The sequence below is a fragment of the Oncorhynchus nerka genome, linkage group LG24 (assembly GCF_034236695.1).
Source record: "Oncorhynchus nerka isolate Pitt River linkage group LG24, Oner_Uvic_2.0, whole genome shotgun sequence".
Taxonomy (NCBI): domain Eukaryota; kingdom Metazoa; phylum Chordata; class Actinopteri; order Salmoniformes; family Salmonidae; genus Oncorhynchus; species Oncorhynchus nerka.
In genome coordinates, this window is record NC_088419.1 from 58,731,869 (window position 1) to 58,869,393 (window position 137,525).

The following is a 137,525-nucleotide window of genomic DNA, read 5'->3' on the forward strand; positions in this document are numbered from 1 at the left end:
ATTATAGATATAGTATTATTCCATTTCACAAATGTGATGTCAAAGTTTTTGTGTTGTTGGGGGAATTGTTGGAACTTTATATGATAATGTGAGGGAGAAAGTGAATAGAAAGGAATTATGTGCATGTTCAATCATCTATAACAATACACCATTATCTAATTGCTGACAACGTGACTATCCATTTTAATAGTAACAAAACTCAACTACTTAATTTCTTCTTTCTCCTTCACCGTAACTTTTCCTTGGGAAAAGATGAGCTTCTGACTTTTGTGTGTGAACTGAAAAGTCAACCAAAATTTAGTGCAGCAAAAAACATTGCAGATCAAATCTATTTTTTTCAGATATTTTGACATTCTTAGCTCAAACAAAACAAACCTTTAAAATTCAGCGCAAACAACATCTGCAGCAGACTGAATGCCCATCCGTCTATCTATGGTGTTGAGATGCTAGTCTTTGCTGTGGCTGTGGCTTACCACTTGATGTGGGGCCGGGTGTGGGGGAGAGGGAGCTAGATCAGCGCCGGTTGTGGTTGATGGATGTCTGTCGACCAGCTTGTGGGAAGTGAACCAAATGGGAAACAAGCCTGAGGTGGAGGGAGGGACACGGGGCAGGTCCGGGACACGTGGTCCGATACACGGGGCAGGAAATACCAACAAAGAGAGTCATCACGGCATATTAATATTAAAATGGTTTCACATTAAAGCAGGGAAAGCAGGGTTGTGATGAGGCAGACATAAGAAGAGATGGGTGGGTAAAGGCTAGCGGGTATGGGCGCACCAGGAGGACTATTAAGGCTGGACAGACTGAGGATCCAGACAGACTGAGGATCCAGACAGACTGAGGGTCCAGACAGACTGAGGATCCAGACAGACTGAGGGTCCAGACAGACTGAGGATCCAGACAGACTGAGGGTCCAGACAGACTGAGGGTCCTGACAGACTGAGGGTCCAGACAGACTGAGGATCCAGACAGACTGAGGGTCCAGACAGACTGAGGATCCAGACAGACTGAGGATCCAGACAGACTGAGGGTCCAGACAGACTGAGGGTCCAGACAGACTGAGGATCCAGACAGACTGAGGGTTCAGCCAGACTGAGGGTCCAGACAGACTGAGGATCCAGGCAGACTGAGGATCCAGACAGACTGAGGGTCCAGACAGACTGAGGATCCAGACAGACTGAGGATCCAGGCAGACTGAGGGTCCAGACAGACTGAGGGTCCAGACAGACTGAAGGTCCAGACAGACTGAGGGTCCAGACAGACTGAGGGTCCAGACAGACTGAAGGTCCAGACAGACTGAGGGTCCAGACAGACTGAGGGTCCAGACAGACTGAGGATCCAGACAGACTGAGGATCCAGACAGACTGAGGGTTCAGCCAGACTGAGGGTCCAGACAGAGGAGGTCCACAGATGGTGCCAGCTGCTGTAGGACTTCACTTCATGGACAAACATACAGAGCGATATTCTCTAAACATACTCCCCACACACACACACGAAGACATGCATTTACTGCAGTACATGCAGACATGCACACGCATACACTGAGTGTACAAAATATTATGAACACCTACTCTTTCCATGAAATAGACTGGCCAGGTGAATCCAGCTGAAAGATATGATGATATGATGATATCACTTGTTAAATTCATTTCCATCAGTGTAGATGAAGGGGAGGAGACAGCTTAAAGAAGAGGGTGTTAGGCCTTGAGAAAATTGAAACATGGATTGTGTATGTGTGCCATTCAGAGGGTGAATGGGCAAAACAATAGAATGAAGTGCCTTTGAACAGAGTATGGCGCACCGGTTTGTGTCAAGAACTGCAATTTTTCACGATCAACAGTTTCCAATGTGTATCAAGAATGGTCCACCACCCAAATGACATCCAGCCAACATGACACAACCGTGTGAAACATTGGAGTCAACATTGCCCCGAAGAATTGAGACTGTTCTGAGGGCAAAAGGGGAGTTCAAGGAGTTCTCAATGTTTTGTACACTCAGTATATATGTATACACAGATACAGATACACTCACACCAACACACATACACCAGTGGAGGCTGGTGAATACAAACATTGAGGAGGATGGGAGACCCTCTGCGGAACGCACGGAGACGACAGACCTTCGTCCATTGCATGATCGATGCGGCTTTTTCCCAGAAGCTTGACTTTGATGTGGGCATATATATGATCCCATTTATATAATGCTGTTTAGCTGAACGATCAATGTTCTTCAGGTCACTGTACCCCCCTTTCGACCAAGGCTCAGACTTTCCAAAAAGCAGGCAAGGCCAACAATACAGGTAGCTTGATGAAAGGCTCTCTGTTAATTAACTAGCTATACTTTTGATACCAATTAGTATTGAACACCCTCACCTTTTCATCCTTCTTCATGTAACTGATCTCAGGCAGAGATCAACCATTTCCGTTTGCCCCAGTGAGTTAAGGGGTTCTTCAACAAAAATCCACAACATTTTTGGTAGCATTGGACAGTCTGCCATTCTGGCGGTGAAAACTGCATGCTTGCACTGGTAGCTAGCTAGCTACTGCTACTTACCAAGGCACGTTTAAATTAAATTACACTCACTGTACACAAAAATAAAGTTCTAATACCAGAGGTGTGGACTCGAGTCACATGCCTTGGACTCGAGTCACAAATATGGTGACTTGCAAATCAACTTTGACTTTAACACCAATGACTTGTGACTTGTGCAGCGCATCAACTCTTCATTTAACAGATTACAGTTTGAATCGGACAGCAGCAGCTAATCAAATTGTTGCCAGCTGAGAAAAAGTTGCGTGTGACAGTGCAGAGGAATGTCAGTGTGTAAATTCAGTCTGAGTCACTGGAGAGATGTTATTATTCAAATGACCCATGTGTTTCCATGGAAATATCATGTTTATTTGGAAAGTAAAAAATATAGATATATATTTTTTAAAGCATTCATTATTTGCGTAAATGTAATATACTAACTATTACTCTTGTTAAAAACAAGAAATGGTATTACATTTGGTGAAAAGTACATTATGACTTGTTTAGGACTCAAAACTCAACATTTTGCCTGTCTTGGTCCTACCTCTGTCTAAAACCAAGTAAACAATTTATAATCTACCTCCTCTGTCTCCTGTAATTTGAAGAAAATTTGAATGGAATAATATCCTAAAAATGCTCAACTTTCACTTTTCACTGTCAATCTCTATCCAATAATGTCACCAACTCACCAAGCTTCTCAATCCTCTGAGGAGTCTCCACTGGTCTGCATTAATTTGTGGATGTCCAACACCCATTTCATATGATATATTATGTATTACAATTCGTATCATTAGTCCCAATTTTGCTAAACTTATAGGTTACGAATTCTAGCTAGGTACAGTTGAAGTCGGAAGTTTACATACACCTTACATTTAAAATACATACATTTTATACATTTAAACTCATTTTTCACAATTCCTGACATTTAATCCTAGTAAAAGTTCCCTGTCTTAGGTCAGTTTGGCTCACCACTTTATTTTAAGAATGTGAAATGTCGAGAGAAAGATAGAGAAAAATATTTAAGCTTTTATTTCTTTTATCATATTCCCAGTGAGCCAGACGTTTACATACACTCAATTAGTATTTGGTAGCATTGCCTTTAAATTGTTTAACTTTGGTCAAACATTTCTGGTAGCCTTCCACAAGCTTTCCACAATAAGTTGGGTGAATTTTGGCCCATTCCTCCTGACAGCTGGTGTAGCTGAGTCAGGTTTGTAGGCCTCCTTGCTCGGGCACGCTTTTTCAGTTCTGCCCACAAATTGTCTATAGGATTGAGGATTGAGGTCAGGGCTTTGTGATGGCCACTCCAATACCTTGACTTTGTTGTCCTTAAACCATTTTGCCACAACTTTGGAAGTATGCTTGGGGTCATTGTCCATTTGGAAGACCCATTTGCGACCAAGCTTTAACTTCCTGACTGATGTCTTGAGATGTTGCTTCAATATATCCACATAATATTCCCTCCTCATGCCATCTATTTTGTGAAGTGCACCGGTCCCTCCTGCAACAAAGCACCCCAACAATATGATGAAACCACCCACGTGCTTCACGGTTGGGATGGTGTTCACACTTCCCCCTTTTTCCTCCAAACATAATGATGGTCATTATGGCCAAACAGTTCTATTTTTGTTTCATCAGACCAGAGGACATTTCTCCAAAAAGTACGATCTTTGTCCCCATGTGCAGTTGCAAACCGTAGTCTGGCTTTTTTTTGGCGGTTTTGGAGCAGTGGCATCTTCCTTGTTGAGTGGTCTTTCAGGTTATGTGGATATAGGACTTGTTTTACTGTGGATATAGATAATTTTGTACCTGTTTCCTCCAGCATCATCACAAGGTCCTTTGCTGTTGTTCTGGGATTGATTTGCACTTTTCGCACCAAAGTACGTTCATCTCTAGGAGACAGAACACGTCTCCTTCCTGAGCGGTATGACGGCTGCGTGGTCCCATGGTGTTTATACCTGCGTACTATTGTTTGTACAGATGAACATGGTCCCTTCAGGTGTTTGGAAATTGATCCCAAGGATGAACCAGACTTGTGGAGGTCTACAATTTTTTTTCTGAGGTCTTGGCTGATTTCTTTTGATTTTCCCATGATGTCAAGCGGCAGGGTAGCCTACTAGTCCAAATCAAAGGTTACAAGTTCAAATCCCTGAGCTGACAAGGTACAAAATCTGTCATTCTGCTCCTGAACAGGCAGTTAACCCACTGATCCTAGGCCGTCATTGAAAATAATAATTTGTTCTTAACTGCCTACTAAAATAAAGGTAAAATAAATAAAAAAAATAAAAAATGTCAAGCAAAGAGGCACTGAGTTTGAAGGTAGGCCTTGAAATACATCCACAGGTACACCTCCAATTGACTCAAATGATGTCAATTAACCTATCAGAAGTTTCTAAAGCCATGACATAATTTTCTGGAATTTTCCAAGCTGTTTAAAGGCACAGTCAACTTAGTGTATGTAAACTTCTGACCCACTGGAATTGTGATGCAGTGAATTGTAAGTGAAATAATCGGTCTGTAAAGAAATGTTGGAAAAATGACCTGTGTCATGCACCAAATAGATGTCCTAACCGACTTGCCAAAACTATAGTTTGTTAACAAGAAATTTGTGGAGTTGTTGAAAAACAAGTTTTAATGATTCCAACATAAGTGTATGTACACTTCCGACTTCAACTGTAGGTAGGTGGTAAACATTAGCTAGCCTAATGTTCACCACATTAGGCTAGCTAATGGAGTTAGGATTAGGGTTAGGGGAAGGTTTAGATAACTTGCTAAGTAGTCGCAACGTACCTAAAAAGTAGCAAGTAGTTGAAAAATGGCTAATTAGCTCAAATGCTAAAGTTCTCAATGATGAGATTTGAACTTGCAACCTTTGGATTGCTAGAAGTTTACATTATACACCAACCCATCCACCCCGACCAGTTTGTACCTTTAGTAACCAGCTGTCTTATGTAACTATACCAAATGTAACATATCATACTAATATTCATATGTTATAAAACACACTGTTTTGCAATGAAGGTCTATAGTAACTTAAACAGCACTCTCTGGGGTAGCACCATGGTGTAACAGGAGGACAGCTAGCTTACGTTTTCCTTTGGCTACATTGACTTCAATACAAAACCTAGGAGGCTCGTAGGCCTCACCCCCTTCCATTGACCTTCATGCTAATTATGACCACTTCAGACACAGGTTACATTAGTCAAAAATGAAACGGAATAAAATATTCCCGGACACCTCACCACTGTGTGAGCGGTGCAAGCAGGATGAGGGGACATTGACCCACTTGCTTTGGACCTGTCCTAAGTTACATGCTTACTGGGTTCTAATTTTTGATGACTTATCTAAAGCCTTCGACAGAGTTCTAGCCCCAGACCCATTGATTGCTCTGTTTGGTACAGTTGATGGGAATAACCAGGAGGGGAAGGCTGTCTCTCTTTGTACTCTATTAGCCAAAAGGCTCATATTGCAATTTTGAAAATTGGAAACGTACCTACCTTTGAAATGTGGTTATGGGATTTATGGAATGTAATACATATGGAAAAGATTCGATACAATACCTCCAATAGAAGTCCAATGTTTTACAAAATATGTCAGCCGATACTGGATAAATGGTCTAGTCCCGCTTCATAACTGGGTTGATGATCTGCTGCTACTCTGTGCTGTACTCCACTCAATATTTATTTATGGCTTAACTACACTGCTTGTAATGACTATATTCTGTCTTCTTATACATGTACTAATAGGATTTAGTTTTATTTTGTGTATGTGTGAGTTAAGTTTTGTTCTGTCCTCTAAATTGGCCATCCCATTCAACAGTACAATGAATGTCAATGTATCGCTGTCTTAAATTTGTTATTGGAAAATAATATACTTTTTTTATTTTTTTAATGATGACCACTTCCGGAGGATGACCTCCAACCAATCAAAGCTTTTGCATTATGAACTGACATGTTGTCCATACAATCATAGGATTAGGATCAGAGAATGAACCTAGTGTGTTGTATTGGGGTTGTGCTGCAGAGCATTATGGTTGGGGTTCTATGTGTGAAGGGGAAGACCATCTCCTCAGTGAATTTCAGCAAGTAACATATCATACTAAATTAAATATCTCAGATTTACATACAGAATAATACGAAATTCTCTGAGACCAGGTTGACACACAACACACACACACGCACACGCACACACACAGCCACAGCCACAAAATCACATTTTTCCCCTCCTACTTTTCAAAAATACATACCTAAGTGCATCCATTCTCACACCCACACAGATTCCTCGGAGGAAACTCCATCTCCTTGCGTTATTGCAACTGCAATGCTCTCCACATAGGCAAGGAAGAAGACATCCTGCAGCTCTGGTCAATGTTGAATCACAAACGGCATTGTTACTTTATAACCACTTTCTTCATTTAAATTTGAGGGGATAAGTTATGTGACATCTCCAATATCCAACAGCAATATGTATATAAAGAATACCATTGGATAAAGTAAATGGCCATTTGCTGAAAGAGCGTAACTTACAATTAGGTCCGACAATGGCGTTCTAATTCAAAGGAATTCCAGTGTGAGCTGACAATAAAAAACGGGAATTACTAATGAAATGTTGCATTCTCAGAAAATACACGATCAGTCATGAAAACTCTACAATTGTCCTTTTCACACGCGAGCAGTTGCCTGTCAAAATGTCATCACTATTGAACGGTAATGTGATCGAAACGCAGGACGAAGTTGCACAGGAGAACGTGGACGTGCTCATTTAGGATTTGTGATTACACAAAAGAGCAACAAAGACGTCACAATTGACACTACAGTGAGACACTGTACAAGCTGCAATGTCCTTCACAAGTTTGGCGGTTAGCATGGGGGTCAAGTGCTCTGGTCTATTACGTACTTAGAGAGCAGAATCAGTGCCTAGCTGCCTGACCCTCTTGATTGTACTACGGGATCATTTTAGATCCAAAACGCTGGGACTGGGCTAGGGCTTGGCTGGGGGCTGGAGGCTGGGGGCTGGGGCTGGAGCTGGGGCTGGGGCTGGGGGCTGGAGGCTGGGCTGGGCTGGGCTTGGCTGGGGGATGGGGCTGGGGGCTGGAGCTGGGGCTGGGCTTGGGCTTGGCTGGAGGATGGGGCTGGGGGCTGGGGGCTGGAGCTGGGGCTGGGCTTGGGCTTGGCTGGGGGATGGGCCTGGGGGCTGGGCCTGGGGCCTGGAGGCTGGGCTGGGCTTGGCTGGGGGATGGGGCTGGGCCTGGGGGCTGGAGGCTGGGCTGGGCTGGGCTGGGCTGGAGCTGGCTTCTGGTACTGTACTTCTTCCTGTACTTTAGCCATTTACATGCACTGTGAGTATCACAGAGAAACAGAGAAAGCCCAAAGCTTACGTCTGTGTTCTGCCAGGTAACCGCTACCAGAGGGAGAAAACAACAGAGTTGGCCTCTCCAAATCCTGGAGCTCAGAGCAAGAGAGAGGGATTCTCTCAGGTGTACACTCTGAATTGAGACTCCCTTCCTTGGGCTAGTTCCTCTCAGACACAAGGATCTGGGGTGGGTTAGAAGATGGGTCTGTGTTGTTTTTGCGTGACAGAGCAACAGCAAGTTCAGGTTAGGAGGGCAAAAAGTGGAATGTTTTTCAGCAGGGCTAGGAGAGTGGTATATGTAGCTCATATATGTGTGTATGGAGGGGTTAGCATTCCCACCTTTCCCCCACTTTCTCACCCGCCTCCCCCTGTCTCCCCCCACGTCTCCCCAGAGCTGACACGTTTCATGGCTGCTATAAAGAGGAGACACTGCCCTCAATTTCCTATGAAAGAGGCCTAAACAGGGTACAGGCAACAAAGGATACTTTCTTCCCCCCCACCTCTCTCGGCTTGGAAAATGTGATTATTATTAGGAGAGTCCAGCTCTTTTATATTTCTTGAAAATATTTATGTAGAAGAAAAAGAGAAGGGGGAAAGGTGAGAGAACATGTCTGAAACGGTCTTGTGGCCAGAGACTTCCAGGGAGTTGGGGTTTTTAATTTACGAGGTGTTTGGGGAGAGATTAACTGGCTGCTTTTTCTTGTTTATCTGTCTGTGTTTGCTTGTGTGTTTTTCTCTCAATATGTGTTAGGTGATGGATTTAGTGTGTGTAAATGTTGTCAGAGCCTTTATTTTATCGAAGTATTTTTTTGTCAGGGCCTTTTGAATCCATTAAAAAACACCTAAGCTAAAGTCCGGGGGGGGTGAAATACATGATGGTCATGTTGCTGTCTGTGTCAGTTGATGCAGTAATGCTGTGTGAGCCGGGAGGTTATCTGTCAATACAGCAGACCTTGGCTTGCTTGTCTCTGTATAGACACACTGTATCTATCTCTCATCACCACTTTGCCTGGGGGGGAGACAACTCTCTTTGGGGTGCCTATGTGTTTCAATTTATTGTTTTGGCTCTGAAGTTTGTATTTGTCTATCAGGAGGTATAGGGGTGAACCCTAAAATCGGACAAATTGCTGAAAATTGCCTACACGCAGTCATTCCTGTTTGGACACACTTGGCACATCTGGTTGTGATCTGGCTACAAAAGGGCCGCTGCGCAGAGCTTAGCCCTCAGACTGGTGCCACATTTTATCCCTGGCTGGGCTCGGTGCGAACGGAGATGTTCCTCTCTCCTCACCGGGGGGGTCGTGATGCTTGGCAGATGTCTCTCAGTTTAAGAGCAGCAGTAGGTTTTAATTGAGGGGAGCTGCAGAGATGAATGCAGCACCATGACAGTGCACCCCTTTCAAAGGGCTCACAATCTGGCAACTTTAAACACAGCAGATAAAAAGATGTGGAGATACATTTCCTGTGTTTGGCATCACACACACACAGCCACATTAAAATGATTAGTACTTCAAAAGGCAGAGCAGCACTTTTGGGAATGAGCTCCTGCATGAGGTCCTACATGGCTCATCAAGCTTCTGACGCTGCAGTGGAGGATAGGTCTGGTCAATCGGCAACTCTCTGTTTAGGCAATAGATCATTTTCTGTTGACTGGAGTCCAGACGTACACTATCGTTCAAAAGTTTGGGGTCACTTAGAAATGTCCTTGTTTTTGAAAGAAAAGCACATTTTTTGTCCACTAAAATAACATCAAATTGATCAGAAATACAGTGTAGACATTGTTAATGTTGTAAATGACTATTGTAGCTGGAAAAGGCAGATTTTTTATGGAATATCTGCATAGGCATACAGAGGCCCATTATCAGCAACCATCACTCCTGTGTTCCAATGGCACGTTGTGTTAGCTAATCCAAGTTTATCATTTTAAAATGCTAATTGATCATTAGAAAACCCTTTTGCAGTTATGTTAGCACAGCTGAAAACTGTTGTCCTGATTAAAGAAGTAATAAAACTGGCCTTCTTTAGACTAGTTGAGTATCTGGAGCATCAGCATTTGTGGGTTCGATTACAGGCTCAAAATGGCCAGAAACAAAGACCTTTCTTCTGAAACTCATCAGTCTATTCTTGTTCTGAGAAATGAAGGCTATTCCATGCGAGAAATTGCCAAGAAACTGAAGATCTGGCACAACGCTGTGTACTACTCCCTTCACAGAACAGTGCGAACTGGCTCTAACCAGAATAAAAAGAAGAGTGGTAGTTTTAGAAACAGACGCCTTACAAGTCCTCAACTGGCAGCTTCATCAAATAGTACCCGCAAAACACCAGTCTCAACGTCAACAGTGAAGAGGCGACTCCGGGATGCTGGCCTTCTAGGCAGAGTTGCAAAGAAAAAGCCATATCTCAGACTGGCCAATAAAAATAAAAGATTAAGACGGTTAAAAGAACACAGACACTGGACAGAGGAAGATTGGAAAAAGGTGTTATGGACATACAAATCTAAGTTTGCTGTGTTTGGATCCCAAAGAAGAACATTCGTGAGACACAGAAAAAAATAAAAGCTGCTGGAGTAGTGCTTGACACCATCTGTCAATCATGGTGGAGGCAATGTGATGTCTGGGGGTTCTTTGGTGGTGGTAAAGTGTGGGATTTGTACAGGGTAAAAGGGATCTTGAAGAAGGAAGGCTATCACTCCATTTTACAATGCCATGCCATATCCTGTGAATAGTGCTGAATTGGAGACAATTTCCTCATACAACAGGACAATGACCCAAAGCACAGCTCTAAACTATGCAATTACTATTTAGAGAAGAAGCAGTCAGCTGATATTCTGTCTATAATGGAGTGGCCAGCAGTCACCGGATCTCAACCCTATTGAGCTGTTGTGGGAGCAGCTTGACCATATGGTACGTAAGAAGTGCCCATCAAACCAATCCAACTTGTGGGAGGTGCTTCAGGAAGCATGGGGTGAAATCTCTTCAGATTACCTCAACAAATTGACAACTAGAATGTCAAAGGTCTGCAAGGCTGTAATTGCTGCAAATGGAGGATTCTTTGGCAAAAGCTACGTTTGAAAGACACAATTATTATTAATTAATCAATTAAAAATCATTATTTATAACCTTGTCAACATCTTGACTTTATTTCTCATTTCATGTATGTTTTCATGGAAAACAAGGACATTTCTAAATGACCCCAAACTTTTGAATGGAAGTGTATACTGTATGGTTTCTCAGCTTTCGTTACTGGTATTCCCCAAAGTGTAATTAAGTCTTTGGAAAACAAATCAGAAAACGTCAGAGTAAACTAATAGAACAATTCAAGAAGTTGTCAAACCCATTGACCCATTTTGTAAAACTGCTGGATGTATTTTCAGTCTTCAGCTACACAGCACGTGACTGATGGAGTAAATGCATTGAGCAGAAGTTGTTGTCCAGCTCTCCTTTCCCATCTTCTTTCACCTCTTTTCTCCGTAGGTATATGGGGAGAGAGGTCATAGGTGAATAGTTGGGAGCGTCACATGTCGCTGAGCTGTTGGAGGCAGGAAAACTGAAAGCACAGCTGCAGACGCTGAGGTCTCAGCTTCTCAAATTGCCTCTGCCACAGTTTCCTGCCCTACTTACTGCCAGGCCAGGGGTTACTGCTGGCCTCTTAATAGCCCCACCCCCAGTTTAATAATCCATGATGTCACCGCAACATTACTTTTTGTTTTTGTTAATTTTTTTGACCCAACCATTGGTTCTTTCCCATTGTTTTTAAATATTAACAGGTGGATCCAGGGATAGGGAATCCATTTGGCCAGTCTTGTCCATCCTCTACTATCACATCTGCTTCAGTTTTCACTTCCCCTTGTGTGTTTGTCCACGTGTATTTGTTTCTTCTCCCCGCTTCCCCTTTGGAGGAGCGAGGCAGAGGAGTGATCAGTGGGTCTTTGATGCCGCTGGCCCCTGCCCTGGCTTTCCAGAGCACATGAGCCCAGGCAATTACGCAGTGCTTCTAGCAGACTGCTATTAGTGTGTAATGCCCCAGTCTGGATGAGGATTTGGTGGAGCTGGAAAAGGTTTGCAATTGTACATAATCTCACTCCCCAGATTGTAAACATGTGTTATCATACAGAGTGGTACCAGGGGTTGGTGTTTGAAACAACTCTCAAAAACACACATAAATAGTAGACATTTACTTATTGATTAAATAGTTTATTTGTGATGTTATTCTCAGTCCTAGCCACTCTCCACTCTAAACATTCACTATAAATTAAATACGTTGCATATATGAGAAGAAATAATCTTGAATTTTTCACTGCTTTCAACTATGTGGACAGTGCTTGTATGGCAGAGTAGGCCACCTCTGAGTGCCCAGGGAGAGATGGAGGAGAGGGGAGAGGCCTAGACCAAAGTCATCATAGCAAACCTGGAGCTCATTTATCTTGGTGATTGGCAGCTCCTCTCTGTATTCCCCATCTGAGAAATGAGCACAGAGCACATGTGGTGGACAGGAAGAGCCAGGGCCGAGGGGGGCCAGAGAGATGATGGTCCCTTTATCCCTGCAATCACTGCCATTAAGTAGAAGAGTCCAGGAAAAGAAGAAGAAAAATACACCGGTCCATCTGTCATACTCTTCCTGTCTATTAACCCCGGCCCAGACTGGGAGCTGCAGTAACAGAATGTCCCGTGTGCTCCCTCTCCGGTCTCTAGGTCACCAGGCTGCTCGTTATGGAGCACACCTGTCACCATCGTTACACGCACCTGCGTGTCATCAGACTCACCTGGACTCCATCACCTCTGATTACCTGCCCTATATATGTCACTCCCTTTGGTTCCTTCCCCAGGTGTCATTGACTCTGTTTCATGTTGGTGCGTTGTTTGTGTGTCGTGTTTAATGGCTCGTTTCTTTATTAAAAACACTCACTCCCTGTACTCGCTTCCCGACTCTCAGCGCTCTCGTTACACAGAAATACTCCACAGACGTAAAGACTGAATTTACAGTTGGAGAAAAATATGTCCATTAAAATATATAGGCTGTACCTGATCCATTATAAATAGGCCTGCAACGTGGCCCATCTTTTAGGTTAGGGACAATTTATGCTTAACACTGACAAAGTGCCCTGGGCTGCCAAAAAGAAGACGCCAGGAGACAGAGGGCAGAAGAAAATAAATCACAGAGGGCCCTGTGCTACTAAAATACCATTTTCAAAGCAGTATGGAAAACAGACAGACAGGGATGTCCTTACTTCTTCATTGAGAATGACTGTTACTGTATCTCCCAGATGTACATGGACCGTGTTGCACAATCCACTCCTCCTGACTAACGGCTTGGGACTGTTCTGGCAGTGTGCACTAAACCAGAGCATGCAGGAATGGGGACTGGAAAACGGTGGTGCACTTAAAACAGACTTTATCCAAAGTGCCTGGATGTACAGCCATCTCCTCTGTTGTTGTCTGGTCAAAAAATAAACATGACAACAGAGCAGCGTGGGCTAAAACAGGACCTGATCTGGCTACCATACTTCAGAGCAACAGCCTTGTCCTGACAGAAACAGCTCAGTCCCAGGTCTTTGATTCTCCCAGGGTGTGAGTGAGTGGCACCAGGAATACTCTCTCCTCTCTCCTCTCACTGCTCCCCTGGCTCTCATTTACATTACCTAGAATAAGTCCTGACAGCCAGGGGATGTTTTTGATTTGTTGAAGCCCCTGCTGAAAGAGGATGATGTTTAGAACCAAGGCCGCTGCTCTCTCCTTCTCCACACGGCGTCTGACGCACATGCCAATTTGGACACCACGTTGGGTGATGACAAGGAATTACAGAGAGCAGGACTGGGAGGTTTATGAAAGGAATATTTATGTGTTTTTGTCTAGGAATGTCTGAAATGTATAATGAATACAAGGGCAATCCTTTAAAGGGCTACAAGCAGCAAACTGCAATTCAAACCAAATAAGAATGCGTTATACATTGGCACTTCATTTGAGTGAAATTGCATGGCCAGGTTATAATCCATTCCATTTTCCCATCCCATTCCAGTACTCCACATACATTAGACACAATAGCAATGCTGTTCTTAAGGCTAAGCTAGCTGACCCCCACCAGCAGTCTATCAGAGCCCGCCTGACACCTGCTATGTTTAATGAGAGCAAGGGACAACTGGAGGCATGGTGTGTGTTTGTGTTTCTGTATAGATGTGTGTATGTGTGTAAGTATGTACAACAATGTGTGAGTGCATGTGACAGGAGGGCGGCACACACACATTGGCATGGTCCCTGCTCATTTCAACCCTCTCGCATGCCACTCTGTCGCCAGCGGGGCTTTGTGTGGTCACATACCTCCACCATGGCAGACATGGAAAACATTCATAGACCAGTAAGGCCAAGAGATTAGATGGCTCCTCATAGGCTCTGGCTCTAATAATGCTTCAAATTCAATGGTGCCATGTTGCCGCAATTTAGCCTCTTTGTCTTTGGAAAAAATGCATGCCATGTATCACCATAATATCACACTATCATTGGTCTCTTGCACTATTTCGTTGATGGCGCCGTTTACGAGTGGGTGCCTGTCTTAATGTGTGTGTGTGTGTGTGTGTGTGTGTGTGTGTGTGTGTGCGTGTGTGTGTGTGTGTGCGTGTGCGTGTGAGTGCGTGTGCGCGCGTGTGTGTGTGCGTGTGTGTTTGTGTGCATGCTAGTACCAGAATGGGTGTGTGTGAAAAGAGGCATGACAGGGGATTACTTGTAGAACTAGCAATGGATCAACTGAAACACAACATTGACTGAATGACCAAAGCAGCTGTCTTTGAACAGCTGCCCAACTGAAAAGATTTGCTAGAAACAGGAAGAAAAAAAACTATGAGGATGAAGCAAACGAGGCCTGTGAGGCCTTTCACAATTTCCCAAGTTTGAAAAATGCATGCTGGATTAGGTACCCTTTTACTGGACATTCATATCGGCTTCAAGGGAGTTTCACAGGATGTTTGAATAGATGCATGTTCTGTACTACACTGTGAGTACAGAACGTACTGTAAGCATGCTACCAAACTAAAAAGCACAAATCCAAAATCTACACACATGTCCAACAACCCAAACTAATTCAGAGCAATGCAACAAACTGAATGGAACACATTTGTTTTTTCAGATATTCCATAGTGTTTGGTTGCTTGGCTTCATGGAATTTACAGGCTGGGGCGACTGCCTTGGTGGCACAGTCAGCATGGATTTCCTGTAGAATGTTAGTCAGATTGAGGCCTCTCTCTCTCTCCCATTCGCTCTCTCTCTCTGTCCCCCTCTCCCTCTGCCTGAGGCTTTCTGGCTGCTCTAGATGTCATAAATCAGCCGTAGCACAGCCCTATCCTGGAGCTACCACGCACAGACATCCTGGCAAGGTACATCACACTCACATCACTTCGGCCTATTTGCAAGAACCAACTGATAACCAAACACATTTTATGGGGCCCCAGCACATGATCAATCTTGTCGGGGAACGCCGTTCATGTGCTTGCAGTCTGAGGCCGAACCACATAAAAGAATTGGATGAGGGTAAACACATAAGAAGGCTTTTTCTTTGAAGGTGTTTTGATGCTGGAGTTTCAGCAAACTATGTCTGCAGGGTAAAAATGACAGAAATGAAGCTGTGGAGCTCACTTTACCCTTCATATTTGTCCAGAAAGATATTTTCCTTAATTTAATAAATGAATTGTAATGACATGATAGTATGGATCTAAGACTAGGTGCTGCAAATCAGTGTGTGATGGTAGAAGTTGGGGGTTGGAGGTGAGAGAGAGATGTGGATAGAACATGACAACACATAGAGCTCTCATTCACTTTGTACAGCGGTCCACATGCTCTGTTAACACTAGTGCATGGCCGTCTACACCATTGCGTCTGTCTGTCTGTCTGTCTGCCCCGCAGGCCTTTGGAGAATATGGGATGCCGTCCAAAAGCGACACATGTTGTCAAGCCAATGAATGTCTATGAGTGTGAGTGTGTGTGTGGGTGTGTACAGTACGTGTCTGTGTGTTTGTGTTTGTGCATGTTTGTGTGCATGCATGTGAATGTGTTTGAATCTTTTTTCCATTCTATTCTATTCTTCTTTTTTTTTCTTTTAGAAATGCCCTACCCAGATATGTAGGAATTAAAGAACATTGATCACTACTAATCAAAGTGCCGATTCTTTTAACGGACAGCTGTTGTCATATGCTTTAATTCCCAGCTATCTCCCCCTGTATAGCAGAACAGCACTTAGTCCACCAGTTGAGGTTGCAGGGGAACGAGGGTTAACTGTCTCTGCCTGGTCCAACTGCCCATACAGCATACAACAACGCACACATAGAAATCCAAGGTAAGTGACATTTTTTCCCTCTGACATTGCTTTCCAACCAATCAATCACTGTCAGATGCTGTACTGAAAAGAAAATACTAAACGCAAACTGTTGTTCATGACATACACTGTGAAAATGTAATTCTGGTCAGGGTCAATATTTGGCAATTTTGTATCTCAATTCATTCCTGCCAGTACTGAACAGTAAAATATAACTAAAAGCATCAATCCTCCTATGTCCATTCGAGTCCTTCTGCCCCTCTGGCTATACCAGAGGGGCAGTAGCTGATGACAATATGTGTTGACAAAATACATGTACTACCTCTCTGCGAGAAAGGAACGCGACTGCTTAGGGGTGACTATGATGTCTCTTTATAGCGAATATAAGAAACATCTGTTAGAAGCCAAGAAAACGACAGGAATATTTCATTTCCAAGCAGTTGAACACTGAATTCTTTACATGATACCCGGATCCTGTATCCTCAGTATTGTATTCAGTCAAGCAGCCCTGATCGGTGGGAATGTTTCCCCAAGACTCACAGTTTTGGGTTCCTTGCCCCACACAGAATCATTCTTTACATGCCTCCAGAGGTAAACCTTGGTGAATAGGGATTAGTAAACTACATTTGCACACTAGTCTCATGAGTTACCGTCTGCCTCTCCATCTATTCCTGGTCTTGGACTGTTGTTTGTGTGAGCTAAGGGTGGGAGAATAGCCTTCACTCATGTCAGATAGGCAGAGTCACACAGTGACGCATTTTGAGTTCATGCCATGTCACTTCAGGCATAGAATAGAGCACATTGCAATGGGACTGAAGGGTAGAAAAATCGAAACTCCAATAAAAATAAATAAATATGTAGGATTGGCCCCACATGGTTTGTAGAATATGGAGCAACTTACTTGAACTGTCACAAATGTCAGCTGAATTGTTAGACACTGAGGCCAAAAAGTATTGTGGTTACAAAAAAATATACATATATATGTTTTATGGCCAAAGGTGCAGTGAAATGTGGTTTTAAATGTATGCTAATGTTAATTGTAGACCTATGCATACCTTGTTGTTAGGAGTTTGGCGAAAAAGGAACATATATATGGAGATGGGCAATGGAGAGGAACATTTTCCCCCTATTGTCTTAACCTTTCATGTTTGCTTAACGCTTACCCATATGTGGATAGGTCATGGATAAGTATCATTGCACTCAGTCAAATGTTTACAGTTTCTGCAGGAGAAGAAAAAAGAGAGCCGTAGTAAAAAAAGGAAAGCAGAAGAGGAAACCTTGGGTCTTTGGTGACAGCATGGGGCAGATGCAGGAGGCTATAACTCTCTCTCTCTCTCTCCGGGCTGAGGGAGAACTTGCCTTCTTAGACAAATGGACTAACACACACAACCCACATCCCTCTTTCCACCTCCCTTACCTGTTAATGTAGGAAACACTCAACTCCGGAGTTGGAGAGGTCTGCGGTTTGAAGGTTCAATGATAGAACACAATCATGCGCTAGAGTCGATTCTTGGAAATATTCAACAATGTGTATATATTTTGGATTAAATGTACCTTTACTAGTTCAGGTAACCCATAAATAATGCAACATACTGTATATCCAATCCGAAAGAATGTATGTAAATTGGGAAGTCTTTTTTTCCCACTATATGTCGGACCCCAGTAAGACTACCTGTCGCCATTGGCACCGTCTAAAGGGGATCCTAATAAATCAAATCAAAGCTCGTAACATCGAAGAAAAGTGTGGTATGGATCACGGTCATTATCGTTTTATTCACTGGTGAAGCCTTTTAGAGCGGATTGTCCATCATTTCCTGGCGGAAAGAGTGTCATTACAAAGCAAAGCAATTGGCTATCTGTCTCTACTATTCAGCCTGCCCTAGGAGTCCAGATGAGGAGGAGGGGTGTCAGGAGAGGTGGGAAGTGGAAAGCCCAAGCATGTTCTAGCAAGGCAATGGAAAGCAAATCAGCTTGCGACCTGCATATGGCATAATGGCATTATCAATAAAGTACTGAAAGTGCTATTTGTGGTTGTGTTATAAAGTCTGTTTTTCAACACAAGAAATGTTTCTTGCTTCATCACTATCTATTTCACAGTCCTTGCAAATATATATTTGTTGCAATACCTAATGAAAGGGAGTGCAGGGCAGGCAAGGTACTTTGTGGTTAGATGACAGTTGAAAGATTAGGGAAGCTTCAGTGCTGATCTGTCTGCATGTTACACACACCTTTGCTAATCCTCCCACACATACCTCCCACCTCAGGGGCCCCGAAGCTTACTGGCTCCTGACTCACCTGCACTGCAGATACACAGGTAGTGTCAGGGTCAAAGGTGAGATCCCCCCTTTACTGTGGTCGGCCAGGCCATGCTGCACTCTCTCCCTTCGGGGAAGGATCAGAGGTCCCTCTGTATTCTGCTCTGCATGTATTTGCTCCATCATCCCTCATCACCCCCTGACCTAAAATCTATGGTTACCTGTCAGTTGACTATCTATTGAAAGGCACTGAGCTTGACGCTATGTCAACTACATTTGTTCTGTTGGAAAGGGGGAGAGAATTATTGCAAGAGAATAACAGAATTGAGAACAGGGACACTTCAGTGAAATGATTTACATTTTAGTTTAGGATTAGATTTAGGGTTCATAGATAACTGTATTTCATTATATACAACGTTTTCATTGTAGGCCCCTAGTCAAGATAATATCAATATGTTTTATCTACTGTCTGGATCAACAGTTAGTCAATGCAAAGTGCAAACGTATTTTTTTCAGATAGGAGATATGCAATAGTGCCCTCTCTCATGACATAACCGCCTTCACATGACCCACAAATAAATTAATCTGAATATTCTGGGGACAAAATCTTCAAGCAGTCCTATAACTAAATAATTTTCTGTTGAAAACCAGTGACCACACAACGTGTTCAAAAAGCATAGCCTCTGAAAGTAGATATACAGCTCCTTGATAACAGCTTATGTTGACTCAGGCACACACATTGCCAAAACACTGTAAACAGATGCACGCATGGCCTGCTATGGAGAGGGCTGCAAGCAGCTAGAAAAACACTGTGAGGATCCCCCTATGTGCTCTGTCAGGTATCAATCAGGGCTCGTAAGTGGGATCCTCGAGAGGAGATGCTATCAGGACAGCCCTGTACACACTCACACTGCTGGATGTCTTATCTACCTACAGATAACAGTCCCCTCGCTGTGAGTGGCCTGCCCTGCATCATGAAGCCATGCTCTCCCTACTGCTGCTCACTCAGAGACTCACAGTCATAAGGTACTAACTAGGCCACTTACCTTATACAAGAGCCCTTTAAAAGAACATTTGAGCACTTTCCACTTTAGACTTACGGAGTGGCTGCAGATCCAACTTTTCTAGACCCCTTATCCCATGGGCTAAAGGTCCCAAAGCTTCTGCGCATGTGCGGTATTCTCTACTTGCGCAAGTCTCTAATCTACTCATAGAAAACAGGCTACTCTGGTGAATGGTGCTTGTTTAATAACGTTCAACCCAAGCTGATAAAACAAGTCTGCAAGATCACGTTATGATAGTATTGTACATAACGGAACCAAATATAATAGCATAATATAATGTTACTGTAAAACAAAAAACACCATCTAATTTCTTATGAGATTTTAGGATGATTGTGCAAATCGTCACATTTTTCCTTCATGCGGCCACACTCAACAGCTCGTGCCACTAGGCAAAATATGTGATTGATAGAAATATGCAGTGCGGTTACCTGCGTATCCTACGGCCTAAATCTTACCCCTCATATTACAGGTGTATCAGAGAGTAAGCATTTCTCTAGATTTTGTTATCAGATTCTATCCCAAAAAATCTGGGGACAATTTCAGTGGACAAAGTTAGTGTGAAACAAACCCATGTTGTTTTGAATCATAAAGTTTTAGATAAGGATTGCTCTAAACAAGAGGTGTGTACTAGTTTGTAAAGGTTTTCAGGAGAGCACTGGCCCAGTTTTCTGGTTTCATCCAGACCACAGCGCAATGGACCTAGTAACAAAAACAAGCACCACGGTGTGGAGCTGGTCCCACAGTGTGAGGACCTTAATGAGGAACATGTGGCGCTGCCCAGACACACAGTCAGAGGAAACCCAATCCCCTCTCCTTTTCTTCCCCCTCTCTCCTGCTCCTGCACCCCCCCCACACCTTCTCGTTTCACTCTCTTCTTCTCTTTTACGCTACAATTGCCAGATTCCTGGGGATCTTTCTCTCACTGTCTGACTCTCAAAACCCTTTCCCTCTTCTTTAATTCCAGTGTCCTTACTCATACTACTCATTCTCATCAAACCCCATGTTTTCGTCAGTTACTCTCTCCTTACTCCTTTTTTTACTATATATTATCACTCTTCCAATCCCTATCTTTGCTTCTTGCCAAAATGCCTCTGATCCCTTTCTCTTTATTTCTCTTGTTTCTCCAACTCACAAATGGAGCCCAGCTGTTCCTTCTCACTGGCCTGGCATTCAGGCCTGCCGTGAGGCGGATGGCTAATTTTACCAGACTGACCTCATTTTTCTATTGTATTAGAACAAGTGATCCAGTGTCGGGAGAAATGTACTGGCTTTAAGAGGCAGAATATGCATATTTGCTGGGTCATGCAATGCAATATGCTCAGAAGGAAAGGGGGAAGAAAGAGCTCTTTCTCTGCCTATCAAGCTCTACGGACCATCTATAGGGGGTCTCTTTCATGTGAAGAATTCATCTGGTCCATCCATCTGGATGGATTAGCTGTTTGCTTCACTGAGCTATGTTTGAATGATTCACAAATTAGGGCTGTAACGGTCATGGAATTTTGAATGACGGTTATTGGTCGGCCAAATGACCGCGGTCACTGTTAAAACCGTTCAAATAGCAAAAATATGTAACAATGTTTATTCTCTTCCGCGCCTGACTGCATGTGCTGTCGTAGAAATAGAATGAATAGAACAGGCATCCGCGTTCAAGTTAATGATGGCATAATGGGTGGACTGGTGGCCATTGTGAGTGTACCCATAGGAGCAAAGCAGGAAGTAAAAGCAGGAAGTGTACCCATCAATATGGGTTTGACTAGGTGGTATACAGCTACGACAGGAAGTGACTTTTTCGTAGCAGGTCAGGAGAACCTACGCAACAAGTTAGGAGAATTAACGTACAGTAGCAGGTTAGGATAATTTAGGGTTAAGGTTAGCTAAAATGCTCTCCTAACCTGCTACGAAAAGTCACTTCGGGGCGTAGCTGTATTTCATCTAGTCACAACCATCAATATGTGCTGTGATTTGTTGAATCAACTCAACTGACATTACATAAAATACATTCCATTGCATGAGCAACACATATAATTAAGAATTAGAATACTAGAATGGACATCAATCAATAAATCAAATGTATTTATAAAGCCCTTTTTACATCAACAGCTGTCACAAAGTGCTTATACAGAAACCTAGAATAAAACCCCAAAGAGCAAGCGATGCAGATGTAGAAGCGCGGTGGCTAGGAAAAACTCCCTAAAAAGGCAGGAACCTAGGAAGAAACCTAAAGAGGTACCAGGTTCTGAGGGGGGCCAGTCCTCTTCTGGCTGTGCCTGTATAAACAATATTTATAATTACAGTATATGATCATATTTTACGTTGACAATAATTCTATTACACAATTTATGATATATCACAAGTTTGTTTTATTTTCCTGCATAAGTTAAATCAGGATTATGCCTCTACTGCCATTCATTCCAATTAGACTTATCCCTGACCAATATGGCTGCCATTTTCCAACCATTCTGGAACTTTGAGGGTTTATGACATTGTCCCTCCAGTAATTTAATAGGATCTCTTATGTAGCCACATCAGTTAACATCATTCGAATGAACATTCTACACACGTCACAATACTAGGCAGCCATTGCGAGTATACCCATGAATTTACCAGTCAAATTGCCATGGCTATAGGTTCCAAGTCCGTTCTATTCATTCTATTTCTATGTGTGCTGCTGCAGGGAGGGGGGCATTGTCTAGGGCAACCGAAGACTTGTTTGCTACAACACCCTGCTTGTTTCAGCAAGGAGTAAAGAGTCCATGTTACCGCAAAAATGGACTTAGCCATGCGAATGGACGGCAGTCCCGTCTTCAGTCAGCTGTTTGTTCTACAAAAAAAATCATAACGGTCATGACGGTTATTTTATTTTCATGAGGGTCTTCATTCATAACATGGGTTACATGGTTATACGGTAATTGTGCTATCCCTAGTGAAAGTCATATCAATTCTTCAATGGACAAAGAGTCTACATTTATTTTGAGAGGGTCAGTTCACAATTCAGGACAAACCTGGAGAAGTGTTATCATTTACAACTGACGTCTTGTAAATGTTTGGATTCAGTTAGTGAAGTAGGCTATAGAGAAAATATAAACAAGTGAAAAAGGTAGCACTAAGCATGTTGTATTGGTTTCTCTTTAAAGACGCAAATCACAAATTGCCCCAATTGACTTTTTCATAAATACATATTCAAAAATAATTGTATTTGCCTTCAATCACAATAACTCATTTCTTTTTTTTCTTACAGAAAATGTTGTCTACAGATCCTGAAGATGAGCATTTTGAGAGGTGAGAGACATCCTGAAACTGTGTTAGGAATATGCACATGCCTTGCTACGGTCTCATGTCTAATGACTATCTGCAAACCCATGCAGCAGGGAGTTTGAAATGTGTCCGTAGTAGAGAACAGCCATGAAACAGATCAAGCCCAAAATTAGCTGAACAAACACAGTACGTTGACCCTCGCGGGACAGACTTGGCACAGTGTATCAACTGTGGTGGAGGAGGCCCTTCTGACAGAACAGAACAATCCAAACGTTCCACTTAGGTTGAGCTGTCTTCATTTCCCCCTCCAATATATATATCAACCCCACATCAACAAGGACTATGAGGACCTTTCACAAGACTGACAGAGCACCTGAATCACACCATTTTGTGGGCCAGAGGAGCCAGCATGTGTATAGAGAACCCAGTGATCCAATACCTGTCTGGGTTCAAGTTTCAAGTTACACGTTTTTGGGATACGCATGGTATACATCGTCCAATGAAATTCTTACTTGCAGGTTCCTTTTTGTCAGTGCAACAACAATAGGAAATAGTCAAACATAAATGGCAGTAGAATAGAATAAACATTTTAGCATAAGTATAATACAGGCACAATTTGTGATTGATAGAAATATGCAGTGCGGTTACCTGCGTATCCTACGGCCTAAATCTTACCCCTCATATTACAGGTGTATCAGAGAGTAAGCATTTCTCCAATATTTACATGTGTATTGGGGAAGGGGTGGAGGGCAAGTGTATTAATTGAGCACAGGAGGTTGGTGGCATCTTAATTGGGGAGGACGGGCTCGTGGAAATGGCAGGAGCAGAGCTAGTGAAATGGTATCAAATACATTAAACACATGGTTTCCATGTGTTTGATGCCCCATGTGTTTGATGCCATTTCATTCGCTCCGTTCCAGCCATTATTATGAGCAGTCCTCCCCTCAGCAGCCTCCACTCAAATTGAGCAGTATAATAATTCAGTTGCTTCTAATAAAGTAAAAAGAGGTATGCAGCCCGGCGCACAGAATGTTCAATTTGTCTGAGTAAATTCCGTTTTAAATCCAATTACAGAATTATGCTGAGTATGATTGTTGATCTTCTTTACACCAATATTTGATTGGCTAATTAGTTGTCCATTAAAAACCCTACATTTACATGACATGAGAACCACAGAAACACAGTGGTGGCCATGGAGCAAAACCCAATGATTCTGCTCCATGCAGATGGACCTGCTTTGCAGCTGTGCAAATGAAAGACGAGTGTCGTTCAAGGCAAGGGATGGAAAGTTGGCCACAAAAAGAGAAAGCGTAACATACAAGTTGCTAACTGAAAATGTAATGGAAAAAATAATAGCAGCAGTTAGCTGAGAGAAAATAATTCATGGAGAATGTCTCTTCTGTATAAGTATTAATAAGCTGCCAATCTTTATGGAGATATAATACTAGGGGGGAATGCTACACATTGACCAGATTTACCATCTCTGGCAATGTTTAGTGACCTCAGGTATGAACAACATCCAGGGTAACTTATGTAAACCCATATGTATGCATACCAGTGGAGGCTGCTGAGGGGAGGACGGCTCATAATAATGGCTGGAATGGAGTCAATGGAATGGCATCAATCCTGTGGTTTCCTTTTGGTTGATACCATTCCATTGACTCCATTCCATTCCATTCCAATGAGCCTCCACTGATGCATACATGATTGTAGGTCACCACTGAGTGTGTATGACCTGCCTCCCCAACAATTTTTCAACTTAATAGCAAAGCGACAAACGGCAAGCTCACTCCCTCATGCTGTTCATATGCCACAAATATGTTATTCAAACCTAGGGTAATTTACTACCACATAATGCCTAACTTTGTTATTCATGCTAGGTGTTATGACGCCATTGTTCTCCTGGGTGAGCATTTTCTTCAGAAAGTAGGGAAAATAATGTAATGATTTAAGTGAAGCAGAGAGAAACAACAGGGTTGTTTGCATTGGGCCATTTGCTCTCCAGCTATGTTGAGACTCAGGGAGATCAAACAGGACAACTGCCACAGCTGAATGCTTTATAGTGCAGAGAGGGAGCTATGTGGACAGAGCTACAACTCCTATCTCGAACTCTCTCCTGAAAGAGGTTTACTATTTCTTTCAGATAAATCATGTAGGCTGCAAACATCATGTTTTAGTTGTAAGTGTAATTAGATGTGAGAAAAATGAATTGTCATCAGCCCTATCCTGGCCGAATACTTCTTATAATTGGCTACCAACTACTACAATGATCATTTCGAAACGACTCCATTGTCTTTAGAAACACTTTCCATTGGCTTAGTCCCAATGTCCCATGATTGCCATAAACCGCATTATGTAAATATAAAGTGGTCAACGAATAATTAGTATTTCATTGGCCAACAACCACATCTGAGTCCCGTCTACGATGTTTAGACCCCTCCCACGTAGAGCCGCCCTGAAGACTGGGCCCTTTTTGAATGACAGCGCAGGAGAAAGAATACGAATGTTTGTCTAATTTCACGCAGCTACAGCGTCGATGAGCAGCAGTCGAAGAACTCCATTCTAACTGAATGGATTGGCATGGGGAGAAGCGGACCTCAAAACTTGGCTAAGCGGCAGCTTTGGAACTGTATTACTTTTACGATGGTTTTACTTTCGCTGCTGCTCCGACCAGGTAAGGCAACATATTATGTATGTTCTCCTGTGTGCATGCAAAACATTTTTCCCGCACCCAGAATGATTGATGGAAGACTTTCTTGGTTGTGTTAATGGTGCGAGACTAGTTCACAAAAACACTTACGCTTTCGGGAATAGTTATGAACTGAAACATGGGACTGTATTTTGTTTACCCTGTATATTGCTGTTATTTCGGAGTTGTAACAAATCCCTGTTTGAACTATTAAGTTAAGTCGGTAATCAGCGAGCTAGCTTGCTGCGTGCCTAAAACGGGCAGTTAGCGGCTAGCTAAACTACACGATCTAAGTTTGCTAACCGTTTGCTCAAAGTATCTAGTTCATATGCATTATATCCCGAACATGTTTTTTTTCACGATCGAAACTAGCTATAGACCTAATGATGTATTCACACACGAAGTCTAAAATAAAGTTTCACGTTACTTGTAGAAGTTGGCTAATTAAGCACATTAGCATTTAGCTTGCTAGCCCTTTGACGTCGCATTTACAAATGTGTATTCGAAAATGTTTGTAAAGTAGCGACACATGGCTAACACGTTTTAACATGTAAGTTAGCTTGCTAACCGTTAACGCCGTGGTTCGTTTTAGTCGATGGTGTCTTTAAGTTCACGCTTCATTTGTTATTACAATGCATTGGTCAGACTTTTCGGCCTCAACGTGTCCATCGTAACTTTAAAAAACTTCGGCCCGAGCTTTGTATGCATGAGCGACACGACACATTGTGTAAGTGTGGTGATTTGTTAGTTTGAATAACTTTCGAAGGTATTTGAAAAATTACGCAATGCCCAGTTAACGTTACAAGTTTAAGTCACAAGAGTTGTTACAGATAAATACATGGGGATTTGAGACGAATGTGTTTTTGTTCCAATCGTTTCGTGATATGTTGTAGTGTTTTGACAATTTTCACCGTAGATCCTTAGATGAGCTTCAGATAAAGTTGGACGCTATAAATTCAAATAAATGGAATTGCATTGCAACACAGTATCCTATAAATTAGTATTAGTTGAGTTTTAAATTATTACTTCCCCATAATGTTGTAGACTGCTATGACATGGTTATTGTGCATTTTGGTTTTTGTATTCATGTACATAGCAGGATGCGTAAGATCATCGTTGTAATACTGGATATGCCATGCTTGCCTTGTTTACATTCTAAAGCCACCCTCTTATTTTGTTTCCATTAAAACTGTTCTCACGCGCCTATTGAAATATATTTTCCCCTATGCAAATTCGTCCTATTCTCTTAATCCTTTCCCATTTCCGCACATAGTTCTCACATTGCGTCTTGTCAAGGTCTGACCATAAAGCCTTTAGAGATGGACATGGTGGTTGATTGCGCTGTGATTGCCAGATGGACAACATTCTAAGCAGAGTTTGGTGATCTCCCTCCAAACACATGGATCATTGGTGGAATTTAGAAGCGGGATGTAAAATACTTCTAAAATGACCTCTCACACGACATCTCACTTTTGATGAACAGTTGCCGAGACCCATGTAGGGCATTAGTCACTTGAAAATGCTTTCACAGTTTTGCAACCAGTTCTTTCCCCACTGTCTGGGGAACAAATCAATAAAAATGACAAGATTTGTATTATTGTAAGCTCATCATGCCTTTTGGTGTTAACAGTCTGGAGGCCTAGTGTTAATTATCCGATCTTTTGTCAATGTGAATATGATTATTGTTCATAGTTCCGTTTTTATTCTTGTTGAGGCTGTAGTATTAAAGTGGATGTAATGTATGTGACATCGTGTGACACGTGCACAGGTGAGGCAATAAATGAATGCCATGCAATGCACCTGTCACCTCAAGATAAGCCTATGGGCTTCTCAAACGTGAAACATCGGAATATATAGTCTCCTTGTTACCCCCAAAACATATTTACTGCCAGATACAGTACTGAGTAATAACTTAACACAGGAAGTGCTGAATTTATACGATCCTGACTGGGTCTTACATCCTTGCCTTCGACCAGCTGTTAGTTGGTTGCTGAACAAGCACTGCTCTTTGTGCAGTTCCTCTTGGGTCTGAAGTCAACCTCATATACAGTGGGCATGTGCACCTTTATTGCGCCTCCTATTGGCCAAGCAAAATCCAAACCACATTCATCACCTTTTAGCAAACTAGATAGATTGGCTTCCTCCAGCAGTGAAGCACGGTTATTTTTGTGGCAGTTAGTTGTGGGGGATATTAAGTTTTGACTGAGACGGGGTATGGTACCATGTCCCTGTGGGCTGGCGCATTTGGGGTTTAAGTGGCAATTTTTCAAATGTGAACTCTATATGTGGACTAGTTTAACTGTCCTGCTGCAAGTAGCTGGGTTGTACAGCTGATGTGTTAACTCAGAAAATTAATTGTAACAGTTATTAAGTAGTGAATAGACTTGCCCAATTACTGTGATTTCTATTGGAAACCTATTTTATATGGTCGTTTAGAGTAGTGTTAAGCAGTTTTTGCCTCAATTTTTCATAGTAAGAGTTCAGACAAACACATTCGTATACACCACCATTTAACTAGTTTCCGCTTCGGTGTACACTGGTTCATTAGCTAAATGACTTTCCTCACATGTTTCTGTTCACCTGTTGTTGGTAATGATAAACATGTAACACCTGTCCCCTGTTTCCTCCCCCCTACAGCACACTGCCAACAGTGCCGGATCCAGCGCTGCAATGCGGAGTACGTAGCCTCTACCTCTCCCTCTAGTGGTCTCCAGGAAGATTCCCTGTCCGATGTGGACTACTGCATTGCCTTGCGTGCCTACGCCCTGTGTACCCGCCGCACAGCGCGCAGCTGCAGGGGTGACCTTGTCTACCACTCGGCCGTGTTCCGTATCAAAGAGCTCTTCACCCAGCACAACTGCTCCAGCGACGGGCCCACCTCCTCGGCCAGGGCCCCTAGCACCTCCAGGCCAGTCGTGTCCGAGCTGTGCGACTACGAGAGCCGTGTGCTGGCCTCGGGCCCTGCCGGCCAGGGAAAGAAGTATGCCCACTGTGGATTATTCGGGGACCCACACCTGCGGACGTTCCGCGACGAGTTCCAGACCTGCAAGGTGGAGGGGGCGTGGCCTCTTATCGATAACCGTTACCTGTCGGTGCAGGTGACCAACGTACCTGTTGTCCTGGGCTCCAGCGCCACCGCCACCAGCAAGGTAGGCCAAGTCATGGGTTCATGTATGGTGGTTTTGATGTCAGTAAAACATAGGGCCCCAATCATAACAACGGTACCTGAACTGTATGTCATACATTACATTTGAAAGGAGACTGACACGTGTATCTCAAGTTAGGTTCTGTCTGCAGTGACTTTACCTCTCCTTTTCCAGACACCAGGGGAGAAGGGCTACTTAGTGGTGTTGGATCACAGACATGCTTGAGCGCTCTACCTTTAACACATGGGTGGTCAGTCATGTGGTAGTGATTAACGCTTGCCCCAACAGTTCCCTCTCCCACAATTGGATTTTAAAAATAAAGTTCTCCACTGTAGTCAAATAATGAACAGATTTTTCTTGAAATATGGAATCATTTGAAAAATAATTTGATTTATAAAAAAATATATATATATATTTCTACTGATTTTGTTTGGTTTATCGTAATACCATTTTATCCTCAAGTCGACATTTAAACCTGGTTCTTCATATTGAAAGCCACACTTGGAGCTTGTCTTAATACATTTGTAGATATGCACTGGATGAATACAACACTTGGTAGACACTAAAAAGTAGGGCTAAATTTAGACTCGCTTACTATGCCACATTTGCTCAAATAATCTGTATTCATTAGTGAATTTTTCAGCTCATGTAGATTACAAGCAAATACACAAAGGATTGGGTCTTGGACTACCTAGACCTCTGAGAAGCTCAATAGACCTAGGCCAAATCATCTAGACAGGCTAGATTTGATAAAAGTGATAATGACTTAATGAGTTTGCTGAACCTCAAGGGCTTTTGTAAATAACCTATGCTAGATTGCGTATGAGTTCGAAGTAAACCAAACACTACTAAAGGGAGAACAGATTTCAGAGCCAACTATTTCAAATTATACATTTTTGTTCATATGGGTGGAGGGAATGCAACGCCAATACCGCATGCCCCCACCGTCCGCTTGAATTGGGACAACTGTCGGTACAGAAAGGAAAATCCTTCATCAAATCAGTATCCCCTTAACTGTGAAGTGAACCATAGCCGGCTCTTTGACAAAGCCGTGAAAATGTTTGCATAGTACCAAAAATCCAGACTCCACTCCAGAGTCGTGTCAGAGCTCTGGCACAGTGGCAGTTGTGGTGGATGGTATTTCTGATTTTCTGGGACTGGGACTATCAGACAGCTGGGTTTGTTTTGCTCCATCACTCTTGTATGGCTCCATACTCTTTCTTACATGTGCCATGTTTTATGACATTTACACTATTTATTTTCGATTGCACAGATTAATGTGGGAACACTCATTAGTTGGCCTAGTTGTTTCTTTGGATTTGGTTATTATAAGTTAGTGGTCCAAGACATCATCAATGTGTTGCTGATGTTTTCTAGTCCACATTTACTGGAAAATAAGTATAATGAATATTTCTGCTCACGGTGCATTCCTTCCATCAGATTACACAAAAGCTCTTACACCTTTTCTAAGAGAGAGACTGGAGTTTGTTTTCAAACTTTAAAATTAACCTTTCAATGTCATAAAAAGTTAAGGCCCTGCTGACACACTGTGGCTCAAAATGGTACTACACCCGTTGAAGGCCTCTGATGGCATCTGCTGCTTAGTTGTTAGTAATCAGGGTGTATGCAGGATAATGCCTCGACAGCTTTTACCATCAGCATAGTTATTATAGTTCTATGTACTAAAAGTTGTCCACCAAACAAAACTACAGAAAGTAAGATTTTGATTTCAATGTAATCATTAATTGACTTGCCTTTGTCTTGCCTTTTGTCTCTTCATTGTTCTCTTCCAGATAACAGTGATCTTCAAGTCGTACCACGGCTGTACAGAGCAGAAGGTGTACCAGGCTACCACCGAGGACCTTCCCTCTGCCTTCCAGGACGGCTCTCGGAGTGGCGGGGAGGGGGGCAGTCTGTGGATCGTAGAAAAGGTTGGCTCCGGGGGCCGCCTGGTGACGATCCAGGCCCGCTACATTGGGACGTCCATCATAGTGCGCCGAGTGGGGCGCTACCTTACCTTCGCCATCCGCATGCCAGAGGACACCCTTGACTTTTCTGAGGAGAACAGTGGGCTGCAGCTTTGTCTGCACGGGTGCCCTCGCAACGAGCTCATCAAGGAGCACACGCTGGGGCGCCAGCCCCTTCACCCCCACCTCCCGGGCTCCCGGTCTAACCCTGAGCTGGGGCCCCTACTGCCCCCACATCAGATCTACACAGTGGAGCGTGCCACAGCCAAGTGCAGAGAGACCCTGCAAGTGGAGGACATATACTTCCAGTCATGTGTGTTTGACCTGCTCACCACAGGGGACCCTGAGTTCTCCATGGCAGCCTACGGGGCTCTGGAGGATCTGAAGGCCCTTCCTCCCAGCAAACTGAAGCAAAACTCTCCCAGGACTCCTCATGTTCCACAAAACAGAGGGGGGCTACACATGTTGGCCACAGCCACCCCCAGTCTGGTCACACTCCTGCTCCTGGTTCTACTGCTTTTGTAAAGAGCGAATACAACACGCAAACAAAGTGGAAGTGATGCCAGCTTGAAGGAGTTTTTTTGCATTTGTGAATGTTGTAGTTCTTTTCCTGTCACTAAACCATTTTGTAGGATTGATCCCTCAAAGGATACCAGTGCTTCTTGTTCCCCCCAGACACGTTGGCTGCCAGCTTCTACCACTTAATTGAATCTGAGCCTGAATGCACGCAATCAGGTGGGATCGGTGGTTAAGTGCGTAATGCACTCTCTATTTTCACACTTGTAAATTGGATTAAGACAGTTACAGGATGCTTCAATGGGAAATTCATCGTAACGTGGTTCTGTGCACCGGCTGTAAATGCATCTTATCAAAAGTATTAGTGAATTTCATATTTTTGGGGAATACATCAAGATGCACACAATCGTGTCAGATATCATCAGAGAACGCATCAGGCTTACGTGTAAATAGTCTATAGTGCAGGGACTTCTGGAATGTGTATCATTAGGCACTTAACGGTTAACGCTCCAAGTTTAGTTCCTCAATGTTGTCATATTTACTGGAAAATGTTTCTTACATGATAAGCCAACAACTAAACGAAAATACTACCTATCCAAATGTATTTGGGTTTTGGTGTAATATTCTCAGTACTTTTCACTCCACCCAAGTGTGATCGCATTATCAGTTTGGTGAAACACTCCCTCTTCAAGCTGCTTCCAGTTTTTTTTTAAAGGTAAAGAAACAATCTCTATATAATAATATATTGAAAGAGTGTATGTTTTATATTGTGTACATTTGCCTGTGTATAGATTGTTTTACACTTGTTGTGATTAGTTAGGTATTTTTGAATGAACTAATGTGTTTTACCTTATCTGTAATTTTCCATATTAAAAAGTGTTGGACACCATCTTTGTATGTCATTTATGATTAAGCTTTCAAGAGTCGACGTCTACAGCACAAGGATTCAGTATGTGAGTGGGACCATGGAGAATATTTGCTAGTGTTAATCTGTCAATTCTGGGTAAACTAAGTCTTCCTAAAGGGTTGCAATTTATGTTTTGCGTTGGCCAGTGACTTTCTACATACAGTGCCTTCAGATGTATTCGCTCCTTGACCTTAAATTTTGTTACAGCCTGAAGTTAAAATGGAATACATTTAATGTTTCTCACTGACCTACACACTATCTCGATGTCAAAGTGGGATTGTTTTTAAACTTTACAAATTAATTGCTGACGTGTCTTGAGTCAAGTATTCAAGCCCTTGTTAACTTAAAACACAAGGCCAAATCTATGATTGTTGCTGAGTTTGACTTAAATCTATGGCAAGACCTGAAGGGTTGTCTAGCAGTGGAGGCCTGATTGGAGTCTGTGGTATGAAATACAAAGATTGTGGTTTCCATTTGCTCGATCCCACTCCATTCCAGCCATTATTATGAGCTGTCCTCCCCTCAGCAGCCTCCACTGTTAAGCAATCAACAATTTGACAGAATTTGGAAAAAACTGGCAAATGTTGCCCAATCCAGGTGTGGAAAGCTCTTGACTTTACCGAGAAAGACTCGGTTGTAATTGCTGCCAAAAGTGATTCTAATGTATTGACATTTTTAATCCCACTTTGTAACAACAAAATGTGGAAAAAGTCTAGAGGTGTTTAGACTGAATGGAGGCACTTCATGTAAGTCTTAAATGAGTGAAACAAAGCCTTTAATTGATAGTGGAAAAACCTTTTGTTTAAAAAATATATAAATACATTTGTCATTGACAGACTGCCCATTTAGCTGTTTTGGGTAAAATAGAAAACTTTCTAGAAACACCCAGGATATGATGTATTTAAGAAAAAGGCAGGTGTTCTGATTGTGTTGCACGATGGGAACATTTGTGTCGTGAACCGTGTGGAAGGGATTTACGTGCCAACAAAAAAGATAACAAATTTCTGCTGCGCGCTGGAGCCTATTCCACAGATTGACAAGCCAGGGATATTGATGGCTTTCCATCTAGCCCACTCAACAGGGTTCTCCATGTTAACCGTTCTGGAATGAATTTAGATTCAGCCAAGTGGGTAACGAGTATTTCTAAAAAATAAAATAATGTTTCCAAGATCTAGGCCAAATCATTTATCATTTTTGACATATGAAGAGGGACAGGGTGTTCTCTCCAAGTGAGAGTAAAACCAGTGGCGTCTTTTGGACCGCTTGTCCCTTGACCCCACCCCTACAGCACCGGTTAGATGTCAATGTGACTCAGCAAAATGCCCCCCTATGGACGGAAGCTGACCTTTACTAAAGCATTTTTAACCCTGTTTAACATTAGCAATGTTGAGGAAGTAGAACTGACAAAATGAATCATAGAGGTCCTCTAACCTGTTCCATTCTACAGGTAAACATGTTTGGCTCATGTGTGTTATTTCCATATAGGTTATGTAACTATTTGTAAACAACTGGCTATTATGGAATTGGTGAAATTATTTAATTGAGCTTTTATTTGTATTTCTCTTTATTTATTTGACACTTTTTCGGTTGATGTTGCAGTGTCGGGAGGTCAACCTGCAAGTAAGTATTTCATTGCACTGTGTACTCCATGTTTATCATGTGTATATGATGAATAAACAAACTTGAACTTAGAAGAGAAGGGGGGGGGGCAGCCAGAAAGAGAGGGGAAAGATGGCCAGCTTTGTGGTTAGATTGTAGGTGGACAAAACATTGAAAAATACATAGGCCATTAAATGATGTGTCCTCGAATGTTATGTAATCTAAAAATCTCACAATAGCTGGTAGAACTGACTAAATCAAATTAACCTTAGAGTTCTTATAACTTATGCCATTCCAAAGGTAATCTTTTTTATTCATATAGCCTACAGGCTATGTAGCTTCTTATCTGTCATGTTTGGAGTTGTGTTGCGCTGTTATGCGGAAATATCCCTATGGGGTTAGTTAGGGACCATTTGATAAATTACACAATGTACATGGGACAATATGTAAATATTCCAATAGCTCCAAATTTCAATGACATAAGAACCTCAAACCAACTATAAATTGTAGAAATGTATAAACAAATACTGAATGCATTTAATGAGAAAACTAAAAGGTGTGCAGCATGAAAATATTGTCTAATTTACATTGTGTAATTTATTGACGGTCCCTAACTAATCCCGGGGCTAGACTATCCAAAGCCAAAGTCAGGTTGCACACCAGTCAGCTAAAGCTAATTGAGAAAATAATTTGGCTAACTCTTTCCACCTACGAACACACTCATCAAATCACACCCTGAAACCAACACACGTTTGAATTCAATCATAGCTGTTCGCATTTCTTAATTAACCAAATCTAAAAGGAGGCCAAATCAGGTCGTGCCGTCACCCTTTAAAACAAATTAATGACATGTTGCACCTCTACCTTGATACCTTTCAGATGAGCCAAGGACAGATGAGAACAGCAGACCAGTGGAGCATTTAGAACAGCAGCAGCCAGAGGCAAATGGAGGGGAAGACAATGATTTAGGTGACCCTGATACAGGCCAAAACAAGTTAAGTTACCCCAGTATCCCCTTGACCGTTTTGTATTGGAAAACTAAAGAGACACTCGAGAGAAGACAAAGAGACAGACAACAGAAGAGTAGGATATGATGGAGAGAGACTCTACAAAAACATAACAGTCCATAACAGAAGAGGATAGACAAAGAACACAGTAAGAAACAAGAACCTGAGACAGAAACAGACAAGACAGAGAAAGTGACAGAAGAGGGCAGATGGAGATAGAACAGAGGTGAGTTGATCACACAGACTGTAGCACTTCAAGCTGCTTTATAGATTCTAATTAGTTGTATTTATTTGCACAAATTCTAAGAGGTGAAATACAGGCAGTGAAAAAGTTAAACATAGTTTCCAAAGAATAGCTGAGGTAAAAAGGCCTGTGAAATTACTATTAAAACAATTGTTTCTTTTACACTTTTTACAACCAGGATAGGACAAGAAAGGAGTTTAGACAAGAGACAGCAACATAAACAGCAACAGAAGAGGGCAGACGAGAGACAGCAACAGACAACACAGAGAAAGTGATGGAGAGAAGCAGAGGAGGGGTGAGCACACAGAAGACTATCACTTAAAGCTGCTCTGTGGATTCTAATTACTGCACAGTGTGTGTGTGTGTGTGTGTGAGAGAGAGAGAGAGAGAGAGAGAGAGAGAGAGAGAGAGAGAGAAAGAGAAAGAGAAAGAGGGTGTTTGGGTACTGTAGGATTCTTTAATCAGTTTGGCTCATTGCACAGGTCAGAGTCCATGTGTTCCAGAGTAGATAGTAGAGATTGTTCTTGAGTGGAGAGAGCCACAGTAGCAACTGTAATTGAGTACTGGCAGTGCCCAGCCCGGCGGTGATACAATCTTCGGCAAAATCATTCGCAAGGAGATTCCTGCAAAAATATTATTCGAAGATGTGTCCGTATCCATAGCCAGAATGATTTTGCAGTGCATGGTGATCGAACAGGTTTCCTGTTAAAATTAGAGGTGTAGGGAGGGTGAAGTCTGTGAATCTCAAAAATAGTAATTATACAGAAGATTATCAACACATGCACACAACTGTGTTTTTTTTGTGGTAAATGTGAGAGAAAAAATACTATTTTGAATATGGTTGTCATACACATAACTTGACCATAATGTAGAGGCCTATGGGATATTCATTGGCGAGATAAGGGAAGAGGATGGTAAGTGTGATCTGCGTAACAACATTGACCTATACCTATTGACATACATTTGTATGCCTCCTCCTCTGTATACCTACAGACACAAAAGTGAGCAGTTCAGTCATCTGCACCCAATACAGCTAGCCTGCAACATATTCTTATAGCCTATGTATTCTTATAGCCTATGTATTCTTATAGCCTATGTATTCTTACCTCTTTGTTGACTGATATCCAGTGAATTGTGTCAATTTTACGTTTTAGAAAGATTTGCACAAATATGAAAAGGTTGTTGGTATCATCATGAAACAATATCAGTTTAGATCATACAAGGGACAAACCTTACCTTAAACTGAGATCTCTAAATATTTCAGTTAAGTGCCTGCTGTCCTTTCAAATCCAAATCTTTCAGTTGGGCCGTTAAGTTCCTCTAAGAACCCCTACCAACTAGGAGGTTCCTCGATGAACCCCACTTCCTATAGGGTTTTTGGAATAACGTTTTGGGGGCATTTTCAATGCCAAGAACCCTAAGGTTCTTTGAAGAACCCTATTTTTGTATGGCAGGTGGGAAGGTGCAAGTTACCTGAAATAATAGATATATTGTTGTTGTACGTATTTCCTGTTCCCACCGCAAAAACTCACATCACATACAGTATGTCTCACAACCACACTCCCACTCCCCCTTCATCCCCTGGAACTTTCCAGTGCTTATAGCACTATGCCATATGGCCTCAAATTGCACTGTTCTGATTCTTCATAGCCCACACCTTTTAAATATTAAAATAATAACACTTTTGATTCATCAGCTGTTGTAGTGATGGAGGATCATTTCCAGTTTTTAAGTAGAGTTCTTTTCAAAACCATTGACGAGGAAAGTATGGTCTACCCCATTGGGTATCTTATCGCACCCTCATTTGCCATGTCTTGAAATATGCATATAGACAGATTAAAAGTAAACTTACACTGTAAAACTTCTAACAGCCAACTTTCTAATTCCGCCCATAACTTTTGGATTTCATATCACTCTCAGAAGGCATGAACTATTGAGTCCTTGTTGGTTTTACACCCACAGTGCCTTCAGAAAGTATTCACACCCCTTTTTTTACACATTTTGTCTTACAGCCTGAATGTAAAATTGTATGTATTTTATCTGTTTTTAAATGTAATTTTACTGCTTGCATCAGTTACTTGATTTGGAATAGAGTTCCATGTAGTCATGGCTCTATTTAGAACTGCGTGCCTCCCATAGTCTGTTCTGGACTTGGGGACTGTGAAGTGACCTCTGGTGGCATGTCTTGTGGGGTATGCATGGGTGTCCGATCTGTGTGCCAGTAGTTCACTTTGAGCCAGGAGAGAATGATATGCATATTATTAATGTTAGCTCTGTGTACATCCACGGGCCTTGTTAATAGTACTGTTAAGAAGTTAGAGCAGCACATTATTATGGACAGACTTCTCCCCAACTTAGCTACTGTTGTATAAATATGTTTTGACCATGACCTTGCCACCCATTCTGAAACTAACTGCAGCTCCTTGTTGAGTGTTGCAGTAATTTCAGTCGCTGTAGTAGCGGACGTGTATAGTGTTGAGTCATCCACATACATAGACACACTGGCTTTACTCAAAGCCAGTGGCATGTCATTAGTAAAGATTGGAATAGTAAGGGGCCTAGACAGCTGCCCTGGGGAATTTCTAATGTCAAAGTGGAATTATGCTTTTAGAATTTTTTACAAATTCATTTAAAAGTTTAAATGTATTGAGTCAATAAATATTCAACCCCTTTGTTATGGCAAGCCTAAATAACTTCAGAAGTAAAAATGGACTTAACAAGTCATATAATAAGTTGCATGGACTGTGTGCAATGGTGTTTTACCTTTTACTGAAGTAGGCTAAATCAGGGTCAGATACTGTTTCTTGGTAGTCTTAAACAAATCTACTTTGAAACAAGTATACACCTCACACACAAGGATATGGGCCTAAAAAGAAGACTCCTGTACAATGTCAGTAATAGAGTTTAAATGTATTAAATTTTGAGTTTGCATCCAAATATTACCCTTTATATACACAGTACCAGTCAAAAGTTTGGGCACCTACTCATTCCAGGTTTACATTTGTTTTTATTTATAGTACTGGTTTCTTTGCATCAATTTGACCATGAAGGCCTGATTTGCGCGGTCTCCTCTGAACAGTTGATGTTGAAATGTCTGTTACTTGAACTGTGAAGCATTATTTTGGGCTGCAGTCTGAGGTGCAGTTAACTCTAATGAACTTATCCTCAGCAGATGTAACTCTTAGTTTTTCCTGTGGCGGTCCTCGTGAGAGCCAGTTAAGGAAAGAAATTCCACAAATTAACTTTTAACAAGGCACACCTGTTAATTGTAATGTATTCCAGGTGACAACTGTATCTCATGAAGCTGGTTGAGAGAATGCCAAGAGTGTGCAAAGCTGTCAAGGCAAGGGTGGCTATTTTGAAGAATCTTGAAGGAGTAGGTGTGTCCAAACTTGTGACTGGTACTGTACATCGTTTGACAATCTGATTTTCAGCTGTTCTTTTAAATAACGTTTATTAATTATGACTGCAGGAAAGGGCTACCATTATTTTTTTATGACTGCCTCATTTCTGTACCCCACACTTATCTGTAAGGTCCCTCAGTTGAGCAGTGAATTTCAAACCCAAATTCTATAAGGGCACAAGGTGAGACCCAAATGCAGACACGGGAGGCAGATGGTTTGAGTCTTTGATATTTATTATAATCCAAAAGGGTAGGCAAGAGAATGATCGTGGACAGACAAAAGGTCAAAACCAGTTCAGAGTCCAGGATGTACAGAGTGGCAGGCAGGCTCGAGGTCAAGGCAGGGAGAATGGTCAAGCAGGTGGGTACAGAGTCCAAAAACAGGTAAGGGTCCAAACCGGGAGGACTAGCAAAAAGAGAAAAGAAAAAGCAGGCGCATGGGAAAAACACACTGGTTGACTTGAACATACAAGACAAACTGGCACAGAGAGACAGGAAACACAGGGATAAATGCACCAGGGAAAATAAGCGACACCTGGAGGGGGTGGAGACAATCACAAGGACAATGCCTTGCAAAGAATGGCACCTATTAGTAGATTTTTTTTAAAGCAGACATTGAATATACCTTTGAGCATGGTGAAGTTATTAATTAAACTCTGGATGATGTATCAATACACTCAGTCACTAGAAAGATACAGGTGTCCTTCCTAACTCAGTTGCCAGAGAGAAAGGAAACCGCTCAGGGATTTCACCATGAGATCAATGGTGACTTTAAAACAGTTACAAAGTTTAATGGCTGTGAAAGGAGATAACTGAGAATGGCTCAACAACATTGTAGCTACTCCACAATACTAACCTAAATGACAGCGTGAAAAAGGCAGTACAGAATACAATTTTCAGAAACATGCATCCTGTTTGCAATAGAGCATTACATTAAAACTGCAAAAAAAATGGCTAAGAAAAAAACTTTATGTCCTGAATACAACGTGTTATGTTTGGGGCAAAACACATCACTGAGTACGACTCTTCATATTTTCAAGCATGGTGTTGGTTACATCATGTTATGTAGTGTTGGAGGATACAAATGAATGGAAAAGTGCTAAGCACAGGCAAAATCCTAGAGGCAAATCTGTTTCAGTCTGCTTTCCACCAGACACTGGGAGACAAATTCACCTTCCAGCAGGACAATAACCTAAAACACAAGGCCAAATATTAACTGGAATTGCTTATCAAGATGACATTGAATGTTCCTGAGTGGCCTATAGTTTATAGTTTTGACTTTAATTAAAACATCTATGGCAAGACTTGAAAATGTCGGTCTAGCAATGATCAACAACCAACTTGATGGAGCTTGAAGATTTTTCAAAAGAAAGACTCACAGCTGTAATTACTGCTGAAGGTGATGTATTGACTCAGGAGTTGAAGACTTGTGTAAATTAGAGAGTTGCATAAATGGTTAAAAAAACAACAACAACAACATGTTTTCACTTTGTCATTGTAGAGTATTGTGTGTAGATGTGAGATTGAAAAAAAAAATCTAATTTGAATTCAAGCTCTAAAACAACAAAATGTGGAATAAGTCAAGGGGTATGAATACTTTCTGAAGGCGCTGTGTCTATTTTAATAAACCCTGTTTGATTAATATGAATGTGGCAGGTAGCGGTTAAGGGCGTTGGGCCAGTAACCAAAAGGTTGCTGGTTTGAATCCCCGAGCCAGCAAGGTGGAAAAATATGTTGTTCTGCCCTTGAGCAAGGCAGTTAACCCCCAACAACAACTGCTCCCCGGGGGCCGATGACGTGGATGTCGATTAAGGCAACACTCCACATTTCTCTAAAATAGTGATTTATTTTTCTCATTCTTTAATTTTAATTTCTAACTCAGAATTTACTTTTGCAGAGTATGAGATTATCATTCCACTACTGTATGCCTTAAAAGCATCCCAAATTATGTCGGGACTCGGCTTTTCTCTGTCCTCTAAGTCTACGTTTGTAATGGTAAAGGTTTTAGAAGTTGGGATTAATAATCTCCAGGTGTCCTGTAAAATATTTGTAGAGATAAAAATGTTCAGCCTCTTTGGAGGTTCCTTGATTTTTCCCTTTTTATATGTCTGTCTAACTTGATGAATGCTTGATATCAACATAACCTGAAAGGCCGCTCAGCAAGGAAGAAGCCACTGCTCCAAAACCGGTTTGCAACTGCACATGGGGACAAAGATCGTTATTTTTGGAGAAATGTCTTCTGGTCTGATGAATCAAAAACAGAACTGTTTGGCCATAATGACCATTGTTATGTTTGGATGAAAAAGGGGGAGGCTTGAAAGTTGAAGAACACCATCCCAACCACGAAGCACGGGGGTGGCAGCATCATGTTGTGGGGGTGCTTTGCTGCAGGAGGAACTGGTGCACATCACAAAATGAATGGCATCATGAGGGAGGAAAATTATGTGGATATATTGAAGCAACATCTCAAGACATCAGTCAGGATGTTAAAGCTTGGTCGCAAATGGGTCTTCCAAATGAACATGAACCCCATGCATACTTCCAAAGTTGTGGCAAAATGGCTTAAGGACAACAAAGTCAAGGTATTGGAGTGGCCATCACAAAGTCCTGAGCTCAATACTATAGACAATTTGTGGGCAGAACTGAAAAAGCGCGTGCGAGCAAGGAGGCCTACAAACCTGACTCAGTTACATCAGCTCTGTCAGGAGGAATGGGCCAAAATTCAGCCAACTTATTGCGGGAAGCTTGTGGAAGATTTGACCCAAGTTAAACAATTTAAAGGCAACGTAACAAATACTAATTCAGCGTATATAAACTCCTGACCCACTGGGATTGTGATGAAAGAAATAAAAGCTGAAATAAATCATTCTCTCTACTATTATTCTGACATTTTACATTCTTAAAATTAAGTGGTGATCCTAACTGACCTAAAACTGAATTCTTACTTGGATTAAATGGCAGGAATTGTGATAAACTGAGTTTAAATGTATTTGGCTAAGGTGTATGTCAACGTCTGATTTCAACTGTACCCTATAGATCCACAAACCTATTCTTTCCCGTCCTCCTACACATATTCATATTCACCCCCCTTCACACTCCCATCTCTCACACACACACCTGCCATAGAACATTTATTGACATACATGCCATATTTCCTATTTTGTATTGTCTTTCAGTGTCCATTTAGCCCATTGGAATTGGCTACTTATAGCTTTATTCCCTAGAAAAGAACAGTTACTTGGGGAAAGTAGAGTATAGATTGTATAGGAGGGGGAAAAAATATTGTCTCAATTTATGATAAGCCGGTCTTAACTCTTCCGCTTGTTTCGGTTAGACTGGCGCCTAGCCGAAAGAGTGTGCTCGCATACTCCCTTAAAAGACCTCTTTGGGCTAGGCGTCCGGATGAAAAGCATGCCCAAAGTAAACTACCTGCTACTCAGGCCCAGAAGCTAGGATATGCATATAATTAGTAGATTTGGATAGAAAACACTCTGAAGTTTCTAAAACTGTTAGAATAATGTCTGTGAGTATAACAGAACTGATTTGGCTGGCAAAATGTTGTTGTTTTCTCATCAATCTACACACAATACCCCATAATGACAATGCGAAAACAGGTTTTTAGACATTTCTTTTAAACAGAAATGCCTTATTTACATAGGTATTCAGAACCTTTGATATAAGACTTGAAATTGAGCTCAGGTACATCCTATTTCCATGGATCATCCTTGAGATGTTTCTACAACTTGATTGGAGTCTACCTGTGGTAAATTCAAGTGATTGGACATGATTTGGAAAAGGCACACACCTGTCTATATAAGGTCCGACAGTTGTCAGAGCAAAAACCAAGCCATGAGTTTGAAGGAATTGTTCATAGAACACCCCCCTATCCACATCGATGGATCAGTAGTGGAGAGGGTAGCAAGTTTTAAGTTCCTCGGCATACACATCACAGACAAACTGAATTGGTCCACTCACACTGACAGCGTCGTGAAGAAGGCGCAGCAGCGCCTCTTCAACCTCAGGAGGCTGAAGAAATTCGGCTTGTCACCAAAAGCACTCACAAACTTCTACAGATGCACAATCGAGAGCATCCTGGCGGGCTGTATCACCGCCTGGTACGGCAACTGCTCCGCCCTCAACCGTAAGGCTCTCCAGAGGGTAATGAGGTCTGCACAACGCATCACCGGGGGCAAACTACCTGCCCTCCAGGACACCTACACCACCCGATGTTACAGGAAGGCCATAAAGATCATCAAGGACATCAACCACCCGAACCACTGCCTGTTCACCCCGCTATCATCCAGAAGGCGAGGTCAGTACAGGTGCATCAAAGCTGGGACCGAGAGACTGAAAAACAGCTTCTATCTCAAGGCCATCAGACTGTTAAACAGCCACCACTAACATTGAGAGGCTGCTGCCAACACACTGTCATTGACACTGACCCAACTCCAGCCACTTTAATAATGGGAATTGATGGGAAATGATGTAAATATATCACTAGCCACTTTAAACAATGCTACCTTATATAATGTTACTTACCCTACATTATTCATCTCATATGCATACGTATATACTGTACTCTAGATCATTGACTGCATCCTTATGTCACTAGCCACTTTAACTATGCCACTTTGTTTACTTTGTCTACATACTCATCTCATATGTATATACTGTACTCGATACCATCTACTGTATGCTGCTCTGTACCATCACTCATTCATATATCCTTATGTACATATTCCTTATCCCCTTACACTGTGTATAAGACAGTAGTTTTGGAATTGTTAGTTAGATTACTTGTTGGTTATCACTGCATTGTCGGAACTAGAAGCACAAGCATTTCGCTACACTCGCATTAACATCTGCTAACCATGTGTATGTGACAAATAAAATTTGATTTGATTTGATTTTGAGCTCTGAGACAGGATTGTGATGAGGCACAGATCTGGGGAAGGGTACCAAAAAAATTGAAGGTCCTCAAGAACCCAGTGGCCTCCATCATTCTTAGATGGAAGAAGTTTGGAATCACCAAGACTCTTCCTGAGCTTGTCATCAGGGAGGTGACCAAGAACCAGATGGTCACTCTGACGGAGCTCCAGAGTTCCTCGGGGGAGATGGGAGAAACTTCCAGAAGGACAACCATCTCTGCAGCACACCACCAATCAGGCCTTTATGGTAGAGTGGCCAGACAGAAGCCACTCCTCAGTAAAAGGTACATGACAGCCCGCTAGGAGTTTGCCAAATGGCACCTAAAGACTGTCAGAACATGATCAAATTCTCTGAGCTGATGAAACCAAGATTAAACTGTTTGGCCTGAATGCCAAGTGTCACATTTGGAGGAAACCTGGCACCATCCCTTTGGTGAAGCATGGTGGTGGCAGCATAATGCTGTGGCAATGTTTTTCAGCGGCAGGGACTGGGAGACTAGTCAGGATTGAGGCAAATATGAACGGAGCAAAGTACAGAGATCCTTGATGAAAACCTACTCCAGAGAGCTCAGGACCTCTGGGGTGAAGGTTCACCTTTCAACAGTACAATGACCCTAAGCACACAGCCAAGACAACGCAGGAGTGACTTCAGGTCTCTGAACGTTCTTGAGTGGCCCAGTCAGAGCCCAGACTTGAACACGATTGAACAACTCTGGAGAGACCTGAAAATAGCTGTACAGCAACGCTCCCCATCCAACCTGACAGAGCTTGAGAGGATCTGCAGAGAAGAATGGGAGAAACTCCCCAAATACAGGTGTGCCAAGCTTGTAGTGTCACACCTCAAAATAATTTGAGGCTGTAATCGCTGCCAAAGGTGCTTCAACAAAGTATTGAGTAAAAGGTCTGAACACTTACGTATGATGTTTCAGTTTATTTTTAATTTTTTATAAAATTGCAAAAAAATCTAAACCTGTTTTTGCTTCATCATTATGGGGTATTGTGTGTAGATTGCTGAAGATTTAAACAAATGTAATCCATTTTAGAATAAGGATGTAATGTAACAAAATGTGGAAAAAGTGAAGGGGTCTGAATACATTCCGAAGGCACTGTAATCTTGTTTGCCCTGTTAATGGCTTATGCTATTCATGAACTGGTAACTAAAAAATGTGGTGACCATTAAGATGTGTGTGTATAGCACTCTGAATGGACCTTATAAGACCTCTATTCATTCTTGTTACCTTCATTACATTCATGGAAACGTGTCTCTTTTCCTAGTTTGCCAGGAGTCTGAAGGCTATAGGTGCCCTCTTCCTGCGTACAGAACATGCCATGATTATTATACCACCCATTCCCTGCTGGGTTCCTCAGAGTCCCCCGTGCTAGCTACTTCTATCTTGCTCTACTTGCTGTTTGTGCAGCATCAGAGGGGGGTGTCTATGTGTATAGAGTGTGTGTAAATGTTAGCTCAATGCTGGGCTGGCTAGTGAGTCTGCTCTCGCCTGCCATTCTAGGCTTTAACAAGGTTTGGCCTGTGCTTGACAATATCTTGAAAACAACAAGAAAGACAGCACAGACAGCACAGGACACTGTTAGATATGCAATACACACATGGTCCCAGTTCCCATTTAGCTAGTCAGCATGCCCCGTCTGTATTTTATTTCAGTATCTATTTCGCAAAGTAAGCTATTTTCTCACACATTCTTTGCTTTATACTAGTGTCCCCATGTCAGATGGCACACCAATGAGCCACAAGGGTTTGGAGATGGGCAGGAAAATGATGAAATGCGTCACCATTTTATCCACATTTATCATTATACTCTTAGCACACGCCAGATGTCCTAAATCGTGTGTTCTTGGGCTGAGTGTTCATCACCCTTATTTTTAATATCATCTGAGGAGGGGAGAAAATAGAAAGAAGCAATTGTGCGGCCGTGGTAAAACCTGTCACAAGCAATCTTGTCTTGGCAGCCGAGCAGGCAGAGCGCTAGTTAACACGCTGATGGCTATATAGCTCCAATTGCCGCTTTAATAGTTATTTTTCTGCTCTTCCTTCCTTATGACGTTTGTCAACCCTCCAACTTCAGTTGTCTTATCCTTTTTTATTCCATAAATAGATGGGCTAATATGGTCCATGTTGTTCTTTGGTTGTTAACATGGTGTGGGGGAGATGAAAGTTCCATTTGCCCAGTGGTGTTAAACAAACTCAAGATTTCGGTCCTGTCCTGATTCATATTCATCTGGGAGAACCGGTGACAGCATGACAACTGCCACTAAAACTGACATGTGGGCACTGAGGGTGGGCTTAGAATAGGGGAAACTTGATATATTGAAAACATCTGACAAGCCAGTACACAAATTAGGTTAGAGGATAGTCATAAATCTTAAAATAAATAGTCCAAGTTTACAAAAATGTTTTCTTGAAAATCGTGTTCCTTTAAAATATATGTTTTGTATGCTAAGAATGGTACATGTTTGTATGTAGGCTTACATTATGTAAAGGATACTGTAGGTACTGTAGATTGGCCATCATCCACCTTCTTTACAACCAGTCTCCCTTCACTTTCCCCTTGTAAACAAGGACAATTAAAATGCTAATGAGTTGAGAACAAACCCTTGAGTGATTGATACTCTCACTGGAGAAATTAATTTGATGTTAATAGAGAAGTTGGCAAGATAAATAGATAGTGCTATGTGAGTCCTCTCCTTGATTGTTAAATAGTTAGATTGATGGTTGTCTTAATACAAGGTGTTCGGAGACTGAAATGAGTTGGCCTTGATAAGGATATAGAATTCTGCATTTATACAAGGTCAACAGAATATTCTCTGTCAAGTGTCTTTGTATTATAGTGTTATTGAAGTATTAGACCAGTTATGTTATTGTTGATATAGTGATATTCTCTTCGGTCCAGATTATACTGAAAAAGATGACGCAAGACTCTCTATATATGCAATGTATTCCAAGCACCTATTTTCTAAAGGCCAAAATGCTGTGGTGTTCAGTGTAAACATTGACGATCCTCTTTATAGGCACTTTCTCTTCATTCATTGTAAATGTAAGGAATAAATAATTATATGACAGAGTAGAACTCCTTTTTCATAGCTTTGTGGACAGCAGCAGGTATGGCTGGTTCTCAGTGCTCGGGTTTGTATTCTTTTTTTTCGACACGTTTTTCATGGCCTATTAAGTCACATCTTGTCCTGTCGTCCCATGAATCACTGGCAGGAAGCTGGTGTGTGCTGTGCATAACGTTAACCAACTTATGCATTCAGGACCTGGTTTGTGGACCTGGTTTGTGCCTGTGTAAGATAGAGCAAATTGTAATTCCACATGCAGATACTGTTGCATAGATCTCTAGAACAGAACAGCATAACATAATCCAACATGTTGTTCAGTTGCTGTAGGTGGAAGGTGTGTGTGGGGAGGGGGATTCTGGATAATCCCAGCTATCTCAAAACACAGGCTTTTATACTTGACCGAGTCCATGTTTCTGTCTCTTCAATAATCAACATGACAGGAGGAACCTGAACATGTCTCTCAAATAGACAACCTGATGCAGCATGGCTACTGACCTACATATCAAACTATACTCTGGTATGAGAGAGAACTTATATAAAGGATGATTGACATTTCTACTTAAATAAACACATACCCTCCCCTAGGTTTGGTCTATTAGTATCTCCGATGCATTCACTACTGGGTGTGTAAAATGAAAGCATCTTCCTCCTAAGCAAGAACCAATGCATGCCATTGCAGTGGTAGTTGCACTACTGTACAGTAAGGCAAGCCACAGTAGAGAATACCTGGACAGCTGAGTGTATATTTTTGTTAACGGCTGTCACCAAACTTTTAACAAATGGCACCTCAGCACCCCGGAGCCTGGAAAAACCCTGCTCGGAAATGAAGCACCTGCATCATAAATCTTGGAAAGTTACAATAATTTGCAATTCACTCCCTCATCAAAGGCAATATTACCCTAATTTATTATCTCCCTGCGCACGGGCCCGCAAAGGCCGTGGAGATAAGAGTTTATCAGGAGGGGGATTGATTTTCATTAACTGATAATAAAGATGAACTGCCGGGCTCGCAAACTGACCAAGAGCCATACTTTATTGGAATTGGGCCAATTTATTTAATGTGCTAGTGGTTCTAATTTTGGTCCGCCCTTCTTCCCCTGCTCTTCAGAATGTTCTTCCTTCCTTCATTACCGTAGCAACCCAGCCCTACTGTTAATGTCACTACATCTTTTGATGCATCAACACAACACAACTGTACTCTTTGTCAATGTTGCATGAATGTGCCATGATTTGTATACATTGCACTGATAGCAGGTGTAATGTATATGTTATGAGTTTCTTTATTTGTTACACAATCATTTTGACTTGTTCCTGCCAACACTCATCATCATTCCCTCCGGTTATTGTTACCCATCAAATTTTTCCCCAAAATATATCATATCCCCAGGTTAAGTCCAATAACCATACAATCAGAATTTACCTACTAAATAGCAGAGCACTGGGTCCACAGTCTTTAGGATTACAGATCATTTCAATCACTCTACACCTTGCCTCATTAGGTTTCTATATGAGTATACAATGAATACATTTCCCCACCTACTGCCTGGCTCTATGCTACCCTGTTAATTCTAGAACAGTCTCCTATCAGATACATCCTAATTTCCCACAAATGATCATGTGAGCTTGTTTTCTTATGGTCTTGGAGGCGTGTCTTTGAAGATTGCATGTGATTGGTACTGCTGGTAACGTGCTGAAAGGGCGTATCACTGATGGGCGTGAGGCCATCAGTGATAATGGCCATATTGGCCACCATTAAACACTCAATTACCCTATACCTAGAAAATTACCCTATACCTAGAAAATGACCCTAGAAATATTCCAGGAAAAAGGTTGCAACATGTATAGACATAAAATGCCTTCAGGACAGGGATGGATACTTAGCTGTTTGTCCAACAACTCCCCTTCTCAGTGGTGTAGTTATGCATTTATTACACATGAGAATGCAACATCCAGTTTGAAATTTTATTGTAAAATTGAAAAAAAGGAGAGAAAGAGAAAAGCCCCAATAAGCATTTCTTTTTATACATACCTTATCATAACAGAACAATAACATAAATAAATACAAATTAAATAAATAAACAATTAAATAATACATAAATAAATAAACACATACATAATTAAATATCAAGTTCCTTACCTGATCAAATAAATAATTATAAAACCATTAAATCATTAATCATTAATATGAAATAATCTAAGCAGCAAGTATTCAAGAAATTTCAACGGGGAAAAAATGTTTGGTTTCTCAGGCTATTACAGAACACATATTTAATTTTTTTTATATATAAAAAGGTACTGCTTCCCTTTTCAGTTAACCATGCTGTACTGAGGCCATCAAGCAGATAGGTGGCACTCTCCTCTTTGAAACAACCTGTAAACAGCATTTTTCTGGTCCAGGTTTAGAGAATAGCACTGAAATGCTTCCCTTGCCCCATAACATGTCAGTAAAGTCTACTAAACAGATTCAATACTTTTGTTATATATTTTTGTATGCTTTGTGCTGAGAAACCAGAAGTTTAACATCTTTATAAAGCAAAAACCCTCCCCTCCCAGCCCTCCCAATTCCACCCACCATAATACCCGAAGAAAGGTCCTGTGCTGATTTTCCATAATATACAGATTTCATATTTATAATAAGCTACTATCCTTAGTATTCAAACCATAGTTAAAGAATCATATTGTTAATACGAGTAGTACCATAATTATAATCTTTAACCCCCCCTAGCCCCCCTATTGAGCATGCTCAGAGATTCAATGACCATCATGGTTAGAGAGATGGAATGACAAGGTATGAACAGAATGGTACTACAATGAAAACACTGAAAAACATTTCACTGGCTCAAGCACGTCGTTTAAATTGTAGTGCGATGAGAATTACTGCTGTTGCCTACAAATCAGACGGGACAGCACCTGTAAACCTGCACCCCATGTGGGCAAATAATACTGGAATTGATATAAACAGTCTGCATCCACACGCCTCCGTAGCAATTATTGTACTCTTAACTTTTACCCCTCCATAAAAATTACCTCTCATTTCTCAAACGCATTACATTTCAGCCACAATTGCCATCTTTAATTTGTATTACCCAAGCTGTTGTTAAAGGCCAAATGTAATTTGATTTTAATAATTAAAAAATCCCTCCAGTAAAATTTGTGTAAGAAAAGCTTTTTGGACTAAGGCTCTAGATGCTAGGGGCACATCTGTATATCACAGTTTGCTAAGGTTCCTAGTCCCGACAGGGGAGGATAAACAGAGGGAACCTACCACAGTAACTCACTTTTGGCAAATACGGGTAAATATCTACCTTGCAAAAAAAAACAACACTTTCATTATGTTCTTAATCAATCTTGTTCTCTAATTTGCTAATATTTCAACTGTTAATACGTCATTAAACATCTACTACCACATATTTGCACGGCTGCATATGAATATCGTGAATCCGTCGTCTGCTATTGGCTTTTCTTCCTTTTTTAGCTTTACAATATGAACATTTGAATGTCTGATGGGGGAATTAAACAGAGGTTGTCCCCTTTATAAACGCACTCGGCTGAGATTTGGCACCTCTGATGTTGATAAAGGCATTACAGCACTTTGACAGCATACAAGAACTCCAGCCTTTTGTAGCTTTCAGTGGTCAAGGTTAGTGTGCATTGTCCTTTTGGTATCAATGCTGAGGATTACATTCAGAACTCTTCAGAGAGCACTAAATATACATGCTGGTACTTGCTCAGTCACATCCTCGCAGTCAAATTCTCATTCAGATGGTTTGTTGCCCAGTTATTCAAGCAGATATGCCATTTGCCAGACATCAGACAGACGGGATGTGTGGTGGAAAAGAACAGCGTCTACATATTCAGAGTGAGCAGGGCACAGGGCAGTGCTCAGAGAGCAGGAGAGAGAAAGAGATAGGGATAGAGAGGGTGGGAGGGGGAGAGAGAGAGGAGATAGAGGCCTTTCCTCAGTGGTAGATGGATCGGCATCATAGGAGAATGAGTATGGTGATTGAATGGCTTTGCGATGGAAATTAGAAAAGGGAATAGAGTTGAGTAGGAATACTGCTACAACGTAAATCTGCAAACCGATTTCATCTCAAACATATCATTAGTGTAAAACATGTTTATATTTCATAGGAATAGTATATTCTACTGCTTTAACAGTTTACTTTTTACTAATACTCTTTAAATTATCGTCTCCATCTGGATATAGGAGTTGCCAACTATTAGACAACACATTAATGGTTCTTCAGGCTAATAGCACGCTGTCTGCGTCAGAGTTGGTTTTGTTGTTGTGTTCCTGTTTGTGACTCCCCTTCCGAGCAGCAGCTGCAGTAACTACACTTAATGTCAGGCCTGCTGCAGTCTAATTGATGGATCATTTTGCTGTTAATTTGACCTCCTAAGGCTGCTAAAGCCAAGCTGTTCCTCATGGTGTAAGAGTTCTCCTGTCAGCGTGCTACTATTCCCACCGGAAAGATTGCATCTGCTCTTAAGTTCAGTCCCATCTACAGCAGGCAGGCAGGAAGGACTACACTACACTTGCTCCTCCGTTTGACCTCATTGTTTGCCGCTATACTAAATAAACTCTACAGACTATTTGTTTCCATTCCAGGAATGATACAGGGCCTTTGGAAAGTATTCAGACCCCTTGAATATTTCTACATTTTGTTATGTTACAGGCTTATTCTAAAATGGATTAAATACATGTTTTTCCTCAGCAATCTACACACAGTACCCCATAATGGCAAAGCAAAAACAAGACTTTTAGAAATGTTTGCACATTTATGAAAAATAAAAAACAGACACCTTATTTACATAAGTATTCAGACCCTTTGCTATGAGACTCCAAATTGAGCACAGGTGCATCCTGTTTCCATTGATCATCCTTGAGACGTTTCTACAACTTGGAGTCCACCTGTGGTAAATTCAATTGATTGGACATGATTTGGAAAGGCACACACCTGTCTATACAAGGTCCCACAGTTGACAGCGCATGTCAAGGGAAGGATACCAAAAAATGTCTGCAGCATTGAAGGTCCCCGAGAACACTGTGGAACCAACAAGACTCTTCCTAGAGCTGGCTGCCTGACCAAACTGACCAATCGGGGGAGAAGGGCCTTGGTCAGGGAGGTGACCAAGAACCCGATGGTCACTCTGACAGAGCTCTAGAGTTCCTCTGTGGAGATGGGATAACCTTCCATAAGGACAACCATCTCTGCAGCACTCCACCAATCATCAGGCCTTTATGGTAGAGTGGCCAGACGGAAGCCACTCCTCAGTAAAAGGCACATGACAGCCCACTTGGAGTTTTCCAAATGGCACCTAAAGAAACAAGATTCTCTGGTCTGATGAAACCAAGATTGAACTCTTTGGCCTGAATGCCAAGCGTCACGTCTGGAGGAAACCTGGCACCATCCCTACGGTGAAGCATGGTGGTGACAGCATCATGCTGTGGTGATGTTTTTCAGAGGCATGGACTAGGATACTAGCCAGGATCGAGGAAAAGATGAACGGAGCAAAGTACAGAGAGATCCTCAGACTGTGGCGAAGGTTCACCTTCCATCATGACAACGACCCTAAGCACACAGCCAAGACAACACAGGAGTGGCTTCGGGACAAGTCTCTGAATGTCCTTGAGTGGCCCAGCCAGAGCCTGGACATGAACCCGATCTAACATCTCTGAAGAGATCTGAAAATAGCTTTGCAGCGATGCTCCCCATCCATCCTGAAGAGCTTGAGAGGATCTGCAGAGAGCAATGGTAGAATCTCCCCAAATACAGGTGTGCCAAGCTTGTAGGGTCATTACTGAAGAAGACTCAAGGCTGTAATCGCTGCCAACGGTAACTCAACAAAGCACTGAATAAAAGGTCTGAATACTTCGGTAAATGTAATATTTCATTTAAAAAAAAAATGTTTCTGCTTTGTCATTATAGAGTATTGTGTGTAGATTGATGAGGAAAAATAACAATTTAATACATTTTAGAATAAAGCTGTGACGTAACAAAATGTGGAAACAGTAAAGGGGTCTAAATACTTTCCGAATGCTCTGTATATCATATGTCACATGTCATATGTGTTTTAAAAGTATAGCATTCTGTCTCGCAGTCACAAACAGGCCCACAGCACATGTGTGTCAGTCTAGTCCCTCCCTGAAGCAGTGAGAGAAGGGGGTAAGGTGCTGCTGCATTTATCATGCAGGCGCTGTGTGAAAAATGAACTCTGTCAGTCAGTCAATTCATTCGAAATGCCAATGTGTAATTGATTGTGTATCTCGTGCCCCGCAGTGCTGCTCTCCACCTGATCAATATTAGCATTATCCTAATTATGTTGCGAGTTAGGTCTCAGGTCCCCATAAACTGATGGTCCCTATTAAAAGAGATGTGCTTGAGCAGGAGCCCCCCCCCCCCCCCCCCCCTGCAGAGAGCAGCTGGAGAAAGCTGGCAGCGGTAGGGGGCAGGACCCAGTAGGCACTGCAACGCTTGGTTGGCAATTTTATAACCATTGTCAGGGTAATTTGTATATTTTATTAACCAGTTAAAGATGTTGAGCTTCTTTACTGCTCCGTATCCACACTACCGGGTGGCACTTTTACAGCTGTGCTTTATGGTCAGATAATCTGTATTATCAGTGCTTTAATGACGCTGCCTCGCTTTTTCCTGACACGGAATGCCTTTTTCTGCAATAAAAAAAGATGGTGGTCTACAATGATAATACATCACAATGGAACACAGTGCGCTGACAGGGGGACTAGAAACAGCAGAAGATTGAAAATATTGTTCAATACACTGTATGTCTTGAATGTTTGGTTTGACACAATTTCCGGAATATCTTTTGGCACTACAGTGTGGCGCTTTATGAGCAGCTACTCAGAGTTGCTTTGTTCCTTCAACACAGAGAAGTTACTAGAGAGATATGTCCAAGATGATGAGTCCAGATTTGGAATGATGACTGCTAACAGCAGATCTGAACATGCCCAAAACAATCTCTAATCCACATATTCTACGTCCACTAAAATAGTATAGCTTTTAAAATACTTTTTTTATTTTGTATTTTTTTAGATTTTTTAATATTCTCAAACCCAGTAGCTATAAATGTAAAAGGAAAATAAAAGAAAAACCCCTTTTCCTGCTCCAACCTGAAGCTAGTAAGTTTCTTCTTAAGTTTTAACTTGTAACATTATTAGTAGTAGTTTGTAGTATTAGTATCATTAATACTATATTATATTACTGTTGAGAGCAATAAAAATGTTTGGTCCTTTGGTCCCTTAGGGGTGAAAGATTTTCAGTTGTACTGTAGCTAATGGAAACCTCAGTGACCCCAGAAAGTCATAGTCTGGCGCTTGCTGAGAGATGGTGAGAGAATAAGAGAAAGAGGGAAAGAGAAAGAAAGTCCATCAGTAGGACAGAATAGCTTCTTTTTTTCCACTGTTTTTCTTGATCTTCAAGTGTTAACCCTCATTTATCCAGTATAGTAAAAGCCACAAGCGCCTCTTTCTTTATATATATGTGTATATAATACGTATATAGAAATCTATTTGTTGTTGCTGCTTTTTTGTTTGTTTGTTGCTTAATTAACAATTCAAGTCTCAACAAGAAAAGTTTCACATCTTTTTTCAGTTTTTTTTATAACTTCTCTTGTATTTCTTGCACTGTGCCGTTTGTTGCGTTGAAGTCCTTCGGTGTAGCTGCTGCCAACTCCTTCACACCATCTTCAATCTCTTCATCATTGCAATAGCCTACGTCTTCTTCAAAAGTAAATGCTGATATGTCTTCGAAAATTCCTTGTGTGGATTTTTTTTAAACATAAATTTTGTTTTCAAAGAAAAAAAGTTGAACTCCAAGATATCTTCAGTTGTCCTCAAAACCTAAAAAAATAGAGATCAAATTGTTAGGTTCAGTTGGACTCTGAAGAAAGCTCAAGCTAGATGTATTAAACCATACTGGGTCATACAGCTGCAAAGACAAGGTATGATTACACAAGCACATGTATTTATAACGTCCTACTGGGCATGGTCAGCTCCAATACATCTCTGTTGCTAGTCAGGAACTGAACTGGTTCCTCTCACTGGTGTAGTCATGGCCCTGCCTGATGCAAGAACCTTCATGGACATGGAGGTGTATGCGTGTGAGATAGGACGGTCGTAGGACGGCAGTAGGACAGTCGTTGTGGTGGGCCCCTCTGCCCCCCCCAGAGGTTTTTCTCACTTCATCCGTTGACTTGACCTCGAGCCAAATTCCTCGCTCCTCCCTAGTTTCACAGCTGGCCTGCCTTATCAGGAACTGAAACTAGACTGTTGCCCTTTGCCTCCCTCCTTAAGATCATTGATATTCAACAATAGCATGTTTGAACAGAATATACACTTTCTGCACTCCCCCTTGTCTCACTCAGTAACTTTCCATACACCACCTTTCTAGTTGCCCTCCATTGACCCCAACATATATATTCCTAATATTTAAAGTAATCAATAAGTTCTAGTATGGTAACATGAAGAAGTATGTTTCAAGCTAGAATCCAACAAAGCCATGATTAGATCTAGCTTGCTTTTATTTGAATGTTTGATGTTTCTTGATAAACAGATTTGCCATCTTAAAAAAAAAAAAAAAAAGTTCAATTACGCCCATGATATCAGTGTGATGGTTTGGAGAAAGCCAGCCCACATTTGCAAATCAATCTATCTTTGTCTATCATGATGACAGATATCCTATTTCTAGGTGACAGGCATTCTATAAGTCTGAGTCTATAAGAAAGTCCACTGGGTTTACCTGTGCTGTTGCAGTGAACACTGAGGGCTAGGTTGTGTCAGTAAGGGCGGCTGGCATCCTTCGGTCGTTTTAACTGGACTTTCAACCTCTTCATTCCAATCTGAAAGCCGTTCATGGCTTGAATAGCTGCCTGTGCGCTAGCTGGGTTGTCGAAGCTCACAAACCCTAGGAGAAAAGACAGGAAAAGTGTATTAGCCTAAAAGCTAAAACGGTCAATATGGAAAAGTAACCAAATAGGTATCCAATGACTTCAATTATGAGGAAACAAATAAAAGATTTCAGACAATGCACTCGCATTATGCACGGACTATTTCAGATTATATCAAAGGGCTTATTTTGATGGGAACCAAAGTAATATTTGGAACAATATTTAGCATTTTCTGTCATTTGAACCATTTTGCTTCTCAATGTAGCATTGTGCAAACACTATCAAATGCTCTTGATTATAAATCAATGAGCATGCCATTGTGGCTGTTCCACTTGCACAGAGAAGCAGAACCCACACAGGCGAACACAGAGACAGGCCGACGCAGAAGCACATGCGTACGGCGCCAGACACTCAAGTCCAAACTCATGCTGAGCATCCTGTTTCCATCAACTGTAAAAATAAAGCCTTGAAAGTCAATGACCAGAAACTGCAGTGGAGTGTGGCTCCGGTTGATGCACTCCCCAGCGTCTATAGTGTCATTAGGAACAGTCGATGACCCATGGAAAAACAGCAGGAGCCTCCCCAGGTCCCCTGACACCTGGGAGGGGAGGTGTCTGCCTACACTGCCCCATTAGGGGGATGGGTTACGGGGGACAGAGGGAGGCAGAGAGGATGAGAGGGGTGCCCTAGGCTGGCCCTGCCACGAATAACAGGGAAGGATGTGGACTTAAAGCAGGTTTAAGGGGAGCTCTTAATGTCAGCTTTTCTCCCAGCACCATCAGTCTGGGTTTATCCCTCTCCCTGCCTTCTACATTAATTACCCTACAGAGCAGCCCAGTCCCCAGACCTAACATTACATTGTAAATGCATAGTGTATTAGTCAATACTGCAAATTTATATGTTATTAAGTCCCCCCTGAGAGCCGGGCGGCAATCAATTTTGCCCAGGGATGTGCGGCTCCCTGAATTGAAAACAAATGTTGATCTATAATTGTCCTTTGCCTTACCCTCATTTTTTCTCCCCCCTCCCTTCATCCCCACTTTTTTTTCAAGCCCAAAGACAGGTCTGGTCTGTGGGTTGGCAGAGCCAAGTGGGACCAGGGCCAGGTTGGCGTGTGAATCAGCCCCAGTGCGCCCTGGGTATTGGGAAGTAGTGTGGGTAACAGAGCGGTGATCTGGATGCTGATACAGCAGAAGCCCTCACATGAGTTTTCAGGTCAATTTCACATCCACACAGTAATACAGTGGCACAGGGACTGTGACCACATACATGGTATTCCCAAGATTGGCTGTGAACAAAATAGCTAAAAGCTTTTCAAACTCAAAGGACATCCTTAGTAAGATAAGAAGGGAAATATAGGCAACCAACTTGTTTCATGTAAAAGTTACATTTTGTTGAAATAGCACAGGAATCATACTATCATGATAATATATAAAAATGTAAATATTTAAGTACAGATTGCCTTGTTTGCGATACATGAAAATGATATTTAAGATAATAGATTGATCGATAGAACAAACATAGACCTTCTCTCTATGACCTACTGTACTATGGCTCCATTACAAAACTCACCGAAGCATTTGCTCTGGTTGGTGGCTCGGTCCATGAAGACCTTGGAGGAGATGACGCTCCCGAAAGGCAGAAACATCTGCATGAGTTCATTATCTCCAAACTCCTGTGGCAGGTGGTAGATGAACAGGTTACAGCCCTCGGGCCCTGCGAACACACAGAAACCATGGCAACCACAATCAGACCTATTTACTGCTTTATTTACCGCTGCCTGCAGACCCGTGGCTTCTCATTTGGCCGGGGAACAGATCTGAGGAGCACGACTAATGGAGTGGCAAAGAAATACATTTGTTAGGAGTTCGGTAACGTTACCTTGAAATAATAACAACGCTGTGTTTACCACCACAAATACAAAATTGTGAATTTTCCAACTTTGATTTGATTTTGCACGGTGTGGCGGCATGACATCACTGAGGTGGCGACTTGATGATGTGTTTTCGTGGAGATGTCGAGCGGGGAGCATTACACCTCTATTCGAGCATCTAATCTAGCAAAACCTCTCAACCTTTAATCAAGACAAAGGCCGACATAATAATAAATGCATGAGGAAAAGCTGATTGGTAATGACTTAGAAATAGTGAAACCAAAATGACATTTACACACGGTTGTCATCATAATGCTGTGTAGGACAATCAACTAAGCAGATTGAGATGTGACCGATAAATGTGTTTGAAACCAGTCAATGGATTACACAACACAATCAACCATTAGATGCTCAAATGTAATCTCTATGTTGTCTACATTTTGGAAAAGGTTAAAGCTAAAGTCAATCCTGCTAGACTGCATCACATCCAAAGATGCTAAGATGATGATGCTTGATTACATTTCTTTCCCCCCAGATAATACCTCCACACAGCTAGAGTACTATGTAACACTTTCTAAAAAGGGAACATTTAATCACTGCATTATAACACCTAGACAACATTACCAGGAAAGTGTAATGCCAAAATCTGAAAGACAATATTGCAATGAAGCAATTAACAGTGAATATTTAACTATTTCTAATAGTGTAGTACAATAGTTGTAAAAGAGTGTTAGTAATATTGTTCTCTCACCCTCACCTTCTCTCTGTTGCTGTTGCTGGATGACCTGTGATGGCTGAGGCAGTGTCTGGCCTATGGGAGTCAGTGTGCCAGCTGGGTAGATAGCTACAACACATTGAAGGGGAAACACAGAGAGAAGGGGGGGGGTTCATGTCAGCGCTGCTGTAGGTTTGGTCATCACTGAATACTCAAACTATTTGTGTAAATATTTATAACAATCTTTATTATAGTAATCTTTATTATAGTTGGTCAGTTATGCTGTATGCTTTCAGTTACAGTATTGCAGTTTGTCATTCATTATACAACGGGTGGGTATAATTCTGGATGTTGATTGGTTAAAACCGCATTCCAGCGGGTGTCTATTCCACAAGTTACCACCGGCTAAAGCTATGACGTTGAAATGCCTATTTATTCTGTTCCATCTCACTGCGCAATCCGTCTCATCAGCCCAGCCAGACTTATAAACTTGATCTCCAATATAAAAAGCATTTTGACATTATCTCCCATTTCTTTTAGACTAACAATTGGTTTTCAACAGCTGAGATTTGTATTAACTTGCTGTCTGTCTCTCCGACATTTGCAACATTGTTTCAATAATATTGAAATTCGATCTCCAGCTGTCCCATAGTAATGAAAGTGTCTGGAGTCGGGACAAGACAGACAGGCAGATTTTCACAGCCACTCGAAATCATGAATCAGCTGGCATCCTTTCTATGGATACATACAAAGAAATACGAATAGAAAACAGGCCAAATGAAACAAAATGCAGCTAGGTTGCAGTCTTTCCAGCGTCAGTTTAAAATGATTGGCGTTAGCTGTGTTGTTGGCTAGTTCCTCTGAACAACAGTGTCCTCACAAGAGAGCACAGTTTCTATGCCAGGTGAAATTGCGCATAATTGTTATGGATGTATCCAAATGTCACCAGAAAGCAGCTTTAACAAACGCAAATGCAGCTACTTTGCTGTTATTCTGGCTGCACTGTTTGATGTGACTGTAAATTAGCCGTAGTTGGCTAGCTAGCAAGGAATAGGAACGTTGCCAGCCAGTATGGCATTTAGAACAAACAACTGGGTCCATAGATACAGAACAACAAGACTGAACGACTGGGTCCATAGATACAGAACAACAAGACTGACCGACTGGGTCCATAGATACAGAACAACAAGACTTAACGACTGTGTCCATAGATACAGAACATGACTTAATGACTGGGTCCATAGATACAGAACAACAAGACTGAACGACTGGGTCCATAGATACAGAACATGACTTAATGACTGGGTCCATAGATACAGAACAACAAGACTGAACGACTGGGTCCATAGATACAGAACAACAAGACTGACCGACTGGGTCCATAGATACAGAACAATAAGACTGACCGACTGGGTCCATCGATACAGAACAACAAGACTGAACGACTGGGTCCATAGATACAGAACATGACTTAATGACTGGGTCCATAGATACAGAACAACAAGACTGAACGACTGGGTCCATAGATACAGAACAACAAGACTGAACGACTGGGTCCATAGATACAGAACAACAAGACTGACCGACTGGGTCCATAGATACAGAACAACAAGACTGACCGACTGGGTCCATAGATACAGAACAACAAGACTGAACGATTGGGTCCATAGATACAGAACAACAAGACTTAACGACTGGGTCCATAGATACAGAACATGACTTAATGACTGGGTCCATAGATACAGAACAACAAGACTGAACGACTGGGTCCATAGATACAGAACAACAAGACTGACCGACTGGGTCCATAGATACAGAACAATAAGACTGACCGACTGGGTCCATAGATACAGAACAACAAGACTGACCGACTGGGTCCATAGATACAGAACAACAAGACTGAACGATATGGTCCATAGATACAGAACAACAAGACTTAACGACTGGGTCCATAGATACAGAACATGACTTAATGACTGGGTCCATAGATACAGAACAACAAGACTGAACGACTGGGTCCATAGATACAGAACAACAAGACTGACCGACTGGGTCCATAGATACAGAACAACAAGACTGACCGACTGGGTCCATAGATACAGAACAACAAGACTGACCGACTGGGTCCATAGATACAGAACAACAAGACTGAACGACTGGGTCCATAGATACAGAACAACAAGACTGACCGACTGGGTCCATAGATACAGAACAATAAGACTGACCGACTGGGTCCATAGATACAGAACAACAAGACTGACCGACTGGGTCCATAGATACAGAACAATAAGACTGACCGACTGGGTCCATAGATACAGAACAACAAGACTGAACAACTGGGTCCATAGATACAGAACAACAAGACTGAACGACTGGGTCCATAGATACAGAACAATAAGACTGACCGACTGGGTCCATAGATACAGAACAATAAGACTGAACAACTGGGTCCATAGATACAGAACAACAAGACTGACCGACTGGGTCCATAGATTTAGAACATGACTTAATGACTGGGTCCATAGATACAGAACAACAAGACTGACCGACTGGGTCCATAGATACAGAACAACAAGACTGACCGACTGGGTCCATAGATACAGAACAATAAGACTGACCGACTGGGTCCATAGATACAGAACAACAAGACTGACCGACTGGGTCCATAGATACAGAACAATAAGACTGACCGACTGGGTCCATAGATACAGAACAACAAGACTGACCGACTGGGTCCATAGATACAGAACAACAAGACTGAACAACTGGGTCCATAGATACAGAACAACAAGACTGAACGACTGGGTCCATAGATACAGAACAATAAGACTGACCGACTGGGTCCATAGATACAGAACAACAAGACTGACCGACTGGGTCCATAGATACAGAACAACAAGACTGACCGACTGGGTCCATAGATACAGAACAACAAGACTGACCGACTGGGTCCATAGATACAGAACATGACTTAATGACTGGGTCCATAGATACAGAACAACAAGACTGACCGACTGGGTCCATAGATACAGAACAACAAGACTGAACGACTGGGTCCATAGATACAGAACAATAAGACTGACCGACTGGGTCCATAGATACAGAACAACAAGACTGACCGACTGGGTCCATAGATACAGAACAACAAGACTTAACGACTGTGTCCATAGATACAGAACATGACTTAATGACTGGGTCCATAGATACAGAACAACAAGACTGAACGACTGGGTCCATAGATACAGAACATGACTTAATGACTGGGTCCATAGATACAGAACAACAAGACTGAACGACTGGGTCCATAGATACAGAACAACAAGACTGACCGACTGGGTCCATAGATACAGAACAATAAGACTGACCGACTGGGTCCATCGATACAGAACAACAAGACTGAACGACTGGGTCCATAGATACAGAACATGACTTAATGACTGGGTCCATAGATACAGAACAACAAGACTGAACGACTGGGTCCATAGATACAGAACAACAAGACTGAACGACTGGGTCCATAGATACAGAACAACAAGACTGACCGACTGGGTCCATAGATACAGAACAACAAGACTGACCGACTGGGTCCATAGATACAGAACAACAAGACTGAACGATTGGGTCCATAGATACAGAACAACAAGACTTAACGACTGGGTCCATAGATACAGAACATGACTTAATGACTGGGTCCATAGATACAGAACAACAAGACTGAACGACTGGGTCCATAGATACAGAACAACAAGACTGACCGACTGGGTCCATAGATACAGAACAATAAGACTGACCGACTGGGTCCATAGATACAGAACAACAAGACTGACCGACTGGGTCCATAGATACAGAACAACAAGACTGAACGACTGGGTCCATAGATACAGAACAACAAGACTGACCGACTGGGTCCATAGATACAGAACAACAAGACTGACCGACTGGGTCCATAGATACAGAACAACAAGACTGACCGACTGGGTCCATAGATACAGAACAACAAGACTGAACGACTGGGTCCATAGATACAGAACAACAAGACTGACCGACTGGGTCCATAGATACAGAACAATAAGACTGACCGACTGGGTCCATAGATACAGAACAACAAGACTGACCGACTGGGTCCATAGATACAGAACAATAAGACTGACCGACTGGGTCCATAGATACAGAACAACAAGACTGAACAACTGGGTCCATAGATACAGAACAACAAGACTGAACGACTGGGTCCATAGATACAGAACAATAAGACTGACCGACTGGGTCCATAGATACAGAACAATAAGACTGAACAACTGGGTCCATAGATACAGAACAACAAGACTGACCGACTGGGTCCATAGATTTAGAACATGACTTAATGACTGGGTCCATAGATACAGAACAACAAGACTGACCGACTGGGTCCATAGATACAGAACAACAAGACTGACCGACTGGGTCCATAGATACAGAACAATAAGACTGACCGACTGGGTCCATAGATACAGAACAACAAGACTGACCGACTGGGTCCATAGATACAGAACAATAAGACTGACCGACTGGGTCCATAGATACAGAACAACAAGACTGACCGACTGGGTCCATAGATACAGAACAACAAGACTGAACAACTGGGTCCATAGATACAGAACAACAAGACTGAACGACTGGGTCCATAGATACAGAACAATAAGACTGACCGACTGGGTCCATAGATACAGAACAACAAGACTGACCGACTGGGTCCATAGATACAGAACAACAAGACTGACCGACTGGGTCCATAGATACAGAACAACAAGACTGACCGACTGGGTCCATAGATACAGAACATGACTTAATGACTGGGTCCATAGATACAGAACAACAAGACTGACCGACTGGGTCCATAGATACAGAACAACAAGACTGAACGACTGGGTCCATAGATACAGAACAATAAGACTGACCGACTGGGTCCATAGATACAGAACAACAAGACTGACCGACTGGGTCCATAGATACAGAACAACAAGACTGACCGACTGGGTCCATAGATACAGAATAACAAGACTGAACGACTGGGTCCATAGATACAGAACAACAAGACTGAACGACTGGGTCCATAGATACAGAACATGACTTAATGACTGGGTCGCGTCTCTATCAACCGAACCAATAGAACGAACGACCAGCCTGCTTGGGTAGCAACCCTACATTTGTGTCGGGACTATATCTCGTGGAAGGACGAAATTGTATGAATATATTCATCAAAATCATGTTTTTTTATGAGAATATGTCAATCATTATTTGAAGATGTTAGTAACCCGTTGTATAAAAGTGATAATGCCTCCAAAGACCGTGCAATATATCCTCCAAACACCGGTTTCTCTGGCATTATCACTTAAATGTAGCATGTAAGGGATAATCAACGAGGGGCTATGCGTTCTATGGGAAATGATGAACTACGTGGAAGGTGTGTTGCACTACACGCTAGAAATGTGTTGTTCAACATCCACTGAAGTAGCGAGCAAGTTCACTAGATACCTACAGTAGTTGCCGTGGTAACCGAACAAACTCTTACTAGTTTAGCTAACCAAACCATCAGTTTGCCATTATGAAAATCGAATTTAACAATACCAATAATGTTTTCAGTTCAACTTTTGCTTTCAAAAGCAGCACACACATAGAACATGTAAGAATGAACTATAGCCCCTGAATTCTTCCGTGCAAATATACCATGCCTTATACGGAAATAATGAGCGCCCTAGTATTCCCTTCACAACAATCAGAAACAACTATTAAACAATTCCATGGTATAATCTGCATTATAAACTGGGTGGTTCGAGCCCTGAATGCTGATTGGCTGTATCTATAACCGTATTCCGCGGGTATGACAAAACATTTATTTTTACTGCTCTAATTATGTTGGTAACCAGTTTATAATAGCAATAAAGCACCTCGGGGTTCGCGTTGGGTAGTGCATAAGAACAGCCGTTAGCCATGGTATATTGGCCATATACCACGCCCCCTTGTGCCTTTTGCTTAATTACACCATGACATTGTTGAATACTAGTTTCTGATTGGCTTGAAGGGCATTCTAGAGCGTGCATTATTTCCCTATAATGAACAGCATGGTAGAATTCAATGGCTATAATGAATTTTTACATGTTTTGTTTGAGCCGAATTGAAAACATTATTGGCATTGTTGAATTCGATTTTCATAATAGCAAGCTAGAACTGATGGTTTGGTCAAAGATTTTTTACAACTAAAGCTCATTGACCTATCTGTGGTTTGGTTAGCTAAACTAGCGAGTCTGTTTGTTTTGCTACCACGGCAACTACTCTAGCTATCTATTAAACTTGCTAGCTACTTCAGTAGATGTTGAACACATTTCTACAGGCAAATGAACACATTCCTAGTGGCAAATGTGTTACATTATAGCTGTGGTATAAAAGGGATAATCAACTACCTAACGCGTCGTAGAACACACCTTCCACGTTGTTCATTATTTTCACATAGAACGCATAGCCCCTCGTTGATTATCCCTTACATAATGTTAACTAGTAGCGATAAAGTACCACATGTGTTGTAAGAAAGTAGTGTAGGGTTTCATTACCATACTACAAAAAATGCATCATATGAATTTACTGCACCTCAGTTTGGTATGAGCCTTGAGGTCTTATCTCAGTGTGTACATAAGGCCTACCTGTGTATTGCTGTACTCCGGTGAAGGCTTGCTGGAGGGTGTCTGCGGCGGTGGGGCTCTGGGTGGAATAGGACGGCAGGCCGTTGCTGTACATGGTCTCCACGGCGGGATGTCCGTTGGGCTGATGGTGGGGGATGCCCGTGAAGCCGTTGACGATGGGAGTGACGATGCTGGGAGTGGTGATGTTGGCTGGTGGAGAGCTAAGACCTGCCGGGACAAGGACATTTCTACTTTTACAGACTATCGAACACACACAACACACACACACACACACACACACACACACACACACACACACACACACACACACACACACACACACACACACACACACACACACACACACACACACACACACACACACACACTTTTGCTCGCTACACATCCTCTCCATCACAAAGACAGGATTCCTACACGAAACTGTCACATAGCAGGCGCTGGTGGTGACACATCCCGCTGGATCACTGGGAAGTCAACCTGTGAAAAATGAGCCTGTCTGTAGTGTTTGTGCGATAGCCTGCTGGCTCCGAGTGCGAGCGGGATGATGAAACCACTATGCAACTCCAGTAAGATTCTGACGAGATAGGGGAGATTACAGTGAAACATTTACTCAGTGTGGACTCAGTGTAGCCTACTCTCTTTATATATCATGAAAAAGATCAGATAGCTTGGCACACCATGAGCACATAACACACACACACACACACACACACACACACACACACACACACACGGTTGCAGGATGTTTTACGGTTAGAATTGGATGCTCCTCTCTAGTTCGATGAATTTTAAACCAGCCTCTTGTTGGAAGTGTGCAATCTTGGGCGGAATGTGAATGAGTCCATTTGAGGAGGATCTCACTATGGATGATGGCTACTTTGAAAGGCTGCTCCGTGGTAGAGCATCAGCCCTCGCTGAGAAACGGGCCCCCTGGGGACCACCTTTCAATCTGGAGCCAAGACGGGATTGGACAGAAAGGCCGGTTGTCACGGAAACCCTCAGGCATGCCATCATAGCAATTTGTCCTCCTCGGTAAAGAGCCCCTAAAGAAAAGTCCACATAGGGATGGATACATATGGTGGGTATGCTATGCTGCATGGCTGGGAGTAATGCTAATGCCTTGGTAAATAGGCTGTGGCTCACACACAGAAAAACCTGCACAGAGCCATGTCAGCCTGAGACTACCCACGCACTCGGAGCACAGTTTAAGCAGTGGGGAGCCTGACACTCATGCAGCCAACCGCTGTGACCAGGGGAATTGCCCGGGTCCCGGCGAGAGCTGTTGTGCCTTTTGCACCATTTCCTTTTTTTAAGCTCCCCGCATTTGCTTGTTTCCTGCAGAACTGTGATGAATTAGACTGCAGCTCTGGCCCATTCTCTGGCGGGGCCCAGGAGACTGCTGCTCCCCGTTCTGAGGGTTCAGACAGCCAGTCTGGCCGACCACACGCACTCTATTGTACCGCGCCATAATGCAGCCTCTCCATCATCAGGGAAATTCATTTTCCAAGGCTTAGCAGTGGGCCGCGGCCGCCGTGTGCTTCAGGGTCAGCAGGCAGACGCAGCGCACGTGTGATAAGAGCCCAGAGAAAGAAGATTCTAAAAGTCACAGGGTGGGAGATGATGCTCGTTGGGGACGTTTGGCGCCAGAGAGAGCCCAGTGGATCATGGAGGAGACAGCTGCAGGGAGTCATGTTCAAGTGTAATGTGAGCGACTACAGCTTCAAACTAGAAAAATTGTATTTATGGTTGTAAAATAATAGTAGTAGTAGTAATTGCAGTAGTAGTACTGGTAGTAATAGTGGTTTCATAGGCTATGGGTTAGTTATAGTGACATATTTTGGGGTGGTTTGTAGCTGTATCGTTGTTATAGTGGGTTAGTTTAGTAGGCTAGAGTGAATACTATATCATCATAAGCCATAGAATGAATTACTATGATCAGGGCACCCTTGGGAATGAGACCCTGGTATCAATGAGTTTTCCCTAAATAATAATTATAATAATAATAATAATAATAATAGTATAATACAAGTGTTTTTAACCTCTCAAAATGAATGGGGATACATTCTGAAAGTGTCGTAGCAATGATTTCAGTTTAGAATGTTGAAGCCTGCGTTCCACCATTGATATGAATGGGGATACATTCTGAAAGTGTTGTAGCAATGATTTCAGTTTAGAATGTTGAAGCCTGCGTTCCACCATTGATATGAATGGGGATACATTCTGAAAGTGTCGTAGCAATGATTTCAGTTTAGAATGTTGAAGCCTGCGTTCCACCATTGAAATGAATGGGGTTACAACAAGCTTTATAGTTTTTGAAGTAGAAACGGAAGCAAAAGGCTGTGTTGAAGCCATCTATGTTGAGTCAGTTTGAGGTGTATCCGAAATTTTGCCTTTGAAATCTATGGAGCTTTTATGCACATCTTAAAACGGTTATAGTTCAAAAAGTATACATGGTATCAAAAAGCTGTATACAAGCACACTATTATAGACCAGTCTGCACATTTGAGTTTGAATGGCGTTTCTAGCTTAAACGGTTGAAGACTAGTTGCGACCAGAATTTTTCCCATTCAAGTCTATAGCACCTGAAATGCATTGAGATGTATGATTTTTTTGAAGCATCAGTGCCAGTGCCAGTCTGCATGTTTTAAAGTTATTTTGGTGTTGGTAGCTTTAACGGTTTTGGCCCTACAGGTGGCAATGGGAGGCGAATAATAATAATAACAATTATTATTATTAAGTATAAACCATTTGTAAAGTTGTGCTTTGCTTTCAGCAAGCACACTTAATAATGAATGCTACTCAGCTCTGAGGGAGAAAAGAGGCCGAAAGTGCTCGAAAACTTGTGTGTAGATACAGTACCTATCTAAGGCATAAGTGGATTACGAAGAATATACTGAGAATCTGATTCCATTTTCCTGCATATTACTTTCCACACAACCATACCATTCCATGAACTACCGTTACTGCGCAAATATTATGTTCTTAAACATGAGCAGACCTCGACTAATGTATTTCTAGCTAGAGTAGGAGAAATATTGTACTCCATACGGTGCCATACATAACAAGACATTTCATTTTATACTCCAGTGGACATATAGCCTCGCATTGTGAAAATCATATTCATAGAGTGTTTACGATGCACACACAAGCATGTGCCTGTTTACATATGCCTGTTTACTGAATGCCTGTTTACTGAATGCCTGTTTACTGAATGCGTTGTCCCATAATAATGACATGTTGTTTTGCACTCCAGAATGGGTCAATAGGAAACTACGGGTCAAGAGATTGCTTAAATTTCACAACTCGGTTTTACCTGTCAGCTTTCTAAGGTTATTATACCATGAAGTGAGTATACTACATATTCCACTTGGTTTTACCTGTCAGCTCTCTAAGGTTATTATACCATGAAGTGAGTATACTACATATTCCACTTGGTTTTATGTTATGAACGCATAATTACATTTACATTATTACCGTCTGTTCTTGGGGGAAATTGTTGAGATTGCACTGAGAAAGAAGCATAAGAGTATTTTTTATGCTAGTTATACATTCAAATCAACAAGGAGCACTGGACCCATTTTGGAGAGCAGGACAGTCAATATGAACACAAGGACTGTCTCTCAGCGAAGCAAGGAATAAGCATTCATAACAGATGTTTTCATTTATTGATTCAAAAACTAGGTGCGCTCGTACTCGGAGGGCAAACTGCACTCAAACTGTTCTGGTTGTTCAAACGTGAATGAAGAAAGGTCTAAAATGTTATAAAGGGTGTAGATTAAGATTCCAAGAGAACTACTAATGCTACTGAAAATTACTTTTTGTCATTAAAAGGTGTTATTCATGTTAATGTGGTAAAGTCCTTAAAAAGTCCAAAATGGAGTTCTATTAGATGATGCTGAGACTATATATGGTACATATTGTATAAAATGTGATTCGATATAGTGGTCTGTATGCAGCAACCCTGGTAGGATGAATGTGGCTTGTGCCAAAGTGGTTATTCTGTCTGAGCTGGTATCCCATGGCGAACGTGACACACAGCTACCCAAGGTGAGGCCGCCCTGAGCTCAGGCAGGCAGGCGTTCCCACTGAGGCGTGGTGCTGCTCAGAGCCCTTCTGGGGGTCACAAACACTATGTCAAACAGCTCATTTGCTTCAACTGTGGCATTAGTCACTCTGGAATTGTCCTGCATCATGTTTTTGACCCCAATCCAAACCCACTTCCATCAATGACACAATCAGGGCTGAATTGAATGGGAGTGTGGTTAGGCAGGGCCCTATATGTATGTAATGGATGTATTAAGCCCATGTAGAGCAGCGCTCTGGAACGTAACATTATGTCATTTTGATTACACACTTCCTGGTCATGTGATCGACCTAACAAAGGACTGCCGTTCCCCTCCCCATATCTATCCCCTGGGATCGGCATTTTTTGTTTGTTTCATTTTTGTTTCTCTTGAAGCTCAGGAAGTGCACCTGCTGAACATTATTGTCAAAAAGCATCATCATGCATCATTGTAAGGATACATGCTCTAATCAAGTCAACCATCTGGCAGGCTGCTTATACGCCATCAAGCTGAAATGCTTTACATCTGTTGATCAAATGGGTGTTTCATTGTTTTCAGAAAGCACCCCTTAACATTTCTGGCGCTTGAAACTTTTTCTGCTGTGGTGCACAAGCTTTATGTTGTGGTAGGCAGGCGTGCGCAGAGGTGATTCAGATCATTAAAAGAGAGGGTAATGCACCACGTTTACCTCAAGATCAGCCAGGCTTTGAATGGTCATTTTTACGACACTGTTTGTAATTTATGGTAATTCAAGCACTGCATTGTGGGACTTAGCGAGGCGCCTGTCATCATCCAATGGACTTCTTCGGGTTATTAAGGAGATTTAGGCTAAGGTTATGAACATAGAGGCTAACACTTTTCTATATTTGATGTCTAAGCCGCATATTTGGCACTGCTGAATTTTTTGGGACAAATCTAAGTATAATGGCAATGCATTGTGTCAAGATATGGAGAGTCGATGAGACAACTTTGTGGGCCAGCATCAGTAAAGAACATGAAAGCATGCCTCTAACATTACAATGAATTATTCCACTTATTCACTGCATGAGTCTCAAAGTCTCTAAGTGGCTCTCAGCTCCCTTAAACAGACAGCCTTGCCAGTAATGTTATGTGCTCCTTCAATGAACTTTAAATAAGTCATGGCACCAGTCGACATGTGAAAGGGGAGGCTGTTGCCTACATACACCAGTCTGCTGCCTATCAGCACAGACTCCAATGAATGGAATCCAAATTCCTTTCATATTTATTGTAGTCCTTGGAAATTCTCTCTCTTGCAGTGATTAATAATGCATTGGATTCAATAATAAAAGTAATCAGCAGACTGTAGCTTACACAGAAACGTGTCAAATGCTAGACATATTTCAGCGCTTCTCGGATTTCTGAGAGGGAACACACACCATGGTGAGCTCTTTTCAATACCAAAGGCCAGTTCATTAAGCTCCTTGCATTGCAGATTGATAAGCCATTGATTCCAGCCCCCCTGCAATAGCCTATTTTTCTTATGATTATAACATAGTGGATTGCTCTCTCGAACAAGGTGGTGCAGTATTATGAAGCCCTTTGAAAAGGTTAAATGTATATGAAATGAATATCTGATATGGCTCAGTATTGATGATGCACTTATGTACATTTCAAATCAGTATTATGTATTTGCTGCATACATAGTGCATACAATGTGTGCATATGAAGTGCATGTGGGGATCCTGTCTCTTGGTCTTTCATCAGAGGAGCACTGTACTGCAGTCACGCTTCAGTATAAATACTGAACACAACACATACAATGCAGTGGAATTCTGTCCTGTATTACCAACGAAGAAGAAGCACCGCAGCTAAACTTTTAATCACTGCCTTTGATTGATTACCTGTGTTAAAAAAAGTGCCCACTTTGCATTAAAAAAAATGTCACTGTAAATATTTGACAAATAGCTCCTCTCCAGCCTCCACCACTACCATGCTTAACTTAGTGCATATATACAGTACACAGCATGTGCATATTGGCATGTTCCATCAGATATACATGTATGCATTCAGTCATGAGCGAGAGAGAGAGATGGTCACTGACAGAACCCATTCTAACCTGTGATATAGATTTTCAGAGTAGAACGTAAATGTGCTTTAAAATGGGTCATGTCAGACAGATGCGTAGTCTTGACTGTTGATTCCCTCACAGCTATACAGTTCTAATGTTATACAGTTACCAAACTCACTATACTGCAATGTCAGGGGAAATATACAAATAAACACAACAAAGACTTAGAATTTGTATTATTCATTTTGATGCATGCTTTGTGAGCGAGGATCTTGTGGGTTCCTCAGTTTCACAAAAAATGAAATATTGCTGAATAAGCTAATGTTATGCGGTAGCTATCTCAAAGTCCTCTGCTGCGCTCCCTGTAATGTGTCTGTATAGAATGATGGGGCCGTTTGTAATGGAAAACTGAGGGAAGTGCATGCAGATCCTGTGTAAGTGTTTCAAAGCACAAGGTCAAAAGACGGAGGAGAAATTAGTGCCTGTACCTGTAAACGTATCTATTATGCTCCCGATTCGATTTACCGCAGCAAAATATATCTGCATACACAACATAAATATGCAAATCACATCAAATGCATTTTCTTTTCTTTTTTTCTCCAACGGAATAGTTTTGGATTATCAGTAGGCAGTTCTCTCTTCCCTCTTCCTCCCCCCCATCTCCCAAACTCCACCCACACACATAAACACACACACACACACTTACACCCACTCACCCAAAGGGAATGAAACGCATTGCTTACCCAGTGCCTGGTGGAACTCCCCAGACACCGGGGTCATGGAGTTGGGTGGGAGGCCGTTGATGCTGAGTGCCCCCATCTGGTGGAGTTGGGTGGCGGGGAAGGCCATGCTGGGCGTCAGGTAGCCCCCGTGGCTCGCTGCCATGATGGCTGCCTGCTGCTGCATGAGCTGGGGGAACAGGAGGGGGGGAGAGAGAGGGAGAGAGGTTAGTATAGAGGGAGGGAGAAGGGAGGGAAATGAGGGATGGGCGGTGAGCGAGAATTAGAATAAAGCGAGAGATGAGAGAAAAGTGACCGAAGAAAGTATGAGGAAGAGACAGAGCGAGAGAGAGAGGTGGGGGGGAGAGGGAGAGAGAGTAGCATAGGAAAGTTATAGAGGGAGGTATAGATGGGGTTGATGGGTGTATAGTGCATGGAAAGTAGAGCGGAATAAAAGAAAGGAAGGGGGGGGGGGGGAAGTCTGTCAACCTATGTTTAGTGAATCTGTCTTTTCTCACAGTCGGAGGGCTGTCAGCAGCTGTAGGAATCTTTCAATAGCTGTCTGTTGGGCTCATTCAAATCAACGGATTGACATGTGCACATTATTCCTGTCTCTAGGGACCTGGGAAAGTTCAGAGGCAGAATTGAATTGCATTTATCTTCCTTTGTCAAACTTCTCTGTGTGTCCCTCTCTGGTTGTGTAAGGTAAAGTGGAGGGGCAGTGACATCTCTGTGGCTCCGCTCGCTGGGCTCTTTTTAACTTGCCGCGGTGCCACTGGCGTGTCACGAGCAGCAACCTGTAATGACAGTCCATTTACACTGGACACAGTGATAAAGAACTAGGCTGACACCACTTAGCACGAACACACAGATAAACCCATTCTCTATCCAATACTGCCTAGAATATACCCACACACGTCTAGTATTTCTGCACTCCGTCTCAGATACTGAGGGCCTAATTCCAGAGAAAATCCATCATTGTACGAAGGTGTTTACAACCTCTGGACCAGTGGGTTTATCTGGGAAATCAATGTTATTTTGTAGGGCATCTAATTCACGATAAGGAATGCAGGTATGTGGAGGAAAAACATGGACACAATCGGACAATCCCATTCCTGTTTAATATCCCACAGCGCCCTCCGTCCTGTTGAAAAAGTGGATTGGCACCCCGAGTCTGACTCAGCTAAGCAGAAATCAAATGCCTTTGCAACTAGCTAGCTCTGATGTTAATGACGATATTGTGCGGCTGAGGCAGAAGATGCCACTCTCCCTGTATTTGCATGGAGTCCCTGGATAGGAAAAGCCAATTATTTTCCCTCAATGCCCCTGTCAGGTAACCTAAAAGCGGCTGTCCTGCCACAAAACGGGCGCCGCTGGCACCTCATCCATTAGCCACATGCCTTACCACCACTATCTATTAACTCCTTTTGTCATTTGCATAATTTTATCAACATGACAAATGGGGATCATCCATTTGAATAAGATAAATTGAGCTTTTAGGGGTTTGGAAAAAGCGGCGGCAAGGAGAACTAAAAAGCACGACCAAGAAAACAAACAATGATAAGAAGTCAATGTGAGAGCTGTGGTTGGTGTGGGATAGAGATGGTGTTAATGCCCTCATTAAGTTTAGACTGGGGTCGGAGGTTTGGGGCAAAAGGCCTCTGATCTGATTGGCCCCTGTATCAGAGCATACTGTCACACAAGTCAGTGGCTTTTGTCCCCCTCTCAGGATCTTCTGCCTGCTTTCAATAGGAGTTGGGGACTTGGGCTTACTCTAATAACCTTGCAACCCATTTGCCAGTGGCCTATACAAGTTGATGGAAGCTGCAGCAGGCCTAGATGGTAGAATAACAGACTGAGGCAGAAGGTCTCCGTATAGCTGTGACTTTACATGCATAGATAATGCAGTCCTTCATGCCAGCTGCCAGATTGTCATGGATAACAACATGGCATTCAGTGATGCTTTTTCAGAATTAAAATGCAGCAAATTGGAAGCTGAAGCATGTAATTATGTTGGAATGAAGTGGGTAATACAAACTGGCTCTGATAAAAAGACTGTCCACCAACTGGAAGTGTTGACAGAGATATTCAGTCATTTTCTACTATTCATGTGTTTTTCTTTTTTTCTAAGACTTTCATCCATATTCAAAAGCCATTGCTACAGTATATTTCTTCTTATTTATCCTTGGCAGTAGCTAGCAAAATGTCTGTGGCAGACAAAGAGCTAAATTGCATTGAACTGAATCTTCATCATCATGGCCATAACCTTTTCTCGCTCTGGAATGGAAAGAAAAGAAACGAAGGCAGAAGAAAAGAAGCAGGGAAAAAGTTGCCCGTTGCTACAGCATCCATTTAGTGTCAGGCATCTGCTTCTTTATTGCAACCTGATGGCATTATTCTCCCCTGGTGCCAGCAGGCAATCACCTCTATCACATGGCAATTATCTCTATAGCACTGCTCTGTGACTCGCTGACTCTCAGCACTGTCACATGTGACCCTTCCAGCCAGTCCTGAACGGGCACCGAGGAGGGGGAGAAGATTGGGGGAGTGAGGGAGGGGGAAATGGAGCGAGTGAAAGAGAAGACCCCAGTTATTGAGGTCCTGGACCTGCAGATTGCCTGAAACTGCAGATTGGTGTGCACTCCAGCAGAGAGAACCTGAAGACAATAGAGTCCACTGCAATTGCCTGGCCTGAGCTTAAGGGCTTCATTTGTTACCATCGTGCTATGGTGTGTTTCCTTAGTGGGGTTTTAATAGGGTTTGTTTCATGTTTCATCATTTTGGTGTGTGTGTTGATGAAGATTTGGGCAGTTGGTATGGGAGGGTGTCCCACTTATAAGGTCATTTTCTAGGAAATGTCAAGATCCGTACAGTAGCCTTACCTAAATAACAATTTTCTATCTTCTTATATTTGTGACCTTTAATGAATGCATAATATAACACATCCTCCTCGTTATTGGCTGTGCATAGTTCCTGCTTGTGCAATGAAATCGCTCAAGGTGTTGGTAAGGTACAGTAGAGGCAAATCATTTCAATATCACTTGTAAAGCTCTTCTTTAGTATGATATAGCTGAATTTATTGTGACACACTTTAGATTTGATCGTTTCCTGATATGTGTTGGGTTGGGTTGTGGTGAATAGGATCAATTATATCCTGTATATTTCCGACTAGTTCCAACAGGGGGCGATGTTTGTCAATGTGAGGAGTACACTCACCATGCACCTCCTGCATCTCCACCCACATACACACACAACTTAACCATTAGCTCACTGTTAAAACTACTGTTTTCTTAAACCATTCATTTTTATCCGATTCAATCGAATACACATTCTTTGGTGATGTTGTGCCTCTAGTGTCGCACATTTTCAAGCCTTCCATTCCCACACTGAAATGGCGTGTAAGCATTTCAGAAACAGCAAGCTGAAATGGCTGTTCTCAGGAATATACACATGGCTTGAGATGAGAGAAGTGTGACACAAATCAAATTGTGTACAAATATGCTCCGTGTGTATTGACAGGCAACAGTTGACAGGAAATAATGGGTAGCTGCTTTATCGTGTTTTTACACAGCTTCTTTACAACTATAATCAGCCATTTGGATGTTATGGGAATACCTTCCTCTCTCCTTGTGTTTCGTGAAATCACATTTGCAAATGGGATGTTGTCTGTCAGAACAGAGCTGTGTCTATCTTGAAAACGGCACATTTCTCATTTTTGTCAGTGTTGTACCCCTACAATTTGTGTTCACCCCCCTCCTCTCTCCTGGATTGACTAAAATCCAATTTACGGGCTGTCAGCTCAACTCTATAATCCTATCCACTGCTGTATTTGTGAAGTAGCTCTTTGAATTTGCCATTTACTGTACTGTGGATATATACCGTCCCTGTAGATGTCTGTATTCCATACCCTGCTAGCTATATATACACTGGTAAACATATGGATGGAGGAGCACATATCAGTGGAGGCTGCTGAGGGGAGGACGGCTCCAAATGATGCCTGGAATGGCATTAATGGAATGGTATCAAACACATGAAACGTGGATTCCATGTGTTTGATACCATTCCACTGACTCCGTTCCAGCCATTATTATGAGCCGTCCTCCCCTCAGCAGCCTCCACTGGTACATATAAAGAGGCTTTTGAGATAGTCATTCTGTGTCATTGCGGGTTTTGTTCTTGGTATAATAGTTTTTCACAGAGTAAAGAAACATTTAAGGTGTATCACTCTGTTGCAGTTCATTCCAACCCAATAGAGAGCAAAGGCTGTCACATGCTGCAATAAGCATCTAAGTTTCTGTGTCTGGTATTCAATCAAAACTGCATTAGTGGAAACCCAACACTGAAGAAAAATGACACTGTTCCTGTGCCAAATGAAAGTACATTACAAGTAATGGAATTCATTAGACATAATGCATATAGTGGAATAAAGCAAAACTAGCTGTAGGCTATACATTCATTACAACATACCTGAGGGTTGAAATGATCTCATAACAGAACGTTGTACAACCTCAAAGCATGACAATATACAGTATGATTCATATCTCATGGAGAATTTCACTTACAATGGTATCAGTCACTGTAGTCTTGAAAAAATATAATTTGACCAATAGTATACATAAATCCCACTATTTTTTAAAACTTAAAATAACTACATCTAATAATGACTGTAAATGAATAACTAATATCTAATAACTAACTATAATGATCAAATATCTATAACATGACTAGAAACTACCATTCACAAAACTTTAGCAATGGATTGGCATGTACCCACCTCATTGTCATGCTGCAGCAGTGCCTGGAAAAACAAGACACATGTTGTTGTGTGGCATAGAGTTGGTGACAGAGTGTGTAGCTGTCTGTGTGTTGTCTGAATGCGTAGTGTAGTGTGTGTGACGGGGTGCGTGGGGCTCTGCCACAGTAAATAAGAGTCATGGACAACCTGAGCAGGACACAATGCTCTCCCAGCAGACCACCACCACCTCCACCACTCCTGAAACATTAGCATTTCTCCACATTTCCTGGGGATGGGCTGCATTTCATGAATTGTAATGAAGGCAGGAGTTTTACTGGAGAGAGGACAGAGATGGCCTCGCAATTACTCTGGGACGGTCAATTTGCACTTTTCATACTGGCCACCATGCCTGTGATAAGAAAATGAGGGAAATGAATAAACCCCCGAGACCTGGGCAGCCTCAACAATTAATCCTGGCATTTAGAGAATAAAAAATAAAATCTGCCCGTGCGTGCAAAGTTAATAAATTAAGAATTCCGTTATTTTATAAATATATACATACTGTGTATATTTATGCAGTCTGATGTGACTGAGGTTTAGGTATTTATCGGTGTCAGACGGAACCCTTTTCTTCATTCCATTTCAGCTCCCTTCAAACGGCAGTAACTCTGTATGCAGGCTAAAGAGGTTTGTGTGGAGATAAGGTTCCTATGGAATATTCGGAGTCATCTCTGGCCCCTGGTGCAGCTCCGGGGCCCCGGGGAGACGAAAGGGCAGTGGGAAAAGCAGCGTGGGCTGGGTGAGCTCATCAAAGAGCCTGGGGTCTGCCGTGTGTACGGTGCTCTGCCCTCGGGGTGTTGGGGGGTAAGAGGGATACAGATAGTTGGGGGTTGGGAGGGGTAAAAGGGATACGAAATGTTGGGGGTCGTGCTAGTTAACTCACTGCGTGTGTGGATGGTGTTAGTGGGGTCAGAGGGGTACGGAGGGTTGGGGGTTGTGCTAGTTAACTCACTGCATGTGCGTAGGTACTGTAGGTGCTGAAGGGAAGGGCGATGGCTGGGTTAAAGATGCCAAACTGGCCCACCATCTGCTGCATGCGGCGGATGGTGCGCTCCTTGTCGGTGTCGGCAAACTTCACCACCAGGCTGGAGGACGCGCCCTGGGGGGGGAGAGAATCGGAGCCGTTCTGAGGAGAGAGGGACCGCACACTTAACCAACCAACCCTCCTCTGTCCGCAACGCCTCCACACAGCAGTTAGTGTATCAACATCAACATCATCATCAACATAACACGCCACATAGTCAGTCACTGTTGGCTATGACAGTTGAAGTCGGAGGTTTACATACACCTTAGCCAAATACATTTAAACTCAGTTTTTCACAATTCCTGACATTGAATCCTGGTAACAATTCCCTTTCTTAGGTCAGTTAGGATCACCACTTTATTTTAAGAATGTGAAATGTCAGAATAATAGTAGAGAGAGATTTATTTCAGCTTTTATTTCTTTCATCACATTCCCAGTGGGTCAGAAGTTCACATACACTCAATTAGTATTTGGTAGCACTGCCTTTAAATTGTTTAACTTGGGTCAAACGTTTCAGGTAGCCTTCCACAAGCTTCCCACAATAAGTTGGGTGAATTTTGGCCCATTCCTCCTGACAAAGCTGGTGTAACTGAGTCAGGTTTGTAGGCCTCCTTGCTTGCACACGCTTTTTCAGTTCTGCCCACAAATTGTCTATAGGATTGAGGTCAGAGCTTTGTGAAGGCAACTCCAATACCTTGACTTTGTTGTCTTTAAGCCATTTTGCCACAACTTTGGAAGTATGCTTGCGGTCAATGTTCATTTGGAAGACCCATTTGCGGCCAAGCTTTAACTTCCTGACTGATGTCTTGAGATGTTGCTTCAATATATCCACATAATTGTCCTTCCTCATGATGCCATTCATTTTGTGAATTGCACCAGTCCCTCACACCCCCACAACATGATGCTGCCACCCCCTTGCTTCACGGTTGGGATGGTGTTCTTCGGCTTGCAAGCATCCCCCTTTTTCCTCCAAACATAATGATGGTCATTATGGCCAAACAGTTCTATTTTTGTTTCATCAGACCAGAGGACATTTCTCTCAAAAGTATGATCTTTGTCCCCATGTGCGGTTGCAAACCACAGTCTGGCTTTTTTTATGGCAGTTTTGGAGCAGCGGCTTCTTCCTTGTGAGCGGCCTTTCAGGTTATGTCGATATAGGACTCGTTTTACTGAGGATATAGATACTTTTGTACCTGTTTCCTCCAGCATCTTCACAGGGTCCTTTGCTGTTGTTGTGGGATTGATTTGCACTTTTCGCACCAAAGTACGTTCATCTCTAGGAGACAGAATGTGTCTCCTTCCTGAGTGGTATGCCGGCTGCGTGGTCCCATGGTGTTTATACTTGCGTACTATTGTTTGTACAGATGAACATGGTACCTTCAGGCGTTTGGGAATTGCTCCCAAGGATGAACCAGACTGTCTACAATTTCTTTTCTGAGGTCTTAGCTGATTTCTTTTGATTTTACCATGATGTCAAACAAAGAGGCACTGAGTTTGAAGAGAGGCCTTGAAATGCATCCACAGGTACACCTCCAATTGACTTAAATGATGTCAATTAGCCTATCAGAAGCTTCTAAAGCCATGACATCATTTTCTGGAATTTTCCTAGCTGTTTAAAGGCACAGTCAACTTAGTGTATGTAAACTTCTGACCCACTGGAATTGTGATATAGTGAATTATTGTGTCATGCACAAAGTATATGTCCTAACCGACATGCCAAAACTATAGTTTGTTCACAAGACATTTGTGGAGTGGTTGAAAAACTAGTTTTAATGACTCCAACCTAAGTGTATGTAAACTTCCGACCTCAACTGTATATACAGATGTGCTCAAATTTGTTGGTACCCTTACAGCTCATTGAAATAATACTTCATTCCTCCTGAAAAGTGATGAATTTAAAAGCTATTTTTATCATGTTTACTTGCATGCCTTTGGTATGTCACAGAATAAAGCAAAGAACCTGTGAAAAGAGATTAATTATTGCTTATTCTACAAAGATATTCTAAAATGGCCTGGACACATCAGCCTATTTAAATGGAGTAAAGTGGTCACTGTGCTGTTTGGTATCATTGTGTGCACCACACTGAACATGGACCAGAGTAAAGTAGTCACTGTGCTGTTTGGTATCATTGTGTGCACCACACTGAACATGGACCAGAGTAAAGTAGTCACTGTGCTGTTTGGTATCATTGTGTGCACCACACTGAACATGGACCAGAGTAAAGTGGTCACTGTGCTGTTTGGTATCATTGTGTGCACCACACTGAACATGGACCAGAGTAAAGTAGTCACTGTGCTGTTTGGTATCATTGTGTGCACCACACTGAACATGGACCAGAGTAAAGTAGTCACTGTGCTGTTTGGTATCATTGTGTGCACCACACTGAACATGGACCAGAGTAAAGTGGTCACTGTGCTGTTTGGTATCATTGTGTGCACCACACTGAACATGGACCAGAGTAAAGTAGTCACTGTGCTGTTTGGTATCATTGTGTGCACCACACTGAACATGGACCAGAGTAAAGTAGTCACTGTGCTGTTTGGTATCATTGTGTGCACCACACTGAACATGGACCAGAGTAAAGTAGTCACTGTGCTGTTTGGTATCATTGTGTGCACCACACTGAACATGGACCAGAGTAAAGTGGTCACTGTGCTGTTTGGTATCATTGTGTGCACCACACTGAACATGGACCAGAGTAAAGTAGTCACTGTGCTGTTTGGTATCATTGTGTGCACCACACTGAACATGGACCAGAGTAAAGTAGTCACTGTGCTGTTTGGTATCATTGTGTGCACCACACTGAACATGGACCAGAGTAAAGTAGTCACTAAGCTGTTTGGTATCATTGTGTGCACCACACTGAACATGGACCAGAGTAAAGTAGTCACTGTGCTGTTTGGTATCATTGTGTGCACCACACTGAACATGGACCAGAGTAAAGTAGTCACTAAGCTGTTTGGTATCATTGTGTGCACCACACTGAACATGGACCAGAGTAAAGTAGTCACTGTGCTGTTTGGTATCATTGTGTGCACCACACTGAACATGGACCAGAGTAAAGTAGTCACTGTGCTGTTTGGTATCATTGTGTGCACCACACTGAACATGGACCAGAGTAAAGTAGTCACTGTGCTGTTTGGTATCATTGTGTGCACCACACTGAACATGGACCAGAGTAAAGTAGTCACTGTGCTGTTTGGTATCATTGTGTGCACCACACTGAACATGGACTGAACATGGACCAGAGAAAGCAAAGGAGAGATTTGTCTGAGGAGATCAGAAATACAATAATAGACAAGCATGGTAAAGATAAAGGCTACAATACCATCTCCAAGCAGCTTGATGTTCCTGTGACAACAGTTGCAAATATTATTAAGAAGTTTAAGATCCGTGGAACTGTAGCCAACCTCCTTGGGCGCGGCCGCAAGAGGAACATCTTCCCCAGATTGAACAGAAGGAGAGTGTGAACGGTAGAAAAATAACGAAGGATAACTGCCAAACTGCTGAACTCCAAGGTGAAGGTACGTCAGTTTCTGATCGCACCCTCCGTCGCTTTCTGAGCGAAAGTGGGCTCCATGGAAGAAGACCCAGGAGGACGCCACTTTTGAAAGAAAAACATAAAAAAGCCAGACGGGAGCTTGTTAAAATTCATATTGACAAGCCACAATGCTTCTGAGAGAATGTCCTTTGGATAGATGAGTCAAAACTGGAGCTTTTTGGCAAGTCACATAAGCTCTATGTTCACAGACGCAAATATGTAACTTTGAAAGAGAAGAACACCATACCTACTTTATTTTAAAAATTGTACCTTTATTTAACCAGGCAAGTCAGTTAAGAACAAATTCTTATTTTCAATGACTGCCTAGGAACAGTGGGTTAACTGCCAGTTCAGGTGCAGAATGACAGATTTGTACCCTGTCAGCTCGGGGGTTTGAACTTGCAACCTTCCAGTTACTAGTCCAACGCTCTAACCACTAGGCTACCCTGCCGCACCAACAGTGAAACAGTGAAACATGGAGGAGGCTCGGTTATGTTTGGGGGCTGCTCTGCTGCGCCTGGCACAGGCTGCCTTGAATCTGTGCAGGGCACAATGAAATCTCAAGACTATCAAGGCATTCTGGAGCAAAACGTACTGCCCAGTGTCAGAAAGCTCTGTCTCAGTCGCAGGTCATGATAATGACTCAAAGCACACAGCTAAAAGCACCCAAGAATGGATAAGAACAAAACATTGGACTATTCTGAAGTGGTCTTCTATGAGTCCTGATCTGAATCCTATCGAACATCTATGGAAAGAGCTGAAACTTGCAGTTTGGAGAAGGCGCCCATCAAACCTGACACAGCTGGAGCAGTTTGCTCAGGAAGAGTAGGCCAAACTACCTGTTAACAGGTGCAGAAGTCTCATTGAGAGCTACAGAAAACGTTTGATTTCAGTGATTGCCTCTAAAGGTTGTGCAACAAAATATTTGCTTAAGGGTGCCATCCATTTTGTCCATGGCCATTTTCACTTGTTTAATGATCTACAGTATTATGTTGAATAAAAAATCAAAAGCAAAGTCTGATTTCTATTAAATATGGAATAAACAATCGTGGACCCCAATGACTTTTGTCAGTTTCAAGTTATTTCAGAGAAAATTGTGCATGCCTTGTTTTTTGTGGAGGGGTACCAAAAAATTTGAGCACGTCAGTATATGTTTAGATAATGAACTCGAGTTAAATGATCAAGTCTGAAACAAGTCATGCATGATAATGTGATTGGATGGTTTAATTGTTCAGCATACACTGCTCATTTGACATTAGGCCTGTTGTTAACATCAATATTAGAAAGCTCCTCTCATCGAACATCAAGCTCACAGTTTTATAGCATTCCAGATACTACATGATTGGACATTTGTCTTATTGATGATATTGTCTCTGTGTGTTTGCGGTCTGCATACATAAGTAGGTATGTAAGAGTCATATCAACCAGCTCTACTTCTATCTGTAATGTCCTCTTTTCAGATACAACCATAAACCTTCCATCTATTTATAATGCCATGTCATTTAGGCCAAACAAGTATATTGTGCATTAATACATAGTTCACTCTTTTTACAAGAAAGTTCTTGGGGTTTAACCTTGGTCCAGCCATTCAAGAAAGGTTCCAAAACAAGCGACATATGATTATTTGAGATGAAGGGGCTAAGATTGGCATGGGCACCAGTAAGCACTTATTGACCCTGGTGAAGGAGCTCTTCTAAGTCTCTCTCTCTCTCTCTCTCTCTCTCTCTCTCTCTCTCTCTCAAACCAGCAGGTGTGTCTGCCACACACCATTCATTAAGAATCTTCAAATGATTTAGTGCTACATTTGACCTTTCATTCGCTCAGCCTTGCCTCCCCCTGCCCCCCCAAAACTGCCCAATCGATCCATATAAAAGGCCGAAATATTACTCTGATCTGACAGTGTAGAAAGGTTGTGCGTCATTTGAGATAAGAGGCTCCCTGAAATTGATGTGAGATTGTCAATAATAGCAGTGAGTGGCGGTGGGGGTTGGGTAGGGCTCGGGAGCTAGCTGGGAGGTGTTTGGGCTTGGGGGGAGGTTGTGTGGTGAGCCACAGTGGGGATACTGTTCCCTAGGCTCCCAACTACACATTGGGGAGGTGAGGAAGTTTTTCATTTCTCTCTCTCTCTCTCTCTCTCTCTCTCTCTCTCCATCTCTCTCTAAATTCAGCCGCTGAGGGGGTTGAAAATGTGTCAATCACATTTAATTTCCAGGTTTAACAATCTGGCTCGGGGCTTGGCTCTCTGCTTATGTAGGCGTGATTTGCAGGTTGCCAGAGATGCTAAAAGATAGTCAGTGGAGTGGAAGATTTTTTCTTCTTCTACCTACTCTATGTTCCCTGTCTTTTCACTATCCCCTTATCCCATCTTCCCCTGATGGATGGCTGTGGCCATAAGTGCACGGCCTCACAAAGCTGCCTCTCCTCACCACCGGCACCACATTAGGCCCCTCCTCATTAAGTGCATTGTATGACTTAACAATGAAGTGCATGCGCTCCTAGGTAGTAGGGCGAGGGTAAAACGTCTGAAAGAGGGAACACACACTCATCCTCCCCCTCATCTCCTCTCCAGACCCACAGTCCATCATCTGGAGTGAGAGTCCATACAAGGTTACACAGCCCAGTCATTCTGGTAGAAGGGCCTTGTGTTGTGTCTGCCCAGCTTTTACTATCTGTTCCTTTAACATTATTATGGTGTATATCTTTAGGCGAGTCTGGGAGAAGGGATGCGGGACTGCAATACAGGAATGAGCAGCAGTGGTAAACAGTGAATATTCTACCCCACAGCACTAAAAAAGCTATTAAAGGACTAGCTGGTTTGATAATGAGACTCGTGGTGCGTTTACTCTCCTGCTCAGGCTCCCAGGTTCTTGGGCAGGGTTGGAATTTATAATCTGAAGGTATTAAGTTGTCTGCGAGCAACGAAGAGAGGGGACGCTGCAGCCCGAGCTCCTTCCTGTTCTGTCAAGCAGTCTGGAGTGTGCTTGCATATGGAAGTGTGGTTAATTGTGGATTGAGCGTGTGAGTGCAATGCCAATGCAGCTCCTAGTCGGTCTCCTATTCTGTTCTCTCCTATTCTATCCAGATTGAGGTCTGTGTCTCTGCCCAGCTATTGGCTCTCCCAAAGAGAGAGTTGTATTGATCAGGGTGGATTCTGTGTGAACCCAGAGCTCCGGCAGTGTCTCGGCACCTTCAAATTGCTGCATGAACTCCAGGATCTTCAGAGTCCCTGGAAGACTTACAGTGGATTTACTAGCAGCCATCGTGCCACTGCACCACACTCTCAGCCTCTAATATGAAAGGTGGAAAGGTTAAACATATCTGGATGACTCCCTAATAACCCCCTCTCTCTCCTCTCTGCGGAAATGACAGCCGCTCCAGGCACGAGCTCTTTATTTCTGTTTTAGTCATCATACAAGCCATTCACTTTATGTGCCAACATCACATTGTATTTTTACATGCTTCATCAACAACAGGTGTCGACTAACAGTGAACTGCTTATTCACGGGCCCTTCCCAGCAGTGCAGAGTGAAAAATAGAAAAATTATAGAAAACAAAATAACACAAGGAATAAATACACAACAGGGAGTACCAGTACTGAGTCAATGTGCAGGGGTAAAAGTGACTAGGCAACAGGATAGATAATAAACAGTAACAGCAGTGTACGTGATGAGTCAAAAAAGTTAGTGCAAAAAGGGTCAATGCAGATAGTCCGGGTAGGGGGGCTTGGGGGTAGAGGCTGTTCAGGGTCTTGTTGGTTCCAGACTTGGTGCATCGACTACCACTTTCCTTGCGGTAGCAGAGAGAACAGTCTATGATTTGCGTGGCTGTTGACACCATTATTTTCCATGTCCATTCCTATGCTTGTTCCCATGCCTACCCAATTTACTGTATTGCACATTTTCAAGATATCACGGTGTAGAATCTCTCTCTCCACAGTACAAAGCAGAGAGGTGGATGAACTATGAAGTAAAAGTCTCATTCAATTTTAAGCTGCCAAGTGTCAGGCAGAATCCCCACCGACTCAGAGCCTCTAGAGTGGATTCAGGAGAGGGAGTAAAACTGTGGGAATAAAATGGGCAGCCGTTCTTACACAGGAATATAGGGAAAAGGGACTGGGATTCAAAGAGAAGAGAAGTCTGCTCCCTTTGCAGTCAGGGCCGGCTTGGTTCCTTTCCAAACCCGTGTGAATGGTCCAGATAAAGCTGCAAACGACGCTATATATTTGATATTGCCTTAACTCTACACATCTGTCTCAGCGCATTACCTCGCAATAAGGTAATAAGGTTGAATTATCCTGCGCCTGCCGTCATCTTACATAAGCCGCTGCGACTCAGAAAACCTGTAATAGAACAAAGTGTCACATGGCGAGTGCCTTAGCGGTGTCCCTGTCTCTTTGGTTTAGTCAAACGGGGGCTTAGTCACTAGAACAAAGGTTCCTAGTTCCTACTCCACTCGCTCCAACAGGAATACACAGCTGTGTGGCTATTTCCAGATAATTGTTTAGTGAGTTCAGTGTTAAACTTTCTATTGTGTAGTTTCATGTCTCCATTCTCATTATGATACACTGATTCCCATTCATCTGCACTAAATAACCACCGTGAATGACTTAACACACACTGTATATTTAGTGCTTGGTTAGTAAAATAACAAATGAGTGTAATCCATTAGGCTCTGATTAGAATGTAAATTGCTTGGGAAGTGACACTAGGGAAAAATGACATCTTATAAGCAATAGAACAATATGAAGAAACTATCAAGTTAAACATAATTACGGCACATTGTTTAATGACGAGAAACATGGATATATCATCCATGTGAAGTAGCCTCCTAACATTAAACTATGCATGAGACATTTCATTTTATTACTGTGACACTGGCTGTCGTTCTGTAAAAATGATATTTATAGTGTGTGTAAAGCGATATCACACTTCGATATCTCTCCTCTTAGCATATCTCCCTGTCAGACATGGTGCCTTCAGAAAGTATTCACACCCCTGGACTTTTTCCACATTCTGTTATGTTACAGCCTGAATTTAAAATGGATTACATTCAGATGTCGTGTCGCTGACCTACACACAGTGCCCCATAAATGTCAAAGTGGAATTATGTTTTTGGAAATGTTTACAAATTCATTATGAAAAGCTGAAATGTCTTGAATAAATAAGTACTCAAGCCTTTTGTTATGGCAAGCCTAAATAGGTTCGGGAGTAAAAATGTGCTTAACAAGTCATATAATGCGTAGCATGGACTCACTCTGGGTGCAATAATGGCGTAGAACATGGTTTTTAATTGACTACCACATCTCTGTACCTCACACATACAGTACCATTGAATTATCTGCAAGGTCCCTAAGTTGAGCAGTGAATTTTCAAACACAGATTCAACCACAAAGGCCAGGGAGGTTTTCCTATGGTTTGCAAACAAGGGCACCTATTGGTAGATGGGTAAAAAAAATAAGCAGACATTGAATATCCATTTGAGCATGGTGAAGTTATTCATTTGACACTTTAGTTGGTGTATCAATAAACCTAGTCACTACAAAGATATACAGTGGGGCAGAAAAGTATTTAGTCAGCCACCAATTGTGCAAGTTCTCCCACTTCAAAAGATGAGAGAGGCCTGTCATTTTCATCATAGGTACACTTCAACTATGACAGACAAAATGAGAAAAAAAATCCAGGAAATCACATTGTAGGATTTTTAATGAATTTAATTGCAAATGATGGTGGAAAATAAGTATTTGGTCAATAACAAAAGTTTATCTAAATACTTTGTTATATACCCTTTGTTGGCAATGACAGAGGTCAAACGTTTTCTATTTTGGCCCATTCCTCCATGCATATCTCTTCTAGAGCAGTGATGTTTTGGGGCTGTTGCTGGGCAACACGGACTTTCAACTCCCTCCAAAGATTTTCTATGGGGTTGAGATCTGGAGACTGGCTAGGCCACTCCAGGACCTTGAAATGCTTCTTACGAAGCCACTCCTTCGTTGCCCGGGCGGTGTGTTTAGGATCATTGTCATGCTGAAAGACCCAGCCACGTTTCATCTTCAATGCCCTTGCTGATGGAAGGAGGTTTTCACTCAAAATCTCACGATACATGGCCCCATTCATTCTTTCCTTTACACGGATCAGTTGTCCTGGTCCCTTTGCAGAAAAACAGCCCCAAAGCATGATGTTTCCACCCCCATGCTTCACAGTAGGTATGGTGTTCTTTGGATGCAACTCAGCATTCTTTGTCCTCCAAACACGACGAGTTGAATTGTTACCAAAAAGTTATATATTGGTTTCATCTTACCATATGACATTCTCCCAATCTTCTTCTGGATCATCTAAATGCTCTCTAGCAAACTTCAGACGGGCCTGGACATGTACTGGCTTAAGCAAGGGGACACGTCTGGCACTGCAGGATTTGAGTCCCTGGCGGTGTAGTGTGTTACTGATGGTAGGCTTTGTTACTTTGGTCCCAGCTCTCTGCAGGTCATTTACTAGGTCCCCCCGTGTGGTTCTGGGATTTTTGCTCACCGTTCATGTGATCATTTTGACCCCACGGGGTGAGATCTTGCGTGGAGCCCCAGATCGAGGGAGATTATCAGTGGTCTTGTATGTCTTCCATTTCCTAATAATTGCTCTCACAGTTGATTTCTTCAAACCAAGCTGCTTACCTATTGCAGATTCAGTCTTCCCAACCTGGTGCAGGTCTACAATTGTGTTTCTGGTGTCCTTTGACAGCTCTTTGTTCTTGGCCATAGTGGAGTTTGGAGTGTGACTGTTTGAGGTTGTGGACAGGTGTCTTTTATACTGATAACAAGTTCAAACAGGTGCCATTAATACAGGTAACGAGTGGAGGACAGAGGAGCCTCTTAAAGAAGAAGTTACAGGTCTGTGAGAGCCAGAAATCTTGCTTGTTTGTAGGTGACCAAATACTTATTTTCCACCATAATTTGCAGTTAAATTCATAAAAAATCCTACAATGTGATTTTCTGGATTTTTTTTCTCATTTTGTCTGTCATAGTTGAAGTGTACCTATGATGAAAATTACAGGCCTCTCTCATCTTTTTAAGTGGGAGAACTTGCACACTTGGTGGCTGACTAAATACTTTTTGCCCCACTGTAGGTGTCCTTCCTAACTCAGTTGACGGAGAGGAAGGAAACAGAGTTTAATGGCTGTGATAGGAGATAACTGAGGACGGATAAACAACATTGGAGTTACTCCCCAATACTAACCTAAATGACAGAGTGAAAAGAAGGAAACATGTACAGAATAAAAATATTCCAAAACATGCATCCTGTTTGCAATAAGGCACTAAAATAATAGATAGAGAAAAAATGTGGCAAAGAAATGTCCTTTTTATCCTGAATACAAAGCGTTAAGTTTGTGGCAAATCCAACACAACACACCACTGAGTACCACTCTTCATATTTTAAAGAATGGTAGTGGCTGTATCATGTTATGTGTATGCTTGTCATCGTCAAGGACTAGGGAGCTTTTTAGGATAAAAAGAAACTAAACAGAGCTAAGCACAGGCAAAATCCTAGAGGAAAACCTGGATCAGTCTGCTTTCCAACAGACAATAACCTAAAATACAAGGCCAAATATACACTGAAGTTGGTTACCAAGACGACATTGAATGTTCCTAAGTGGCCTAGTTGCAGTTATGATTTAAATCGGCATGAGAATGTATGGCAAGACTTAAAAATGGCTGTCTAGCAATGATCAGCAACCAACTTGGCTTCACGAATTTGGGGCAAATATTGTACAATACAGGTGTGCAAAGCTCTTAGAGACTTACCTAGAAAGACACAGCTGTAACTGCTTCCAAAGGTGATTCTAACGTGTTGACATTACAGAGTATTTTGTGTAGATTGTTGACAATAAATGAAAATTAAATCCATTTTAATCCCACTTTGTAACACAACAAAGTCAAGGGGTATGAATCCTTTCTGAAGGCACTGTAGCTACAATGTTTCCATCACAGTCTAAAGTGGAACCAATCCCTTCCTAAGCTCAGGTGGAGATGAACCTGGCTCTCCGACACACTCCGGCACTCTTGACCCTCCTATTCTGTACCGGGACTTCCCTTAGACACAGCCTTCCTGAATCCCAGCAATTTGCTTTACAGCTCCAGCGCTTACATTTTTAATTGTGTTGCGTCCTCAGCCATGTGAGGTCTACCGAGGCCCAGGCAGGAGAAGTGTGTGCTTGGAATGGAATGGAGAGCCTGTCAGGGTCTCACATCTGACCTGTCATCACCTCCCACCACCCTGCGCCACTCGTATTTATTTAGAGATTAAACTTATTTGGTTCTATACTCCAGTATTTTGAATTTGAGATCAAATGTTTCATATGAGGTGATAGTACAGAATTTCACCTTTTATTTGAGGACATTTTATACATATCTGTTTTACCGTTTAGAAATGAAAGCACTTCATGTATCTTGTCCGTCATTTGAAGGTGTTATAAGTATTTGTTCAGATTCACTTATATAGTGTATTACATTTAGTCAAAAGTTTAGTATTTGGTCCCATATTCCTAGCACGCAATGACTAGATCAAGCTTGTGACTCTATAAACTTGATGGATGTATTTGTTTGTGATTTATTTAACCAGGCTAGTCAGATATGAACAAATCCTTATTTACAATGAAGGCCTACCCCGGCCAAAACCCAACAATGCTGGGCCAATTATGCACCGCCCTATGGGACTCCCAATCACAGCCGGTTCTGATACCGGAATTGAACCAGAGTCTGTAGTGACGCCTCTAGCACTGAGATGCAGTGCCTTAGAGCGCTGCGCCACAGCAAATGGTAAATCATGTATAATATTATTTTGGAGTCACTTCTCATGAGTGAGAAAGTTACAGAGGCATAAATATCATACCCCCAAAACATGCTAACATCCCGTTATTCGTAATGGTAGGAGATGTGTTTTTGCTTTCATGTGCAGACTTAAAATGAAATGACTTGTCAATAATTTAAGAAGCACTGTTTGGTAGAGTTATTTGATGTGCCATCCACTTTTACAGTTCAGATAATCTAAAGTAACATGGTTTGGTTTAGCTAATGAGGAGCAATGCTACATTTATAGGTCAATCGCGTGAACTCTGGGTTTGTTGTGGCAAGGCAGTTTTATGGGCACTTAAACTGGTGTTGCCGCTCCAGATGTGAAGGCAAGAGAGAAGGATGCTATTTGTTGAGTTTAAACGTTTACATCTGAAGAAATTATGAATTGCATTTAGCAAAGAGACTGTTGATTAATTCGATTTACCTGTTACAATTCTAGAGAAAGTCTAGTTCAACATCTTTATCAAATTGACCCGAATTCACCTGCTGTGAAGAGTGTAGCCATCGTTGCTTCAATGGGAGCTAGCCTAGATTTCGTTGGATTGGGAGCTGCTTTCTTCCAAGACGAGTTGGGACTTCTTCCAATGACACGGGACATCTTTTCAATCGCATGCAGGGCGTTTTCCGCCATGGATTACAAATAGGCATCGGCCCTGGAATGATTGTTTCAGGAGTTTGCTTCAGGTAAGTAACATTGGGTTTCCATTCATTTGACTGGATCCTTCATCATACCTTCAGCACCAATTTAGCTTGCTAAAATGAACAGGGTTCAATGATTGAGTTGTGTAAGAGTGCACTCGTAATGATAAAGTTATAGTGGGTCAAAGATCAACCCCCCAAGACATGCTAACTCCCCTGTTATTGGTAATGGTGAGAGGTTAGCATGTTTTGGGGGTATGATCTTTGACCCTCTGTAACTTTCTCTCTCGTCATTATTCACGATTAATTCAGGATTAACTGCAATCATGGTAGCATCCAGATTAATGTAGAAGTGTTTACAAGCATATTCATATCTTATTTACAATAAATGTAACTCCAAAATTACACAATACATTATCTACCATTAATTTCTGTTGGTCACAAAACGACCTGAAACAAAACCAATAAGAACTGCAAATGCATCCGACAAGTTTGTAGTCACAAGCTTGATGTGGACATTGTGTGCTAGGAATATGGGACCAAATATTACATTTTTGAATTTGTGCAGGTAGCCTAGTGGTTAGAGCGTTGGGCCAGTTACTGAAAGGTTGGTGGATCAAATCCCTGAGCTGACAATGTAAAGATCTGTTGTTCTGCCCCTGAACAAGGCAGTTAACCCACTGTTCCCCGGTAGGCTGTCATTGTAAATAAGATTTAGTTCTTAACTGCCTTGCCTAGTTAAATAAAGGTTCAAAAAAATCCTTAGGGATGTCAATTTTGACCCCCTACCTTTTTTGTTTAACAAGTAATACTTTTTTTCTCAATCTCTTTCTCTGAGCAATTGTATTAGTATAAAATAGTATTTGAATTATTTAATATGTGTAGTCATTATTGCTCATCTTTATCAAGGGTGGCAATAATTTCAGAACACACTGTATGTTTTAGTAATATCCCTTGCATCTCGTTATTCCCCTAGCGAGTCAATATCTTAGAAGTTAAAATACTGAGATGTCCTTTTCACCATTATTTTAAAGCTGACTTATCTGAATATTTGGTGAGAGGGTTACACTTATGACACCCTCAAATGGGGGGACTAGATGCATAAAGTGCATTCATTTCTAAACGGTAAAACCGATATGTACGAAAATACCCTCAAATAAAAGGTGATATTCTGTACTGTTGCCTCATATACGTATATATATATTTTTTCCAACGCCGATACTGATTATTGGAGGACCAAAAAAAGCAGATGCCGATTAATCGGACAATTTTATATATATATTTGTAGTAATGACAATTACAACAATACTGAATGAACAATGAACACTTTTATTTTAACTTAATATAATACATAAATAAAATCTATTTAGTCTCAAATAAATAATGAAACATGTTCAATTTGGTTTAAATAATGCAAAAACACAGTGTTTGGAGAAGAAAGTAAAAGTGCAATATGTGCCATGTAAAAAAGTTAACATTTAAATTCCTTGCTCAGAACATGAGAACATATGAAAGCTGGTGGTTCAATATTCCCAGTTATTCAATATTCCCAGTTAAGAAGTTTTAGGTTGTAGTTATTATAGGAAATATGACGCGTTGACTATTTCTCTCTCTATCATTTGTATTTCATATACCTTTGACTATTGGATGTTCTTATAGGCACTTTAGTATAGCCAGCCTAATCTCAGGAGTTGATAGGCTTGAAGTCATAAACAGCGCTGTGCTTCTAGCATTGCGAAGAGCTGCTGGCAAACGTTGAAAAGTGCTGTTTGAATGACTGCTTACGAGCCTCAAATCATAGACTTAATTATAACATAATAAACACAGAAGGACGAACCTTTGGTCATTAATATGGTAAAACCCGGAAACTATCATTTTGAAAACAAAACATTTATTATTTCAGTGAAATACGGAACCGCTCTGTATTTTATTGAACGGGTGGCAACCCCAAGTCTAAATATTGCTGTTATATTGAAGGTTGTGCATGGTTATGTCATAATTATGGCAAATTCTGGCAAATTAATTAGGTCTTTGTTCGGAAAAAATTGTCTTCACACAGTCCGCAACGACCCAGGCGGCCCAAACTGTTGCATATACCCTGACTGAACGCAAGAGTAGTGAAACAATTTCCCTAGTTAATATTGCCTGCTAACATGAATTTCTTTTAACTAAATATGCAGGTTTAAAAAAATATATACTTCTGTGTATTGATTTTAATAAAGGCAACGATTGTGCTTTTTTCGCGAATGCGCTTTTGTTAAATCATCACCCGGTTGGCGAAGTTGAAGTAGGTTGTGATTCGACGATAAATAAACAGGCACCGCATTGATTATATGCAACGCAGGACCAGCTAGTTAACCTAGTAATATCATAACCATGTGTAGTTAACTAGTGATTATGTGAAGATTGATTGTTTTTTACAAGATAAGTTTAATGCAAGCTAGCAACTTACCTTGGCTCCTTGCAGCCACAATGTCCTTTTGACGCTGCACTCACGTAAGGTGGTCAGCCTGCCACGCAGTTTCCTTGTGGAATGCAATGTAATCAGCCATAATCGGCATCCAAAAAGGCCGATTACCGATTGTTATGAAAACTTGAAATTGGCCCTAATCCCATTAATTGGTCGACCTCTAATATATATAACATTTGATCTCAAATCCAAAATGTTAAACTATAGAGACAAATATAAGTAGTAGCTTCACTAGTTGGATTCCATCCAATTTGCGACAGATTTTCATGCGAATATAAAACTTCTTTTTTTTAATCCCATCAAACGAATGTATTACTGATAACAGGCTGTGCACAATGATGTAGTGCACATAAAAATAACTTTTGCGGTTAAAATCCCATGTACCGAATGAAAAATACAAGTTAAATGGGTTTCCATTTTCAACTCTTCTGATGGTTTTGTCACACAAACATTTGCGTTAAATAGCTAAATGTGCCCACTCTGGTCTTGGCACATGCTCTCTAGCCAACAGCTCTCAGATACAGTGTGGGTAGGCTACCTACATGATGACATTACTTTGGACAGAAGAGCCAGATTACATTTATTTGTCAAACGGCAGCCAAGCGTCAATCACCATGTGACCAGAATAGGACTCTCTGTTTATTGGAAAGGAGCATCAAGCTCATCACCGTGTACTTTCACCACCCTGTGATGTTCATCATCATTTATTTAATCTGTAGCCTAATAAACTGCATGGTTTCCCGAGTCGTAGTGGGAGGTCCACCTAACATATCATTGCGTGACTCCAAGTTTACTTCGATATGATGGTTATTATATCAATATTTGCACATAAAGACATTTCCACTGCCATTTCTCGCATAATTAATTTTCCTGATACAAAAAGATCCCACCATGTCTAACGAACAAATTGTCTGTCGGCATTTATACAATTGTAATGGGATTTCCTGTTTCCATCAGCACATGAGTCAGGTAATTCATCCACATTAAATAGTTGGAAGGAAACCATTCTGTCTCGCATTCATATGCTCAAACAGAAACAACACATAAACACGCTCATTATCATGCACAAACACATACAGAAGAGACCACATACAATCACACAATCTGAACCTCAAATCCACACACATTTTATCACTCAGATCCCTCCCACACACATACAGTATACATAGACACACATTCACAACACCCCAACATCCTCCGAGCTGGAAAATAAGATCAGTCAGTGAGCCTTTGACCCTTGCTCATGGCTGTATGAGCATGTGATTGAGAGGAGTGTGTGTGTGTGTGTGTGTGTGTGTGTGTGTGTGTGTGTGTGTGTGTGTGTGTGTGTGTGTGTGTGTGTGTGTGTGTGTGTGTGTGAGAGACTTGGGGGATCTGATGTTGATCTATTAAGAAGCTGTTAGTTATAGTGTTTATATTCAGTGCACTCCAAAACCTCAGCTAGGCTCTCGGCTGGAAATGATCCATAGCCATCTCTTTTCCCAGACTAATCACTTGGAATAGCTTGTAAATGCTGCACACTCATTTGTTTTAACAGTTACTCGTAGACCCTACATGTGGAGAATTTTCTAAAAGAACGAATAGGGTCATTCATGACATGGAACAGTAGACGACTAGGGCCTGTAAGAAACTGTATAGATGCACTGTTAGTCCTTTAGCAGTGCTGTTCATGTAGATGCAGATCATGGGTAATTCAGGCCTGTCCTCTGAGTATCCCAGGCCCAAGGCCTAATGGTGCTCTGTCTTTCTGTCTGTCAGTCTAATCCTGGCGAGACGGAGCGTCCGGGGCCGACCCACGCCCATCCAAACCCCGACACAGGAGATGAGATGCTGATAAGATTTCTATAATCAATTTAGCCGACCAGGAGGGGATCAATCCTGTCCATTTGCCTCCTCACTCGTTTTTCCATCTCTCCTTCATTTCTGTCTCTTCTCTTCCGCTCTTCTTCCCATCTCCCAACCGCCTCTCCCCCTCCTTATACACAAATGAATAATTCAGCAGCCGATGTGGTGAAAGGTGAAGTAAACAAGTCTATTGCCTAATATCCCGGGAGGCTGGGAAAGAGAGAAGAGTGAGGGGAGAGTGGGGGAAATGCTGTGGCTGTCCAATACCACAGGCTGGACCTTGTGTGCTCTCTGCTCTATCTCCAGCCTATCCTCGTGTCCCAGAGTCATTTGCACTTATATTGACCTCAAGGTTGCACCAAAACTAATGACACAGTCAGCTAGTCCGACGCTCTCTTCATCCACGCGCTGTGCGACCATAAATAATAACATCAAATGGTGTAACGCCACAGTGGTGAGAGAGTTCAGGGTCCTGCTCCACACCTGAAGTTTCTCCAACAAAGAGAGAGTTAAGGCAGAGGGTATTTCAAACCACTGAATAATGTGTAGCGTGCAGAATAACTTTATAATGCAGGTTTAGTGTGCACAAAAAGGGTTTAGAGGGGCCTCCCTAAACATGAGCCACATACAAATAGGCACACCTAGCAGTAGTGACTGCTATGATTACGGTGTTTGTTCATGGGTCAAATGCAAAAATTGCTAAATGTTTTGAACAATTGTTCAACCCATTATCATTCAATGAGAAGAAAATCATTGTTGAAAAGTAGGCGGGGCAAACCCGTTTTGGTGATTTCTGGTGTATCCAAAATAAATAAATCACTGCACGTTTTGACTCATTCAGCAGTTTTTACCTTATCATTGGAAATTATTGTTGAAAGTTACATTTATATTCCTAAAACCTAAAAAATATATAATGCTGTTGCTGCTTCCTGTTGACAAGACATATTGATAAATAGCCCAATATCAAAACAAAGTTTTAAAGTGTCCAAATCAATAACCAATATGCAGAAACAGTTTGTGATATATTGAAAACCTAAAAATAAAATGTACTATCTACACATACCTGTGCAACAATGGTCATCATGCTACTTTAAACAAGCACCTTGTAAATGGCACATACACAAAAAAAACTGTTTTGTCAAGTGGCAATAAATCACTCATTGATTAAGGGGGGGTGATATGTGCTTATGAAACTAAAAACCGGATACATTTTCACATCACTGGTTAGAAAACCACCTGCAGAACACAGTCAGCTACATTTTGGAATGTTGCATTTTGATACGGGGTCACCAAAACAGAAAGAGAAACGTCACATTGTTTTGTCCATCACTCCTATCGATTATCACGTTAAAATCAAATACCTAAAAATAAACAACACACGGAATAGAGGACAATTTGTAGAAGATCAATAAATAGAGCAGGGGCCAAACGTTTGGGGGCGTAGTTTAAAATAACACTCATTCAAAGGCTCCACGGAAACTGGGAATAACCTATACATGGTTGGTTAGATGAGAACTTGTAAAGGCTTTTATCTATATTTTGGATTGGCGGATGTTGATTTTGTGAGGCTGCCATCACGGAAAAGGGAATAAGCCACTTTCTGTTAGTAACTTCAACTAATCACGACCCGCCATAGGATGGCAACAGTGACAATGGTTGGCCGCTATTGAAGTAATGGTTTAATGGTATTTTTTAAGTGACTTTTTAGAGACCGCCCCGAATTATCCGTGCCATTTGAGAAAGAAAAAGGATAGTCCTACCACCCCCAGCGGGTATGACAAAATCAACAGTACAAAACCAAAGATATGGATCTGTTTTAAGCAAATTGATCTTGTCATCATGTTGACAATAAAAATCACCAATCTGAGGTAAAAAAGGATGTGTAATTCCCCCCAATTTGGATGTGGTCAAAACGTCAGCTTGTGTACTGTACTAACGCATTCTGTCCACATACTGTCTGTAATTTTGGTAAAACATCCATGAGTTTCTAGTAGATGGTTCAATAGCCTAATTAATGAAAAAAACATCTTATATTCAATTACCTCAACTTTTTTTTCCAAATCTGCCACCAGTTTGATGCCAAAACATTGACAACAAATACATAGACATAGTAAAATAAATATAATGATATTAAATGCTGAAACCTTCATATTAAACACCAATGGTATTCACTAAGATAGTTTAAATTTAGGACAATGTTTTACAGCTTTGTTCTTCTATTTTTTTAAATTTTAAAATCATCTTATTTAATTCTTTCATATTTTATATGTGATAAGGCCAGAGGGCCACAGATAATGACAGACACCTGTGATAATCTGAAGTATCCAAAAGGGCCAGTAGACGTCTTAAATCTGGTGGTTTACTGGTCAATTTAGAAAGTTGCAACCCTAGATATGGCTAAACAATTCAATATCTTACTTTAGAATGATAATAAAACATTAGGAACACCTTCATATTATTGAGTTGCACCCATTTTGCCTTCGGAGCAGCCTCAATTCGTCGGGACATGGACCCTACAATGTGTCAACCGTTCCACATGCTGGCCCACGTTGACTCCAATGTTTCCACAGTTCTCAAGTTGGCTGGTAGTGGATCTCTACTCTGACTAGCTTGTTCCATCTCATCCCACAGATGCTCAGTTGGATTGAGATCTGGTGACTGGGAAGACTACTGCAGTAAGCTGAATTCACTGTCATGTTCATGGAACCATTCCTGACAATGTTAGCCTTGTGGCATGGTGCATTATCTTGCAGAAAAAAATCCATTCGCAGATGGATACACTGCTGCCATGAAGGGATGCACCTGATTGGCAATGCTGTTCAGATATCCTGTGGCATTCAAACGTAGCTCCACATTTAGCAAAGGGCCCGATGTGTGCCATGAAAACACACCTAACACCACCACCAGCCTGCGATGTTGACACACGGCATGATGGATGCTTGTACTCTTGGTTTTCTCCATACCCTAGTCCTCCCATCAGTGTGAAAATGGCAGGAAACGGGATTCATCAGACCAGGCAATGTTTTTCCAATTCTCCAGTGTCCAGTGATTTCATTCTTTAGCCCACTGCAACTGCAAGTTTCTTGTTTATTGCTGAAAGAAGTAGACCTCTGTAAGGCCGTCGCCCCATTCGTGTCAAGGTACGACGAGTTGTACATTCTTTTGTGGGTCTTTGGGCACCAATGTTGTACTGGACTGTCAGTTGACTAACTACAGCCTGTTGGTTGCTCCGCACAAATCGGGACAGCCTCCTTTGTCCTCTTCCATCAATGACCTGTTTTCAGCCGTTGGCTGGATGTCCTTTTGTGGACCATTCTTGATACACACGGGAAACTGTTGTGCATGAAAAACCCAGCAGCACTGCAGTTCTTGATACACTCAAACAGGTGCGCCTGGCACCCACTACCATACCCTGTTCAAAGGCACAAATCTTTTGTCTCACCCATTCACCCTCTGAATGGCACACATACACAATTCATGTCTCAATTGTCTCATGGCTTAAAAATCCTTCTTTAACCTGTCTCCTCCCCTTCATCTACACTAATTGGAGTGGATTTAACAGGTGACATCAATAAGGGATCATAGTTTTCACCTGGATTCACCTGGTTAGTCTGTCATAGAAAATGTTTGGTACACTCAGTGTATATTTCTCACTAGTTGAACCATTTAGAGATTTAGAGACTAGAGCGACCATAGGATCTGAGCAGCAGGCTGAATGTTTGACGACCCTACAAAAAGTACCAATCCCTTTCATTCTAAAGAAAGAAGGTTTGTGGTTGTACCCGTTTGCTCGTGAAAGCTGTAATATTCATGAGGACGGTTGCAGATTGTCGGTCAATAAAAACTGTAGGTTGAAAGAGTCTTTGCCGCCCTGCAAATTGATCAGTAGAATCGACAGTAAAGTTGCTGTTGTCGTTTGTACGTGTTGTGCATTTGCATATTGTTGTGTGGAACAAAGGCAGGAAGTGTACTCACTGGCATGGTCTGGCTGCCATGAAGGGCACTGATTGCAGACTGGGCCTCAGCATGTGTGGAGAACTTTACAAAGGCACAGCCTGAAAAAAAGCGCACGCATACACACGCACGCACGCACACACACACACACACACACACGCACACACACGCACGCACGCACGCACGCACGCATGCACACGCACAAACAGGGATGGAGAAAGAGGCAGGGTGCCTTTATTAAACACTGTGAGGAGAAGCACGCCAAAACATTTCAGGGAGGCACAGCAGGCTGCTCCTCCCCAGGCTGCTCAAGCTGCAGGCTCTTGTACAGATTGCACTGATGAAGCAGAAAAGCATGCTATTTAGCGCCACATGCCGGTCTGTGCATATTAAATACAGACCCAGTGAAATGTAGATTGTTTTAAGTCATTACACATTAGTCTACAGTTCCTCGAAAGAAGCCAAACATGTTTGAGGGACTAATGCTGGTTTGATCAGGACCTGCAGCTAGAGAAGGTATAACTAGAGAAGGTATAGCTAGAGGAGGTATAACTAGAGAAGTACTGGATCTTCAAGTGTGGCCTGAGCAAAAGCTCAACTCCTATTGTCCTCTGGCCAATATACACAAAACAGACCTGACAATATATGAATGAATATGTACATTATAAGGGTTAGTTGACAGACCAGTATCCATAAACATCTGGAAATTCAATCGTATTTGTAAAGAAGTGCATTATCTGACTTATGACTCCGGACGTTATGAGTTATTCAGCTGTAGGCCAATGTGGGCCTAGATTCACATAACCCAAACAGAGTATAGCGGAGACAAAATGAAACGTCCCCTAGCTGCCCCAATGTCCTGTCTTCTTGTAAAGAACACCACAATTGTTTTGACAGCCCCCATTCCCTCTTTACTTCTGCATGACTGTCAAGTCAGAATGAAAGGGCCTCTACTTCGGAGATAATTCCACAACAGTTTTCATAAACACTGGCCTCGGACTATGTTTATAGAGACATGAAGAACCAGGGCTCCCACTGCTGTTTACTGCATGTCAGAAGGTATTGGTGTCTGGGTGGGCAGACCATGGGTGGGCAGACCATGGATGGGCAGACCATGGGGCCTAGAGTACAGTGCATCAGTTAGGGCTAATGATTGTACATCTATGGGAATGTTTCACTTGCAGGCCTACCATAACCTGAATGAATAATACAAGCCATGATGACTCCTATAAAGAAACCCATTTACGTTGATTGTTTTTTCACTACTGAAAAACTAAAAGGAAACATGCCCATTATGAATACGTGATTTCTCAGCTGAAACACCTTAAGGGTCAAAGTCAGTGACCTAGAATCTTAGAAAATGTCAGAGGTACTATATATAATCGGTTCCTACCTTTGCTGTTTCCGTCGGGACCTCTTAGGACGGTGCACTCCTCGATGACTCCGTAGGGCTCAAAGAGGCGGTACACGTCCTCCTCAGTCTGTTGTTTGTTTAGCATCCCGACAAACAGCTTCCTGTCTTCTGGAACAAAGAGATAAGCAAATTAAGGGTTACATTAAATCTCTGACCTTTCAATGCGACCAGTCTAAATGAGCATTACAAGAAAAATGTCATTACCCTAGCTATCCCGATGTAGGGTCTGCTCACTGTGCTCAGTGGCAAATGAAGATGGGGCAATGTATTTGTCTGCCCCATTTAGCTCTGTGAGTTGAGTCACAGTGTATTGTTCCTGTGCCAAGTCTGCTCATTTTAATTTTTACGATAATTGGGTTTGCTCACATATTTAGGCCCAGGGTAGGCCAGGGGTTCTGTCAGAGAACGGCCATGACCCTACCCTGGGGGAATGGAGGGAGGAAGCAGCAGGCTGATGAAACAGAGTTGGTCCTTCAGATACACCAGGAGCTCCAGACAGTTCTTCTATAGGTCCTGCTTCTGCCTGCTATACTGCTGACTTACAATATTAGTGAGTACAGGCTATTTGTTTCTCAATCTCCATATTTCTCTGCCTCAAATACTTAATTGCTGCTGATCCAGTGTATTGGCAAATAAGTAATATTCCAGAGCTCTTTAATGAACAATGGCACGTCTCTCCAGCACGGAGAAGGCTGAGGAGAATGATGCTGGTTTTTCAATATGTATATTGTACTATTGAGTCCTGTTAACCCATAAGAGTCTAAGCCCTGTCTAAGCTATATGGCATTTTTTTGAAAGGATAATTTAGTTACTTGATTTAAAATTTTAAGACCCCTTGAATTATCCCCCCAAAATAGTTTTAAAGTATTAGATATTGCATTTTTTGGCCCTACTGTTATTAGCCCATACAAATGCGTTGATAAACAGATTAACTACAACAGATGGTCAAAAGGAAGTTTGCTCTGAAGTGTCTGTCCTATATCTGAGAGATATAATTATATATTTTTAGCATATATTTAACCCCTTATTTCTGGCACTATACAGTCTCCATATACTGTATACTTCCATAATTCATTTGAATTGATACCAGGGGACCTTCAGACGAGTCTTGTGAGGCCTGTGGGCATCCTAGAGCGAAACAACTGACGGAAGTGTTCGTGAGAGTCTCACCTTTGCACAAAGGTGTCATATTAGTGTGTAGCTACAGTGTTCGGACATAGGTTGGCAGGTCGGCTGTACCGACTTCAGAAGAGTGTCTCATCTTTCCATAGAGGGGTCAAACCGTTTAGACCATTTTGTGAGAAGACCGATTTTCAGAACGTCTAATGTTCTGACAAACACCACTCTAGCTCTGTCACCTTTCACCACAGATGTCTAATGTTCTGACAAACACCACTCTAGCTCTGTCACCTTTCACCGCAGATGTCTAGTGGTCTGACAAACACCACTCTAGCTCTGTCACCTTTCACCACAGATGTCTCGTGGTCTGACAAACACCACTCTAGCTCTGTCCCCTTTCACCGCAGATGTCTCGTGGTCTGACAAACACCACTCTAGCTCTGTCACCTTTCACCACAGATGTCTAATGTTCTGACAAACACCACTCTAGCTCTGTCCCCTTTCACCACAGATGTCTAATGTTTGACAAACACCACTCTAGCTCTGTCACCTTTCACCACAGATGTCTCGTGGTCTGACAAACACCACTCTAGCTCTGTCACCTTTCACCACAGATGTCTAATTTTCTGACAAACACCACTCTAGCTCTGTCACCTTTCACCACAGATGTCTAATGTTCTGACAAACACCACTCTAGCTCTGTCACCTTTCACCACAGATGTCTCGTGGTCTGACAAACACCACTCTAGCTCTGTCACCATTCACCACAGATGTCTCGTGGTCTGACAAACACCACTCTAGCTCTGTCACCTTTCACCACAGATGTCTCGTGGTTTGACAAACACCACTCTAGCTCTGTCACCTTTCACCACAGATGTCTAATGTTCTGACAAACACCACTCTAGCTCTGTCACCTTTCACCACAGATGTCTAATGTTCTGACAAACACCACTCTAGCTCTGTCACCTTTCACCACAGATGTCTAATGTTCTGACAAACACCACTCTAGCTCTGTCACCTTTCACCACAGATGTCTCGTGGTCTGACAAACACCACTCTAGCTCTGTCACCTTTCACCACAGATGTCTCGTGGTCTGACAAACACCACTCTAGCTCTGTCCCCTTTCACCACAGATGTCTCGTGGTCTGACAAACACCACTCTAGCTCTGTCACCTTTCACCACAGATGTCTAATGTTCTGACAAACACCACTCTAGCTCTTGTCACCTTCCACCACAGATGTCTAATGTTCTGACAAACACCACTCTAGCTCTGTCACCTTTCACCACAGATGTCTAATGTTCTGACAAACACCACTCTAGCTCTGTCACCTTTCACCACAGATGTCTAATGTTCTGACAAACACCACTCTAGCTCTGTCACCTTTCACCGCAGATGCAGAAGTAGGCAGATGTGGTGGATTGAGACGCATCCAATGCATAAACATCTCTATCTTAAACTGACAGATATTTCTGGGGATGTTTGTATTATCCTAATAAGATTTCCATGGGGGAGCAGACATCAACCTTAGGCCCTTTTAAATGCAGGGGGACTTGGTCTTTACCTTGACCTGACAGTGTTTACTGAGATTCTGCTCCTATGATTAATGCTATGCTCACTGAGTCCAACTGGCAGCAACACCACTCCCAACATCCCCTTTACAGATTTTCTATAACTTCTAGTGCACCTATGTAACAAAGGCAAACAAAGACAGAAGAGGAATCCAGGGCCAGACTCTGGGCTTTGGAGTTCAACATCATTCCCAGTCTGTGGTAATGCAGTGTGTCAGGGTGACCTTTCTGGCCATGAGAGACAGACTCAGACTGTGTGTTGTTGTGCTGTGGCGTTCCCTGACCAAGGCAGGACCCACTGATACCCAGGTTCTTCCTCCAGCAGCCAGCCAAGGCCCTTGCAGCATCAGCTGCCACGGTCTCTGCCACAGCCAGGGCCCCGGCTGACTCCCTCACTCAGCCTGGCCAATGACGCACCTTTAAAATAATCAACAGTGTCAGAGCGCGTGCTGTCTAGGGAGGAGTGGCCGTCGTACTGCACTCTTTATTGTTAGTGGCAGGATCAGAGGGTATGTATCAAAATGGAAGCGATTCAATGTGACATCTGTCATGGTGGATTGGAGAGCATTTATCTGCAAAAGAGAAAGCCCTGAACTGGAAAATAAAAGGCCAGGACACTCCTTCACCTTGCTTGGGGGGAATTTGAATTTGGAGGTGGGGGAGTTTGTGGGGGGATTCAAATCTATGCACCCACAACCTCAACACATCCACAAGTGCTCACACACACACACACACACACACACACACACACACACACACACACACACACACACACACACACACACACCTTTGCCTTTCCCCTCTCCTCCATGGCGCCCTGATAACTTCCAGGCCTATAACTCTTACAGCAACCCACCCTCTATGGATGATGGGGATGTGACAAGGCAGGATTAATGTATGCAGCTGACCTATATGAATTTCATATGTTCCGCACTATGCCGTTTATGCCATGAACAGACCTCCCGTGGCACGTCTTAAAATACGATATTGCAACTGTGCCATCGCTGATAAATTGCTCACTGGGAAATCACCTAGAGCTGACTAGAATAATATTTATTGGACTCAGAGCACGTCAGGAACAGACCTATATATCAGATACGGTCCTTGTGTAACATTGGTTGGTTTACAGAGGGCAACAAAAGGCCCGCTAACAATTGGAGTCCTGTTGTGGGCTTTTAGCTTTTCACTGTACTCCATCACAAATTCCACTGGATTGTCCTCATGTGGAGATTCAGAGACTGGCATAAGTAATGTGATGGAATATGAATGAGTCCAGTGCCACTGCATTTAGAGTTGGTACAAGTTCTTCAGGTCCTGCTGAGAGATGGAGAGAGCATGTTCTACTCCTGAGTGAGTGGGCTTCAAAAACAACCTGACAACGCATGAAAATACATCATCTGGCAGACATATTCTCCCAGCCATGATGCTCTGGAGTAAAACGGCACCTTGGGACTCGAGCTGTTGTTCATCTAGCTACAACACACAGCGAGGAACATTATCTTGTTTATCTACAGTAGGCTATGAACTCACATGTACGCACATCACACACACACACACACACACACACACACACACGTGCACACTCACGCTGTCACACAGTTATAAATTATTCACCACTTTAGGGAAAGCCCTGATTAATGATAGGCTCTCTGAGATGCTGTTGTTAAATCTTTAAATAAGAGGCAGTGATAATGTTGCTGTTTAAAAATCTCTCCAGCCGGCCTCCCGAGTGGCACAGTGGTCTAAGGCATTACATCTCAGTGCCGAGGCTCAACTACAACCTGGGGTTCAATCCCAGGCTGTGTCACAGCCGGCCGTGACCGAGAGCCCGATAGGTTGGCGCACAATTGGCCCCGTGCCGTTCCGGGTTGAGAGAGGGTGTGGCCGGGGGGCTTTCCTTGGCTCATTGCGCTCTAGCGACTCCTTGTGGTGGGCCATGCGCCTGCAAGTAGACTGGTGCGCCTGGCTTCCGGATTAAGCCACATGTCCACCAGATGTGTCAAGTGCATTCCGGTGGAAGCCATTCACTGTCAGTGGAGGGCTCCGCAACTCTACGTGGGGGTGCCGCACTAGGTTGTGGTGCGTTCTTGTGCGTAGCTTTAGCATGCGGTTGTACCAACGGAAGTACACACATAGACTCCAACTAGCCTGCTTTTAGCTAGTTGAAAAGCGAAGTACGTGGGTATGGAAAATGCGGCCTAGACACCTTGCAAAACCAAACACCTTATACATCCGGTGGACATCGGGCATTAAGTGAGCAGTGTGTTAAAAAGCAGTGCGGCTTGGCGGGTCATGTTTCGGAGGACGCTTGTCTCGACCTCCGCCTCTCCCGAGCCTGTTGGTGAGTTGCAGCGATGAGACAAGATCGTAACTACCAATTTGGATATCACGAAATTGGGGAGAATTGTTGGGGTAAAATTAAAAGTCCCAGTGCTTAGGACTTAAAAAACAAAACTGTATCGACTGGCTGTTAATGCAGCTTTGTGGATTAGTGCAGTCTCACAGTGGGGTGCCAGGAACACACAGCTACTGGTTACTGCCGCTCCACAAATAACTATTAAGGCTGTTGTTTTTACCCAATTAACTGGTCGTCCACATGACCATGAACACAGCGGAGACCAGATTCACCTGCAGCCCATTTATACTGTAACCTATCACTAAACCAATACAGCTCTTACACATAACCCACCAACACAGTTCCTATACCTCTGCATAATCAATAGGAGAGAGATCAAAAAGATCTACATTTGCATCTCACAGAATCCCAACTAGTCATTTAGATGCGGCAGGCGACGTGCTACAGCGACAGCTCCTCCTAAACACCCACAACTCCGCCCTGAAAGTTACACCCATCGTGTTGAATCTGGCCTGAGCTGATAAGCAACGGTTTGTTGCATTGGAAATTAAAGCATGGAATAATGATTGGGGAATGTACTGCCTGGTTCTATATCCTGAAGGTTACTGGGCCCATCTGAGATTTATAATCAATAAGTGTGTTTTCATATGAATTTGAAATCAAATTCAAATGAACATTTGGTTAATCTGAAAAGTATGATTTTAATCTCCTCGCCCAATTCTTTGTAATTGTAATCCAATGATTTATTTGCAACACTGATAAAACCATGAATCATTAATCATGCTCCAGTCTTCAGATACACAGTATATTACTATGATTTTCTTGTAGCTGTGCATACTGCATATTCCCATTGAACGTTTCAAGGTTCCCATCTTGCATACATTAGAGATTTTGCAGTCAGGTCTACTATGTTGGAGATGTATTACAGTGTGTCTGCTGATTACATTCATAGGGCTATAGCTGCTTGGGGTTTTGACAGTGGAATGGATAAGAAGACTTCCAGTGAATAGTGATAGGATGAGTTTCAGGGTTTTGGCACTGCTGCAAGCTCCAGGAGAAAGCCCTCACGAGGGGTATGGTAAAAATGTCCAGGCCCATGTTGGCTTGCATAAGAACCTGCAGCCCTCGATAAGCCAGGATGGATGAAATAAAGAGAGAGAGAGAGGTTTGTAATGAGGGCGGTACTGAATCATGTTCACTTCCTCTGTTTCCACTTTTGTGTGTGTGTGTGTGTGTTCGTGTGTGTGTGTGTGTGTGTGTGTGTGTGTGTGTGTGTGTGTGTGTGTGAGAGAGAGAGATGCTGAGAGAGAAACAGTGAAGAGACAGTACTGTATGTGTTACGGAGAAAGCTCGTCAGAGAGATGGGTGGGTTACTATGACAACTACTTATACAGTGGCCTGTCAGTCATGTTTCATTGGAGTTTGGAGAGGATAAGCGGGGGAGAGGAGGAGCGGAAGGAGAGGAGGTAGAAGAGGAGAGAAGGGGAGTGGGGGGTTGGAGTGGGGGGTTGGAGTGGGGGTCATTCCTCTATCTGCCTGCTGAGTTGGAGTGTAAATTTGCCTGTCAGCCACACAGATAAGGACAAATTATTAACAATATTAGCCGCCCGATAAAAATGAAACTATAATGAATGGATAAATATATTAAACCAAATGAGATCCCATCCAGCCAGAAAGTGGGCCCTAAGAAACCATCCAGGTTTTCTCATTTGGGGAAGCAGATAAGAGATAGGGGAGGGGGTTACTGTAGGCTCCACTGTATTTTATCACACTCGCCCATCAAGCCATAGAGAATCACAACATTTGCGGTTGGAATACCAAACACCATTGCTTCCACAGCCCATTATAGTTGTTCAGCGAGGATGCCACACAATAACTGTGTCAGCATGTGTTCAACCATAAAAACAGACGGAATCGAAGAAATTAATTAACCCTAGGAGAGCATAGTGCTTAGCCAGTGGTATTTAATCCAATGTATTACATACATGTATATGAATCTAGAGCTGTGTTGCATTAATGAGACAGGCGGGCGGGCTGGGCTGTTGTGGAGGCTAGGCCTCTCTGGGTTGGGCCTGTGTTCCTCTCTGCCTCCCTACCTGGCTGCCTGGGTGTTCAGGGGTACCAGAGGAGAGTGGGGATCTGGGCCCAGTCTTGGCACCACTGCTGTGTTGAATGAACACTGCCAGATGAAATCCTGAATAATGACTCTCTCTTATGTCCTCTGTGTTGTGTTTGTCACGTAGTGAGGGAAGGATGGGAGGGTGACACCATATTGTGCCACAGTGCTGGAACAACTTCTGAGAACTCTTGTGTACTGTTCTCTACATTAACCCAGTTCTGTGGAGTCTTTGTCTTTCAAAAGTTGTGTCTGTTATTTGTTTATTTGGCAATGCTCCAGTTGAACTTATCTAAAGTTGTCTTTTTGAGGCAATGACCCGAACCTTATAAAAAAAAGAAAGAAGCTATTTACACTATGGCCAATCTACTGCATAATTACTACCTTTCAAACCTCTCTATGATGTTCCCAAGAAACATATTCTCAACGGACAACAAATAATATTACGCAAAAACCCATTGATTTCCGTTGAATATCTAAATCACATGCACTGTTGAAGAAGATTACATTCAAATGTGATCCTTCCTTTCCTTTTATTTGGGACTATAAGGAGACGAGGTGGGCGGTGACGCAAGCTTGGCTTTGTCACAGTTTCACCATGAGAGTGTCAAGGCTGCTGATTGGTTGTGTGGCAAGGTGGGATCTATATAAACCATCAGTATGAAATGGGGAGGCTGTGTTTGCAGGACCTTGATAGCAGCCGGCACTGTGCTGCACTACATCCTTCACTAAACAGTCCCCTGGGAAGGATTAGGCCTCAGTGCTTTAACACTGGCCCCGTTTACTGAGCAAACTAAAACCCTGTCCCCAACCACTTTAACGCACCTAACCCATTTACACCTACACACATATCGGCGGGCGCATGGAAACACACAGGCGCGTGCACGCACTCACGCACGCACTCACGCACGCACGTACTCGCCACCACACACACAGGGGTGCATGCACGCACAGACACACACACGCGCACGCACACAAACATGAAGAGAGGCTCCCAAAACCTTTCTCCAAACAAACACTCCAGTGAGTGTGGGAGGCTGTGGTAACTGTGGCACCATCATCATCCCTATACAGTGTTTTGCCGCAGAGGCAAAGATCAGACTGAGTGCATAAATCACACAGGGGGACAGGCTTTGAGCAGCCCATACAGCATTTCCACATTTTGCAGTTGGATTACAGACGGGCGATTAGAACAGTGATCAGATATTGTTTCTGTGCTGCTAGTAGAGACAGGAGCTGATGTATGTTATCCAGTGGTCTCTCCTCAGCCCTCCACTGAGTTGATTTATCAACTGGATCAAATGGCTGTAATGTGCTGCTGGGGGATTCAGCACTGAGACTGGATGGTTCGGCTGGGAGCCTTGAGCATACAATTACTAGCCAGCCACGGCTTCCAGCCTGCCTGAGTGCGCCATATAAAACCTCTGGGGTGCCTGTGTGTTAGAGCCCAGCCTACCCACGTCCCCCCGCCCGCCCGCACCTCAAATTGCAGTCAAGGAGGAAAAGAATAAAAACGAGAAATTGCTTAAAATATTTTATCTCCACCATATACGTCTGAGCAAATGTACACTCAATATGATAACAAACGTGAAATATTACTCAGTGTCTTGTGTTGGCTTCAACGTATTACGGCGGTGCTCATAAATCCTGGACCTGCTGTGCTACGTCAATAGGTACTGTATATAAACATTTACAATATTGCAGTGCTATTTATATTGTCTGCCTTCATAATGCCATTGGAAGGGCTTTCTGGCATCAGTTATGATATGGATTTTTCCTCTTTTTTTCTATTACATCCAGGCAAAACAATGGTGTACAGTATCAGACCCTACGTTTGGCAGTATTTAACACGGTTCCAGGCTGTTTCTTAATTCTTTTCTCATCGGTCAACTGACAGTGATTGTTGAGAGTAATGCTGGATACTCCCTCTCTACCACCAACCACCAACACCCCTCCCTCCCTCCCTCCCTCCCTCCCTCCCTCCCTCCCTCCCTCCCTCCCTCCCTCCCTCCTCCTCCCCACACCCCAATCTCTCACTCTCACCTTCTACTCCTTCTGAACCTGCTTGTTCTCTCTTTTCTTTACTCTCTCTTCCTTTCTCTGGGTCTCTCTGATGACTTACCTTCATGCAGTGGTTTCCCCCGAGCAAATAACTTTCTTTTTCTCCCACGAAGGACTAAATTGACTACAGCAAGAGACAACAAACTTCATTAAAGAGCCAAAGCAAACAGGCATTATACATGTGATATCCTTCCCTCCCTATCTGCATTAAAGGGGAAGACAAAACCCAGCCCTATCTCGTCTGGGAGCGAGCTGCTCCTCTCACCTCAGGCAACCGCATTAAACCAAGACATACACAGACTTTGGTACAAAGGCTCTATGATCCAAGACAGGGAGCGAAATACAGACAAGTCGAGAGATAATGAGAAAGATAGGGAGAGACAAAGGAAGAAAAATGAAAAGGAGCAAGCTGAGCAGATAGAGCGGGGCCATGGCAGAGAAGTGAGGATGTACGGGAATAAGTTATATCTCTGTGCAGCTTTGTGTGGGAGAGGAGAGGACTGAGCTGGCAGATGACTTTGCTGGCAATGGATGAGAGAAGCTTATAGGCCACCCGGCATGTCAACCATCCCCACCCTGTGTGGGAGTACGGTGGGCAGGCAGGGTTCAGCGACCGTAACCCCAGAGCCCCATGGAGACCTTGGCGAAGGTGGATTTAGATATGACATATACGCTATACATCAGCTCCCTTTTAGGATGTATTCCCTAATCCATATTCATTCAGTAATCTCAGAGAGGGTGGGTTAGCATGCCTGCTGCCTGGCTGACTGTATCCTACTGTACCTTTACTCTCCAAAACTGCTGTGTAAACAGTTAGGAGAGCACAAATTGCTGTATAAGGTAAAGCTACAAATGTATAAATAAATACATAAGCCTTAAAGCATATCATCCAGATCTTTTTGCGATTGCACATGAACTGGAATTGATTCCGTAGGAGCGTTACGAAACAATGTGATACAGCTGGAAGTTTTCACGTCTCTGGATGTGTTGTTGCTTCGTATGCAACTCCTCGGCGGTGTTAATGTGACTGCGGCAGGGAGCGTAGCCCTGTCATTCACTTTGACAGCCAAGCTGCTCTCTCCACACACGTATGGGTGATGTAGACTTCAATTAGGCTGCAAGGTCACTCAGCACCCATCAGGAGCTAAACCGGGCTAGCTAATCTCGCTAATACGTTCCAGTCAACCACATGAATAACAACAGAACAAGACCTACACTGTAATGACATTTAACATTGAACAAGATCACAGGTCTTGTTCACAATAAAACACATTTTTACCGTACATCAAGTGTTTGATCCTGAATGCTACACTGCTAACTCCCATGCCAAGGCCTCTCACTACTACAATTATGAAGGGGAAACTGGCTGCTCCACAGCCCCCCCCCTCCCCTTATTAAACATGGATTTGAGGGAGAGGCAGAGGGATGGCCTGTACATCCTTCCTCTCCCCTCCCCTGCCCCCCCCCCCCCCCCCGCCTGCCCGCCCCGAACACTGTCTTGACAGCCCCATTTGTTTTCATTTCCAGGATGTTTTGCTCAATATCTAATGAAATAACTATCTATACATCGAGCAAAATATCAAAAGGGACGGGTGGAATTGTTAATCGGCTGTCACTGACGTTTCAGCCTTGCTATTCTACCCCCTGAATTGGTTTGATTACATTTGGTTGGTTGTCATAACATACCGTCCTCTAGTGTTCACGTGTGCACAGATACCGACCTGTGTGTAAAGCATTTAGTATGCTGTCGACACAACCACTTAACCATGTATATAGAACTGTCTCAAGTACGACTGTACATGCAGAATATGTCAACCACATTTGCCGTATTTGTCTCAATATAACATTGTATGATTGTGTATCTGTCAGGTTAATCATAACCACAAATCATTCAGTCATTTCCATTCACTTTGTTGGTCACTTTGAATTTGCTGTAACGCCGATGAACGACAAGCATTTTCATTCTCTCTGATCTTTTGGATCCAGTGATCTCACCCAGTCAGTCTCTCAGGGCCAAAACAAAATGAGATTTGAATCTCAGCTCAGAAGAACTAAGCCAGCCCATCCTCTCCAGCTTCTCTCTGCCATTTGGTGCCAAGACAGAACTAAATTGCATCTTCTGTGCACTCTCTTGGCCCAGGCATTTGGGAATTGGTGGTGTGAGGCGAGCGAGCATGCGCGACACCCTGAACGCACCCAGACCTGCTCCAGTACTCTGGGCCCCAGTGGGCTTTGTATGCGAGGGAGAAGAGAGAGAAGTGTCATGTCAGCACCCACCATAAGGAACTTGAAAAGCTAAATAGTTATAACAAAGCCACAATGTGATGAAAAATGCATGGAAGAGGGGACCTCCACACGGTTGTCTAACAGGAAGCTCCCACAGATCCTCTCCCGCTGTCTTTCCTGCATCGCTGACTGACATTTTCTGACAACAGCCCCCCCCTTTCCCTTCTTCCTCTCTTCTCTCCGCTGTGAAGCCTCTCTCGATTTTTCCCTCCAATCCAGGATAATACTTTACACATCTCACTCTCTCCTCTACCACTTCCTAATTAGAGGGGTTTCATCTTAGAATGACGGGAAAAGCTGGCCTGATGAATATATTAAGTTTGGTTGATTGATTGAGAGAACCTGTAGGGTATCTCTATAGTTGGGCTGTGGAGTTAATCAAAGAGCTGGTATTCTGCTCCATTCTCTCCCAGACCTGGAGGCCTGCTCCTTAATCATACTGTAAAGATGATGTAATGATAAGGAAACTCTAGTAATTAGACACCTGCAGTAGACTGGATTCATTAGAAGGCTGAACTTTCCCTGTTTAGTGTAGCAACTCGCTCAGCAAACGTTTCAGGTGATTTAGGATTTAGTTTTGACTTTGTCTGCCAACGCAGTATCTGACAGACAGACACCTGGGCTTCGGCTCTGTTCTATCTTAGTTGTTTTTGTCCGCTCCCTCTGTGCTTTTGGTTCAGCGACGTCAAGCTGATTTTTCATATTACAGACAACAACAAGCTGTCCTTTTCCACTTCCACAACAGCCTGACACCGTAATCTACAGCAGAGGACAGTGTTGACGGAACACATTATGCAGCTTTGGAGGGGAAATGTTATGCATCAACACAGACGTAGGATTAAAAAAAAATGTAAACCTCTTAGAAGTATGAACTTTTATGAGCCCATGCCCAGCAGACTTAACCCTGGCCTTTTTCAAATGAATCCATCACTGTTTGTGTGTTTGTGCATGCTGGGGCATACCCTGTGTGTGTGTGTGTGTGTGTGTGTGTGTGTGTGTGTGTGTGTGTGTGTGTGTGTGTGTGTGTGTGTGTGTGTGTGTGTGTGTGTGTGTGTGTGTGTGTGTGTGTGGACATGCTCAAGAAGAGCAGTAGAAAATACTTGTAATCTTCCACAGAGCACTGTCAGCGGTTATTCACCATGCCACCTCTTTCACAAGGTTGGGGTCTGTATTGAAATGTCTGTATTTCAAATATCCATTGGTGGTGTCAGTGTGGCTCAGTAATGTGAAGGATTATCTGAAATGAGTTTAGTCAATTCATCATTTCAAAAGGGCAGTCGCTCGGTTGCTCATTAGTTATTGTACACACTTTTCAATTGAGGGTCCCTGGAGAGCTGGCATTGTGGAGACTCCAGCCTTCAATCAAATACACATAGGGAGGGAGATGGTGGGTATAGGTGGGGGAGGGAGCGGAAGGGATATGGTGAGGGGTAGAGAGAGGAGAGGAGGGGAAGTGGGAAGAGAGCAAGAGAAAAGGGTGGTGGGGGAGGGAGAGGAGAGATGTTGGAAAGAGGGGGGTAGTAGAAGTGAGGGAGGCTGTAGCTCTTCAGTTAGGTGTGTGTGTGTGTGTGTGTGTGTGTATGTGTGTGTGTGTGTGTGTGTGTGTGTGTGTGTGTGTGTGTGTGTGTGTGTGTGTGTGTGTGTGTGTGTGAGAAACTGGAGTGTACAGAGTGTATGGACGGAGTGTATATACAGTACAGCATATGAGGAATATGTGAAAACACCCGACCAGCACTAAGGCTTGCTGTTGAGCATCGTATCGCCACTACTGTTTCTTGTGACAGTAGCTAGTGTGAAAATGTTTAAATGCCCACAGGTGTCGATGTGGGCCAATATACAGTGTGCCAACCTTCTCTTTTCAGTGTTTCTTTTCATGCATCACTTCAGTGCAAAGACATTCAGTGTCTTCAGACAGTATTCAAAACGCTTGACTTTTTCCACATTTTGTTCTGTTACAGCCGGAATTTAAAATGGATTAACTTGAGATGTTTTGTCACTGGCCTACACACAATACCCCATAATGTCAAAGTGGAATTACGTTTTTTTTTTTTTTTTTTTTTTTACAAATTTAAAACGAAATGCTGAAATGTTTTGAGTCAATAAGTATTCAACCACTTTGTTATGGCAATCCAAAATAAGTTCAGGAATAAGCATTTGCTTAACAAGTCACATAATAAGTTGCATGGACTAACTATGTGTGCAATAATAGTGTTTAACATGATTTTTTAATGACTACCTCATCTCTCTACCCCACACATACAATAATATGTCAGGTCCCTCAGTGGAGCAGTGAATTCAAAGAAGGGCACCTATTGGTAGATGGGTAAAAAAAAAAGCAGACATTGAATATCCCTTTGAGTATGCAGTTATTCATTAAACTTTGGATGGTGTATCAATATACGAAGTCACTACAAAGATACAGATGTCCTTCCTAACTCAGTTGCCGGAGAGGGAAAAAAACACTGAGGGATTTCACCATGAGGCCAATGGTGACTTTAAACCGTTACAGAGTTTAATGGCTGTGATGGGAGAAAGCTGAGGATGGATCAACAGCATTGTAGTTACTCCACAATACTAACCTAATTGCAGTGGTGGAAAAAGTACCCAATTGTCATACTTGAGTAAAAGTAAAGATACCTTAATAGAAAATGGCTCAAGTAAAAGTGGAAGTTACCCAGTAAAATACTACATGAGTAAAAGTCAAAGTATTTGGTTTTAAATATACTTAAGTATCAAAAGTAAATGCAATTGCAAAAAATATACTTAAGTAGTAAAAGTACAAGTATAAATCAGTTCAAATTGCTTACATTAAGGAAACCAGACGGCACAATTGAATTAGTTAATTTATGGATAGCCAGGGGTACACTACAATGTGCTGACATCATTTCCGAACTAAGCATTTGTGTTTAGTGAGTCCTTCAGATCAGAGGCAGTAGGGATGACCAGGGATATTCTCTTGATAAGTGCGTGAATTGGACCATTTTCCTGTCTTGCTAAGCATTCAAAATGTAACGAGTACTTTTGGATGTCAGGTAAAAAGTACATTATTTTCTTAAGGAATGTAGTGAAGTAAAAGTTGTCAAAAATATAAATAGTAAAGTACAGATACCCCCAAAAGCGACGTAAGTATTTTTTGTTAATTACTTTAGACCACTGCCTAATTGACAGTGAAAATAAGGAAGCCTGTACAGAATCAAAATATTTCAAAACATCCTGTTTGTAACAAGGCACTAAAATAAAATAATGCTACAAAAAAATGTGGCAAAGAAATGTACTTTTTGTCCAGAATACAAAGTGTTACAGTGAATACTTTCTGAAGGTACTGTATGTTTTCGGCAAATCCAATACAACACATTACTGAGTACCACTCTCCATATTTTCAAGCATTGTGGTGGCTGCATCATGTTATGTGTATACTTGTAATCATTAAGGACTAGGGAGTTTTTCAGGATAAAAAAAAAACGTAATGGAGCTAAGCACAGGCAAAATCCTAGAGGAAAACCTGGTTCAGTCTGCTTTCTACCAGACACCGGGAGATGAATTCACCTTTCAGCAGGACAATAACCTAAAACACAATCCCAAATCTACACTGGAGTTGCTTACCAAGAAGACAGTGAAAGTTCCTGCGTGGCCGAATTACAGTTTTAAATCTGCTTGAAAATCTATGGCAATACTTGAAAATGGTTGTCTAGCAATAATCAACAACCAATTTGACAGAGCTTGAATCATTTAGAAAAGAATAATGGCCAAATATTGTACAATCCAGGTGTGGAAAGCTCTTCGAGACTTACCAAGAAAGACTCACAGCTGTAATCGCTGCCATAGGTGAATAAAACATGTATTGACTCAGGGGTGTTAATACTTGTATAAATGAGATATTTATGTATTTCATTTTCAATACATTTGCAAAAATGTCTAAAAACATGTTTTCACTTTGTCATTATGGGGTATTGTGTGTAGTACAACAAAATGTGGAATAAGTCAAGGGGTATGAATACTTTCTGAAGGCACTGTATGTGTATTGCAACATTGAGTTCAACATTAGAGAAGTGTATCATAAAACCAACATTTTATTATTTAATTGAAGATCCAATCTACATTGGGACTTTCACTTAGTAATAATCCATTTCAAATGACCATCTCTACATACTGTAATGAATCGGTTATCCTTTTCACATCAGAATCTATGTGATCAAACAGCCTTACATAAGGCATAAAGACAGTATCAGTATATCAGTGTATTGCATCGGTCAAGCTAAATACTGCTCTAAAAGAGCAGAACTATTTGTCGTTTGTACGTCATACTGCAATTACAGAGGTTTTCAGATTGATTATTTGAATGTAGCCTACTGTATGAGTCCTGGCACAAAGAGGGCAAGTTGAGGCCTTCGCTTTGACCTCTCCGTGGGGTCCCATTCCCATAGTTACTGTTGCTATGTTACTACAGTACCCGGCCTTGCTCAACATGCTGTAAAAACGAATGTGTTTTTGACAATGAGAAACCGAGAATAGAGTAGAAGGATATGTACTTCACAAGGGTGCCCGTAACAACAATCTGCAGTAGTGAAGCCATGTCACAGTTGGATTCATAGGAGCCACCTGTTTTTATCTAGTAATGAAGCATGTAGTCATGGGAAACAGTCTCAGCTGGATGGTTGTAATAATATAGTTTTCCTAGTGTAAGTGTTTTTGTTTGTATTTTATAGTATACATTTGACACTGCAGATTTTTAGCTCCTAAGAAGATTAGGTCAAAAGCTATGAAGACATTAATATTTTACCCTCATTGCTTGTTACAAAGAGAATTGAGCTAAAAAAAACTCATCTTTAATTTCTATTCCTTATTAATTATGTCAGGATGACCTCTATGTGTGACTCACAGTGTTGAATAAAATATGAATGTGACATTCCTAGACTGCTGACAATAATTCTCATACACAACAATGCATATTTCAAACATTCAGTTAAGAATATTTTATAAAAAATTGTATACACATTTTTTAATGAAAAAATACAACTGAACTGGGCCTGACAATATATATATTTTTAAACAAGCTATTTTTATTTGTTCAGCACTGAACAAGCATTTATGTGCGTTGTAATTAACTCATAAAATGCTTTACTGGTTAATCCAGCAACCCATGGGAGTAGAGGAAGAATGTGCCAGTTTAATCCCAGAAAATAACAACACTCATATCAGGATTTGGATTCAGAACACATCATTTTCATGGTGTATTAATTCTACAACTTCCAGTTTTAAGAACAATTATTCTAGGTCATTAATTTAAGATCATATTGGAAATATTAAAGCAGTTATGGAACCCATTTGTGTGTGTGTGTGTGTGTGTGTGTGTGTGTATGCCATACAACCAAAAGACAAGACAGGGGAAAGCCTATCATGAAACTTTCATGCCAAAAAAACATGTACGCTGTGCCCTGGATGCATAGCCGCCCCTCACATACCCTTCTGCCCTTCACACGCACACACACACCCTCACCCATCTATTAAAGTAATACCTCACACCGATCCCTGATGTAAAATATTTCCCTCTGCAAGATATCCAGCAAAATATGATCCAATGTTGGTTCTCTCTGTAGAAGTACTAGTCACCCCATGATCACAGGAGGGGGTAAAGGGGCTTTCATAAATGCATAACGATATGCTCTAAAACCACAGGGTTGAATGTAACCTTTTGCATTGGAGGACGAGGTTATTGGAAAAGCCAAGGTCAGAGCAGTCATTTAAGTGTGTCTTGACAGTAACTGCTATTCCCATTAGTTTCTCTGCTGTCTGTTGAAATGCGACGAAGGGAGAGAAAAATAAATGCCACCAGAAAATAAATAATAGACCCCCTATTTCCTACCATTTTCAATTCAATTTCCTTCCACTGACCTGCAGTAACTAGAGGAAATCAATGCAACCAGGGGTAAAGGATTCTGGATCCGGGGATGACAGCCCGTTTTTTAAGGCAAACGCCTATCCATCACCGGGGATGTCGAGGGGCCAATCTGGCGCGTCTGATCGTGACACACACATCCTCTTCAGGCGTAAATTAAACCCTTGATCAGTAGTGTTACTTAATATAGGAGGAGCCTGCACTGTGTAAGATTGCCTTAGAAAAGGAGACTGGGAGAATAGGGGCTGGGACCCTACAGTACTACTCATTCCCACTTTGGAGTTCAAAGGGATGGAGTGATAGACGAGAAGAGAGAGAGAGAGAAGGATGGCTGTCTCCATGGCAGCCGCTGACAAAGGCCCTACCCTCTAGCCCTGCTACCGCATCACCTCCCCACCCGCAGCGCCAGCGAATCAGAGGGGAGACCCAGACACGGGCACTTCCTACGGGGTTGAGGCAAAGCGCTGCTAGGGCGGTGCTCAAGGGCTGAAACGTCAATGTTTTTCACCAGACGGAACAGATAAAAGTACACGTTTTTTTAATTATTGAGAGGAGCTCTGATATTTTTTGACAGCAGTTACGCTCTCTAACATTGATCCACTGTTCCATCAATTCATTTATTCATTTCTATCCTGTTATTTCTTTTCACACGTCACTTTCATGTGCTGCCCCGTATGTATCCTTATCACTTCAAACTCATTTGATATGTTGAGATGAAGAGAAAATAACGGCCATGAGGCAGCTACAGTACATCTGCTTTGATGTGGATACCAACACATTCACTCCATATTCATACTACTAACGTTTACACTCGAGTATATAGTTTACACTGGTGTATACTATTTATACACACTACAGAACATAGCCTACTTTATATCATATACTGTCAATGTATGGTAAATAATGAGCAACATCAGAAATGGTGAAAGGGAAAGTAAGGGTAAGAAATGCTACCGTTTGATAGCAGACAAGGTGTCCACTAGCAATGCCTGACCTTTAACCTTAACGTGTAAATCTATAAAGGGCCAGGGGCAGTCATCAAACAACCTGCCTTTTGGAATGCTGGGGCAGAAAGAAGCCTGCTCTTAAGCTTGTCTGTTCCTGTCAAAATATGGATTATGGCTCCTCTCTACTTATCTTCAAACAAGTCTTTCAACCATCTGTTGTCTGTGCTGCGGTCAAAGTCAAGAGACCTCTGCTTCCAAAGTGTCTGAGGAAGAAAAAGGAGCGCAGGCCGGAGGGAGGGGGTAGTGACACGCTAGTCACAGAACAGAAAAGGCCAAAGAACTTTTGAAGCGTGAAAGTCTCCAAATTTACTTTTCTCCGTCTCTCTGGAAGAAAAAAAGAGAAAGCATTCAAGGTCCGGGGGATTGTGAAATGTTATTTTTTATTTCCATTTGGAGTTCCTTTTTGAAGCACACAGAGACTTGAAAAGCCACGGTTACAGCAGTTTAGTAACCATCCTCTTTCAAAATTGTGGGCTTTTCAGATTGTGGTGCCACTCAGCTCCTTAAGATTTTCAGCAGTATGGCTTCCTAGCGTATCCACAGCCAGTTTGAGATTGCACAAACCTCTCCTCTTGTCACATGTCCACTGCCTATACTGGGAAGAGGCTTTCTACTGTACCACTCTTCATGACGGATATCTATCTACATATAAATGTTGTTCCTAGAATCTGGCCAGATTTGAAGATTTATAGATTCAGTCAAACCTGGATAATGAAGTTGTTTTTCTGCCTCAGACCCTTATCATTCCATGTGCTGATACGCCTTGCCTCCAGCACTTGAGTATGCACATCTTAGTGGCGGTTCCCCCACGGTTAGTCATTTCCTGCCTTTCAGCGCTGAGAGGTGTAATGAGTGGCTGGGCTGCTGGAGCTCTTATCTGCTGTGACAAATAACTGTAGAGCAGAAACAACAGCAGATTGCCATGCACAACATATCCCATACAACATACCAAACAAGCAAGAAAATAACTCTGCTCATAATAGGCAGATGTTATAAACCGCTCACAAATTGGCTTCAGAACACTTTTCCTCCATCACATTAGACCTGTTAAGCAGACCAAGCGTGCCGACGATGCAGCGTCTCTTTTAGAGAAAGCAGAAGATACTAGTTGTAACGATCGTCTGTTGAAGAAGGTGTGGTCCAAAGCTCAGCGTGGTCAGTGTTCATACTTATATTTCAACTGAACACTAAACAACAAAAATAACAGAGAGAATGAACGAAAACCGGAACAGTCCTGTCAGGTGCAGAAACACAAAACAGAAAATAACTACCCACTACCCTGTGGGAAAAAGCTACCTAAGTATGGTTCCCAATCAGAGACAATGATAGACAGCTGTCCCTGATTGAGAAACATACCCGGCCAAAACAAAGAAGTACAAAAACATTGAAAAAGGAACATAGAATGCCCACCCAAGTCACATCCTGACCAAACCAAAATAGAGACATAAAAAGGGTCAGGGTGTGACAGTACCCCCCCCCCCCAGAGGTGCGGACTCCGGCCGCAAAACCTGAACCTATGGGGGAGGGTCTGGGTGGGCATTTCTCTGCGGTGGCGGCTCTGGTGAGGGACGTAGACCCCGCTCCACCTCTGGCTTGGCCCACTTAGGGGGCACCTCTAGAGTGGGGACCCTCGCCGGCGACCCTGGACTGGGGAACCTCGTAGAGAGCCCCGGACTGAAGAGCGCAGCTGGAAGCTCTGGACAGGAGGGTGCCACTGGAAGCTCTGGACTGAAGGGCGCCTCTGTACACTCCGGACTGAAGGGCGCCTCTGTACGCTCCAGACTGAAGGGCGCCACTGGAAGCTCCGGACCAAAGGGCGCCTCTGGAAGCTCCGGGCCGAAGGGCGCCTCTGGAAGCTCCGGACCGAAGGGCGCCTCTGGAAGCTCCGGACCGAAGGGCGCCTCTGGAAGCTCCGGACCGAAGGGCGCCTCTGGAAGCTCCGGACCGAAGGGCGCCTCTGGAGGCTCCGGACCGAAGGGCGCCTCTGGAAGCTCCGGACCGAAGGGCGCCTCTGGAAGCTCTGGACCGAAGGGCGCCTCTGGAGGCGCCGGACTGGAGGCCCGGACCGGACCGAAGGCGCCTCTGGAAGCTCCGGACCGAAGGGTGCCTCTGGAAGCTCCGGACCGAAGGGCGCCTCTGGAGGCTCCGGACCGAAGGGCGCCTCTGGAGGCTCCGGACCGAAGGGCGCCTCTGGACGCTCCGGACTGAAGGGCGCCTCTGTACGCTCCGGACTGAAGGGCACCTCTGGAGGGAGGAGACGCAGAGACAGCCTGGTGCGTGGGGCTGCCACAGGGCCCACCAGGCTGGGGAGACCTACAGGAGGCCTGGTGCGTGGAGGAGGCACCGGATGAATAGGGCGGTGGGGGAGCACTGGAGCTCTGGTGCGCAACATTGGCACCACTCCTCCAGGCTGAATACCCACTTGAGCCTGGCTCCTCCAGAGTGCAGGCACAGGTCGAACCGGGCTGTGGGGGAGCACTGGAGATCTGGTGTTTAACACTCGCACCTCTCCATTAGGCTCAATGCCCACTTTCGCCCGGCACAGGCAGAGCGCAGGCATAGGGCGAACTGAACCCTTCCAGCGCCCCGGAGACACCATACGCAGAGCCGGCGCAGGATACCCTGGGCAGATACGGCGCACCGGAGACCAAACGCGCTGAGTTGGCACATTCCGCCCTGGCTGGATGCCCACTCTCGCTTGGCACTTGCGGGGGGCTGGCATATAGCGCTCCGGGCTATGAGCTTCAACGCATAACACGGTGCCTGACCAGTACCACGCTGCTTCCGGTAAGCACGGGGAGTTGGCTCAGGTCTATCGCCTGACTCTGCCAATCTCCCCGTGTGCCAAAAAACATTTTTGGGGCTGCCTCTCGTGCCTGCTGCGCTACCTTTCCTCATATCGCCGCCTTTCAGCTTTAGCTGCCTCTAGTTCTTCTTTAGGGTGGCGATATTCCCCAGCCTATCTCCAGGGTCCCTGTCCGTCCAATATCTCCTCCCAAGTCCAGGAGTCCTGAACCCTCTGCTCCTCGTTACCACGCTGCTTGGTCCGTTTGTGGTGGGTAACGATCGTCTGTTGAAGAAGGTGTGGACCAAAGCGCAGTGTTCATACTTTTATTTCAACTGAACACTAAACAACAAAAATAACAAAGAGAATGAACGAAAACCGAAAACAGTCCTGTCAGGTGCAGAAACACAAAACAGAAAATAACTACCCACAAAAACCCTGTGGGAAAGTATGGTTCCCAATCAGAGACAACGATAGACAGCTGTCCCTGATTGAGAACCATACCCGGCCAAAACAAAGAAATAGAAAAACATAGAAAAAGGAACATAGAATGCCCACCCAAATCCCACCCTGACCAAACCAAAAATAGAGACATAAAAAGCTCTAAGGTCAGGGCGTGACACTAGTGTTCAGTCATCAGTGGAGAAGCAGCAACAAACCTTTGTATTTAAGACACTGTGATGATATCCATGTGAAAAACACCACCGCAGATTACTCCAGTTGGTTCCAGTACCAGACGTACATTTCTCTCAGATGGTTCTATTACCGTAATATCAAATTTCTTGATTTTACTTAACCCATCCCCACCTCCATGCTCCATCCATCCATTCCTCCATGAGACAGTTTAGACTTGTCCTTGACTCAAAGGCAGAAGTACTTGAAATTCGTTTAGATTTGGTGAACCACATCAAAGAGACTGGGAGCTTATTTTCAAGTATTTTGCGCCCAAGGCTAAAGTGGTTCTGAGGCAGCTACTCCCTTTTAAATAGTTTGTTTTACTCTCGCTCCACTCTGGATCGGAGAGAGACTCCCTGTGTATCTGTCTCCTATGGGATTCTGACCTCCCTTCATGCTCACTCATCACCAGAGGTTACCATAGAAAAATCACTGTGCATAATAGACCTGCCGATTGCTTTCCTTAGGTGTCGATCAGTGATGCTCACAACAACTAAGCTGAATCCAAGTCGGATGGGGCCAAAAGGCGCCAAAGCATGTTTTTTTTGCTTTGATGGATCAAACTTCTTCTCTTGCATTTGATAGTGCTTTCCTAGTATACACTTTAGGTTTCAGAGAAAGTGTTTCCGTCTGGTCTTGACGTGTAGAAATACTGCATGAAAGAAGCAGTGGGTTTTCAGAAGCTAGTCAACAACTAACTCTCGTCATGACTAGGCAGCACAAGGAAATGGAAGCGACTGGAGAGAAGAGAAACAGAATGAAGATGTCACTGAAAAGAGGACACCAAGGGGAGATAAGAAACCAAGCCAACACTCATAATTACCACAACATGATGGCACTAGCCCTATTTCTTATCTTGAGACCGCTGCCAACCAGGCACTCCGAAACCTCAGAGTACGTCATTTATAATAAGAGCGCTTGCTATGATTAGCCATGTACTTTTAACCATAAATAACATTTCATTTGTATTTCTCTTAAAAACCCATAAAACCATGAATATTGACTTGGGGCTGCCATACTGTAGTTTACTGCTCATCCGTTTAGTTTATGGTCCCTTTTAGCTTTTGTGTCATTAAAGATAATACAAATCAAAATAAATAAATCCCCACCAACCCACCTCCAAACGTTCTTCCCCCTCTCTTTCTCACTACCTCTCAGACAGTTGATATGTCCTTGCATGGCTGGAAATGTATTTCATATTCTCAAACCTTTTCCGTGCATTTGTGCCGAACAAATATCTGCTAATTACAACGCAAATGGTACGAAATGTGCTCTGTGACCATTACAATCGTGTTCGCTATGCTCAGCAAGGATGCTTTACTCATCACACTCTTACAAACACACCCTGCTCCCACACACAAACACACACACACACACCGGCTTACTCCTGATTTAGCCTTGAAATCAAACTCATGCATTCATTTAATCTTGTTCTAGCTGTCTTTCATCTCACAGAGACAAACATTGAACACTTCTTTCCCCTCTCGTGATTTTGACCAATATTGGGCGGTATAGTGATCCAGCCATGGAACTTTAATGAAAGGTTTCGCAACGAAGCATGGCCGCTTGGTTGGTCTAATGAGATCCCTAACTGTTTCTGCCATCTGCCAACCTCAAGTCATGACATTAACTATGCAGCCAGCTAGGTTAATTATACATCTATTCTCTTATGTCAAACAAACAAAAACATTTATCATGTAAGGTTTCGGTTGAATTGTCACGACATGAAAACCTACAACTTACTTTCCAACATTCCCATAAAAGAGCACAGTATATGCTTCTGTAGTTATGTAGCAAATACTACACTGGACAAAAATATGAATGCAACATGTAAAGTCTTGGTCCCATGTTTCATTGAAATAAAAGATCCCCAAAGTTTTCCATACACACAAAAAGCTTATTTCTCTCAAATTTTGTGCACAAATGTGTTTATATCCCTGTTAGTGAGCTTTTTTCCTTTGCCAAGACAATCCATCCACCTGACAGGTGTGGCATATCAAGAAGCTGATTAAACAGCATGTTCATTACATAGGTGCACCTTGTGCGGGGGACAGTAAATGGCCATTCTGAAATGTGCAGTTTTGTCACACAACACAATGTCACAGATTGCAATGTCACCAGAGCTGTTGCCAGAGAGTTGAATGTTAATTTCTCTACCATAAGCCGCCTCCAACGTCGTTTTAGAGAGTTTGGCAGTACGTCCAACCGGCATCACAACAGCAGACCACGTGTAACCACGCCAGCCCAGGACCTTCACATCCGGCTTCTTCACCTGCGGGATCGTCTGAGACCAGCCACCTGGACTGCTGATTAAACTGTGGGATGGCACAACCAAATCGTTTCTGGTTTTGTGCAATTTCTGTCAGAAACCATCTCAGGGAAGCTCATCTGCGCTCTTGTCGTCCACACCAGGTCTTGACCTGACTGCAGTTTGGCGTCATATCCGAGCAAGTACCCCATAGTGGTGGTGGGATTAAGGTATGGGCAGGCATAATCTACGGACAACAAACACTGTTGCATTTTATCAATGGCAATTTGAATGCACAAAGATATTGTGATGAGATCCTGAGGCCTGTTGTCGTGCCATTCATTCGCTGCCATCACCTCATGTTTCAGCATGATAATGCACGGTCCCATGTCACAAGGATCTGTACACAATTCCTGGAAGCTGAAAATGTCCCAGTTCTTCCATGGCCTGCATACTCACCAGACATGTCACCCATTGAGCATGTTTGAGATGTTCTGGATCGACGTGTACGAAAGAGTGTTCCAGTTCCCGCCAATACCCAGCAACTTTGCACAGCCATTGAAGTGGGACAACATTCCACATGCCAGAATCAATAATCTGATCAACTCTATGCAAAGGAGATGTACCGCTCTGCATGAGGCAAATGGTGGTCACACCAGATACTTACTGTTTTTTTGATCCATGCTACTTTTCTTTTAAAGGTATATGTGACCAACAGATGCATATATACATTCCCATTCATATGAAATCCCTAGGTTAGGGCCTAATGAATTTATTTAAATTGACTGATCAATGAAATTGTTGAATGTTGCGTTTTATATTTTTGTTCAGTGTAGATCATCTTTTACCATGCACTCACATATCTCCTCACAGAAAATATTTCCCTGTCTCCTTCTCTTAATTTCTCTATGGTTTTAGTAATATTGACATGCCATGCAGCGTACAGTATGGGTGAGTCCTTGCTTTAAGTAAAACTAATCTGTGGTTTTCCTGGGTGCCATTGTTCTGCCAGCTGGGTAGAGGTCATCGTGCAAGAAGAGAAATGTGGAGTGATTGACTCGTCTCTGTTGGAGAAATGAGTTCTCCATTCATTCCCGGGCTTCTAGAGGCGAAACGTCCTTCAGGAGAGTAAACACAATCTGACAGGCCAGCGATGACGACGGGCAATGGGGACGCCACAGCCCAGGCAGAGACAGACTCTACGGCCCTGCATGTCACCACAGCTCACACCGCTCCCCGCCAACTCGGTGACCAACCAACACTCTGCTTAGGCCTTTGCTTTTGTTAGTCCCGTTGGAGTTTGTTTGTTTGCGTTGGTCGTAAGGGGGTAGGCTTTCATATTTTTAAAGCTGTAATCGTTCTGATAAAACTCTCTGAAATGAAAATGTGACTCGTGAATCTTGAGGTATGAGGTGCTTCTAAGTATATCAGTGCTTCCTCCTCTCCCCATCCATGCTCTCTGTTGGAAAGCAAATTGAAAATTGGAGCGCCCATCAGGGACCGGATTAGGCCGTTTTCCCGACATGCTTAAATTGCGGTAATCTCCTATGCAGATCACATCTGCAGCTAATTGATGGATTTGCCAGAGGATCTGAGATTGGCTTGCTCCGCTGTGTACTCGTGTTTATTTTCAGAAGCAGCTCCTTTTTTAACCATTGCATGGCTGGACCGGCTCAGAGCCCAACCTGCTGGCACATCAACACTGACCCCACTGTCAGAAAGCAGGAGGCATCTCACAATGCTCTCTCAATGCTCCCCAAACCCCACCTAATTACCCCAGCTAGGCATGACCTCTCCAACACGATGGTTCTACATGAATAATCCACAGCAGCACATGAGTCATATTGTTGTCCTGGAAGCCCACTGACTGACTCCTCACTGCAGCTGAGAAAGAAAGACCACTGCAACACAGAGAGGATGAAGTGGCGTACCCGCTTCTACCCAAACAGAATATGCTTACATACGCACTGAGGTTAGCAGCTCATCACTGCAGTGCCACATACTGTACTGTAAGGCAGAGCTATGACAGTTTAACAAGTGCCGACTGGCAGTCGCCGTCTTCCCTGAAGGCCTGTACAACTTCCTATACACATAGCTAGCCACACTGAAACACAAGAAGACCCTGTTTAAAAACACCCCAACACTCATTCTCAACACTGACAATAGGAGGGGGGGTTTGAGTGCCTGCTTACTTTTTTAACTTTTGATTTTTTTGAAGTGCCTCACGCTCGCGCGAGAGAGAGAGAGAGTTGGGGGGCCAGTGCTTGGGAAAGGTGGGTGATGGTGAGGGGGGGGGGGGGGGGGGTTGTGGCAATGATCAATTTTTCCCATTATCCTGCCTGAATAAGTGTGCCTCATTTACATTCATGGTTATCCAGATAATGAAGCTTTCAATCCGGGAGATCCTGTGGCGAGAACAATGAACCCAATTACCTCCCGCCGCCTGTGAGATGGGATGGCAGACTCTGAGACAGATGGGAAAGGCTGCGGTCGGCCGGCAATCCAATCACATTCATCCCGCTCCCCTGTTTCCCTGTTCCCGTGTGCGTCACAACTTATCAACAGGCTGAGGCCAAAGCCCTAGGATCATTACATCAAACACACACACCCCCCTCAACCTGCGGCCACACGAAGCCATGCTAGTGTCCCCCCGGCCCCCTCTGTCTCTCCCCTCATCTCACATGCTCAAGGTTCTCCCTCCTTCCCTTCATGAGCCCTGAAAGCTGGATTGATCTCGAACACTCCACCTCCTCTGCAGACAGTTACTTTATTATTTTGGCAAATATCGGTCTCAATCCTTATTAGTGAGAAGTCCTTATTAGAGAGAAAGTATTAGATGAGGAACATTTCCAATGAATTATGCAACAAGCTCAAGTTTCCTTTTGAGCTTTAATATTTCAGTTTTACACTCGTATTTGAAACCGTTCAGAGAAACCATGCACTTAGTGGAGAAAAAAAATGATACAGTACATTATCAGGTTTCGTGCAGACTTGCAGTATGATGAGAAAAATGGAAAGACTGTTGATCAGGAAACCTATTACACACAAGGGCCAACCTGTGTGAGGACTTTATGATGCAACCCTACGTAATAACTATGTCATTCTGTGTGATGAGGTTGAGTACGCTCTGACGATAGATCCATCTTTGTTGACTCACGAAAAATAGATACGCCGTTGTAATGAACAGTCCGTTCACTCTAGAAGAAATGCACATCTCCATTTGACATCTTTCTCGTGCATCTAAAGATACATTAGAGAATATAAAAATCACTTAAGACATGATTTTCTGTAAATAATTAACACTTTTTTTCTTTTCATTGAATTCAAACATCCATAGTTCAAATAGTAATTCTTTAACTCCATGGGCGGCAGGGTAGCCTAGTGGTTAGAGCGTTGGACTTGTAACCGGAAGGTTGCAAGTTCAAACCCCCCGAGCTGACAACGTACAAATCTGTCGTTCTGCCCCTGAACAGGCAGTTAACCCACTGTTCCTAGGCCGTCATTGAAAATAAGAACTTGTTCTTAACTGACTTGCCTAGTTAAAAAAAAGGTTTTAAAAAAATGGACATGGCAAATGACTTATTGCTTGTCATTTATGCTTGTCAGGCGATGCAAGTCATGGATGCATGTGGAATGACAGCCTATAGAATAACACGTGCTACTGCATAGTACATTAACTACTACAGCACTACAGATACAGCCATGGTTAGCTATGTGGAAAAGCCACAGTAGTATATGTCAGCATAAGTGCCATATTATTACAATGGTCGTATGTCAGTATTTTGTAAGTATTGTAATGAGACCCTGTTGCCTGTGTTTCAACAGAAGCTGATCTGCCATACAGGAGGCATATGATATAGTGCAGGTCTAAACTTTTTAGTGGTGCTTTGGAGGCTCAATTCCAGGAATAGATAATTAGCCAGTGATTGCCTGAGAGTGAATCCCACACTGCATAAATCCCAATATTTTGTGCATATTTCATGCTAAATATCTTAACTCATATTTCCATCGTACGGCCTCTAATTTTGATGATGTGATCGAAAGTAATTGACTTTGTGCTCAATGCCAGGGTCTTGAAGTTTCCTGCTACTCACACTATACAGCTTTAGGGTCCATCCCAAATGGCACCCTGTTCCCAATAAAGTGCACTACTTTTGACCAGGGCCAAGAGGGCTCCAGTCAAAAGTACTGCACTATATAGAGTGCAATTTGGGCTTCATCCTTAGTTTATTAAAGAGGACCAACATATTTATTATAATGCCTGGGCTGCTGCTCTGCTTCCCTGTGTATCACATATGTGTTTTCATGTTAATAAATGGCAGAAGTAGGTGCTGTGCTTCTCTCTGACTGGCATTCATTCTCCACATCCACTGAACCTGCAGGATACATTATTGATAAGCTACTAATTACGCTTGTTGCAATTTCAGCTGACCTTTCCTGAGAACATCCCAGATCATTATCAGCTGCATTCGCTCCTGGAATTACAAAGGTAATCTACAGTCCACCTCCACCCACCTCCCTCTCAACCCTCCCATGAAGATGTGTGTTCCTTCTATTACAGGCTGAGAGTGTGTGTACTGTATTGGTTGAACAGCGAGTGACTAAGGTTGCCCTTTTTAAATGGTCTTTCTAACACTCTCCTTGTACTGCATCTAGTGCCGGAGAAGTCAGCACTAGTAAGGGCTGGATTCAATCCGTATCGCAGAAGTGTAGCTCGATTGGAATGTAAAGGCAATGTTCCCACGTTCGCAGAGACTGCCTTCATTGCAAACACTGCATACGTGGCCTCAATCGGAAATGACCTTTCAATTTGACCGCAGATCTTTCGCGATACTTCCACAATAGAAATTGAACACAGCCCTAAGTGCCTGTAGACTCCATCCTTTTGCATTGATTGTTGTTAAAAAAAATGATTTTTAAATAACTGACTAGTTAAATTAAGAACAAATTCTTATTTACAATGATGGCCTACAGGGGAACAGTGGGTTAACTGCCTTGTTCAGGGGCAGAACGACAGATTTGTACCTTCTCAGCTCGGGGATTCGATCTAGCAACCTTTCGGTTACTGGTCCAACGCTCTAACCACTACCTGCCACCCCTTTTAAATGTGATGTTTTCACAGTGTGTTTGAAGTTGAGGCGCTGTATCCAGTTGACCTGCTGTATCACTGCATGAATAGAATAGCATCTTACACTTAGAAAGTGCCCCTGTCACGATGATCTCTTATATGCGAACGCATCTTCCTTATTTTTCATAAGCAATGTAATTGTTTGATGTGGAATCCTAACTAGATGCATCATGCAATACCTTTCAATTCACGAGGTCGTATAAGTTATCCATTGCAGCTGCATCAGATTTGTCTTATAATTGTCAGTCTTGTTAAGTGTTTGGCATTCTAATGAACAAACCATTCCCTTTAATGGTCATGGCCTTTCAAATCAATGTAGAGAACAGATATGGAGGCTGCAGGAACACTTGGGTAAATAGATAAAAGCTCTGAAGAAATTGAATGTTTGCAATGGGATTTTTTGGCAAAGTGCTGCTGTTTTCCTATCAAAGTAAACCTTTCAAATGTGTGTACCGTTTGCCTGTTTTTGATAATCTGTTTAAGGATCAAATATTTATTTTCTCAAATATGCATTTTCTCAAACTTTGTCCAGACATTTTTTTTGTTCAGCCTGATTGATCATCTCAGTGCGGTGCAGTCACTGGACATGTTATATTTACAAGGTGTGCCATTCGGGAAAAAAGGGGGAAAAAATATATTCTTTGAAGGTCGCTGTGATGAATCTATGCTTCTATTCCTTTCTTCTCTCTGTCTGGTTTAGATGCACCCCCCCCTCCCCCTGCTCCCTCCATCTCTCCCTCTAAAGAAAGTCTGCCGAAGTCTCCTGCTCTTCCGTTACAATCACATTTCTGCAGTGATGAGACCTGACTGGAACACAGAATAAATGTAGAAAAAGGTCCCAAACAGCAGTTTCCTGGCAGTGCTGGGAGCCAGGTGAGGCTGTGAAGAGACAACACCAGCCTAAGGATTAATGGTCTCGGGGGAAGCCAAGGTAAGCACAGCTCCTGTTTGACATCTTTGTACTTGTAAGAGCACACAAATTAGCTAGGCCATGCAGTGAATAATGGCCAGGGTGCTTCCATCAGTCCTATTTAACAATGCATGCAAAGCGAAGAGGGGGGAAAAGTGCATGAACAAGCATAAAGCATTGGTGGCATAACGCATCACTTCCTGTGTGCGTTGTGGAGGAATACCGCTACAGTAGCCAGGGCCACAGGGCTGGCTGCATTTGACAAGTGTACACACACACACACACACACACACAGCCCTCCCTCGCTCCATGGTGCGGCAGCAGCCTCTCCAGATGTTCATAAATGAGCGGGCATGCTGTCCATTCAACCCGACAGAGACCTAGAATGTTCCAGCATGCACCAAAGGTCAACTCCTAATATGTCCGATGTTATCACGCTGATGTGATAGGACGATAACTAGCGTGGCATGGAAACAAAGCAAATGCCAGCGTTGAGTCATTTTGCTGGAGCCAGATACCACAGGGAGTGGTGGGTCAGCCGATAGCTGGGAACATATTGTTTTAAATGCCTCTCATGCAGAGAGCTGATTTTGGTGTTTTACAATGAGTCTGTTTTTCTCTCTCTGTCTTTTTTATTTAGTTTAATTTACTGGCTACAAGATACATTTCTGCTAATACTTTACAATTCAGGTCTTGGGCTGGTATTTAAAGTAGGATATTCCACACCTTTACTAGGGAAATGGAGTGCTTCCCTCCATCCATTCCTCACTGATGGCTTATGAATATACTATGGCGCATGTGGTGAAACGTGTAAAACAATGTTTTCTTTTCAGAAAGCAGCCCGACTGTGTTGTCAAGGCCTCATGGGATGGTGCCTTTATCTCTCCTCTCTCCTGTGTGAGAGGGAGAGGTAGTGTCCGAGCTGTGCAGTAAGGCTGTGGGTTGATGGAGGGCTCACAGCTGTCTGCGCCTGACACGGTCTCTCCCCAGCACACAGCACAGTGGCTCCCACTAATGACCAGGCCTCCTGAATTCCCCAGTTCCCACAGGGAAACAGCTGCTGCCATCAACAGCTTTTCTTTGGGCTTTGAAGGGAGGCTGGGGTTGGGGCTGAACCTGGTCCTGGCCAGCAGCAGCAGAGCAGACGTTGTGCCAGCATAGTGGTTAAACCCAGTGAAACCCCATCCAGCCAATTTAGTCCCTCAGAATGCCAGGCCCACTCTAATAGGCCCACCAGGGAGTGCCTGCTGGAAGGTCCTCTCAGAGACAGGGGGCAGTATGCAGGACAGTGACAAACAACAGCGCTCCCCGGGCAGGGTTGGGTTAGTTACTTTCTAAATGTAATCTGTTACACCTACTAGTTACCAAAATATTTTACTGTTGGATTAGGCAAACTCGGTGACGTAATCAGATTACTTTCCGTTACTTTTGAATTACTTTCCCCTGTGTCGTCATAGAGGTCTCTGTGGTCAGACTCGCCCAGGCAGAACAAACTTAAACTTGCGCCTTTTTTCAATGCTGAATTGAATGTCATTGAGAAAACAGAAAGTTTGGTATTTTTTTGCAAAATATCCTTCCTGAATTTAAAAGTAATCCAAGAAGTAATCATCTAGTTTCAATAGTGTCTATAACTTGATTACAATATTTTTGCTGGTAACATAACGGATTACAGTTCGTTTTTTTGTAATCAGATTTTACAACCCAAACCTGTCCCTGGGGTAGCGTCTCTCTCCTTGGGTTTGACAATGAAAAAATATCTGCTTGATTCCTTCCAAACCAATTTGTTTTAAATGAAAAAGTCCTTTCAAAGCTCTTGTTTCGCTCCCTCCCATCCACTCACACATAGCCCCTGGTTAGGCTTACCCTTTAGACTATTCGCCGAGACTACGAGGAAAAACGGGGAAATGGCCATGGAGACGGAGTGCAGTCCCATTGTTAGGCTAACTAATAATTCCAGCCACGTTGTCGTGCTGTTCTGATAAGCAGAGTGCCTCCAGTGAGGCTTCGACCAGCAGCGTACAGCGTACACAATTTAACACATCTAATTTGTACCAGACTTGCAGCACTTTCACACCATTTAGAGATACACTTTAGATGCCACTAGAGAAACAAGCCTATATGCTTTATGGTAAGAGCTGGACAGCTTGAATTACTCAGTATACACCCAAGTGTATAACTTTGTTTCATGCTGCATTGTCTACAATCCGAGCAATCAAAACATTTATTCAAGTCGACATATTTCTGGTTTGCACAGTCATTCTATAGGTTGAACACGAATTTACATTTAACATTTAAGTCATTTAGCAGACGCTCTTATTGCTTTTCAATGACAAACCTTTTTTTGGTGTAACTTTGACAATGCAATAAACTGGTGGTGTACTAGCACATCACCCTTTGTTGAATGTTGTCTCTATTTTGATATATGATACACACTACGTGACCAAAAGTATGTGGACACCTGCTTGTCGAACATCTCATTCCAAAATAATGGACATTGATATGGAGTTGGTCCCCCCGTGGCTGCTAAAACAGCCTCCACTCTTCTGAGAAGGCTTTCTGCTAGATGTTGGAACGTTGCTGCGGGGACTTGCTTCCATTCAGCCACAAGAGCATTAGTGAGGTCGGGCGCTGATGTTGGGTGATTAGGCCTGGCTTGCAGTTGGCGTTCCAATTCATCCCAAAGGTGTTCGATGGGGTTGAGGTTAGGGCTCTGTGTAGGCCAGTCAAGTTCTTCCACACCGATCTCGACAAACAATTTCTGTATAAACCTCGCTTTGTGAACGGGGCATTGTCATGCTGAAACAGGAAAGGACCTTCCCCAAACTGTTGCCACAAAATTGGAAGCACAGAATGGTCTAGAATGTCATTGTGTGCTTTATCATTAAGATTTCCCTTCACTGGAACTAAGGGGCCTAGTCTGAACCGTGTAAAACAGCCCCAGACCATTATTGCTCCTCCACCAAACTTTACAGTTGGCACTAGGCATTCGGGCAGGTAGCGTTCTCTTCGTCCGTTGGACGGCCAGGTGGTGAAGCGTGTGCTCGATTTTATGCACCTTTCAGCAACGTGTGTGGTTGAAATAGCCGAATCCAAACATTTGAAGGGGTGTCCACATACTTCTGCATATATAGTGTACTTGAGTATCCCAATAAGACCCATAAGAAAACAATATGGAGGCAAATATAGAGAGTGTTTACAGACCAGTTCTGAAAATGTTCACCAGAGCAGAGCACAACAGTAGCTAAAATATAACTCTGACAATCTGGCAATGCACTAGCGAACAAAAAAAACAAGAGAGAATCGATACTAACCCTCCACAGCTAGAAATCTGGTCATGTATAATTTTCAGGGTCTGGTCCCAGCCCCCGACAAATAAAGATTTCTCTCCACATTGTATTCAGGGTTATTGGTCAGTTTTGTTATTGAGCTAGCTAGCTATTTCGACAAAATCCTGGCTGCAGGTCAGTTGAAATGATTGAATCTCTGTAAGCTCCATGGGTTCACACAGCCCACTCCGCATGTAAACACAAGGCATGTAAGAGGATGCGCGCGTGTGTGTGCATGCCTGTGTGAGTGTACTAGCGTGCGTGCAGTTACATGCGGGTGCCATGTGTGTGCCAGTTTTAGGTTGGCACGAGCTCGAGCAGTTGGCTAGTCATGAGGCTGGCTGGCACCCCGATCCAGCTGGTAGCTCCAGACCCTGCCTCCCAACACGTCACCAGGCCAGGAGAGGCCCCCACCACCACATGGCTACACCACACTACACTACACCACACTCTGAAAAAACGCCACTCAGCCTGTCCTGTCAGCGCTAGTTCGGCACAGACACAGACGTTCAGCTAGGTAATAACGCACACAACCGCGTTGGACGGTTCTCCTCCGGTAGACACGCAAATGGGTGGCTTCGTGTGGCAATTAGTCAGGAGGTGGAGGTTCATGCGGGACTCTACTGTGTGCCTTTCGGCCGGCTAATAATAAAGAATTCAGCATAATGTCAATTTTAACAATGGTGCTCATACGCTGTTGTTTGAAATAGTCAATAGTGTTATATACAGATGTTTGAAATAGTCAATAGTGTTATATACAGATGTTTGAAATAGTCAATAGTGTTATATACAGATGTTTGAAATAGTCAATAGTGTTATATACAGATGTTTGAAATAGTCAATAGTGTTATATACAGATGTTTGAAATAGTCAATAGTGTTATATACAGATGTTTGAAATAGTCAATAGTGTTATATACAGATGGCGATGGTACACCAACGACCCGATACAGTATTTTTCCACACAGGGAGGAGGATCTACTTTTCTTTGAAATGTTAGGTATAGCTGTCTGAGGTCATTAGGAGTGGATGGAGACAGGGAAGTGAAGAGGTGCAGGTTGCCGGGTCACATGGTGGCCCTGGGGTCTGGTGGGGGAGGTAAAGTGCCTCCCCAGAGCTACGTTTACCCTTTAGCTGCAGCCCAGCGGACACACAGCAGCCAAGCTAGCGTATACAGCCCAGGAGAGAGAAATGTAGTGTTTGAATCCTAATGTCAGATGAGAGAGGAGAGCTGAGCGTTCCCCGGATCCCAATACTCGGGGAACTATATATATATACACACACAGTACCAGTCAAAAGTTTGGACACACCTACTCATTCCAGGGTTTTCATTTATTGTACTATTTTCTACATTGTAGAATAATAGTGAAGAAATCAAACTATGAAACAACACATATGGAATCATGTAGTAACCAAACAAGTGTTAAACAAATCAAAATATACTGTATTTTACATTTGAGATTATTAAGTATCCACCCATTACCTTGATGACAGCTTTGCACACTCTTGGCATTCTCTCAACCAGCTAATGGTGGCTACTTTGAAGAATATAAAATATAAAATATATTTTGATTTGTTTAAAACTTTTTTTTGTTTCTACATGATTCCATATGTATTATTTCATAGTTTTGATGTCTTCACTATTATTCTACAATGTAGAAAATAGTACAAATAAAGAAAAACCCTTGAATGAGTAGGTGTTCTAAAACTTTTGACTGGTGTGGTGTGGTGTGTGTGTGTGTGTGTATGTATGTATGTATGTATATATATATATATATATATCTGTACCAAGGGTAAAATACTGTGATCTGTGATTATTCCCCTTTCATATTTCATTAATGTCATCCAGATAAGAGCTGGGCAGCTCGACACATGAGTGAGTGAGACAGGGATTTCTTGCCACAGGAAGATATGGCGTCAGGATTTAGATTTGGTTTCTTTTGTTTCCTTGCTACAGTAGGTCATGCTAATCTTACACAGAGAAAAACACAAAGTTATAGCTTTTATTCTTCATTTGAGCTCGGCGTGTGTATTTTGCTGCTTCATGTGATAAGGAAAGAAATGGGTAATTTGCTGTCATCCTGTACGATAAAGAAAGCAGGAACATTATTACATTACTACACACACACACACACACACACACACACACACACACACACACGCACGCGCACACACACACGGACACACACGGACACACACACAAGCAAGGCCATACACTGTCCTGTGTGTTCAGATAGCCCCACATGCTGTTGGGCTGAATAGCCCTGAGAAAGGGGAACGGAGGAGGAGGAAGGGGAGGGGGCAGAATAATCATGGCAGGCCAGCACTTTGTTTACTCTCTTATAATGGAATCAGAGGTACCAATAAAATCCTGTTTCACTGCCGTGCAAGGATCCTATTTCTCCAGATGAATCATTCAGATTGTACAAGCCAGGAATAGATTTGTAAAATAACAGGAGGACCGTGCTAGACACACAAGATGACGGCAGCCAGGGGGGACTGACAGACAGCCAACGGGGCTTCAGTGTCTCCAGCCCCCCTCCTCTCCCCTCCCCTCCGCTCCAATCCTCCACAGATCCAGGGAAAAGGGAGCATCTCCTAATACTGCAGGGTTTAAAGCTATCATTACACACGGCACGGCCCAAAAGATGTGTTCTGTGACGCTCGATAGGGCCGGCTTTGACACCCGCCGCCGGTATCTGTGATCTGTGGCACCAGATTGTGCTTGTAAAGCAGGCCTAGCCCTAGATTAAGCAGGGCCTCTTCAGATTGCCGCTCCTGCCTTGCCTTGCAAATTCCACCACCAGACGGAAGGAAAGGGCGGAGGCTCCAGCAACTCAAGGTCTCCCTTGAACATTCCAAATCAACCCCAGTCTCCAATATATTGGCAGTAGCAGTGGTGCAGGCAGCTCCTGAATGCTTACCCCTTAAAGCATATTCTTCCGTTTCCCTTTTCCTTGATAACATTAATAGGAGGCAGAACTGGTTCAAGTTATTTTGTTGTTGTTGTACTCGCCTTACTTCTTAACTCCAGTGGTTTCAGCGGAACACACTATTGATGCAATATCGTGAACATCAACATCAATGACGGTCGCTCCCTTTACTCTCCCTAATGGTTAGGAAAATCAATAGAATAAGAAATGGGTTTATTTATATTTCGGCGATTGTGTGTCATGTTTTCTGTTGGGTGACATATTTATTGCTGCGGGGAGATATTTGGAGTTGGCGGAAAAATGTTTTACTGCTAGGGAAGATGATGGCTAATTCTAGGCGGGTATATTATATTCACCTAAAAGAGAAGCCCAGTTCCCCTCTCTATCCTTGGCTCTTATCGTAAAGCAGTGATTTTTAGGGCAGATCACGTTCTGTACTGCACAAGACCGGGATCTCTTCCTTTTCAAGGTGCTGCATCCCTGTTGTTAGTTGGAGTTCAATTCCGGGCAGCTAATCTGGAATGAAAAGCCACTGGGGCTCAGATCTCACCAATAACCCTCTTCATCATCAAAGTATTCTTTGAAGTTCATGTTCTCTAAAATTGGTGCAGGTGTCAGGTCAGAGTTCGCGAAGCCAAAGGTAGGACAACCATTTGAAGCCCCAGCTCCTTCTGTATTCTTAGCGGTCCTTCATGTTTATTGCAAAGAGGCAATCAGCACGGCCTATGTTTGGGCTCAGCCCCTGCTCCTCAGATGTGAAGTGTCTTAGGGATACGCTTATTAACTTCTTTGTGGTGGGAGCCACTCAGCAATCACCCCTGACACTAGTTAGAATGCCAGTCTGCTTGATATACCTATCAGTAGGGTGGGAAAAGGGGTCCGTAAAAAAAAAAGAAGACAAGCTTGTATTAGGGGTTACGATGAACCGTGGCAAGGGCATGGCTGACAGAGGGAATCACCATGGAGACTACGGTCCTCTATTAATGTCTCCCAACAGGAACGTATACACAGTGGTTATTAATGGTAACGCACCATGTTCTTTCACGCACCACAGCAAAGGGCACCGATCCTCCCAGCTCCGCTCGTTTTGACATCCCCAGAATGAGTGCTTCTCTCTCCATTACCTGCACACTCATTTGACTGGCGGGCGAGGTGTAATCACGGGCCCTGACTTCGTACGTGATCACAACACTGCCCCCCATATGTCTGTCTCCCTCCATCTGCCTGCCGTGGCAGCTGTTGCAGGCCTCATTTAAAAGCCTCTCCGCCGCACCCACTGAACCAGTGCTGGCACTCCCTAATGGGGCACTGCACCCACGCCACCCTCCATCCCTCCAGCCCTTGCCTTCCATCACTGTATTGTTGC

At 42.8% G+C, this 137,525-nt stretch overlaps 2 protein-coding genes across 2 annotated transcripts; one reads left to right on the plus strand and one right to left on the minus strand.

Annotated features, from left to right (window-relative positions):
• Positions 1-16,098: 16,098 nt before the first annotated feature.
• On the plus strand, positions 16,099-31,960 carry LOC115108297 (repulsive guidance molecule A-like). Its single transcript, XM_029632457.2, has 5 exons — positions 16,099-16,200; positions 22,737-22,777; positions 25,279-25,427; positions 28,080-28,591; positions 30,382-31,960. The coding sequence occupies exons 2-5, from the start codon at positions 22,740-22,742 to the stop codon at positions 31,078-31,080; spliced, it is 1,398 nt and encodes a 465-aa protein (XP_029488317.1). The 5' UTR covers positions 16,099-16,200; positions 22,737-22,739; the 3' UTR covers positions 31,081-31,960.
• Positions 31,961-52,650: 20,690 nt separating this feature from the next.
• On the minus strand, positions 52,651-120,877 carry LOC115108298 (CUGBP Elav-like family member 5). The gene is made up of 13 exons (XM_029632458.2): positions 120,455-120,877; positions 120,128-120,298; positions 119,732-120,038; positions 99,723-99,851; positions 98,351-98,430; positions 76,966-77,139; positions 75,993-76,016; positions 71,243-71,408; positions 64,407-64,613; positions 57,766-57,858; positions 56,714-56,857; positions 54,994-55,158; positions 52,651-54,095 (listed from the first exon to the last, which is right to left on the minus strand). Exons 1-12 carry the CDS (start codon positions 120,875-120,877, stop codon positions 55,031-55,033), a joined length of 2,046 nt encoding a protein of 681 aa, XP_029488318.2. The 3' UTR covers positions 52,651-54,095; positions 54,994-55,030.
• Between the last annotated feature and the right edge of the window lie 16,648 nt (positions 120,878-137,525).

What these genes read in the sequence shown, in the direction of transcription:
- LOC115108298 (XM_029632458.2), bottom strand. Translation starts at nt 120,877, where the DNA reads ATGCCAGCCCCCCGCAAGTGCCAAGCGAGAGTGGGCATCCAGCCAGGG. An exon ending in GCTTCCAGAGGCGCCCTTCG is followed by an intron (nt 120,039 to 120,127) that starts GTCCGGAGCCTC and finishes TTCGGTCCGGAG; the next exon opens with CTTCCAGAGGCGCCCTTCGG. An exon ending in CAAGCCAGAGGTGGAGCGGG is followed by an intron (nt 99,852 to 119,731) that starts GTCTACGTCCCT and finishes TCTTTGTTCCAG; the next exon opens with AAGACAGGAAGCTGTTTGTC.
- LOC115108297 (XM_029632457.2), top strand. Translation starts at nt 22,740, where the DNA reads ATGTTGTCTACAGATCCTGAAGATGAGCATTTTGAGAG. An exon ending in GAAGATGAGCATTTTGAGAG is followed by an intron (nt 22,778 to 25,278) that starts GTGAGAGACATC and finishes AATTTCACGCAG; the next exon opens with CTACAGCGTCGATGAGCAGC. An exon ending in TTCGCTGCTGCTCCGACCAG is followed by an intron (nt 25,428 to 28,079) that starts GTAAGGCAACAT and finishes TCCCCCCTACAG; the next exon opens with CACACTGCCAACAGTGCCGG.